This window comes from Hyperoodon ampullatus (genome assembly GCF_949752795.1).
Source record: "Hyperoodon ampullatus genome assembly, chromosome: 17".
Lineage (NCBI taxonomy): Eukaryota > Metazoa > Chordata > Mammalia > Artiodactyla > Ziphiidae > Hyperoodon > Hyperoodon ampullatus.
In genome coordinates this window covers 37,941,272-38,085,450 of record NC_136930.1, presented here as the reverse complement: position 1 = coordinate 38,085,450, position 144,179 = coordinate 37,941,272, and the positions used below count along the sequence as shown (strand labels likewise).

The window sequence follows — 144,179 nt, the reverse complement described above, 5'->3', positions numbered from 1 at the left end:
GAGAGCCTAAAATGATAAAGCAAAAAGGGTTATGGATAAATACATTTCAGAATGTACTATAGAGGTACTAGACACTGACTCTATGGCCAGTCAAATATTCTTACAGTTATAACAATTTCAGTCAGAGAAACTGGAGTCAGCATGGAACCCAGTTCACAGAGTGAGATGGGTGAAGAATAATAAATTTTATATCAAGCTGGAGACAAAGTGAGAAATACATATCTGCAATATAAATTTAAGGCAGAACATAAAAAGGATAATGCACATCGCAATATTTCAAATAGTAAGCCAATTTTTGGCAATTTTTCCAGGAATTTAACTTATGAAGAGCTTACAAAAAACATTGAACTGCTATGAAAATAGCTAACAACAACAAAAAGACAATGAATTAACACAGGAAAAATAGCCAATATACATCAATATACTACTATGCTAAGATAAGAATGCATAAATTCCTCTGGAAAAAGACTGGCAAAATACAACATGACTATTATTAGAGATAATTTATCATCTTCCTACCAAAACCTGTTCTCTTCCTATTGTCCCATGTCTATTGGTGACCCCACAATCCAGTCACACAAACCCAAAACCTAAGAAACATCTATGATTTCTCCCTATTCTTTATTCTCCCATACTTACTGAGGCACCAAATCTTATTACTCTTCTATTTTTTTTCACTTCAGTGTAGTACAGTATTAATTACATGGGCTTTGGAGCTAGAAGAACCTGGGAGTGAATCATCTTTCTTACACTTACAAGTTATGTGATCTTGGGTGAGTTATTTAACCACTTTATGCCTTAGCTTCTTTGTCTATAAAATACAGATAATAAAACTTAACTAACAGGGTCTTTGTAAGCTTTGAATAGCATGTGAAATGCTTCAAACAGTATCTGACCCATAGTGAGCTCTCAAAACAATTGAAGTTTTTATCGTTTCCATTCTCCATGGCCTGTACCTGGGTGACAGCCTCCTTCCTGATTCCAGTCTTTCACCCTTAAGCCTATCCTTCACAGAACTATAAGGGTGAGCTGAGAGAAAACGTAAGGCTGACTCTCTCCTGCCCTTGCATAAACATGTCAATGTCTTCCTACTGCCTGTGGGATAACACCAAGCACGACAGGACACTCAAAGACCTCGATGACCTTACCCTCTTAGACTTCTCCAGTCTCATTTCTTGACCACTCTTACCTCACATTTTATGTGCCAACAAAACTAAATATATCGTGCTTTTTCTTTACCTCTGTTTTTATTCCCTTTGAATACATCAAAGGGAATAACAGGGAATCCCTAAAAAAACTGAATTAATTAGCCCTTCTCTGTTCCAACAGCACCCTATCAACACTTCTTATCTGTTTTTATGACTGGGAGACTGTAATCCACTTGATGAAATTAATCTCTGTTTTTTTTTTTGGCCACACCGAAGGGCATGCAGGATCTTAGTTCCCCAGCCAGGGATCGAACCTGTGCCCCCTGCAGTGGAAATGTGGAGTCCCAACCACTGGACTGCCAGGGAATTCCCCTAATCATGTGTTATTTATCTTTTTATTGCAAGCACATTACACATAGCAGGCACAGTGTAAATGTTGTATTCTCACTGAAAACATACCATAGTTCTAAATCAAACTGAGAAAAATATTATCAAAATTAATTTTTGAAAGCCTCTCACATTGATTCACTTACATTTTTACCTTCTATTTTTTAAGTAGTCTGCATTGAAACACCCTACTTTTGTAATCAGAAATTATTAAAAAATGTTTGCCATTGAATCTTTTTCTTTTTTTCTACCTATAAATCATAATACGATTTACTCATACTATTATTTTTTATAAATTTATTTTATTTATTTATTTATTTTTGGCTGTGTTGGGTCTTCATTGGTGCATGCGGGCTTTCTCTTTCTCTCACGCGGGTGAGTGGGGGCTACTCTTCGTTGCGGTGTGCGGGCTTCTCATTGCAGTGGCTTCTCCAGTTGCGGAGCACGGACTCTAGGCACACAGGCTTCAGTAGTTACAGCAGGCGGGCTCAGTAGTTGTGGCTTGTGTGTTTCAGTAGTTGTGGCATGTGGGCTCAGTAGTTGTGGCTCATGGGCTCTAGAGTACAGGCTCAGTAGTTGTGGTGCACGGGCTTAGTTGCTCCACAGCATGTGGGATCTTCCTGGACCAGGGCTCGAACCCGTGTCCCCTGCATTGGCAGGAGGATTCTTAACCACTGCACCACCAGGGAAGCCCTACTCATGCTATTTTAATTGTATTCATGTGGTTTCCATTTATATAATTGAAAGAGAAACAAGAACTTAACACAAAATAACAATGACTCACCAACAATACTGGGTGTACAGTTCGTAATCGAAGCCACTTGAAAAGTGTCATCCAAAGTTCAGGAGAACATACACCAAATGCTGCTAACATGCACACATAAGGAGTCCAGAGGTATTTCAAGCTGGAAAAGACAGAGTCATACATGAGCTATCCTATAAACATCATTATTATGTGATTTCTCTTTTCTGAGTTTTCCTCATACTCATGAAAATACCACAATGTTGAAGGAGAATGAAAAAGCTTAGCCTCTAACTTTTAGCAACATATTGTTACTCACTTCTTAAATAATCAAGAGACATGTGGGTTACTAAAATGAGGATGAAATAAGACATTGATATAGATGAGGTGTAGTAAAACTGTACTCTTGGAGAGAAAATAAACTGTTATACTTTTTCAGAAGGCAATTTGGCAGAATCTATAAAAATTCTAAATACCCCAAGGCAATCCCATTTCTAGTAATCTAGCCTACAGATATATTAGCATAAATGTATACATGTGGGGTTTTAACTGCAGTATGTTATTTTAATTGCAAAAAAAAAAAAAAGAAACCTAACTATCCTTCAACAGGTACTGATTAAATAATAGATCCCTATGAAAAACAAAAAAGCAAACTGCAAAATTTTATGTATACTGTTACCCTAGTTTTTTGGTGATTTTTTTTCTAATGTACCTATATGCAGTATAGCCAAAAAATAACATCTGAAAAGATATTGCTGACAGTTGTGACCTCTGAGGACTGGGATGGAAGGATTTTCATTTTTTACTTCATACATATCTATATTATTTGGGTTTGTTACACAATCTGCATTATTACATTTGAGATTAATTTTTTTAAACAGGATTGAAAAATTGGGCCCCTAACTTAAAAAGATAAAAAATCCAGGTGTACAGAAAAATGAACTTGTGCAAATAAAAGGCAGTACCTTACTTTAAGTTGTAACTTGTACAGGAAACAAAAGAAACCCATCACCGTAGGTGATGGCAAAAGCTGAAGACAGAAGAGGAAGAGTTTAGAAAAATTTGTGGATGTCATTGATTCACACAGATTATCAAGGAAAAATAACATCTCAGATAACTTTTGTAGTTAAGACTAAGGAAACAATAAGATCCTTCTAAGATACATTCTTTGATGACAAACTCAAAAGAGACTAGAAGACATGAGGCCAGAGTATAAAGGTGAACTATTTTGGTTTTATAAAACAGCAAAGCTATGAAATGGGGAAAACGAAGTAACATTCACCAAATAAAAATTTATTGATCATACACTTCAGGGTGACCAAAGTACTAGAGAGAAAAAAAGAAAAACAAGACATGGCTACAGCCCTCAGGGAGGGCTTTATTAAGATGGAATAAAACTCAACACATGGGAAACAATTAGAAAATAAGTATAAAAAATTTATATAAGGTCTAGGGTGATATGAAAGCAAAAGGAACAATTTGAGAATGTACTTAAGGTTTAAAACAATGAATACTGAATCAGGCTTTGAGAGAAGTAGCTGGATGTATTAGAATACATGTTGCTAAGACAGAGGAACTGCATTCGTTTCCTCTGGTTAACCAGTATCTCCTCCAACCAATAACTTCCCCATTTCAGAAAATACCAAACCTATTTTTCCAGTCAGCTAGAATCAATACAAGAGTCTGGCTCCAGGAGAGACTACTCACATTGAATTACATGTATATGACATCCCTTGGAACACAAACTCTCTGCTCTAGACATTGGACCATTGTGCCAATCTACTGGTTTCTTCGTATACAACCCCTCCTTACCATTTTATTTCAATAGTCAGCTAATTAACATCTCAACTTTTAAATTCTCTTCCAATTCAACCAAATGCCAGATGAATCCTTTTCAAACATAACTATGAGAAGACATGTTTTGTTCAAAAATCTTTAGTTTCCCAATACCTACAGAAATAAATGAAAACTCACCCAAATGGTTTTCAGGGCCCTCTAAAATATGGTCCTGACATACCTTCAGTTTTTTCTCCTACTACTTCCCTAAATGATTAGAGTTCCAGCCAGAGTTTGCAGAACAATCTCAGTGTTTCCATCCCATAGTGCACACAAGTTTCTCCCTCCTGGTAAAACTGCACCCCTCTCTAGTTGCTGCCTTAGCCTCTGATTCCCTTTATAGCCAGACTTCTTGAAGTCTACACTCATCTCTTTCCTCACCTTCTTTTCTCTCTGATCATATCCTTTAAAAACTCCTCCTTTGGCTTATGAATTGCAACTCTTCCTAGGATCCCTCCACCTCAGTCCCTGCAACTCCTTATTTAGTTTCCAATTCCCAAATATCTTAGTTTTGGCCCCTTTACTCCATCTCCATTGCTACTCACTTCTGGATTCTACTATGATACCTTCTTAACTGGTTTATCTTCCTCTAATCTTGTTTTCCTCGAATCTTTCTCAATCATTGCTGCCAGAGAGATTTTCCCTAAAAGAGTAAAGTTGATCATGTCAAATTTCTGCTTAAAACACTTGGATCTGTTCCCTGCTTATTTTTCTGGACATATCTCGCTATTTCCCTCACATTCATTCCATAGTATTGGTTCCCAAAGAATACTTCTTTTTCCCAGATTATTATACACACACACACACGCACATGAGAAAACTGACAGCCTGGCCAATGTCTATCTCTCAAGACTGTGGCCCTGTTTAGAAAATCTCCCTTAAGCTGATTTCCCCTACATACCTTCCACAAGTGAGTTAGTACCTCTCCCCTGGATGACCAGAGCACCCTCTGTATACCTTTCTCATAGTATTTTACTTTGTTCTAGCTCTTGGTTTACTTATCTAGAATAGGAACTCTTTGAAAAGATTCAAAAAGACTAGATTTCATATCTCTCTAATCCCTACTGCCTACCAGGTAGAGTGCCTGGCACCTCCTAGGGGACCACGCAAGTTATCTGCATGAATAGATGATCATGTCTTAGAGGTCTAGTGAGTAAATTAGAGAATTACGGACCAATGATAGAATAATGCAGATTACATTTTCAAAAAAGGGATCTTGAACTTAAAATGACAGATCCAACAATGAAGAATGGTGGGAATAACAAAAAGTTCTTTTTCAGAGAGAAATAAAACTGAGGAAGGAGAAGAAGGAGGGGAAAAAGGTAAACCATGCTCCAAAATTCTAGTACTACAAGGCAACAAGATGAGACTCAAACCCTGAATCACTTAAAATATTCATGGCTTAGTACACTTCTTCATCCTACTTAGGCACTATGGATTGCTAACTATTAGAGTGAAACTTATTCTCACTTCAAGTTTCCATAAAGAGATCTCCCCTAGTCATGGGTTTGGCAGTCTGATAAAGTTTGTGGACCCCTTATAAGAAAACATTTCTAAATGCATAAAATACATGGGCTTACAAAGGAAACCAATTATACTGAAATATTGATATCAAATAATAAAATTTGTATTTGTAATTCAGCAATATTTGTACCTGTTTATTAATACATTAAATGCAGGTCTAATAATTACTATAATTTTGAAGTTGTGATGTATATAAACAATATTCAAGATACCTGTAAAAAACCAATACAATGAGAAAATAACTATGCTTTCTGTTGGTGAAAGCACCACAGGTACTGCTAAAATGACTGTGATTCTGTATCTGTATTCATAATTAAAGGAAACTTAAATCTTATACTACATCAATATTCTTCACCTCTCCCTGCTTTTATTCTCCTCCCTATACTTCAGAACCCTAACTGCTCCTCCTCGTGGCAGCAATTTATCTGATTTGTGAGTGTGAGGTGACAAACAGTTGAGCATACTCAACGAACACTTCTAGGCTTTTACATTTTGGATCTTCCTTTTGCAGTATGGGTGTATATAGGTGCAGCAGGCTTACCAAGGCTCTGGCCATTCAAGAGGGAAGGCCTGAAATTTAAGGACTAAACTCAGTTTGGGGTGGAAGATATTCGAAGGTCTTTTGGTCACACATGAAAAAGAGTTCTCCAATGAAACTTTTATCAGAATCAGAATCATTCAGATGACCAAAATATATTTCTCATATATATTTGGTTTTTGACCACGGGTTTCTGGCTCACAACTCCCAAAACCCTTGGAATTTCCTAAGTGCTGAGAGCTTAAATGTATCTTTTATTATGTTAATGAGGTGACTTCTGGAAAGCAGCTAAGGATGGGGACTGGTTGCCAGTGGAGCCAACCAGGTGATGAGAGGGTTGGAACTTTCAGTCCTATCAATCACCAATGGCCAATGATTTAATCAATCGTGCCTATGTAATAAAGCCTCCATAAAAACCCAAAAGTACAGGGTTCAGAGAGCTTCCCGGCTGGTGAACATGTAGGGATTTCTCTCTCCTGGAGAGAGCATGGGAGCTCCAGCCCTTTCCCCATACCCTGCCCTATGAACCTCTTCCATGTGGCTGTTCCTGATTTATTATATCCTTTGATAATAAACCAGTAATCTAGTAAGTAAAATGTTTCTCTGAATTCTGTGAGCTGCTCTATCAAATTAATCAAACCTGAGGAGGGGGTCTTGGGAACCTCTGATCTACAGCCAGCTCACCAGAAACACAGGTGACATCCTGGACTTGTAACTGGTGTCTGAAGAGGTAGCAGGGGAGTCTTGTTGGACTGAACACAAGCCTGTAGATTCTGATGGTACTTCTGGCAGATAGTCAAAATTGAGTTGAATTGTAGGATACCCAGCTGGTGTCCAGAGAATTGTTTGTTGGTATGAAGAAACCTCCTCCCCACTTTGAAATTGGGTGCTCGGAACCATTTTATACTCCTATGTCTTATTTCTCATCTGAGTCAAACTTCAAAGAAAAGGGTATATTGAACCCTCACCCTCATAACACCATTTACCTCTCCTTCGCTTATCAAAGTTATAATTTTATTTTTGTGTGGTTAGCATCTGTCACCTTCATTAGACCGTAAGTCACATAAGGTTAGAGATTCTTGTCCACCACTGTACCCCCAGCACCTGGCACAATGCCTGCCCTTGGAAAACATTCAATAGTTTTTGAACAAATAAATTAATAAGTAAATATCGGTTCACTGTACTATAAACACCTCTCTAAACTCCAGTTAGATGAAGGTTTTTTTGAGTTTTTATAGTGTTTTATAAATGTGTTCTTGAAAGTATCCACTAACTACCGTTAGAAAGGACAATTCTTTGTAAAAACAAATGGCTCAAATATACACTTACCCTTCTATAATCATTGCAAGAGAGCCCAATAAAATAGTGTGAATCACGTGATAAATTATTTCTGGCCTTTCTCCAATTTGTCCATCTTCAAGCGTAATAGTTTCTTTCAGGGACTTACCACTACTGAAAGAAATGTGTTTTTTACTACTTTGAAAATATTTATTTGAAAAATCAAAGATCTTTAATATCTTCATAAAAAATATATAGGTAGTTCTTAAAATTTGAAAGTATATTCTGCTGGTCAAATACCTAACTTACGTATTTCCAAGTCTTTTTTTTTTTTTTTTTTTTTTTGCGGTACGCGAGCCTCTCACTGTTGTGGCCTCTCCCGCTGCGGAGCACAGGCTCCGGACGCCCAGGCTCAGCGGCCATAGCTCATGGGTCCAGCCGCTCCGCAGCATGTGGGACCTTCCCGGACCGGGGCACGAACCCGTGTCCCCTGCATTGGCAGGCAGACTCTCAACCACTGCGCCACCAGGGAAGCCCTCTCCAAGTCTTTGAAAATGGCTTTTGAAGCTTGAAGACAACTGCCTTAATAAAGACTAAATACGAAAGTTCAGGAAATATAATAAAAAAGATACATAGGTTCCTTTTCCAAGATGAATTATCACTAAACTAGTGATTGCTAAATCAATATAGTTAAATAATAATTTGAATTACTAAGTTCTCAAAATTAAGTTACTACACACAGCCTCTTTTCAAGCTTGATAAAAATATTTTTAAACAGTCAAACTTTATAATTTAAAATCACTTCTACTACTAGTTTCATGTAAGTAGAAAAAATTATGCTTACAGTAAGTAAAAAATCTGAGTAAATTAGTGAATGAGTCTGTAAAAGTTTAACTGATTATTTAAATATTATTCCTGCATTAAAAATGGACATTACAGGGACTTCCCTGGTGGTCCAGTGGGTAAGACTCCACACTCCCAATGCTGGAGGGCTGGGTTCGATCCCCGCTCGGGGAACTAGATCCCGCATGCATGCCGCAACTAAGAAGTCTGCATACCGCAACTAAAGATTCCATGTGCCGCAACTAAAACCCGGCACTGCCTAAATAAATAAATATGAATATTACATATTTAGATGTATAAGCTTAAATTTGAATTTTATCTACTTAACTTATAATGATATTTTACACACTGATAAAGAGAGAATTCAATTAGAAACTCTAAAACACACAAATATTGGAAGGATATTAAAAATAAGTTTTATATATTTCCATAATTTGTTAGTAATATGATTGGTTTTCCTAGATACTTACTTAATTCTCCTAAAAATAACTTGAATCACAGAAAGAAAACAAGTAATTAACACTAAAATATAGAAAGGTAATAAAGAAGACTGTGTCAATCGCAAAAAAAATTCTTGAGATGGTGCCTGAAGGGATTCTTGACATAGGAGCCAATTCATTGTAAAATTCCTACAGAAAACAAAAGCATGATATTAAAATCACAGATGTTTTAAAGTACTGAACTTAAAATTATTTTTTCCATCTCAGTAAAAACTAAGACAAAACTAAACGCATTTCCTAAATCCGTTAACTTACAACAGCAAGGTCATACCCTTTATAAATGAAAATAATAGCATTAGTAACCCTCCTCAACAAACTGCCCTAATAAATTTAAAACTACTACTTTTTTATGATCCAGCAATGTGACCATCTCTAGAACCCAATACAGTTTTAGGGGAGTTTTACTTTCTATTTTTACCTGGAAGATAACAAAAGAATTCAACTGTCTAACCTCTAACAGCACTGGCCAGTATGATAGCCACTAGTTACATGTAGCTAATAGCACATGAAATGTGGCCAGTGCAAATGGAGATAGTCTTTAAGCACAAAATACACCCTGGACTTCAAAGATAAAAAAAGCAAGAAAAAAGGAATTTAAAAAACACAAAATATATCTCAATAATTTTATATTGTTTACACATTAAAATAATTTTTAAATTAAATAAAGTACATTAAATTAAATAAAGTACGTTATTGAAATTAAATAAAGTACGTTATTGAAATTAAATTCACTTGTTTCTTTTTACTTTTTTTTAATGCAACTACTAGAAAATTATGTATGCAACTAATGTCATATTGTTATTGGACAGCCCTGTTTTATATTGATAAATGTAACTCGACTAGGACCCTTTTTTTTTTTTTTTCTTTTTTCTTTTTTTTTTTTTTGCGGTACACGGGCCTCTCACTGTTGTGGCCTCTCCCGTTGCGGAGCACAGGCTCCGGATGCGCAGGCTCAGCGGCCATGGCTCACAGGCCCAGCCGCTCCACGGCACGTGGGATCTTCCCGGACTGGGGCACGAATCCGTGTCCCCTGCATCGGCAGGCGGACTCTCAACCACTGCGCCACCAGGGAAGCCCTAGGACCCATTTTAAAAAGAGGTATCTAATTATTAAGACAGAAATCATAAAATTTGAAATGTAAGTTTTTTGAGCTATACGAGTCAGGATAAACTTTTTTTTTTTAACCCACACTAAATATAATCAACAAGCCTGCTAGTTATACATAGATTTATCTGCATTCTCACTCCCAATCCATCTTCAACCTCCATTTAATCCTCAAATTCCTAGCCCTGGGGGAGGAGGTAAGCGATGGAATGATCTTCAGAGTGCTCACGGATAGATTGAGAATGCTTCACAAATCACTGGGTTTAAACTAAAAGGTTAAAGTTTCACAATGTGCCAAACAGCTATACAACTGTATCAAAGAGGCTGCCATCAAAATATTTTGTACCTAGGACGAAGGCACTTTTTAAAAAAATCTGCCTACTAAAGTAACTAATTCAATAGGGTCTAATTCAAATTCCAATTGAATGATACTCTTTCCATAACCCCAGTCTCAATCCTTCCTTCCCCATATTCCCATGGCACTTTAATTATCCCTTTATTATAGTGCTTAATGCAATCTGCTATGCGTTAGATTGTAGTCATTTTTGTATCCCCCAGAGTACCTGGCCCAGTATCTTGCACATTAAATAAATATTTATTAACACTTCTTTACTGATTCTTAAAATTCCGTCTCAACAGAAATGTCTCCTGAAATTCTGGTGAATTACAAATCCTGATATCCAATTGGCACATTTGCACGTAAGGCACTTATTATTTATACCACCCATGCCATTAATTGTATAAAAACTATCTAATGAGCCAACAATATTCTTAAGGACAAGATTAATAAGTCTTAATCTTAAAATACCCAGTATATTACCTTGTGAAGCCTAGTACCTGACATGAGGAACAAAGGCGCACTATAAAACATCAACTAAGAAACACTGGACAAAAGCAGACCTTAATGCTAGGCTCATTCTAGAGTCTTCCAAGGTTAAAGAGAAAGTCAGTGAAAAGGCCAGTCAATTATGGAGGTCTGCAACCAACTTTTACTAGTTGCCTGCTGAGTGTCAGGCCTACAAATACACCTGAAAAAGACATGGTCCCTACCTTTATGAAGCACATGGCCTCTTAAAGGATCCTTTTATCTTACTAGATAGCCATATACGATTTACCCTTCAGAAGACTTCTCCAGTGTTTAAGCCATGTCAAACACTTGGTTAACTGATATATCACAACATAAAATTTCATTCACAGTATCTAAAATCCCATGTAATCCCAACAAACGATTGTAAGATTCTATGGTCTACTATATGAACTAGAGATATGTATAGGTAAATATATATTTTCTGTTATGCAAATGGACTCTATCAGTACATAAAATCATTTATTTCATTTTAGATTTTAAAAATGCATTTAAATAACAAACAAAAGGTACAACATTATTTTTGAATTTAAAAAGTCAGCTTCTGGTCCAATCCACTATTATGACCAGAGATAAGATTCTTTGCTATGAAATAAATATCTTACTGACCACCCCATTTTTAATGCCTATGCCCTTTTTTTTTTAAAGTATAGATTTGGAGTATATCATGAACTTTTTTTTTTTTAATTGAACTATAGTTGATTTACACCCATACTCTTTGTAATATAACATTTTGCAGTTAGTGGTTAAAATTTCCTTGGTTCTTTATTCATTTTAAATCTTTACTTTATTCTGACCTTAGATTGTATCATCACTCCTCATCAAGGAAAGTAGCCTCAACATACTGTGATGCTACTGAGGTTTAAGTATATCTAATTTTAAAAGATCTAAATGAGATTTTTTTTAAATGAGAGAAGTATTAATGTCTTATTTCTTCTAGATACTATAATATCCCAAATTATTTTCTAAGTGGTATGTAATTAGGTGTATACTCCCTCCTTTGATTATTTTTGCTCTTTATCTTCTAAGTGGTATAGAGTTAGGTAAACTTACATAATCTAAAACTTACTTAGTCATATTTAGTCCAAATTTTACTTCAAGGAATTTCAGCATATGGCCATTTTCTTTGTGTGGGACAAACATCTGAAGGAGAAAAACACTAGTTACAACAAAGAACTATTAGCTAAGTTTATAGCAATATGCTTTAGCCCAATACTAGAACTAGAAAACATAGCAAGACTACAAAACAAAAAATATGAATTAAAAATACATGATGTAACTATGAAGCAAGGAGACTTATTGGCACAGTCAATCACTTTACCTTATAGTTAAGCATAAAACTATAATGTGGTAGTAAGAAGATTTTAACCCTATCCCACCTGGCTTAAATAACTTACCCACTCTTTTGAATGACTTTTACTCATCTGAATTTATTCCATATATTACTTAGTGTTAATTGGGTAATGATGACATTTTAAATTAAATGAAAAATAAAGTGTAATTTTTTAAAAGTACTTCTATAGGAAAGACTCAGAATCCTATTTTCTCACCTAATATACTAGGTATGATTATTGTTCAACTAAACATGTTACTGTACAAACTCTTACTTTGCTACCCCATTATTCTCATTAAAATTTAGCCCAGTATATTTCATTATTCAATTTGCTCTACCACATGAATCTCAAACACAGAGTTACTTACCTTCATTACAATATTCAATGTCACTGTCAGAGTACACACCAAGTAAAAATTAATCACTTTCATTATTTTAGCCACAAAAGTTCCTTTCTTCACATTCAGCTATGCAGGGAGGAAAATTATATGAACAAAGAAGTGAGGTTTAAAAAAATTAACAATTTAAAAATTCACCCCAAGAATGATAAAAAGGCAATTCTAATTACCTGAAGGCACTTAGCAAGCATTAAGGCTATTACAAAACTTAATAAAGGAGATACCAATAAAGCTGAATTCTCAAACTGCAGTAAATATCCCACAAAGAGAGAAAATATATAGATTTTATAAACTTCATGAACCTGTTGGGACAAAAATAAAATGAATGAGAATTAAATGAATTTTATTGTACATCTTTTCATTAGATAAGATTTGACTACAATTATAAAGTAAATGCTCTACTATAATTTTGGACTGTATTATATTTACAACCATTCAATTCATAGTTTTAATGCCATGGGATGCAACTAATTTATCACTTCCTTTTTAGAAAGAACTCTCTGCAAAGTAAAAAGCCTTGAAACCATGGATGTCTAAATCAGACTGGAAGAACCTTCTTTAATCCCAGGCTCTGACTTAATTTCACTTGGTTTGTCTTGTCCATCTATGCAACATCAAGCTGCATAAATCAAAAATCATAACCGTTAGCAGCAGTTCCCAAAACCTATCCGGTGAAAATATACTCCCATGAAATGTAGCACCAGAGAAAAGTATTTTGCACTTGGTCCATTTAACAGTGACAATAAGAAAGTTAAATTCAATTTCCTAATAGAAGATCTCCCAGGAAAGTTATGTCTTACTACATTTCTTTTCTAAAATTCAATAGTATAATAATTTAATCTACCATAAAATAAATTCCTTTTAGAAAGGGGAGAACTAAGACAAAATATAGACACTAGTTGGGGGGAGGGGGAGGAATCAAAAGGCAGAGTGTTAAAAGTTAAAAAAAAAAAAAAAAATCCCTAAAAGGCCGGAGCCATTTTTAAAAAAGATACCTCACTGTCGGGAGGCTGAAGCAATGACAAGAGAGGGCATTATGGGATCTTCTGGGTGCTGGTAATGTTCTATTTTTTCATTTTGGCTGCTGGTTCTCTTAGCTCCAAACCTATCCCTCTATTCTGGCCTCGTAATGCTGGGGCCAGCTTCTTCAGTCCACATTTCTGCTTTTGCATTTGGCTCCCTATTAATCTCTGCCAATCCATGCCAGCGAGAGGTAATAAGGTTGGAGGAGAGAGCAGGGGCGTGTTCCTTACTGCAGCCTGCAGTTCCTGGGAGGATCACCTCAGCAATGCTTCTTCACTCCAACAGAGGAATTCCTTCCTGTTAAGGCAGCTAGATGCAGCTGCAGTTTCCCTAACACTTGAAGAACGAGCTTTATCACATCTTCTTACCCCAGAGATGGCAGAATCAGCTGGCCAGAGTACCATTCTCAGAAGTCTGGGTCCCATTTCCACAGAGCCCTTCTTCCCAGTTCAGAGACACCAGCAAAGCTGAGTAGTGGCCCTTCCTCAGAAGTCTGTTTCAGCTCCACAGGGTTCCCTCCTCTAAGCTTCTACGTTTTAATAATTCCAAATTCTTCCTTTCAGCCCTCAGCTCTAGGAGTGGTAGCTGCTTCCTGAAGTTGCTACCTCTATAATACTTTCAGGTACTTATTACCTTTTCATTTAACAAGTTAACAACTTTATACTTGGTTAATGATTGTTTATATTAAATTATCTCTATTGAAATAACCTAAATGTTGGTACACATCAGAATTCTGGACCATCTGAAGAAAAGGAAGAGAAGAGCGAGAAGATTCCCAAATTTCTGGCTTAGACAACATATTAAATACTTAATACATGTTTATAAATAAAGAAGAAAAAAGATAAGAGAGGGCAAAAGAGAAAAAGATAAAGAAACAAAGGAACAAAATGTTTATGGGAACCTTTACTGCTGACTGAAGTATAAATTGATATAACCATTCTGGGGAAAGGCTCAATATCTTTAGTTAGACTGAATATGTACACATCCTTTGACTTGTAATTCCACTACGAATTTGACTTGTAATTCCACTATATATTCTAGAAAAATCTTGCACTTCTGTGCCAGGTGACATGTATAAAAATGGTTATAGCAGCACTGGTCATATGAACAATAAACTGGGAAAACCCTGAAATGTTCATCAGCAATAGAATACATCAATAAATAAAAATGAATGAAATAGAGCTCTGTACATCACCAGGGATGAATCTCAGAAGCAAATCAGGCAAAAGTAAACAATACATTATTTGACAACATAGTTTTAGGAATACATAGATAAGTGGTAAAAAAAAAACATAAAGAAAAAGAAGGAAAGGATTAACAAAATTCAGGATAGTTAGCCTCTGATGGGGAGAGAGCAGGATGTGACTGAGAAAAAGGGGCTTCTAGTATTCATATGCTCCATATTTTGGCCTGGGTGTTCAAATACTCATATTTTTTCTATACACTGTATATATAGTATACGTATACTCTTTTGTACATTCCTATATTTCACCTTTTTCTTTTTTTAAAGAAACAGAAAGGGAAGATGGAGAAATGGCTAGAAATAGAGAGGAAGCACAGGGGTGACTTTGGTTAAGGAGACCATGTTTAAGGGAATTTCAAAGTGCTTCTAAAAGGACTAGGGGAGAATAAGTTTAGCAACCTTTTGAGTAGAAGAATAAATCAGAGCCTAGTAAAACATTTCAAATTAAGCTTAAAAGCTAAATGGTTTAATACAACCCTATAAAGACATTTATTCTCTAGATTTAAAATCATAATTTTGAAATGCCATAATACCTTGTCACTTTGCTCCAGTGAAAAACTATCTAGCAAGAAGAGAGATATTGCTTGAAGAAACAAGAGATAGTGGCTGTACTCCCACATCATCATAAATGTGTAAGTTGAAGCACTCATCAACAAGTAGCAAAACCTCTAGGGAAAACAAAGAAAGAAACTAAATATCAACAGCTTCATTACTATAAAAATCTATGAGGTTGTTACCTCAAATTTTGCAGCTCTGTTACTGGTACCACTTTAAGGTTATACAATTTTTGAAACTTTGTTTTTAAATCACATAATTATTAAATCCTTACATAAACAATAAGATCTTAAATCAAGCACTCTAGAGAGAAATCAACCACTTGCCCTTCAATGTTCAACATTACACTGAGAACTTCAGGAAGACAAAGAAAAAAAGAAAATTCAGTACAATTTTCTTTCACCCCAAAAGAGATAAAGGAATAAATATTTTTAAATGGTGGCTTTTACTAGACTTGACTGCTGGGCTTTAGTTACAGTGGAAGTAACTCCTTTCACTCTATAATATTTTCACTTCCCTGGTGCTTCATATTTTCCTAAGAGCTTCCATGTGATTAGTCTATTTATGTCTCAGCCCATTCCACACCCCATGGAAAAAAGTCCATTTCTTTTTTCATTTCCTTTCAGCACAGTGTGGCCTTACCTTTTCCCAAAGTTTATACTGTCAACCATATAAAACTCTCAGCTGTTTTCATCTGCTAAAGTACTAAACACAAGGATTTCACTGCCCTTGCCTGAAATATGCCTGGCTAACATCTATTCTGTCCTTCTAAATGTCATCTCCCAAGTGATCCCTTAGTGAGAAACCAAGTCTTAGCATATTTCTAGCAACACTCTCAACTTCTTCTAGGGACCTACCTTTTTATTCCTAATTCCTCCATCAGCCATAGTGTCAAAAGAATTGGTTCTGATAAGAACAATGAAAGGACAATAAGAGTCAAGTCAAGAAACCTAAGAACTGTGTTCTCTAAAACTAAATCTTTCAGACTCAGCTGACTATACTCAATGATAAATTCCAGAGTCAGAGATACCTCAGACCATCAGCAGATGTAAGAATTTTTCAGCATCCTGAATAAGATTAAGACCAGATAACAAAATGAAAGAGATGGAAAAATTCCACCAGTTGATCAAATATCAAGGGCAAGGCCCAGAAGGGCTCAGCACTAATAGAATACATAAGCTTCTGCTCTATGTATCACCATAGCTGTAAGAGAAAGTGTTCTGGAAATCTTCTAATGTGGAACAACAGAACTGTAATAACCAGGCCTAAAACCATTATCCTCAGAAAAACCAGCTCCAGAAATCAATGAAGGGTCAGATCTAGATTCAGCTTAAGTAACCTACTGGCCACTTAGAGATTACTTTGGGGATGCTAGGGAAAAGCTACAGTATAATGAAAGAAATTGCCAATTCCAAAGGTTTATTCTCAAACTACTCTAAGAACATGCAGTGAAAATATGACAGAGGGAATTCCCTGGCGGTCCAGTGGTTAGGACTCGGCGCTTTCACTGGCAGGGCCCAGGCTGGAGCCCTGGTCAGGGAACTAAGATCCCGCATGCCGTGTGGTGCTGCCAAATTAAAAATAATAATAATAATAGGAACACATGTCAAACACAATCTGGAGAATGACCTAAGTTTCTCCTTTCTCTGGACATTTTCAAAATTCTATGCACTCTTGTCTACCCCTTACCTTTCTCACTTCATTTTCAGCTATGCCTTTATTGTCAGCTTTTTTATATACATTACTTAAGTAACATTAAATGGGTTTCAGTAATCAACCACAGATATCTCTGGATGGCTCCAGGTAACTGCACAAAAGATCTGAGCTTGGATATCCTGATGCAACTGGGACCATGAGATCTAGTCTCAAGAGTGGAAAGCAAAGTACAAAATATATGATTAAAATATCCATGTTCCTATACTACTACTCAGTAACGAAAAGGATCAAACTATGGTACATGCAACATCAACTTGGATAGATGTTTATGGCATTAGGCTTTATGAAAAAAGTCAATCTTGAAGGATAACATACTACAGAATTCCATTTACATAACCTTTCAAAGTGACAAAATTACAGTGATAGAGAACAAATCTATGGTTGCCAGAGGTTAGGGTTGAGGGAAAGATATGACTATTAAGGGGTAACATAAGTGACGTATAGTGTGTGTGTATATATACATACACATCTTGATTATGGTAATGGTTACTTGAAACTATACATGATATAAATTCATAGTTATACACCCTTCCCCCCAGAAAAGCATGTAAAAGTTATAATAAAAAATACACATATATATTTAGTTTGAATTAGTTCACATGAAGTTGCAAAAACAGTACAAAGAATTCCCATGAGACTTCCCTGGTGGTGAGGTGGTTAAGAATCCGCCTGCCAGTGCAGGAGACACAAGTTCGATCCCTGGTCTGGGAATATCCCACATGCCACGGAGCGACTAAGCCCATGCGCCACAACTACTGAGCCTGCGCTCTAGAGCCCGCGAGCCACAACTACTGAGCCAGTGTGCCACAACTACTGAAACCCGCACGCCCTGAGCCCGTGCTCCATAACAAGAGAAGCCACCGCAATGAGAAGCCGGCACACCACAATCAAGAGTAGCCCACTCTCAACAGATGTATATGTATGACTGATTCACTTTGTTATAAAGCAGAAACTAAAAAAAAAAAAAAAAAAAAGAGTAGCCCCCTCTCGCCTCAACTAGAGAAAGCCTGCACACAGCAACAAAGACCCAACACAGCCAAAAAAGAAAAAAAGAAAAAGAATTCCCATGGACTGTCTCACCCAGCTTCCCTCAATGACAATATCGTACACGACCATTATACACTGTCAAAACCACTGATACAATACTATTAATTCAGGTACAAACCTTCTTTAGATTTCAACACACACACACACACAAAGGCATGTGTGTATAGGGTAAGTTCAAGGGGAAGCAAACATAATTGAAGGATTGGACAGTTTTGCTTTTTATATAGATATATTTTTTGGTTCCTAAGTTTTATTCAAGAACTCAGACAAAATATACCAGATAATTGAGTTTTATTCCTCGTCTTCCTCCTCTTCTTCATCTTGATTAATCTGGAAGTAACGCAATTTATAACTTTCTTTGCTGTTAGCAACTACGCATAACCAATCACAGATTATTCTTCTTCAAATATTTTTTGGTGAGATATTTCAAATACCTTTTGGAAAAAGGCACCTCAGAAGTTACAGTAATCTTGCTTTTGCTTCTTTCAATTGTTACAACATCTCCACCAAGATTCCTAGCTTTTCCATTCACTTTCTCCCCTGAAGAAACTGCTCAAAATTGGCAGCATCCGTGACTTCATCTTCTACAGAATGGGTACAGTCAAGAGTAAACTTTAGGACCTACTTCTTTTCTTTGTCCACCCTGTGCCACAAGATTTTTAACGGGCACCATGGCAGCAGCATAGGCAGAAAGAGCAGTTTTGCTTTTTAAAAAACTGAGTTTTAAGCTGAAGGGTTAAGAATACAGTAAACTTGCTTTTTTTTTTTTACTACAGTAAAACAGTATGGAGGTTCCTTAAAAAACTACAAATAGAACTACCATATGACCCAGCAATCCCACTACTGGGCATATACCCTGAGAAAACCATAATTCAAAGAGAGTCATGTACCAAAATGTTCATTGCAGCTCTATTTACAATAGCCTGGAGATGGAAACAACCTAAGTGTCCATCATCGGATGAATGGATAAAGAAGATGTGGCACATCTAGCCAGGAATTCTTAACCTAAGACAGGAAGACAGACTGTCAAAGGATTGCTACATTTAAGTCAATTTCAGTGTAACTGGTTGCCTTTTATAATTACATTTATTTTATGCATTTAAAATCATTATTCTGAGACAGAGTCTCTAAGCTTCACTTGACTGCTGAAAGTGCTTATGGCAACAACAACAACAGCAGAACAAGAATAAGAATCTAAACTATCCAGGATAGTCTCCTGAAGCTCACTAGCTTACCTACACCTCAGTCACAGAAAACATACGGGCAAACAAAATATGCAGTGCTACCATTGTTGTCCCTTGTAGTCACTCTTTATATCTTCATTAATATTCTTCAACTTGTGATGAATAAAGGCCATCAATGTTCCAGAAGTGAGAGAAATGGTAAAATAATGAGACAGATTAATTTTCAAAATAAGATATTCTTCATATATTTGTCAAGTAACTGCACTAAAACAATATAACATCTCCTTTCTCATAAATATAATTTACTGTCAATCAGATTACAGAATAACAGTTATAACAAGACTACCTAACTATATCCTTTACTGTGTAGTAACCAGGTTTCACTGAATATAATTTAATTCTTAATATGAATAGCTTTAAAATAATGTACCACATTTGCAATACATCAGAATTGTGACAAATAGATTTGTATCTTACCTCTCCATAAGAATTTAAGTTGCTTTTTAAATAGCCTGTAAGTGCAGCAACTTGGCATGCAAAATATGGTAGTGCCCAGTTTTCTCTTAAAGGAATGGAGTATTCAATTCTTGTCGTATCTACCCTAAAATAAACCACAGATGAACAGCAAAACAGCAAGACATTATATTTGTGTAACACTATACTTTTCAAGGCACTTTCACACACTGTTGTTCTCCATATCCTGTGAGGTAGGCATTCCTGTGAGGAAGCCACCATTACCTATACAGCATCTTTGAACAAATTAATAGTGTTTCACCCTTACCTTACCTCCTACCCAGGAAGACTTAGTGCTACTGTGTCTGCCTGATGAATAGATGGGCCTCTGTGAGAAGCTGAAAAAGGCATCCCTGCTCTGGGCAGATACAGCCTCATGCTACAACACACAGCTTGCTGCAGAGTACGCTGGAGTTCAGCCCCCCACCCTCCCTTCCCTTAACAAGATGGCTATCCCTCTCTAGAGCACAATGTGCACTACATAACTAGCAGGGCTGGCAGATCCACAGTTCTTATACTAACCCTTATTTAAAAGGAATATGAAGTTCAAAGAGGTGATGACTTAATGAAGTCATATAGCTAGTAGGTGATACAACTAGGATTACAATGCATATATTCTGATATCTAGTTTAATACTCTTTTCAATCAGCAGGTTACCCAGAATTAACATTACAGTAGTCCTTTATGTGATAGATCCAGAGAGCTTTGAAAATCTCCAGAATCAAACACAATGTCTTTGCAGGCTCCTCCTAAGTTTCTCCTCTATCAGTTTTCATTGAGAGCCTGTTGTCTCCCACGCATATCCTCACACCACAATGGACTCCCTTCCCCAAAATAATTAAATCTGGATCTCATAAACCCAATGGCTATTTCCCACACAAAAAACAAAGGTGTTATTGCTTAAAAAACTTCATGAAAATTGCTGCATAATTCTCCTAATGGAGACAAACATTCTTGCGTGTAATTTAGTTCAGTCAAATTGTGGTATAGGGAATTCCCTGATGGTCCAGTGGTTTGGGACTCCGTGCTTTCATTGCCGAGGGCGCGGGCTCAATGCCTGGCTGGGGAACTAGGATCCCACAAGCCACGCGGCATGGCCAAAAAAATAAATTTAATAAATTAAAAAAAAATTTTTTAATGTGGTATAGCCATACAATAGGATACTACTCAGCAATAAAAAGAAATGAACTATTGATACACCCAACATACATGAATCTCAAAATAATTATGCTGAGTGGAGGAAAAAAAATGGAAAAAGTATATGCTATATGACTCCATTTATATAAAATTCTAGAAAATGCAAACTAGTTTATAGTGACAGAAAGCAGATCACTGGTTTCCTGATCTTTCCTGATTTTCTATAGCAGTGGAGGTGGGGTAAGAAGAGGAAAGAGGGAGAGATTACCAAGAAGCACAACAAAACTTTTGGGTGTGATAATGTGTATTATACTGATTTTGTTGATGGTTTCACAAGCGTGTCTAAATGTCTAAAATCATCAACTTCTACATTTTAAATATGTACAAGTTTATTCTATGCCAATTACATCTCAATAAAACTTCTAAAAAGTATTAGAAAATAACCTGTGCTCTATGAATGTATATGTAATTGAATATATATACATAAATTAAAAACATGAAGATCCAATGAAATAAAAGCTGGAAAAAACTTAGTGCAGTGTCCAGAACCTAGTGAACAGTATGAGATCTTATCTCTTTTATAACTCTGTAATGAACTATTTTTATTTAACAATATATTATGAGCATCTTTCCATAGTATATATGTCAATATACATCAAGCATATTGAATGGTCATGGCACATAACTGTACAGGTTTATCATAATCTAACCAGTTCCTATTGTTATACACTTACATTGTTTCTGGCTTTACCTATTAAAAATGGTTTTTAAAAACAGGAACCAGGGCTTCGCTGGTGGCGCAGTGGTTGAGAGTCCGCCTGCCAATGCAGGGGACACGGGTTTGTGCCCCAGTCCGGGAAGATCCCACGTGCTGCGGAGCGGCTGGGCCCCTGAGCCATGGCTGCTGAGCCTGTGCATCCGGAGCCTGTGCCCCACAACGGGAGAGGCCACAACAGTGAGAGGCCCGCGTACCGCAAAAAAAAAAAAAAAAAAAGAAAACCCAGGAACCAATGTTTTTGTATAGTGATCATTGGTTTCATTGTTAACTTTTAATTCTTTAATCCAATTGGAATTTATTTTACTATGTGTGCAATAAGTATTTCTTTTCCAGATTTGATTGCTGCAATACCATTTAGTGAACATCATGTATTCTAAAAGCCACCTACTTTCATACAATATTATTTATGAAAAATTGTTGTGAAAGTTAGCTTTCTAAAAGACAAAACAAGATATTCACATGTCATAAGTCAGGAAGTACGAAGGAGAAGATGTCTATTCTCAAGTCAGGACTCTGCCAACCACTCTAACAGCCTAGAATTGGGAAGGTGAACCTGGCAATCCTCATTCCAAAGACTCACTCACTACCCCTACCCAACACACAGCTTAGTGCAGTGAAACCTATAAAACTCTGCACCAGAAGCACTGTCTGGAGAAGGGATGAAGGAAACCTCTAGTCGTTGCAGCAAAAACTGAGTAGGGTCTCTGCCAGTTATTCTCTACACGTGAACAAGCCTCCTCACGGCCACAGTCCTGAGCACCTGTGCTACTCTTGCTCTTCCCCACACCTTCCATGCCTGGTGGTAGTGAGAACCAGAAGGCTAATACTGGGATGTGACAAAATCCAATGAGACTCACTTTTTCTCCCCAGCGGCAGAGTCTCGCAGACAGCAGCACAAACCAGCAATTCAAATAATAACTACTTTTATCAGTTGCATCTATGGATACATTCCCAGAGATCAGCTAACTCTGAGTTTTTGTGTTTTCATTTTAAACACATCATAGTATAAACATAACCTGAATCACTTGGATGACCACTTTGTAACTCACTACTGCCAAAAAGATTTCAGGACTCACTTCCATGTGTGTGTTAACAATCCAGTTGGTAACACAGTACTACTTCAATTAGCTTGGGCTAATCAGAAAATAAATGAGATGGTCTTAGTACTAAATGATGTATTGCCAAGTAAAAACAGAATGATGTACTGATCACTGTGCTAAAAGAAAAAAAAAAAGAGATTTCATAATGGACTGAACAGAGCAACATGATGAGAAATGAGTCATCTCACGGTACCTAACTGTGTAGGTTTGTCATACACAGAGTAGAAATTTGGTGTTAGCAAAATATAATTTTTCACATTAAAGTTTTTAGTTAATATTTTACTGGTTTGTTACTTCATTAGTAAATTGGTTTCAATACATAAGGAGCTTAAAAACATAGTTTAATGCTTTATATTTAAGTAGAATTATCATTCAAATTATTTAAATCAACACACGGAATCCATGATTATTAGGTTTTAAATATATGTAACTGAAGTTTGAGAAACATTGATTTAGATTAGATGTGAAAAACAGCTTGGCATGTCAATCCAATGTATAATGCGTGAAAGTTGAAAAACACCTATGCAATATCAGTATAACTTCTAATGGCTATATGTTCCCTTGCATTGACATATTACAATTTACCTAACCATTCCCTTAAATTTAGGTTGTTTTCTAATTTTTCATATTATTACAAATAATACTATAATAAATAAGTTGAAGGAGTGAACTCTTTCCTTCTTTTTTGAATTACTTCCTTGGAATACAATGAAATTCCTGGGAAAAACTGGCATCTAAAATTGAAAAACTTTATACTTCCACAAGCATCCAGAGTATACCAATATCATTATTAAAGACCCAGCACCATGTGTTATCATTATTTTTTGTTAACTCTGGGACATGTGCATTCCTTGCATCTTACCCTTTTATGAATCACCGATGTGCACAGTTACCCTTTTTTGGCCAAAGATTAAACTTAATATAGACTTTTAATCAGATATATTTTCTTTGCTCTTCAAATATAAACATGTGTCCACTGAAAGTGATTCTCAGGGATATATTTGTAGATGAGAAGATCAGTGGGGACCAAGAGCAATTTCTATATTGTTTATACTTGAAGACTGGACTCGGGTTAGCCCATTTTGGTGATAAGTCTGATCAAAGGGAGTCATCTGCCTCTGATTTCCCCCCACTACTATATGCACAGGGCTATTTCCTGAAATTTTCTTGAATTTTCTAGTATACCTACATCCTTTAGTTTGAACAAATAGGAGCCATTTTATAATCCTGCTTTCTACTTCTAATATTCAGGAACGAGTATCACAAAATGTCATTAAGAACACAACTAATAATCATAATATAATGGAATGACTAATATCTTTTTGCACTTTTCTAGGCAATCATATATAAACCAAAGCTGATAAATAAAAAAGACAGCATACGCTTTCATGGCATTCAAATATATTTTGCAGTATAAAATATATACCAATATGGGACTTCCTTAAGGTCCAATGGTTAAGACTCAGTGCTTCCACTGCAGGGGGCACGGGTTCAATCCCTGGTGGGCAACTAAGATCCCACATGCCGCACAACACACGGCCAAAAAAAAAAAAAGAAAAGGAAAATATATACCAATAACCAATAAAAAATAAACAATACAAAACAAACACATAAAGAAAAAGCTACTTGCTAAGATGTTTCAATTGCTAAAAGATACACTTTAACAGAATATATCATATTAATATTTCTACCTAACTCCTGCTCCAGCTACCCAGGATATATTGTCATTAAACAAGGCAAGTTAATAAGGCAATTGAATTATAATTAAATAAGGCAATTTCCTTACAATTCTCACTAAGATCTTTAAAATAATTTATTTGACAGGGAGTCGTCTTATTCTTTAATTGCTGTTATTTTTACATGATAAAGTTGCCTAGTCTTTCTCTTTGAACTTCTGATGAAGAAAGATCTAGGGATTAAATGAAATGAATATTAAAGTTCATTGTAGGTGACAGCCAGCCTCCAAGATGGTTCATAGCAGTCCCTGCCTCCTGGTGTTAACACCCTGTGTAGCCACTTCCCATGTTGTGCCACGATTAGTCTGCATGACCAATAGAATGTGGCAGAGTGATGTTCTATCATTTCTGATATTAGGTTATTAAAGATAGCTGGCTTCCACTATGACACGTTCACTCCAGTCTCTCTTGGATCATTCACTCTAAAGGAAGCCAGCAACCAAGTTGTGAGCAGCCCTCTGCAGAGGTCTATGTGATGAGAAACTAAGGCCTTCTAGACCAACAGCCAGCGAGGAACTGAGGCTTCTTGCAAAAGCCACATGAAGTGTACTAAGTAAAAATGATCCAGGCCAGTCAAGCCTTCAGATGACTGTAGCCCCAACCAACTACTGACTCAACCTCACAAGAAACCCTTAGCTAGAAGCACACAGATAAGCCACTCTGGATTCCTGACCCTCAGAAATTGTGAGAGATAATGTTTGTTGTTTTAAGCTGTTAAGTTTTGGGTTGATCTGTTACACAGCAATAACTAATGCATCACATAATCAAGAAAGCAATCCTTTTAGAAGGTCTCTATTTTAAATAATGCTGTATATGAAACACACTTTCACTCTAAAAAGCAAGAATTTTCTAGACATAGTCTATTAGCACTGAAATAAATTCTGTGAGTGTGCTATTAAATTTCTAACAATGAATCCTAATGAAATTTTAGAAGAGTACATGGGAACTTAAAATATTCTCTAACAGGCACTTTCTGACTTAACAAGAAGTCACCTATACCCCTAGCATCCACACCAGATTCTCTAATACTATTTTATACTAAAAGGAATCAAAGCTCCAGAGAGAAAAGGTTAATTGCAAATCTTTCATTGGAATATACAAGGTGAGCCTGCTCTTCCTGTTGAGCCAGAAAACAAGACACTTTCAGAGATTAATGAAGATGTGTCAGAAGAACTCGGGAGCCAGTCTGAAAGCACTCCTATAGACCAATGCTGTAAAAATTTAAGCAAGAAAAAGAATAATGATGGTAATGTATTTTAGCCCTATTGAATCAATGAAAAACTCTAAGTACAGAAAGATGCTTAAAAAGGAGAACACCAGAAAATGCTTTTTATCACTGTGTGAGACAGCTATTAAAACAATCTCTTACAAAGAAATTGGTAATTAAAGTGGAATTAAGCATTTGTCCTAACTTTCTAATAGTAACTGAATTTAAAGGTAACCAAAGAACCTGGTTAATAAAGAAAGATTCTACTTTTGAAGAATGAAGTAATGAAAATAGAAAAACCTAATTTTATAAACCCTAAATTAGGCAAAGACTGTCAACTAGAGTTATAACCCTTGGGTATATTGTTAATGGTGAAAAGGACGTTCCTTTGATGCCCCAGAACACCACACAGATTGTGTTATAGTCATAAGAGGAAAACATAATTATTCAATGGAGAGATCAGACTGTCATCCTTCAAACCAGCGTCAATTTCAGCTTCACTAGGGTTAGGCCAACTAAATACCCTGTAACTTGTAAGGTCACAGAACATGAAAACTACATCATCGACAATATATTCTAACCAAAATTGTTTATCTTGAATCCATCAAGCCTTTAGAGGTATCTTCCAGATTACATAAACACAGAAGACAGAGAGAAAAGTTAAATAACACCACAAGGAAGCAATAGGAGAAATCCAGAAGTTGGGACATTCTGTAGGACAACTGACTTGGCCCCTTCAACAAGCCAGCTGTCATTAAAAAAAGGGACTATGTTAGATTTAAATAGAGTTAAGGAACATAACAACCAGATGCAATACGTAGTCCTGGATTAAATACTGGTTTGGATAAACCAGCTATAGAGGGTATTTTGGGGTCAACACAGGAAATTCTAATATGGGCTGGGTATTAGAAAAGATTAAAAAGTTATTGAAATAGAAAAGCAGAGGCTTCTAAATAAGGAAAGCAGCATATAAAACAGTATGTGCAATATATCTCATCTTGGTTAAAAAATATATACATATCTATACATACATATACCACAAATACATACATGTATACACACACATATTCACAATAGAAAAAGGTCCAAAAGAATATGCACCAAGATATAAACAATGCCGAGTGATTTCCAGGTGGTGGGAATGTAAACTTATTTTATTTTTGCTGGTTTCAATTTTTTTATGATGTACATATGTTGCTTTTATAATAATAAAGTTTGGTTCATCCCTGTACTCCCTTTAAGAGTTAAGAAGAAATATACTGATAACTCATAAAGCTGGACAGCTATACTTGAAAACTTCTAAGGAAGATTTTTAAAATCGCTTACTTCAAATTGTTGCCAGCATGTGACCCTAAACAAAGCCCAGTAAGAGATATAGCCCTAAATCTGAAACTCAGTGTCTTTGAAGTACCATATTTTTCATTTGGCAGTTGCCAAAAGAAAATGTATAACAGAAGAAAGGTCTCATTTTCTAAAATTTACTCACGTTAAGTGTTATGAGGGGAAAGTGCTATGGAGAGGAAGCACTTTCAAAAGCCAAAAAAGGATCATTCAAAAAATAAACTTTTGACACTGACCAATGCCAAGAAAATTTTAGCTCTCCATTTCAAAGAAGTCCCATCCCCTACTCTCTTTGTACTCATTATTAAAGAACTGAGGCTCCTTTAATCACCAAAAGGAATGGATTTATTATTCAAAGCACACTGTCATAGATTAATAAAGTGGTTAACTTAAAACTGATACATCTGATGCCTCTTCCTTCTTTTCATGAAGCTATGTCATCAATTTTAAATAAATGAGGAAAGACGTATGCCAATGTTGCTATGGTTGAAAATAGAGAGATAGAGGCGGGTGTATTATTTTTCAACTGTTGCATGACAAATGACCACAAATGTAGTGGCTTAAGATAACACAGATTCATTGGCTCACAAACCCAGCATAGTATGGCTGGATTCTCTGTTCAGGGTCTCCTTAAGCTAAAATCAAAGCATCAACTGGGGCTGTAGTTCTTATCCAGGGCTTGTAGAGTTTTTACAAGCTCACTGGTTGTTGGCAGAATTCATTTCCTCCTCACTTCAATCCAGCAACAAGGCACCAAATCCTTCTCATGCTTCAAATATCTCTGACTTCCCTTCTGTACCAGCTGCAGAAAGCTGCTCACTTTTAGGGGCTCATACGATTAGATCAGGCCCACCAGCTAACCTTCCTACCTTAAGGTCAACTATGCCATATAACCGGGGTCCCCAACCCCCGGGGCACGGACCAGTACTGGTCCACGGCCTGTTAGGAACTGGGCTGCACGGCAAGAGGTGACTGGTGGGCGAGCGAGCGATGCTTCATCTGCCGCTTGCATTACTGCCTGACCCATCCACCCCACTTCCGTGGAAAAACTGTCTTCAAGGAAACCTGTCCCTGGTGCCAAAAAGGTTGGGGACCACTGCCGTACAACACAACATAATCACAGGGATGAAAATTCATCATATTCACAGGCAGGAATCAGGGCATGGAAGGCTTGGAGGGGGGAGCCATTTTTAGAACTCTACCACAGTCACAAAAAATTGTAAAACTTAATTAAAAACACCTTTCTTACCTGTTAATAATGAACCATGCAACAGTTAGCATTCCTGCTAGCCAAGTTCCACTCATAAGCCAACTTGTAACAAATAAAGCAGTGACATATATTCCTTGCAATCCAAAAACAATGCCAATATAGAAATATACTGGCTCAATAATCTCCTAATTGGGAAAAAAAAAAAAAGAGAGAAGGAGATAATAGGATGACAATATATAATTTTGAGGATTCATAAATATGTGAGAAAATAAATATTAAAGTCAAAAGAAACACATACATTGCTACCAGTTGCTTGATATAAAACGCTGGCAATAAGTTCTGGATATAGAGACATTTGCTGCACTGCATTTATAGTCTTCAGAGATACAGTTTTGTTATTGTGTGTCAGTTCGTATACACCTAAAGCCAGAAAAATTTTTCTCCAGATTATTTATTCTGCTTTTACAACAATTGAACATGTTATTCAGAGGTCATTAAATACTTTATCAAGAAGGATCTCAAAATATAATACTCTGTACTTCATTTTTCCAATTTTTAAATTAACTACAAGAAAGACCAATACCTATAGTCTGAGACAAATCTCCACATTCAAGGGCTCCCACATATAAGAACAATGTTTTATTTTAGGAAAGTATTGTTACTAAATATACAGATACAGTTATCATACCTCTTTCAAATGAAGGTGCCCTTAACATATCCTTATAGTAAGAATAATAAATGGCACTATCACCCTGAAATGTGATTTCCCGCTCAAGCTCCTAAAAGAAAATGAAATGATTATTTTAATACCAGTGCCTTAAATTTCAACTGCAATCTTTTTCTCTCCTCATATTCCAAATTAATGCTATTTACTTATCCTTTTATTCAAAGACATGTTTGAATTTTCCTTTAACCACTAGTGGCCATATTAATAAGATTAAACTTTTCAATAATCTGGCAATCACTTTAATGAAATACTTAAGGTTTAAACTAGATGGTAACTCGTGAGTTATTTGCCTACTATATATAAGAAAAATCTGGAAGGAAAACCCGAAGTAGTACCATAAGGAGAGCAAGAACAGTATAGCAGGAAATAAAAAATGATGGTTGTGGTGTTAGAAGTCCATAATAAAAATATAAGTTTAAAAAGAAAGTATTATTTTTCTATTGCTATTCCACTTCCCTAGGTATCCAGAACAGCAAGCCCTTAATTAGGGCTTTCCAAGAGCAACAGATAACGAACCAGTTCTTTTCAAATGAACTCCCAGAAATGTAAGTAAATCTTAAAATTCCTAAAATTAGGCTGTACAGAACCAAGAATATAGGTAGTCAAAAACATTGAAACCTGTGCTTTTCATGCTGAATCAAACTTTCATAAATCTATAATCTTTTAAAAGGAAACATGTTTATTTTCATGCATAATTTTATCAATCAATACAAAAGATATCAGTTTCCCCAATGTTTGATCAACAGAACTTCCTAAGGTATTAATGGGTGTTACCTAAACAGAGTTAAATAAACTATGTAAAGGCTGGATTAGAGAAAATTAAATGAGTTTTTTCATTGCAACTTTTCAGAGTTTCACTATTCATTATGCACTGAGAATCTTTCCTAGATCTATTTGACCAGTGAACCCTTTTTTTTTCTCATCTACAGCTTATTAGTCTAAATAAATTTCCTCAAAATCATTTTTTATGAATGGGTACTGATTTTTCTTTCTAAAATTTCAAAGATGTGAACTCTTAATCAGTGCTTCTCAAAGTTAATGTGCATATAAAACTTCTAGAGATCTTATTCAAACATAGATTCTGATTCTAAAGTGTGGCCTGAGAATCTGCAATTCTGAAAAAGCTCCCAGATGATGCCAATGCTCCTGGCTCATCACAGTGCTCTTCATGAATGTCTTCTAGATTTTTAAACCTTATTGTTCTCAATTCTGCCTAGAAAACAGAATCACATGGAAAGATTTTGTGCAGTATTGACCCCAAGACACTCCCCCCACCCCACCTAAGAATCTGTGAGGGAAGTTATTTTTTAAATCATCCCAGATTTTTCTATTGTACATCCAGTGTTGAGAACAACTAATACTTAATCTTCATAACATTTTCAAGGAAATAGGCTATACAAAATCCTTGGTCAAATCAATACAGGTGAGTAATTATTCAGATAAATGTTTTGGTGGTGTTAGATAAATCAATGGCTTAAAAACATTTAGTCAGCTTGACTACTTGCTCAAAAATAAGAATAACAACAAAAAAGAGTTTGGGCTAAAACAAAAACAAAGAAACTTTAGAGTCAAGTGGTAACACCACGAACTTTGCCAATGCATATTACAGGTATACCTGATTGCGAAGGTAAGTCTGAAAACAAACTTATTCAAAGGCCAAATGAATTATGAAGATAACTATAGTGAGTAAAGAGTCTGTGATTAACACATGATTTAAAACCAAACGTTAAACATACTAATATGAGGCAACATTTTAATAAATACTGTTATGTCTGTTAATCATTTTCAGCACCTCAAAACATTCTAATCTAAAAATTAAAATATTTTGATGCTGAAACTTCCACAGACTGTTTCTTAAATGTAAACTACCAAAACTACGAAAAAGCTGACTAAACTTCATAACATTTCACTGTCATCAAAGTCCTGATAAATCACTTGCATGAAGGAAAGCCCCCTCATAATTTCTGTTCTACCACCTTGAAATACATGCTATTAAATTTTTCAAGGTTGATACTGTGACTCAAAACAGCTTCTATACCATTTTGTTCCTACTGGCTTAGAGCCATAACATTAAGAAAGCACTTGTCATACTCATGCATATGTTTTGGCTCCCTGGAAAACACATTACTTAAATTAACATTAAATATTAAAATAAATGTTCATATGCTCAAAATTTTTTCTTCTTACCTGCCTGTTGGAAAACCAGAATTTCCGTTCATGGTATGCTGATAAATAGAGAGCATACATCATACCACTAGTAACTGCTGCAAGACAGCCAATGAATATCTTTGCAAAGCGCTGAAATAATATATCTGAAAAAGCATATTAAAAGTAATCAGTTGTGTATGATATTTATATTTATGGACTTCTATTAAAAAGAAAAAGTAATCAAAGGTTGTATGTATCCTTGATATGATGAGACAAAAATGGCATTCTAACTCTGTGGTCTTCCTCCCCAAAACCCATAATCCCAGTCTAATCATTAGAAAAACAGCAGACAAATTCCAAGGGAATCCTACAATATATCTGACCAGTACTCCTCAAAACTGTCAAGGTCATCAAAAACAAGGAAAGTCTGAGAAACTGTCACAGCCAAGAGAAGTCTAAGGAGACATGATAACTATATGTAATGTGATATCCTGGATGTGATCCTGGAACAGAAAAGGACATTAGATAAACACTAAGGAAATATGAATAAAGTATGGACCTTAGTTAAAAATAATGTATCAATATTAGTTCATTAATTGTAACAAATGTACCATACTAATATAAAATATTAATAACAGGGAAAATTCTGTGGGGGGGCATGTAAACTGGGGACTCTGTACTATACTGTCTGCTCAATTTTTCTATAAATTTAAAATTAAAGTCTATTAATTTAAAAAAGGAATAAAAGGAACATACTACCAAATATCTAGAGAAAAAAAAACAGGTTCATTCAGAATTACTATTGTTATTTTTTTCCTTATCAAGAAATATTTTTATTGAGGAATAATTTACATACTATAAATTACATACAGCTCTTTAAATTGTACAATTCAATGACTTTTGATGATTATGTATTTAAAACATCATATACAACATCATATACAAAGTATTCACATTATATATATGTAAATATATATATATTTTTAAATTATTTATTTATTTTTTGGCTGTGTTGGGTCTTCATTGCAGCACGCAGGCTTTCTCTAGTTGCAGCAAGCGGGGCTACTCTTTGTTGCGGTGCACGGGCTTCTCATTGCGGTGGCTTCTCTTGTTGCGGAGCACGGGCTCTAGGCGCGTGGGCCAGTAGTTGTGGCACACGGGCTCTAGAGCGCAGGGTCAGTAGTTGTGGCACACAGGCTTAGTTGCTCCGCAGCATGTGGGATCTTCCCGGACCAGGGCTTGAACCCGTGTCCCCTGCATTGGCAAGCGGATTCTTAACCACTGCGCCCCCAGGGAAGCCCCTATGTAAATACTTTTTGACAAAAACATAAAACACATTTGAATTTTATACACACAGGATGATTTAGTCCTGCTACAGCTATTAACCATAATTCAGTATAATAATAACAAATACTATATGATTTCACTTATATGTGGAATCTAAAAAACAAAACAAATGAACAAACATAACAAAACAGAAACAGTGTCATAGATACAGAGAACAAACAGGTGGTTGCCAAAGAGCAGAGAGGTGGGGGGAGGAGAGAAATAGGTGAGGGAGATTAAGAGGTACAAACTTCCAGTTGCAAAATAAATGAATCACAGGTATGAAATGTACAGTGTGGGGAATATAGTCAATAATTATAGTGACAGATGACAACCTGACTTACGGTGGTGATCATTTTGAAATCTACAGAAATAGCGAATCACTATGTTGTGTACCAGGAACTAACACAGCATTGTAGGTCAATTATACTTCAAAAACAAACAAACTCATAGAGAAAAAGATCAGACTTGTGGTTACCAGAGGTGAGAAGTGGGGGAGAGGGAACTGAATGAAGGCAGTCAAAATGTACAAACTTCCAGCTGTAAGATAAATAAGTACTAGGGATATAATGTACAACATGATAAATATAATTAACACTGTTATGTGTTACATATGAAAATTGTTAAGAAAGTAAAATCTTAAGAGTTGTCATCACAAGGAAAAAAATTTTTTTCTATTTCTTTAAGTTTGTATCTATACGAGGTGTTCACTAAACTTTTGTGATAATCATTTCATTATGTATGCAAGTCAAATCATTATGCTTATACAGTGCTGTATGTCAATTATATCTCAATAAAACTATAGGGGAAAAAAAAGATTCACTAAATTAAGCCCAGGCCTAAAGGCCCAAAGCCCAGTGTTACGTTATTAAATGACTGAGAGGTTTGTAAAAACAAACTGGTTGACTTATTAACTTAGCTATTTTCAAAACATTATTCAATAAATATTAATTTGTATAGTATACCAGAGACATTAAATAGAATAACTAGCTAGATATCACTAAATTAATAAGACTTATATTCAAAGTGCTTGAAAGACACTACCCAATAAATCAAACATTAGAATCAGGGAATTCAATGGAGGTCCAGTGGTTAGGACTCTGCGCTTTCACTGCCAAGGGTGCGGATTCAATCCCTGGTCAGGGAACTAAGATCCCACAAGCCTTGCAGTGCAGCCAAAAAATAAAAATAAATAAATAAACAAACAAAAAATAATAATAATAATCAGCATGACACAATTGCTTTAAAATTACTGCTTTCCAACTGAAAAAGGATTAATCTCCAAAATATACAAGCAGCTCATGCAGCTCAGTATCAAAAAAAAACAAACAACCCAATCCAAAAATGGGCAGAAGACCTAAATAGACATTTTTCCAAAGAAGATATACAGATTGCCAACAAACACATTAAAGGATGCTCAACATCACCAATCATTAGAGAAATGAAAATCAAAACTACAATGAGGTATCACCTCACACGGGTCAGAATGGCCATCATCAAAAAAATCTACCAACAGTAAATGCTGGAGAGGGTGTGGAGAAAAGGGAACCCTCCTGCACTGCTGGTGGGAATGTAAATTGATAGAATCACTATGGAAAACAGTATGGAGTTTCCTTAAAAAACTAAAAATAGAACTACTATGTGACCCAGCAACCCCACTACTGGGCATATACCCTGAGAAAACCATTCCTAAAAAACTAAAAATAGAACTACCATGTGACCCAGCAATCCCACTACTGGGCATATACCCTGAGAAAACCATAATTCAAAAAGAGACATGTACCAAAATGTTCACTGCAGCTCCATTTACAATAACCAAGACATGGAAGCAACCTAAGTGTCCATCGACAGATGAATGGATAAAGAAGATGTGGCACATATATACAGTGGAATATTACTCAGCCATAAAAAGAAATGAAATTGAGTTATTTGCAGTGAGGTGGATGGACCTAGAGACTGTCATACAGAGTGAAGTAAGTCAGAAAGAGAAAAACAAATACCATATGCTAACACATATATATGGAATCTAAAAAAAAAATGGTTCTGAAGAACCCAAGGGCAGGACAGGAATAAAGATGCAGACATAGAGAATGAACTTGAGGACATGGGGAGGGGGAAGGGTAAGCTGGGACGAACTGAGAGAGTGGCATGGACATATATACACTACCAAATGTAAAATAGATAGCTAGTGGGAAGCAGCCACATAGCACAGGGAGATCAGCTCAGTGCTTTGTGACCACCTAGAGGGGTGGGATAGGGAGAGTGGGAGGGAGACGCAAGAGGGAGGGGATATGGGGATATATGTGTACATATAGCTGATTCACTTTGTTATACAGCAGAAACTAACACAACATTGCAAAGCAATTATACTCCAATAAAGATGTTAAATAAATAAATAAATAAATAAAGTAAAATCACTGCTTCCAACAGTACGTGTAAAGCATTTGGCCTGGCACATAGTAAGAGATCAGTAAATACTATCAATAGGTATTATTATTGGGCTACAGATGCATACTTGCAAAAATATATGACAGTTAATTAAAGCAATGTTGACACAATGTAAACTATAAACAGACTAATAAAAAAACTTACCTACCATGGCAATTTGGTAAAAGTGCTACAAAGTTTCTAAATATGTATCTTTTCCTGTTTTTTTTTAAATTAAGTCTTGGACAATGACAAATTAATCCTAATTATCAAGGGCTATTACAAAAAATATATTCAACCAAATCTTATATATAAATGCCTTACCTTAGTGCTATTTTGTTTTTGAAAGATTTCGTAAAGAGTCAAAGCTGGAATCAAGGTATCAGTGTTTGGTATAAGTGTATATATTTTAGAGAAAATAAAGAGCTCTGGGCCCTGGAAATTATTTATTAAAAAAATTATCACGGGGGGGCTTCCCTGGTGGCGCAGTGGTTGAGGGTCCGCCTGCCGATGCAGGGGACACGGGTTCATGCCCTGGTCCGGGAAGATCCCACATGCCGCGGAGTGGCTGAGCCCGTGAGCCATGGCCGCTGAGGCTGTGCATCCAGAGCCTGTGCTCCGCAACGGGAGAGGCCACAACAGTGAGAGGCCCACGTACCGCAAAAAAAAAAAAAAATTATCATGGGGACTTCCCTGGTGGCACAGTGGTTAAGAACCCGTCTGCCAATGTAGGGGACATGGGTTCGATCCCTGGTCTGGGAAGATCCCACATGCTGCGGAGCAACTAAGCCCACATGCCACAACTACTGAGCCCACGTGCCACAACTACTAAAGCCCACACACCTAGAGCCCGTGCTCAACAAGAGAAGCCACCACAATGAGAAGCCCATGCACCACAAGGAAGAGTAGCCCCTGCTCGCTGCAACTAGAGGAAGCCCGCATGTAGCAATGAAGATCCAACGCAGCCAAAAATAAATAAATAAATAATAAGTCAATTCATTTTAAAAATTATCATGGGCATTCCCTCGTGGCCAAGTGGTTAGGATTCCAGGCTTTCACTGCCGTGGCCCAACCAGCATTCAATCCCTGGTCGGGGAACTGAGATCCGGCAAGCCACGTGGCCAAAAGAAAAAAAAAATTGTAGGATTCTATTTCACAAAAAGTAAAAAAAAGAAAAGAAAAAAGTATAAATAGATTGAAAAAAATATAAGCAGTATTTGACAAAATTTTAAGAATAGTTACTATCTACTGGAATTATGCATATATTTTTATTATACTTATCTCTATTTTCACATTTTCTACCCTAAAAATATATTTTTGTAATCAGGGGAAAATACTATTTTATAGGAGCTATCTCTAAATTGTTTAAATACCTTTCTTACACTGTATTTTCCAAAACGTTTTAAATGATCACTCTTATTAGTCAGTTTTGCTGTAGTAAAGAAGTGACCCCCGGGCTTCCCTGGTGGCGCAGTAGTTGAGAGTCCGCTTGCTGATGCAGGGGACACAGGTTCGTGCCCTGGTCTGGGAAGATCCCACATGCCGCGGAGCGGCTGGGCCTGTGAGCCATGGCCACTGAGCCTGCGTGTCCGGAGCCTGTGCTCCGCAACGGGAGAGGCCACAACAGTGAGAGGCCCGCGTACCACAAAAAAAAAAAAAAAAAAAAAAGGTGACCCCCCATATTACCAGTGGCTTACAGAACAAATATTTAATTCTCATTCATGTTACTGTGGGTTTTGGGTCAGCAGCCACTCTCCACTCAATTCCAGACTTCAGATTAGCTGTGGCTCTTCTTGTATCTTCAGAATTCCAGAATGGGATCAGTCCCTATTTGGGACATGCTGTTCTCATTACAGAGGAAAAGAGCTGGAGAACAGGCAAAAACATACAATTCCTCTTACAATTTCTGGTCAGAACTAGTACACTGCTACTTCCACTCACATTCCATTGGCCCAGGCAAGTCACATGGATAAACCTGACAACAGGGTAGCGAAGTATACTCCACTTCAGAGAGGGAATCCAAATCACATGGTAATGGGAAGGAATGTATAATCCACTTTCAGGGCACGGAGAAAACATTTGGGAACAGTAGAAGGATCCACCAGGGTTTGCCCCATTAGTCACAAATGTCTACTTCCCTCCCAAAGGCAAAACACACTCACTCCTTCTCAAAAAAGATACCCTTAGAGCAGCTTACTCAGCCTGCTTTCTGCATGTAGAAAGTTAGGGACTCATACATCATTTTAAGACATGAATAGTTGTGTCCTTAATCTAGGCTGGCAGTTCTTTTGACAGTATGTCTCTCTCAAAGCTTAGCCAGCAATTCTCCTAGGTTTTTACCTAAGAGAAATAAAAATAGATGTCCACAAAAAGATTCGTACAAGTATTCACAGCAGCCTTATTCATAATAGCAGAATACTGGAAATTACTCAAATGTCCAACAGGAAAAGCAGGAACACTTACAGCAAGACGAATGAATCTCAAAATGATTATATTTTTAAAGAATAACATATTGAGCTAAGTGAAAGAATCCAGGCACAAGGACATACATGTTGTATGACTCCATTTATATGAAATTCTAGAACATGCAAAGTTAATCAATATTGAAAAATATCAGAAGAGTGGTTGTTTTGGGGGGGTACAGGTAAAATCTCCTGGAAAAGGACACAGAAGAACTTTCTGGGATAAGGGAAATGTTACGTATCTTAGTTGTAGTCAAGTACCAAAACTCATTTAATTAAATACTTATGATTCTGTGCATTTTTTTTTTAAGCAGGGTTTTCTTTTTATTTATTTATTTATTTATTTATTTCTGCATTGGGTCTTCGTTGCTGCACACAAGCTTTCTCTAGTTGTGGCAAGCAGGGGCTACTCTTTGTTGCGGTGCACGGGCTTCTCATTGTGGTGGCTTCTCTTGTTGTGGAGCATGGGCTCTAGGCGTGCAGGGTTCAGTAGTTGTGGTGCATGGGCTCAGTAGTTGTGACTCATGGGCTCTAGAGCACAGGCTCAGTAGTTGTGGCGCACGGGCTTGGCTGCTCCGCGGCATGTGGTATCTTCCCGGACCAGGGCTTGAACCCGTGTCCCCTGAATTGGCAGGCTGATTCTTAACCACTGAGCCACCCAGGAAGCCCTGATTCTGTGCATTTTATGATATGTTAGTTATACCTTAATTTTTAAAAATTATTCATTTTTGCAAAGAAAAGAACAATTTTGTTTGCTTTTTACCTACTTGATTCCAGTCAACCCCATACTCCAATAACTATACCCACAATTCTTCTAGATATGCCTCTCTCAAAGATCTAACTACAAGTATTCTGAGCTTATAAAGCTTTGTTTATTTGTCACATAAAGCCACACCCTTTGTTCTTTTTCCCTGAGTGCTTTATTCAACTAAAAGGAGTTAGTAGGAGCTACTTTAATCCATTCATACATTTTAACAAACTATGTGACAGTCATGCCCTTGATTTGGGCATTGCCCTAAGGATTCATCTTAATCAGTCTTTGTTACTTAAAGTATTTCTCAATTTTATTGAATATTTTTTGCTAGTTGAAAAGACAAACAATACTAATTTCAACACTACAAGCCCCAGACATTTTGGATTCCTATTTTCCTCTTCATTCCTGACTGCAAATGGGCCAATTCTGTTCTAATGTGTCTCTTTCCCGTAATCAAAAGTAGCTGATAGCTTCTGCTCCTCCCACCGCCGCCCTGAGTCACTGCCTGTGCAGCTCTGGCCGCCTGGCTCCCCCTGCTAGTCACTGATATTTGGCATTCATACAACATGGCAGACATCAACAACTTGTCTAGGGTAGTTAGAAGATGTGTGAATGCTCTCAAAAACCTTCAAGTTAAATGTGCACAGATAGAAGCCAAGTTCTACGAGGAAGTTCATGATCTTGAAAGAAAGTATGCTGTTCTCTATCAGCCTCTATTTGATAAGCGATTTGAGATCGTTAATGCCATTTATGAACCTATAGAAGAAGAATGTGAATGGAAACCAGATGAGGAAGATAAAACTTCGGAGGAGCTAAAATAAAAGGCCAAGATTGTAGATGAGAAAAAGGATGAAGAAAAAGAAGACCCCAAGGGAATTCCTGAATTTTGGCTGACCATGTTTAAGAATGTTGACTTGCTCAGTGATATGGTTCAGGAACCTGATGAACCTATTCTGAAGCACTTGAAAGATGTTAAAGTGAAGTTCTCAGATGCTGGTCAGCCTATGAGTTTTGTCTTAGAATTTCACTTTGAACCCAATGAATATTTCACAAATGAAGGGTTGACAAAGAGGCCAGAACCAGATGATTCTGATCCTTTTTCTTTTGATGGACCAGAAATTATGGGTTGTACAGTGTGCCAGACAGACTGGAGAAAAGGGAGGAATGTCACTTTGAAAACCATTACGAAGAAACAGAAACACAAGGGATGTGGGACAGTTTGTACTGTGACCAAAAAAGTTTCTAATGACTCTTTAATTTTTTTGCCCCTCCTGAAGTTCCTGAGAGTGGAGATCTGGATGATGGCTGAAGCTATCCTTGCTGTGGACTTTGAAATTGGTTTTGCGTGAGCATATAATCCCATGATCAGTGTTATACTTTACTGGAGAAGCTATTGAAGATGATGATGACGATTATGATGAAGAAGGTGAAGAAGCAGATGAGGAAGGGGAAGAAGAGGGAGATGAGGAAAATAATCCAGACTATGACCCAAAGGAGGATCAAAACCCAGCAGAGTGCAAGCAGCAGTGAAGCAGGATATATGGGGCCCTGAGGATAACCTGCACTGGTCTACCTTCTGCTTCCCTGGAAAGGATGAATTTACATCATTTGACAAGCCTATTTCAAGTTTTTTGTTGTTTGTTTGTTTGCTCGTTTTTGTTTTTTGCAGTCTAAAATAAAAATGTCAAAAAAAAGCTGCTGATAATCAAGGTACTCTAGTAATATTCTGTTTGTGATCTTGTTACTTAAAATAATTTAAAAATTAGTATTAAAATTGCAACTATTCACAGGAAACAGTTTTATAAAATGTTTTGTCACACATAGATGGATTATTATTTTCCAGCTCCCAAAAAGTTTTCTTGCTGCTAACCTCTGAACTAGATCTGTAGGTGACTCACTGCCTTTATCTTATGTGAGCAAATTTATATAAATGGCCCCTGAGCTCCCTATGGGAAAGAATCTATTTACGAAAGCTGTTCAGCTCCTAAGGATGGCATATTCTCCAAAGCCACTTTCAGATATGGTTCAGAAGGATAACAGAAACGGAAGGACCTCCAGAGGATGAAGCCAAGGACGACAAAGAACAATGAACTGGGAAACTACTTCCAAGGAAAACAACTAGGGCCTAATCAAGAAACATTCCCCAGAGGAGGAAGACCTCATGTTTACCGAGTAGGATTTCAAAATTGCTATGGACCAGTGGTTAATGTGTCTCTCACTCTTCCTCCTTCTGAATGGAAGCATTTATTTTGATATCCTAACCTCATCCAAATCTGTATAATAGGAGAGGGGGCATGGGCTTTGCTAAAAAAAGCCTGCTTACAAGGTAGGCTCTTGGCAGGCATCTGGGAGCCTGGATTTCAAAAGGGTTCCCACCATTTTCTAATGAGTGGTTTACTGTGCCTAACTTATTTGTGCAAACAGTGTGGTTCATACCTACTGCTTTCCTTCTGGAAATCTAGAATTTTCCTGTGCATTAAGCAGAGGCTACATGACCAGCCACCAGTAAAAACCCTGAGCAGAGTTGCTAATAAGCTTCCCAGGTAGACAAACCTACAAATGTCACAATTTGATGCTGAAGGAATTATGCATGTCCTATGTGACTTGGAAGCTTCTGCCTAGTTTCTTGCAGTCTTCAGCCCATAGGTCCTTTCCCTTTGCTGATTTTGTTTTGTATTGTTCACTGTAATAAATTACAGCTGTGAATATGACTAAATTCTGAGACCTGTGACTCCTTCTAATCTCTGAACATGGGGGTGTTCTTGGGGACCCCTGACACACAGCAGATAACTTGTCTTTTTAATTCATATGTCTCTGGATTGAAGGAGTCATAGCTGACGCTGATGAAGATAACAAGACCTTGGGCTTCAAGACTGATGCCCGGACTGGATAACACTGAGTGTCTTCCTTGGGGTTGGGGAGGTACCAAGTATATTTTGTCTGAGGGAGACAAGTAAATATTTATGACCAAAAGGCCAGAATGTGGTAGACTTATTCTTATTCCCAACTATTTTGTCATTTCCTATAGAAAGATTTTTCATCCCTGCCTATTACCATGTGACTTGCCATGCTTCCCTGTAGTCAGACTAAACTTCTCTATTCCACTGTCTAGATTGATTATATGACTTGGTTGAGCCAACAGAATGTGAGTACAAGTGACAGTGTGCCAGTTCAGCAGAAACTTTAAGAGGTACTGCATGACTCTGTCTGTTCTCCTGCTCTTTTTCTCTGCCACAAGAAAAACACATCCCAAATAGGGATTATGCCTTCATGACATGAAGCTACATCAGCCAACCTACAGCCACAACATGTAATGTTGATCAGAAATAAATGTTTTTTGTAAGCCAGTGAGACTTAGGAATTGTTCTACAGCAAAACCTAATGAAAGTTGACCAATATCACCACATACTTAAGATAAAATGTTTATACATTTGAAATATTAATGTAAAATATATTACCTAACACAACTATTTTTGTAATAGCACAAAAACTCCAAATCTCTCTAACTTACGTTTTGGAACTCTTTCCGGAATTGCAGTATTGTTGATTTTCTCTTCTTTGGCAGATTCTTTACTTTCTGAAGACTTTGGCTTTTTTCTTTGGCGCAGTTCTATAGTTGGTCCTTAAAATATTTGAAAAGTTATTGCAATGTATGTATCAAATTATTCTGTCTATATCTCAAACTGATTTACTTTTATTATACTTAGGTAAAAGTCCCATGAAGAACTATTTGTACCAAAGATAACTTTCTTCATAATTATTTTAGCACTCCCCGCAAAACTTTCCTTTCCTACAAACAAAAAGACAATATAAGTTCTGCCTCCAACTCGTGCTTTCAGAGTCCTACTGATAAACTGAGCTCTTCTCCTGAGATGATGCTATTTTCAAAATATCCCAAAATAAGTAAGCTCTTTTCCAGAATGACTGGAGAACAAAGTGTTATTTAATAAATTAGCTTATTATTCTAGTTACCTGAGAGTATAACATGTATCATTCATGAGCTAACAATTTTTTTAAATAAAAATAAAATACATTGATCATAAAACTATATTTCATTTATTTAAAATAAATTTTATTTACTTATTTATTTTTGTCTGCATTGGGTCTTCATTGCTGCACGTGGGTTTTCTCTAGTTGTGGGAGCAGGGGCTACTCTCATTGCAATGGCTTCTTTTGTTGCGGAGCACAGGCTCTAGGGACGAGGGCTTCAGTAGTTGTAGCACATGGGCTCAGTAGTTGTGGTTCGTGGGCTCTAGAGCGCAGCCTCAGCAGTTTTGGCTCACAGGCTTAGTTGCTCCGCAGCATGTGGGATCTTCCCGGACCAGGGCTCGAACCCGTGTCCCCTGCATTGGCAGGCGGATTCTTAACGACTGCGCCACCAGGGAAGTCCTATACTTCATTTTTAAAAATAATCCTGAAGGTTCTGGAGAATTTCACAGTGCTGTGGTATCATTATCATTCAACAGTCTTAGAGATTTAGGTATTGGATAATAGGCTGAACCAATAAAAATCCCTATATTTGGGAAACTCTCAGAAATTTTCCCAAAATTAGAGTATCTACTCTTTCTATACCCGATTAAAAAAATGTAATGCAGAAAGTACCTCCAAATCAGTAAACTAAATTCCAAATTAAACAGGAATTTATGATATTCAACTTAACTACTTTTCCTCCCTAGAGTTAATTATGAGGTAGACTATGTCATGTAGATATAGGATACTATGATGGGCTGTCAAGGTTTCAGGTGGTACAATAACTTATCTCCTTCTAATAGAAGCAGAGAAGAGTTTTTTCTTTTCTCTTAGTAATGGCTTAAGGCTAGGAAAAATGAGCCTAAAAAGAGGAGTTAAAAAAAGAGAAATGAGTCAGCTACTGTTGCTGATGATCAGATGGCTGATTCTCTAACTTTACTGTGGAAAATGAGAAAAATGGATTTTAAAGTAGCTTCAAAGCAAATTCACGTTTGCTAAAATATCTTTAAACACTGACACACTGAGGGAAAAAATACTGTATATTTAGTGGATTCTGTCTGACTAGTTAATTTTTAACCATTTCTACACTGTTTATCATTTATTTTATAATCATGTTAAGTAGTAAAGTCAGTGAATACATTAGAAAATGACATTATTAGAAAAGCCATACCATGGATAGAGTATTTTTGCATACAAATCTGAGACAACTAGTAAATATTATTATATTCCTTCTTCATGATTTCCTTTTAATTTTCCCCCGCTATGGGTTAAAGCAAAAGTTAGAAGCATTCAACAAGAATGAAAATTTATGTAAAGCCAAATGAAGTCTTCAAATGCAAGTTATTATTTTAAATTTTATTTAAAAAGAATACATGGAAAAAATATAACCACAGGGCATATACTTAGTAGATACACGTGCATGATTAAACACATTAACAGTACTGGATTAAAAAAAATTTAATTGGGTAATTTCAGAAATCAAGTTAACAAATCTACTGAGGAAGTTAACAAATTATGTGATCAATGGGTTAGATAGGGCTTTATTAGACAGTCTAAAAGCACACATTAAAGATAAAGATAATTTGGGAAGGAAGGGGATATTCACATAAAAAAGTGTTCTTTACAAAAAGCTATTATTTTCTTTTTAAAAAAATTTCTCTATAAAATCAATCACTTTACAAGGATTTTAATAGAGTGTTCTCTGTGCACATAAATGGTGTTTTTGTTTTGTTTTGTTTTTGTTTTTGGCTGCACTGCGCAGCATGCAGGATCTTAGTCCTCTGACCAGGGATGGAACCTGTGGCCCCTGAAGTGGAAGCACAGAGCCTTAACCATTGGACCACCAGGGAATTTAACAAAAATTTTGCACAGAACCCCATTATTTATGAAGTATATAAATCTTAATCAGTCATCTCTCAGGAATCTATATTAGCAATGTTTATCATACAAATAAATAATCTGTAAAGGATCTATAATACTGTATTTTCTTTATTATTATTTTTTTGGCCGTGCTGCACTGCTTGTGGGATCTTAGTTCCCTGACCAGGGACTGAACCCAGGCCCTCCAAAGTGAAAGCGCAGAGTCCTAACCACTGGGCTGCCAGGAAATTCCAATACTATATTTTCTTGATTCTAAGAAGCAATATATTTTAAGATACTATTTGATAAGTTTTTCAAGGGGAAAATTGGCACTACCATGTTAAATATGTGCATTGGTTTTAAGACATGGCAATTTCAGTGGCATTAAATTGTGGGAGCAAAAAGTACTACTTGGGAAATACAGTAAACTTTTTAACCAATCTCTTCAATCTTGTCCCTAAATTTTTTGCCTGTGACCATAAATCAAAACTGACTGGATGCAAACTTTACCTCATTTCCTTTGTATTGATCTTTTAACTTAATAATTGATAAACAAAGTCCAGAATCTTTAGGTGGATAAGTAACAAAGGCCAAAGCTGTGGACAAACTAGATTATTAATCCTGATAGGAAAGCTCTGGGATAGAATTCAGGTTTCCTTTTCACTATCTTATACTTTTAGCATTGTAAAGAAAAAGTCAAAGTAGTAAATCAACTATATTTCAATTAAAAAAAGAAAAAAAGAGTGACCTCCCTGGTGGTACAGTGCTAAAGAATCCGCCTTCCAACGCAGGGGAAGCGGGTTCCACCCCTGATCGGGAAACTAGGATCCCACATGCCACGGGCAACTAAGCCCGCGTGCCACAACTACTGAGCCCACGCACCCTGGAGCCCGTGAGACAACTAGAGAGAAAACCCACACGCCACAACTAGAGAGAAGCCCACACACTACAAAGAAAGATCCCGCATGCCTCAACGAAGACCCCACGTGCCGCAATTAAGACACAACAGCCAAAATAAAGGAAGAAAAAAAAAAGAATCTGTCCATATCAAAAAATAAAGAATAAAAGAAAAAGTCAAATAAATAAAAATGATAACATAGCCACAAAAATAACCTGCTATTTCAGTCTCTGGCTCAGTGATCTTCACATAAGATAGTTAACAGGGTTACAAATAGGCTTGCAAATGTCCATCTAGACTATACATAGCAACTTCCAAGTGAATTGTGAACATTGCTCTGCTCAAGGCTATCACTTCTTTCTTTGCTCTAACATATCTTCCAGGAAACATAAATATAAATACCATGACCCTCTACAGCATCAAGAGAAGATGAGATTTCCCAAAGAGTATTTACTTAGAGAAAAGTGGGACAATGAAGAGGATCAAAGTGAATGTGAACGATAAGCAAAAAGCGATATAGAGAACATCTGGATACAAGTAAAATAGACTATTTTGTCTAATTTTAACACAGTTAATACAAGTAACATGCATTTTGAAAAACAGTATAGAGTGCCTAATAAATGGAAAGTACTCAGAAAAATGCCTAGGACATAGACATGTTTACTATAAATATCATTACTAGATTACAATAAATGAGAATTACTCACTCATTGTTGACTATTATATCCCAGTACCTAACACATTAGACAGTCAAATATTTATGGAATTAAAAAATTTGTTGAATAAATTTTAACAAAACTGCAATCCATTAATTGTTCCAAGATGTATTTCATTGCTTTGGATTATCTGTAATTCTACAAACAAAAATCATTTTTCATTTTATATCACAGAATTAAATTTCACAAACTTGTATGGATTGTGAAACCATAACTGGTTCTACATCATACCTATTTGGTTAGGTGTAACTATAACATCTTAAAACAATTTCTCATTTGCATGATATATAATATTAAAGACTTTTAGTACTGCAGTATTAATTTTTTTATGCTTTAACTTAAGTGCTCATGGAAACATACAAGCTAGGTCATCAACCTACCCCTAGAGATTTGTACTCAGAAAAGGAAAAAACATCAAAAAATGTATTACATATACTGCAACCAAAAACCAAGGCAACAAACAGAATTACATTCCTCCTTACCAACTACAAAGAGTTTTGGTTTTGAAGCTGTTTTTAGGTAGAGTGTCTTAAATTTAGATCAGTTTTAACACAGAAAACTTAAGGAAGAGGAGGCAAATATGAAGCAAGAGGGAGCACAGGAACAGAGCAGCAAGACACAGAGCAGCAAAAAATTCTTACGATTAATTTTTTTTAATTGTTTTCCACTGAATTCTTGAAACTCCCTTCTTGCACTCTTGGTTCAGTAAGGCTTCAGTCTAAATAGATCACATTCACAACCCCCCTCAATAAGGTAAAAAGTCATGTTTTCCAAAAGGATGAAAAATCTAACTGCTCAGTCAAGAGACACCATTATACCTATGCCTGAAAGTAGCATGCCTATCATGAAGATATCATGACACGAATGTTTCCTATAACATCTCTCACTAGCTAAGTTCCTCCCAACTCCCCATTCTTCTCCCATGCCTATCGATTTCTATGAATTAATTTTCTTGGCATTGGCCCTGAAGGGGCATGAAAAGCTTTCTCTAGCCCACCCACTTTCACCCTGAAAGCACTCCTGGCTTCTGGATCCCCCCAAAACCACTTACATCCCTTCTCCCTTTGCCATCTCGCCCTAACCTGTAACTGAACTTGACCTTCTTCAGTTTCTGCTTGCTCATCCCCTCCCAATCCACCTTACCACGTCTACCCCAAACCCTTGCCTCTTTTTGTCCCCTTGGCCTGCGGCTCCTCTCACCGGTGGTGACTTTGTATTTGTCAGAATCCACAGACCTCTAAAGGGCGCACTCAGACTGAGGGGCATTTGGTTAAACAGCTATCCCTCTCAAAAATGCACTCAGTACCTAAACCTACATCTTCTAAACCAAAGTATGTCCCCCACCCCATTAGTCATCTGCTCACAGCCCTCCCTCTCCACCACTCCCCGCCACGGGTTTCTCTCTTCCTACACGATTCCCAACTTCAAGCTCCACTTTCGCTTCCCACTAGAACCGACACAACTTCGGGCTATTTACTCCACTCCTTCTGAATTTCTCCACACACCTCCCCCTGCCGCCCCGCTCTTTCCCGCCGGACCGCCGCGGCCGCCCACAGCCCCGGCCTACGGGGCCCTCGAGCCCCCGCCCCTCTTTCCCGAGACCTCGGGCGACAGTAGGCGCGCTGGACCCCGGGGAGGTCACCTTCTTCCTCCGCCATCGTCCCCGCGGAGGCCGGGGCGCCCCTCCGGCTCCCGCGCGGCCCAGAGTCTCCCGCCCTCCGTGTTGCGGAACCCCTCGGCCTCCCCAAGCCCGCTCCCGGCCGCCGCGCCCCCACTTCCTGACCCGCCCCCCTCCGGTGTCGCGGCCAACCGCGTCCCCCCGGGCGGCCCTGGAACCAGAGTGCCGGGAGCGGAGGGCGGCCGGAGGGTTTGGCGGGCGCGCCTGGTCCTGCGCGGGCCGGAAGGCGGTTCTACGCGGAGTGGCACCGCCCACCGCTGGTGCTCCGAGCCCTCTCTCCCGCCTCCCCCGCCCCCCACCGGAGGCGAGTCCGGGCGTCCCGCTGCAGTCCGTTCCCTCGCCCGTCCTCACCGTAAAGGTGGGCGCTCGAGCGGGCTTTCTGGGGCCTTTGTGGGTGGACTCAGGTAGTCAGAGAATATCCAGATCCATCCCGCATACCCGCCCCATTTTACAGAGAGGAAACTGAGGTGCAGCGAGTGTAAGTCACAAAGCTAGTCGGAGCCAGAACTGGAACCCAGGGCTCCTGCGTCCTCCGGGTGCTTTCAGAGCGAGGCAGGACCCTCTGGGTTGACGCGTTGGTTTAGTAAGCTGCTAGACATCTACAGGAAAGAAGCTTGTACTTGGAACTTAGTGTTTTTTTTTTTTTATTTTTTTTTATTTATTTTTTATTTTTTTTGTGGTACGCGGGCCTCTCACCGCTGCGGCCTCTCCCGTTGCGGAGCACAGGCTCCGGACGCGCAAGGCTCAGCGGCCATGGCTCACGGACCCAGCCACTCCACGGCACGTGGGATCTTCCCAGACCGGGACACGAACCCGTGTCCCCTGCATCGGCAGGCGGACTCCCAACCACTGCGCCACCAGGGAAGCCCGGAACTTAGTGTTTTTAACCACCCAAACTGGTTAAACAAATGTATTTGCATGATATTATTTTGAAGACAGTAATACTTATGGTCAGTGCGGGGGAGGGGTGCGTTTAGATATTCCACAACAATGGAACATAGTTTTAACTTGTTATACTGTTTGTCTTCACTTTAATTGTATCTGGCATTCTCCAAATATACCAGGATCTATCTCCCTCAACAGTACTAAGAAGTAATTTAGGAACTGACAAAATGCCATTATAGAACGAGAGGAAAAAAGCACAAGAACTCACTGAAGTCATGGGGTTATTAAGGTTGTCCCATTCTTAGCAGGCAGCAAGAGTCTCCTTCCTTTATCAAGTTAGGGTATTTGGGGAGAAGCTATCAGTTTTCAGTGCTGTGCAAAAACAGTTCCAGGAACTCTTTTTATGCCTTTTGGTTGCTTGTAAATATGTCTTGCCTGTCAAACAGCACTGGACCAGGAGTTAGAAACACAGGTGGAAGATACCAGTTGCCCAGAAAAGGCCTGGGTCAAAGCAGAGAGAACAAAACTGTTGGTCTTTGAAAACCACAAGAGCCCACGTACACAGCAGCAGAATTCAGTGCCCAGCTTATCAGATGATAAGCAGGCAGAGCTCCACCTCATGTGAGAACAATACAGTGGCCACTGAGGGCCACTGTTTTCTAGGGTCTTGAGGTGATGACCATTCCTCCCATAGTTCCTTCATGATCACCTCAAGGACTTAATTGTAAATTTAAGTATAATTTAAATTATACTGCATGCTCTATACAGTAGTGGAGACAGAGAAAAAAATAGCTTCTCAAAATCAAATGGAAACATGAAAGAAGAGAGATAAATATTCAGTCTTTAGATACTAATCAGTGGAATTGTGATTGTGTTCCTTAGTAGAAACATTCTTCTCTTGAACCCTAAACCTCCACATAAGAATAATGAGAATGGGTCATTTTATCCCTGAACCAGTGTAATTTTGCTATGAGAAAAATAAGGCATTTTTTGTTCAAAATATCAACTCATCCAAAAAGATGTACCCCTAACTGCTCAAGATGTTGCCTTGCAGCTGGCCGTATAGCTGAGCGCTCAGTAAGTCATTCCATAACTCGATAAGACCAGCTGCTCCCAGATAGTAATGCACATAGCTAGTGGACACATGGTCCTAAGATAACTTCCGATTCGAATTTGATTGACCATTTTACAACTGCAAACCATGGGCTGCTAGTTTCCCATCCAGAATTTGAAGGGTCATTTCATTATCCTTTGCCTCATCTTGACCAATCCTAAACACCTCAAATTTTCTCAAATGGTCTTTTATTTACAGTCCACTCTCAAAGAACAATCTGATTTTCTGCCTCCTCTCTAGAAGTTTGAGGACCCCTTTAGTATGCAGTAGATATTTTTAGAGATTGATGTGAAATGCTTTGTTGTAAGTCTTTTAAGAAAATGTAGATTAGGAAGCTATTGTAGCAAACTGGGTTAAAAAAGTAAAGTCTTGAAATAAGGCAATGGAAATAAAAATGTTCAAAGAGAAGGGATTCAAAAGATGCTGGAGGGCTTCCCTGGTGGCGCAGTGGTTGAGAGTCCGCCTGCCGATGCAGGGGATGCGGGTTCATGCCCCGGTCCGGGAAGATCCCACATGCCGCGGAGCGGCTAGGCCCGTGAGCCATGGCCGCTGAGCCTGCGCGTCCGGAGCCTGTGCTCCGCAACGGGTGAGGCCACAACAGTGAGAGGCCCGCGTACAGAAAAAAAAAAAAAAAAAAAAAGGATGCTGGAGGTAAACTTACAGGGCCTAGTGACAAATTGGATGTGATAAATGATGAGTTGAAATGATTCCTAAGGTTTATATCTTAAAATTAATTATGTGCCTTCTGTGTGCCAAGTAGTTTGTTACCAGGATATGAGACAAATATAAAACAAAAGCCCCTGAAGACTAACCTACTTGAAACCAAAAAAATACAGGCAAAGTCTATTTCAAAAACATTCTTCTGTCCAATGCGTCATCTTATTACTAGTAACAGAATAATTAGTGTGAAATCTTTGCATTAGTTCAGCTCTTCTTCTGTTAAAGATATGGAACTCTGTTTCATCTTTATTTTGTCATAAATTTGTAATTATCCATTGATTAACATATTTAAATTATTTTCAAACACCATCTCCTTTGTGAAGTCTGAACCAAATATGATCAATTCATCTTTGAAAGCACATAACACTCTTACCACCATTATATCCAGGCTTGTATTTTGGTCATGTTTTATACCGTTGTTTCAACTCTTTGAAACACATTGTAGACAAATATTTTGGTAATTGACTTAAAAGTTGTCGACAATAGTATTAGCTGTGGGTGTCTTAGAAGACCAACATGATAAGCTGTATATTTTGCACGATCAACAAGAATTATGATTTGAAGCCGTTTTGTCTTAGCTTGTCACTAGTTCTACTTGTGACTATGGATTAATTTTTTTCTATGCCTTTTCTGTAAAAAAGGGGATGAGGGGCTACGCTGTCAGTTGCTCCTGCAGTTATTTCTCAAGCAGGCCTCACTTCTTCCTCATTGTCTGAAGCTATGCATCAGTGCCTCCTGAGTATATTTGCTCTATTATCACTCATAAGGATCTGCTGTCTTCCTTTTCCACTGACTGGGAGAACTACAATCATACAAACCAACAGAGTCAAACTGGGAACCATATAATCCTCCCTAGTGGGACACATTGAACAATGTGTGTTCTATTTAGATATTTTTGAATTAACATATTAAGCATCTTAGGACATTTTATAAAGTATGTTTTTTTTCTACAGTTAAAACTCCTCCAGGAAGAGATTTTTTTTACCAAATTGATCATATGAAATAATATTCATAAATAAAGAAAAACATTGTTGGTACTAAGCGGCCTATTATCAAGATTTTCCCAGGCAAAGCTATTTTAGTAGACAAAGGTTGCTGTCTTTGGACCAAGTTTCCATCCTCTCTTCTTTCAGATAAGTAAGCTCTCCAAATATTTGTGAAATTTAGTTGAATTGACTATTAGAATTGCCAGGTAATATAGGACACTTTAGTATAATATGTTCCATGCAATACTTGGGCCAGACTTAAGCTAAAAATTATTTGTTGTGTATTGAAATTTCCATTTAATTGAGTATCCTGCTTTTGGTTTGATTTTTTGTTCCTCTGTTGACCCTATTTATGGATTGATACTGCTCCCTCAATGCTAGGAGCTCCCTAGCATTGATTACTCTTAGGCCTTCTGGGCACATGTAAATAATAGATTGAATTCTTTCTCATGATAGAGGAAAGGTAGTTAGATAGCAGATGGATTCTGAGTACCTCAATTATTAATTCAGGAAAGAATCTGCCATTCCTAATGCCCTGATACATGAAATTGCTTCGGCTGTCTTCCCACCCTAAAAAGGGCTGCAGCTAGAACTGGATGGGTCTAGTGCAGTCCTGGAGCTGCCATTGAACTACTTCTTAGTCAACCAGCCAGTGCAGATGATTGACTGGGCATATCTAGACCTGCTGTTTGGAGGACTAATCACACTTCCAGAGTATAGGTATCTTAAAACCAAAAGCATACAGTGATTGTTGGGGGGTGGGGAATATTTCCCACCAATTATGACTTATCACCATAACAATTTGTGTGTAACAGAGTAATAGCCATGATATTTTTTTAATACAGTAAAAAAACAAAAACCTGTTCATCAATTATGACATGATTTAAATACAGATATATTTTTAAAATCTTGTTAGAATCCTAGATAGGCACTCTGGTTGAGAATAGGACCCTGAAAAGCCAGTAGTACTATGAGTCCTGGAGATGGCAGAAGCAGCCGAAATCATGTTTAGGTAAATTTCACACCAAGCTCTCTCTTTGGATGTGTATATTAATGTGAAAGGCAACTCTCTGAATTTGTACCTCAGTGTAAAAAGCATACTATTAATAACTAGATTAATACTAACATTTTAAACATTTTTAAATGGTGCTAAAGAAAAACAAATTTTGATTTTTAACATTTAAATTTGTAAACAACTCTAAAAAGAAACTGTATAAAGCACATTAGTTTTCACCTGCAGGAATGAACATACATTAATTCATTCAATAGGTATTTATTGTATATATCCCAAGAGCTGGCTAGTCACTAAGGATACAGGGGGAAAGAAGACACATTTTACCTTGATGGAAGTTACAACATGGGGAACAGATTATACGGAGATCTTACAGAGTCTAGTGAGTCAGGAAAGGCCTTCCTCAGAAAAGTAAGATTTCTGCATAGCAGTTAGTCAGTGAAGAGAGGAATAACAGGAAAAAAATGTGTTTCAGGCAGAGGAAACAAAAAGTGCATCATTCCTGCAAAGAACTGGAAAAAGTACAACAAAGTGTAGAGCGTGAGAGGAAGAGTGCCTTGAAAAAAGCTCAAGAGGTAGGCAAGAGTCAGCTCATGCAATAGCATGCAGTCGTACATTTGGGTATTTTTTCCTACAGCAAATGGAAACCTTTAATAAAAAGATTTTAAGGGCACATAATCACTTTGTTTTGTTCTTATCACACATGCACACAAAAAATAAAGAGGGTGAGAGGAAATTTTTGGAGGTAATAGATATTGGTGGCATTGATTGTGGTGATGGTTTCACTAGTATAACCTTATCTCCAAGGACTCCCCAAGTTGTGTATGCTAAATAAGTACAGCTTTTTATATCTCAATAACACCTCAGTAAAGTGGTTTAAAAAACATGTAATCAGATCTGTGTTTTTAATTTAAAAGATTGTTCTTTTCAAAAAGCATACTGGCAAGAGAGGAAAGCAGAATTTGATACAAAGAATCCAATACTGAGGCAAAGAACCAGTGAGAGTTACTGATGACTAGGATGGTGAGGAAAGGAAGTTAAGAATGGCTTTCTTACCTTTAATACCTGGTGGTATGCGGTGCTGGTTCCTGAAGTAAAGAGAACACAAGGACCAGCAGGTTTTTGGACACAGAAAGGTATGTTCTTTTTTAACATGTTGAAATTGAAACGCCCAGAGAGACCTCCAAATGGAAATATCTGTTGCATTGTTGGGTTTAGAAGCCGGTATCTCCAAAGAAGCGTGTGGAAGTAAATTAGTGAGTTTGCCCAGAGAACAGATAGAGAAAGTGGCTGAGGAAGAAATCATGAGAAACACCGTCAGGTAAGGAAGGATGAATCTCTCTCTCTCTCTCTCACACACACACACACACACAGGCTGAGAACCGTCCAGAACCAGCTGAGAATTCCACATTGGTTTTTTTTTTTAAAAAATGTTTCTAGTGTTTACTATCATATTGGTTTTATATGCATTATAAAACACTGGCTCAAATTCAAGTCTGTAATAAGCAGCTTTGTTACCCATTTATCAACATTCACTTTTAGTACAGCAACAATACATAGCTATTGAATAATTCAGCAGCTGAATTAATGGCATACTGGCAATAAAGTAAAAAGGCAGACCAAAGGAACACTATGAAGCACTACTCTGTGACTCTGTAACGATGGACTGTATTTGTGCAATGCTAGGAAAAGAGGAGCGGCTAAGCAATTAGGAGAGCACTAATCACCTCAACCTGTCTCCAGATCTTTATATTCTAGATCCTTTCCTGTACTTTCTGTGCAACCATGATATGTTTTACTTAACCTACCCTTCACTTCCTGGTCTATAAAAATAATAATAGGGCTTCCCTGGTGGCGCAGTGGTTGAGAGTCTGCCTGCCGATGCAGGGGACACGGGTTCGTGCCCCGGTCCATGAAGATCCCACATGCCGCGGAGCGGCTGGGCCCGTGAGCCATGGCCGCTGAGCCTGCGCGTCCGGAGCCTGTGCTTTGCAACGGGAGAGGCCACAACAGTGAGAGGCCCGCGTACCGCAAAAAAAAAAAAAATAATAATAATAATAGTGTTACCTACTGTAATAGGTTGTTGTGAAGATTCATTTAACCAATACAATGCTTTTTATTGTTGATCACACATATTCTCGGTGGTGTTTTTGGTTGTAGCTCATAGTATACTCTGCCAAGGTAATGATTACCAGCTTGGATTTTGGCTCCAAATATCCCTCCACCTTCCACGTAAAGGAATTGAGGAGAAGTACATTGAAATAAGGACATTTGCCCTTTAACTTAGGTCTAAGCTAGGGGCAAGTCAAGCTGTTTGTTTCTGAACCTTTTATCCCTCGGGCCACACTTTGGGATCTTGGCCTTCAAGATCTCACATAACACAAAGGAGGCAGCAAAAATGTAGAAAAACAATTTCTCCTTATGGCACCCACTCAGTGCTCTCTTACTCCTGAATTTCATCCTGGTGGCCTTCCAGTCCTCAAAATTTACATCACCTCCTGTCTAGTCTGTGGCTCATATTAGCACATGGGCTAGGGAATGGAGTACTGAGCAGAACTGTAGAGATTCAACCTCAAACAGAAACATCCGGAAACTGAATTACTTCCACCAGTTCGGTCCTATTTATCCTTTTCCTCTTCTCAATAAGAGCACTTCCTACCGTGGCCCAGTTTTTTGGTTTTTTTTTTTTTTTTTGCTGTACGCGGGCCTCTCACTGTGTGGCCTCTCCCGTTGCGGAGCACAGGCTCCGGACGTGCAGGCTCAGCGGCCGTGGCTCACGGGCCCAGCCGCTCCGCGGCATGTGGGATCTTCTCGGACCGGGGCATGAACCCGTGTCCCCTGCATCAGCAGGCGGACTCTCAACCACTGCACCACCAGGGAAGCCCCCGTGGCCAAGTTTTAAACCTGGAACTCCATTTTACTCATGACCCAAAGAATTTGCTTCAAAATAATACAGCAGTGGGGAAAGTGGAAAGGAATATGGATAATCTATATAATTACATATAACCCTATATATAATAGATTATACAATTGATTACATAATCAATCTATAGGAATGACTGGTTTTGAGTTCATAATTGTTGAAGCTGGAAAGAGACATGGTGGTCATTATTCTATTTTTGTATGTGTTAAAAAAATTTTTCCCCAAAGAGCTAGGGGAAGCAGAGAGAGGAAGAGAAGTTGTGAAATCAACTATAAACCTAAGAGGTGGACCGTTAAGGTTTTTTAATATACTCAAGTCCTCTCTATTCTCACTCTCTTCCTTCCCCACCAGCTTTACTCAATTCCATACCCTCCTGACTGCCTGTGTTCCTTTTCTGCCATGAGGAGGGCAGCTACATGAGGTGCTATTTCAAGGAGGTAAATAGGAAATCCCCTTAGCCCACGCAACCTGTTTTTCTTGAAGGCAAGGAATAGCCTGGACAATGTTAAATGCCTGCCAGAGACATCAAAGCGCAAAGGAACGTGCAGCAGAACCTCAGCTTGCCTAGAGAGCACTGTTGCCTCCTCGCAGATAACAGAGGCCCAAAGCTGAAGCACAAAATTGAAAGAAATTGCATCATTTTTATAAATGACATTAGCAAGGACTGAGACTGAAAAACTGTCTAGGTGAACCAAACTTCATTTGGTGAATGCTTAACAAGAACATGTACGTAGAAATGTACTAGACATTGAGGGAAATACAGGAACTTCCTGCCCTTGAGGTTATAGCCCAAATCTGGAAATGAACTCTATAGAGTATATACATCAAATAAGTGATACTGACAATATATGTAACGCTAAAGTGGTGTAAGTCACACAAGACTTAACCAGGGTCCTAGAGAAATTTGGCTTAGAGAGAATATCGGAGAACTCAGCCTTGGCAAAGAGAGTAATTGGAATAGAGGAGCATGTGGGATTCAGAAACACTAAAGTTCTAGCTCTTATTAAATTACGGCTTTTAAGAAATGGCTTGGGGCTTCCCTGGTGGTGCAGTGGTTGAGAATCTGCCTGCCAGTGCAGGGGACACGGGTTCGATCCCTGGTCTGGGAAGATCCCACATGCCGCGGAGCAACTAGGCCCGTGAGCCACAACTACTGAGCCTACACGACTGGAGCCTGTGCTCTGTAACAAGAGAGGCCGCGATAGTGAGAGGCCCGCACACCGCAATGAAGAGTGGCCCCCGCTCGAAGCAGCTAGAGAAAGCACTTGCACAGAAATGAAGACCAACACAGCCAAAAATAAATAAATTTATTAAAAAAAAAAAAAAAAAAAAAAGAAATGGCTTGGACTTCCCTGGTGGCGCAGAGGTTAAGAATCCACCTGTCAATGCAGGGGACACGGGTTCAAGCCCTGGTCTGGCAAGATTCCACATGCCACAGAGCAACTAAGCCCGTGCGCCACAACTACTGAGCCCACGTGCTACCACTACTGAAGCCTGGGCGACTAGAGCCCATGCTCCGCAACAAGAGAAGCCACTGCAATAAGCCTGCACACTGCAACGAAGAGCGCCCCCGCTCGCTGCAACTAGAGAAAGCCCGGGTGCAGTTCAACAAAGACCCAACGCAGCCAAAAATAAATAAATTAATAAATTAATTTTAAAAAATCCTTAAAAAAAATGGCTTATGTGGCTTGAATAGGTTTTCAAATTGTCAAGCAAATAGAGCCCTAGTAATAAGATGCAAGGACCACATATTAGTATCTATCTATCACTACCATAACTTAAGAATTTCAAAATCAAAGTCTCAGTGATTTATGTTCTAAGGATGGTTGTTTGACCTGTATCTGAAGTGCATTAATCATTGATAGCTTTTACAAATATTTATAGTAACTTAGATAAATATCCTACCACCTCAGGAAAAAAAGGCTTTACCCACCACACCCTTCCACCATTACCCTTAACTCTCCTAATAACAAAACAGAATGCAAACATTGAGATTAAACAGGCAAGTTTTATTATCAAATGTAACAATTCTACAAAAACTCAGTAGTATTGTAGTATTACTGCCTATCTTAAAGTCTTTCAGAGCTTTGGGCAGACAGCATCTTAAGGTAGCCAAGTATAAAGAACTATTTTTCTGATCTTAAGTGCCAGTTATCACCAATTTTCACACAAAATGGTTTTTCTTTTTATTTCTCCTACTGCAGTTAAAGGGCCATTGCTGGTCAGTGAAGAGGGAATGTTTGGCTCTCCATTCAAGGTGTTAAAGTAATGCAAAGTAAATAAAAATAGCAGCCACATGAATCTGCATGGCATTGCATCCAAGCTAAGGACAATATGAGTAAATTAAAGAAACATGTGCACTCAATTAATCAAATCCTGTTTCCTCTTTGGAGTTACACGAGGCAGCAGTACTATCTAGCTAGTGTCTAATATTGCACTTTTGGAGCATAAACACAGCTAAACACATAGTGCTAAACACTGACAGCATCAGTACCTGTTCTCACCACATCAGTGTTTACCTCTCAGTCTAGCATGCTGACTATAACCCTATGCTTTTAAAAGTTTTAATTATTTGACAGTTAAGGCATTAGAGAAAAAGTTTTAAGGCTATCTTAATATATACAAGCATTCACTTTCGTTAGTATATTGCTTTCTAGAATACACTGTTCAAATATCTCATTTTTGTGATATTAAAAACTATGGAATTCCTTATTAAAGTCCAAACCATCAATAATGGGAATAGTACAATATAAAATAATACATATGAAGCCATAATATTCAATTACAATTCAAACTAGAAATTACTAACTACACGTAGCTGCTTCATTTTTGGTTTTACATTTTGGCCCCTAGTTCATTCTTATTTACAACTGATACCTACTGAGAAAAAATCCAACTTTTTAAACTATGTATGTTTTGTGGTGGGTGTGCCATTTCTTCTCACTTCTTCCAGGGTGTTTTAAAAATAGTTTCGGTGGCTTTTAACTGTAAGACATTGTGATGGCCAAGAGACTGGGAAAATATTAGTTTTATTTCTTTTTGTAAGTTTGTGACTTTATTCCAGGACCTTATTCTTGAGTTACTTAGGAAGAGCACGTGGTTGTGCAGAAGATGGGGAGAAAAGAGTGGGAACACACAAAAATGAAGCTTCCATAACAGAGTTCCTGATGGACATAGTAGACACTAGTGGAGTTTTCTTTTTCCCCCAAGACTTAAAACTTAGGAAACACCTATGATGCCACGTTAGCTGGTAGTAATGGAGACACCCGATTTCAAATTCGCATTTTAAATGCCTATTTGCAATCAGCAAGGAGCCAAGCATGCTGCTTGCAATAAGAATTTGGCTTCACTGGCTCAAATTTTTCACTCCACCAAAAGATAGGGCACAGGCCCACTGTCCAATCATGTTTGCTGAAAATACTGCAGCCTGAGTGTAGACAAACTTCTTCTGAAGTTGCTAGAAGTTGTCTTATGTCTGAAGGTTTCAGGATCACCATACATCTTTCAAACACTGAAAAAAATGAACAAAAGGAAAAATTATAGTCTCTAAATTTTACAATTCTTAGTAGCCATAAAAAAAGAGATTCTGAATTCTAAACGGTCTGGAAAAGCCTTTAGGTAGTCCAAATTTTTATTTTACACAGACATAATTGGGATTTACACAGCAAATTCTCAGGGAATACAGGGCTGACAAGTGAAGTTTATGTGATAATTGGCATTTCCACAATACCCTACCCTTTGTATTATCATGCATGGGATAACGTGTGTGTTTTCACCTCCCCACTTAACTTTTTTGTGAAGAGACTATTCTCCTCATTCCTTATTCTGGGTCCCAAAGTTATCAGAACATTTTACTGATACTAGAGGTTTAATACCATTTTTAAAATAAATTAAACCATTAAGACAAAAATTTTAAATTAAATTCTAGTATAAGAAATTAAAAAAAATTTCAAACAAGAATATTTGTATCAGTAAGAAGCACTGAAAGGGGACTTCCCTGGCGGTCCAGTCGTTAGGATTCCTCACTTCCAATGCAGGGGGCGCAAGTTCGATCCCTGGTCTGGGTACTAAGTTTGCACATGCCGTGTGGGGTGGCCAGAAAAAAAAAGAAGCACTGAGGAATGACACTGACACTGTAGCAAACATGAGCTCTACATGTCAGTGACTAATCGATAAAAGCCACCTTCATGTGGATTATTTCATCCTTACAACCACCTTATTATATTACCATGTTATCCCCACTTTACAGATGGGGAAACTGAGGCACAGAGCAATTAAGCCAATAATTGGAAGATCTAGAATTTGAATGTAAATTGGTTCCACTGTGCTATTTTTCTTATACGCCACACAAAATCTTTAAAATGAAAACTGTAACTAGGCATGTGTATACTTTGACATGTAAATGAGAAACAGAAATGAAGATAGAAATAAAGATAGCTGTTCGGAGTTCAGCCTTATTCATATGGCCAGTTTGTAACTGTGGTTAAGACTAGATTTGCTTTTAGAACAGATTCCAAAATTGGTAGAGATTTAGATTCAGGTACTTTAAGAACAGAGAAATCTTTATTTGTTAGAACTCATTTTTTTTTTTTTTTTTTTTTTTTTTGCGGTACGCGGGCCTCTCACTGTTGTGGCCTCTCCCATTGCGGGGCACAGGCTCCGGACGCGCAGGCTCAGCGGCCACGGATCAGGGGCCCAGCCGCTCCGCGGCATGTGGGATCTTCCCGGACCGGGGCACGAACCCGCGTCCCCTGCATCGGCAGGCAGACTCTCAACCACTGCGCCACCAGGGAAGCCCTAGAACTCATTTTTAAAATGTGGTTTACAAAGTGACCATAGTTAACATTTAGCTTTAAACATTATGCTTTGAAACCTCCTCCTTGGTACAGACAAGAAAATCTCTATCAATGACCCAACAACATTATTGTCCAATAACTATTCTGTCCTTCTTTTGGCAATAGCAACAGATTTTCCTTAAATGACTGCCCCTCACCCAATCTCAAGGCCACAAATAGGCAACTTTACTGCTGAGCCCAACAAGTGACTCAGATATAGCCAGTAAGAGCCCTGCATATCCTTGGCCACAGTGGTTTCAGAGATGGACTTAAAGTGGGGCCAGTGACACTGAATTCCTGGCTTCCTCTGGACTTGCAATGGAAGGGTGGGAAGGCAGGAGTTGCTGGGGGTACGTCATGGAGAGAGTTTGGCTGAGAGTGAGCCCTTGGATCCAGCCAAGTCAGTCAACTCTGGACCTGTCTGTTATCAGAGTCAATGAATTCTACCTTCCTCATTCTCAGCCCATACTATTAGTATTCTAGTAGGAAACCATTGTAGATGCTGAAAATTATACCTTCATATTTTGTCAAAATGTGGAAGAGTTCAGAAGAAATTAAAAGTTTAACCTTCTCAGACCTGCCTTTTAATCCCAGTGGTATCCAATGGAATTTTAGCATTTAGCAATGAGCACATTGCTAGCTGCCAGCAAAAAATAGAAAATCTCATACAAATAAGGAGAAAATGTTTCCTATTCCCCTTTAGCTGCAGAAAAGCAAACACTATTATGCAAAGACAATTTTGAAGCTACAACTGCAAGTATCCACAAATCAGTCTTTCCTTTCTAGTAAGGTCTGTGTTAAAACATACAATGTTGTATTTTGCATTAAACTGTCATTAAAAGTACTATGTACAAAGAATTCTTTTAAGATATCTGGATTTCACCAACTGGTGTTATGCCCTATGGAATGAACCTAAACCTCTTAAAAAAAAAAGCTTGCAATTCTGATTAGTTGTAATATTTTATTTCCTCCCAGTAATTCTGACATCTCTTTTCTGAAAGTATAATCCATAGGTGAGATTTTTTTGTTAGGACAGAAGAACAGTTTCTTCTTCCTTATAGTAAAGCTAAAATAAAACCCATAACTCAGATTCTTTAATCAAAGAAAGCCTGTTTCTCATTTAAATCAATACAATCAGCATTTATCTGTTGTTCTTACCCATTTTTATAATACTAGTTGGAGGAGGAAGACAGAAGTTTTGTCTAATTTTTTTTTTTTTTTTTTTTGTGGTACGCGGGCCCCTCACTGCTGTGGCCTCTCCCGTTGCAGAGCACAGGCTCCGGACGTGCAGGCTCAGCGGCCATGGCTCATGGGCCCAGCCGCTCCGCGGCATGTGGGATCTTCCCAGACCGGGGCACGAACCCACGTCCCCTGCATCGGCAGGCGGACTCTCAACCACTGCGCCACCAGGGAAGCCCAGTTTTGTCTAATTTTGAAAGCTGCTTTTTTTATCCAAAAGATACCTTGAAGGACTTCCCTGGTGGTCCAGGGGCTAAGACTCCATGCTCCCAATGCAGGGAGACCAGGTTTAATCCCTGATTAGGGAACTAGATCCCACATGCCACAACTAAGAGTTTGCATGTCGCAACTAAAGATCCCACATGCTGCAATGAAGACCCTGGGTGCCCAAGACCCGGGTGCAGCCAAATAAATAAATAAATAAATATTTAAAAAACAAAACAGAACTGAAATCTCTAAAATCAAGCAAACAAAAACAAACAAAAGGTTTTTTGATTTTTTTGGCCAAAAACTAAAATATTGATCCCAAAAAAAAGATTTTTCAATCCAAAAATTAATCTAAACTATACACTAAGAGACCAAGTATAAAAAACACTCTTCAAATGAGAGTTACATGGAGATTTTGTTTTGTTTTGCTTTTTTGCATAAAATTTAGCTGTTGTGAGAATACCAGGCTTAACATATTGCAAGAATCTCCAAAAATACCTAGTATACAGTCAAAAGTTTTCACAAAAAGGCAAAGAAAATTATAAGCACTTTATCTTGACTTCCCAGCTTTCAGAACTGTGAGAAAGTAAATATTTGTTGTTTATAAGCCACCCAGGGCTCCCCTGGTGGCGCAGTGGTTGAGAGTCCGCCTGCCGATGCAGGAGACATAGGTTCGTGCCCCGGTCCGGGAAGATCCCATATGCCGCGGAGCGGCGGGGCCCGTGAGCCATGGCCGCTGAGCCTGTGCGTCCGGAGCCTGTGCTCCGCAACGGGAGAGGCCACAACAGTGAGAGGCCCATGTACCGCAAAACAAAACAAACAAACAAACAAACAAAGCATATAAGCCACCCAAGTCCATCGAATTGCGTTAGGACAGCCTGAATAGATGAAGCCATTTACCAAATGATCAAATTGATACCACCAGGGAGGTCATGTGGGTATAGTACAACAGATATTATGTATCATGAAATCTAATGAGAGGGGCTCTTCACCTCTATGTATTCTTTCCTAACACCCATTACCCCAGCCTAATCACAAGAAAAACATTAAACAAATTCAAACTAAAGGACAGCCCATAAGACTTCAAAAGCAGCATAACTCAGAATTGTCAAGGTCTAGAAAATAAGCAAAGACTGAGAAACTAACACAGGCCAGAGGACACTAAGGAGACAGGCCAACTAAATGTGAAATCCTAGACTGGATCCTGGAATAGAAAAAGGACATTAATGGAAATACTGGTGAAATCTGAAAAATGTCTGAAATGTAGATAGTAGTCAAAAACATTGCCTGTGTAATGATTATTGTGATCATAGCAACAAAACAGTTATTTGTATACAAAAGAACTTTAGTTTGTATAACTGTATACTCATTAACCCATCTAATTCTCACCCCCCAAAATTGTTACATATGTAGAAGAGATTTTTTCCCAATTTTTACAGAGAAGGGAAATGTCACCTCTAAAGAATTATCATCTCCATATGTATGCAAAATATAGTTGTAAATATAGTTAAGAAGCACTTGTTGACAGATTTAAATTTATGAGCTGACCCTGCCCCTTTGAGATCCTAGGAGTATGAGACTTGGAACTCACAGTGAAAGTGGGGGGTACAAGAACACTGGCCATCTGAGGAGGCATTCTTTCCAGCCCACCATCACAATCTCCTTCTCTGGAGGGAAACTTGGGCATCTTTAATAGACTAGGAGCTGTCCTTGGGGGTCTTTTATGACCAAAAAAAAGAGGCATATCTACAGTAGTTCTTGGGGCAGTCAACAAATATTGGCTGGTTTGAGAGGACTAGGCTACATGAGAAGACAGATAGTGTGACTTTTTTCTTTTATTGATTGATTGATTGACTGATTGATTAATGGCTGTGTTGGGTCTTCGTTGCTGTGCGTGGGCTTTCTCTAGTTGTGGTAGCGGGAGTTACTCTTTGTTGCAGTGTGCGGGCTTCTCATTGCAGTGGCTTCTCTTGTTGCAGAGCACGGGCTCTAGGCACATGGGTTTCAGTAGTTGTGGCTCGTGGGCTCTAGAGCACAGGCTCAGTAGTGGTGGTACACAGGCTTAGTTGCTCCGTGGCATGTGGGATCTTCCCCGACCAGGGCTCAAACCCGTGTCCCCTGCATTGGCAGGAGGATTCTTAACCACTGCGCCACCAGGGAAGCCCCAGTGTGACTTTTTACCAGACCTCACTATGGGCTTTGGCTACCTTTATCTGATTCTATAACCAGCAGTGACACTGTTCTTTCAATAAATTTTTAGAGCACTGTATTAGTTTCCTGTGGCTGCTATAACAAATTACCACAAATTGGTTGCTTAAAACAGCAGAAATTTATTCTTACAATTCTGGAGGCCAGAAGTTAGAAATCAAGGTGTCAGCCAGGCTGCACACCCTCCAGAGGCTGTAGGAAATAATCTACTCTTGGCTTCTTCCAGCTTCTGGTGGCTGCAGGTGTTCCTTGGCTTGTGTCCACTTCATTCCAATCTCTTTCTCTGTAGTTACACTTCCACCTCCTCTCTTATATGTGTCTACCTGATCTCTTTCTGCCTCTTTCTTGTAATTGCACTTAGGGCCCACACAGGTAATCCAAAATAAACTCCTCCTCTCAAGATCCTTAATTTATATCTTTTGCCATGTAAGGCAAGTCACAGGTTCCAGGGATTAGGATGTAAACATATATTTTCGGTCACTGTTCAGTTCAATGCAAGCACTTACTCTGCTGTCCTCTTATTTGCCCAAAGGAAAAGAGCACCAAGACTGAAGCTAGGAGTTATTGGTCTTTTTATCAGCTTGGTCACTAGCTGTATGACTCTGTGAAAGTTGTCTAACCTCTCTGGATTTCATCTCATCTGTCAAATGGGGTCAGGGTACCTGTCCTGATGCCTCACAGGGCTGTGGTAAAACTCGAATGAGACTGCAGATATAAAAGTGCTCTCAGAGCGTAAGCCACTCTATTGGTGTCAAAGATGACTGGTGATGATGAATTTGATATTCATATGGATGAGGAGAAAAATATACAAATATACAGTCACAATATAAGGTTAAGGGGAAAGAAACAGGTCTAAAATTCCTTGAGGGCATACAAAAAAAGGAGCTGAAAGGAACTATTCACTGTGGTTATTTCTGGATGGTGGGATTATTCGTGATTTCCTTGTACCTGTCTATATGTTCCAAATTCTTTATACTAAGCACACAATACGTTTACGATCCTTACTTCCTAGGGTTGTTAACTAAATGAGATAACTTATGTTCAGTATTTCACATAGTACTCGATGTGAATTTTTATAAATCCTCAATATAAAGGCAGATTAATCTGATGTTATAAGAACATGCAAAAGTCTGGATTGTAACAAAGCAGCTGATATGTTATCCTATCATGACCCCAAATATACAATACATAGATAGAATTAGAGGTACTGAGTAACGGTCAGAGTCAATTTAACATTTCTAATGTAATTTCAAAAGGTTCCATTTCTAGTCAGATTTTTTTGCTTGTTTGTTTTCTTTTGGCTGCACCACGAGGCATGCAGGGTCTTAGTTCCCAGACCAGGGATCGAACCCTGGTCCCGGCAGTGAAAGCACTGAGCTCTAACCACTGGACGGCCAGGGAATTCCCCAATTCTAGTCATTTCTTATTCAAAATACTCATTTTACAATATGAACAATATGCTTGTCAAGTTCACAGACAGCATCAAGGGGTTAAATAAAGAATATTTGAAAAGACAAAGTATGAACCAAAAAGAACACCAACAGGTTAGAATAATGTGCTCTCATCACTGTGAACTAGACAAGAAAATACCCCATTCATACTACCTCGTATCTGGGCATGCTCTTTGATAGTACCAAGATATCTTGAAACTTCACTGAAAATGGCAGAGAATCAACACTTCCAACCCAGAATGGGGGGCTTTACAACTTCAGAATGAGAGGCTAAGACTATAACTGTCATTTCTCAAAGATGACATTGCACTGGCAACCTCTTTTCTAATTTAGAATCCATGTGGTTGAAGCCCACATGGTCCTTGGCCATGAAAATGGCTACAAAATTTGAAAATGACATGCCAGCAAACCAATTTCTGCAAACCGAATATTAAAAAATGAAGAAATAAGCCACACCAATTCCGGACCATGTCCTTATAACTCTATCTCTTTTGAGGAGACTCATAGGCAATGTCAGTATCCTTCAAGGGAAGTTTATAGATTAGTGGGGTGGGGGTGGGGTGGCTCAACTATCAGGATCCCTTTCTTCTGGATTTAGTTTAAAAGAGAAGAAAGACATGCAACAAAAACCTCACAGTCATTTTGGAATGGAGCATATTTAAAAGTATACCCAGATGAAGCTTAAAACCATTATGCTAAGTGAAATAAGCCAGTTATGAAAGGACAAATATTGTGTTATACCATTTATAAGGTACCTAGAATAGTCAAACGCATAGAAACAGAAAAGAGAATAACAGTTCCCAGGGTGCTGGGGAAAGAGGGAAAGGAGATTGTTTAATGTATTTAGAGTTTCAGTATGAGAAGGTGAAAAAGTTGATGGTGGTAATGTTTGCATAACAATGTGAATTACTTAATGCCACTGAACTATACACTTAAAAATGATTAAAATAGTATTATAATATATATTACTTTACCACAACATTTAAAAAAAAATGAAACTAGGAAAAAAAAGTGTAACCAACTCGACAGAATTATCCTGTGACTCAGTGATTCTACTCCTAGATATATACCCAAAATAATTTAAAATACTCAAATATTTGTACATAATTGTCCATATCAGCACTATTTACAATATCCAGAAGGTAGAAATAGCCCATATGCCCATCAACAGATAAATGAAAGAAACAAAATGTGGTATAGCCATACAATGGAATATTATTCAGTCACAAAAAGGAATGAAGCACTGATACACACTACAACGTGGATAAACGTCAAAAACGTGAAATGAAGCAGATTGGTTGCCTGGGTCTATGGGGAGGGGAAATTGGGAGCTACTGCTTAATGGGTATAGGATTTTCTTTCAGAGTTGATAAAAATCACTTAATTGTATACTTTAAAATGATTTATTTTATGTTATGTGATTTTTACCTCATTTAAAAAGAAAAACAAAAGAAAGCATACCCAATCTGTATTCCACATGATATGAATAAATTTCCAAATGGAAAAGTATTTCCATATATGTTGCCTAGATACTATCTACTTAGATGACAACCTTTTTTTTTTTTTTTTTTTTGGTGGTACGCGGGCCTCTCACTGTTGTGGCCTCTCCCGTTGCGGAGCACAGGCTCCAGATGCGCAGGCTCAGCAGCCATGGCTCACGGGCCCAGCCGCTCCGCGGCATATGGGATCCTCCCAGACCGGGGCACGAACCCGTATCCCCTGCATCGGCAGGCGGACTCTCAACCACTGCGCCACCAGGGAGGCCCTAGATGACAACCTTAATTCCAGTCTCCATTCCTTCTAAGATTTCTGACATTCTTACATCACATAAAGGGAAGATGGCAACTGCCACCTGACTTCTAAAACACACTTTGAGATTCTTGACCTCTATTTGTTTGGCCCTTTATAATTTAACTTTCACATCATAGAACCTTACCTTCTTTTCTGAGGATGGTCTAACTGCTGGGGCCCTTAAATACAAACCCATTCTTTGGATAGAGTCCTGGCCTGGTCATTTGTGTGTACAAGTCCATCCTCGGTTGCATACTAAAATTCAAGTTAAAACAAACAGGATCAAAAGATGGACAAACTGTCAATATGGATGGTTAGTATTTCAACTGAATAGATCTACCAATGGAATTATAGGACATTTAGACCACAGGAAACAAGTTAACGCTGATACAAGCCATATATGTAACTGCTAATCCCAAGTCATCATTTCTTACTTAACACGTCTAAATACCATAAAAATCCCTACTAGGAGGGAAGTTAGATTGAGCACATGGATAGAAAAAGAACATCGTACTGCAAAGCCACCAAACACTTCAGATCTTGATAATAGTACAGTTTCCATCACACCACAAGTGTGACTAGATATCAAATATTTGAGCACCAACTATTTTCAAGGTATTCTACAATAAGCTCAATATCTCTATATAACTTGGTGAACTTTAAATAGTATTAGATATATTTGTAATATCAACCTAATTCTCTCAGCAGTGCAGCAAGTAAAAAGCAGTGAGAGGCCCAAGGAGATAATGAATAAAATCAGTACTTCGAGGAGAAACAAAAACTAGCACTACTGAAAATGCAAAGCCATTGACAGTAGAGGTTAATGCAAAGAGCAAATGAAAAAGTTAAAGGACTTATATAAGGATACCTAACAGCCCATTTCAGAATAAGAGGCCCACCAACTAAAATATAGACACAGATTTATTTCCATGACCAGAATGACATCCTCATCACCAAATATTTTTATAGTAGTCTTTTAGCCTTTGTAAATTCAATCCTCATTCTATTAATCTCATTTATCAAAATGGGCCTAACTCGGGTACTTTTACTTTACGAGAATGCAGACTTGATAGCAGAACCCATGTCCTGCATCTTGCTTTAGCATCAGAATTCTTCCCTTTTTGTAAATCCTTGCCCTTTCCAACTTTACAGCCTCCTCGACCCCAAATGAAGTATGGAAACATTAAGTTGGAGTAGTTTTATAGAAAGAATTTTGCTGAGGATAGAGGAAACATACATCCAAAAATTAAAAAGAACATTTATAAAGATGGCACATGCCATTTTATATATAATATATATATTTTAAAAGACAGAAACAGAAACCATTAAGAGATTTCATTCATTCAACCAATTATTACCAAGGATTTGCTTAATTACATAAGTAAATTATATAATTATGTAGGATGAATCATAAGTAACCAAAAATCAAATGAAAACCTCCCATGAAATCAGCAACAGCAATAAATGCACTACAGGTAAAGACAGACACAGATTACACTTGAGAACAAATTTTTTTTAAAGCCATCCATTGATTTTTGTCTTGTGACAAAGCCATATTTAAAAGAATCTAGACTCTCATGGTTAGCGGCTGTTACTAACATAACTGAGAATAGGCAAAAATAAATAAGGCAAGGAAGGACTCAAAGGCAGTAGAAAATATAAGCTTTTATGTAAGAGTGATATGAAATTAGGTTATATACAGAGATTTTGAAAGTATGCATTGTAACTACCTTAAAGCTCAAACTACTGAAGAATAATATGATATACTGAATTAGATAATTCAGGTTCCTATGTAATCCTACTTTGTTGATCCAGTTCATAAATTCCAAGCACTTCAGAAATGAAGGCAAATGCCCTGAGACAAAATAATTTCACAGAATCTTTGTGCTTATGATTATACTAGGTCTGCTCCAACCTTGAATGATTCCCTAGAAGCTACTAGAAGATAAAATAACTTCAGGGACTTCCCTGGCCACCTGGTGGTTAAGACTTCCAATGCAGGGTGTATGGGTTCGAACCCTGGTCGGGGAGCTAAGATCCCACATGGCTCGCAGACGAAAAACCAAAACATAAAACAGAAGCAATATTGTAACAAATTCAATAAAGACTTTAAAAATGGTCCACATCAAAAAAATCTTTTAAAGAAGTAAATAAAAATTTTAAATAAAATAAAATAACTTCAGTCTGTAGCAGTTTGTCTTAATTTTGAAGCATGTCAATCTTTTAGCCATAAATCTAGAAATAGCTGCTATTACGTGTTTGTGGTATAATAAATACCCACAAAAGCCAGCCATGGCACTCTTCATAGTAAGAGCAATTTTGCTTACTCTCATAATCAATATATGTGTATGACCACTTAATTCTATTCAGTGTGAATGTAATAAAAGTTAATTAGTCAAAACAAAAGAAATTAATTCAACTGACTACTAAAACCTGAAACTTTGCTTATACTTTCTAGAACTGGAAAACCATGGGAGAAAATACAAAACTCAAATGTATTCCCCATGAGATTAAATCATCTTTTCAATAGCCTTCAGTAAAATTATCTACTCATTTTATAATCTAGTGAATCAGATACGAAGTTCGGAAAGTAACATTTTTATTCCTGTAAGGGTTTCCAACAGGCAGCATAATTGTTTAGGGAAGAAGTAAAGTATCTATTGATCTCTGAAAAATAGCTTACTTCTGGAAAGAATGTGCTAAGCCAAGCAGTAAAAAAAGATAACTTTTGTCCACCTTCATTCAGTCTTTCACTATCAGACACAGATTTTCTTCATTTGTCAAAAAATATCCCATCATGGTAACTTGGTAGGTTCGGGGCATCCCCACTGACATCATTTTAGCTGAGCTCCACAACCCTCCATGATCCATGGATACCAAGAGCTTGTAAACCTGTTCTAAGAGTGAAATGGCACCTGCAGGCACAGCCCTTATCATGCTGTACTGTAAATGCTCAAGGGTTATTTTAGGATTTGATGATTATGCCTACAAGTGCTTCTCAACTCTGAAGACTCAAGCACAGCTCAGCTCCAGGAGGAAAGACCATTTTTGCTTTTAGTGCAATTAAAAGGCTGCAAGATACTGATTTTCAGACGTTGCAGGAAAGGAAGGAGTTCGGGTTCTAACCATGTGATTTAAGGAAGGAAAGATGTCCGCTCAGGTGAGATGACAATGAGAAGATTTTGCTTGCTGTTAAGGAGCTCTTACCAAGATGTTCTTAAGTCAAAGAACAGTTGATGGACACAGACAGTCGTAGAAAAACTGACAAGAGTAAATATCAGTTTCAGAAGAATTAATAGATCATAAAAGACTCACTGAATATCTTATAGCTCATTTTAAGGAGTTACCATCTAAAGATTTACTGAGTCACCCTTATTTTTCCAGATTAGGCAGAGAGGCCTCAGACTACTTTTTAAATATTCCAACTCCACGTCTGAGGAAAATTCCTTCTTAGCCAATCTTACTATAGATAGAAACACCCAAATCACTGTGTGCCCTAAATAGCTTTCTCAAAGCAGTCCAATTGGAAAAAAAAGAAAGCATCAAGAGATTAAGTTGGGGCTTCCCTGGTGGCGCAGTGGTTGAGAGTCCACCTGCTGATGCAGGGGACACGGGTTCGTGCCCCGGTCCGGGAGGATCCCACATGCCACGGAGCAGCTGGGCCCGTGAGCTATGGCCACTGAGCCTGCGCGTCCGGAGCCTGTGCTCCGCAACGGGAGAAGGCCACAGCAGTGAGAGGCCCATGTACCACAAAAACCCCCCCCCCAAAAAACAAAACAAAAAATAGATTAAGTTCAAGTAATTAAAACAGCATGGAAAGCCACAGTCGTATTAAAGGGATGAGTTTGAAGTTAGCCCTCAGACAACTAGTCCCCCTGACTTTGACTCTGGTTCTTCATATAGAAAATCTATTTATTAACACGTACACACGAGTTTCAGAGGATTTGCTTCTTTCCTGGCTGCATTCTTTAGGCACATCAACTTAAGTAATAAGGGCACTGAGTATTTCTCTTCTTCAAGGTACTGACCTGGTAACCTTGGAAGAAGTTAAGAATTTCCTTAACTCCAGTATTGTAGGCCAGGCCCTGCATTCTGACCACCGTGCCAGGCTGTGGAGGGACACCGCTAAGATTAGCAGCTGTAGGGAAGTAGCCAAGACTATTGGGCGAACCTGGGGGGCTAAAGGGAGAGAAAGCACAGTGAACCAATAGAAATAGACAATGTCTAATATTTACTCTAAAAACATTAGTTACTTAAGGAAACAGACTTTCTCAAGGTGATCTTTCTTAGAATTCTCAGAGTTATCTCTCCCAAGACAAGTACACCATAGCTGTTCTGTCCCACGTTCCACAAAAGCCAAAAGTTGAAAGATAGAAGGGTTAATGCAGAGTTAAATACAGGGTTTCCCCAAAGATCCAGTTCTGTCTGAGAGTCCTAAATGAAGGAAGGAGAGAAGGAAACTTGTGCAGCCACTCAACCACAAAGCACCACTTCCAAAGCCTAGCTCACTGATGATTACTGGCTAGTTATCAGGAATATTAAGGCGTGAAAAGGCATGAACACAAAGGAATAATAGAAACCATAGCCACAGAGACCAAAGAGTATACAAAATGATTGCTCCAAAGAATAGACTGTTTTACTGCTATACAAAAATGTACAACACAGTAAGTACAGCATAATATGACAGCAAAGTACTATAGCACCCATGAGTTACTGCTACCAACCTGACTGAAAAAAAATGTGTGGGGGGTGGAAAGGAACAAGTAAATTAGAAGGGATGCATAACAAACTACATCAACCACCATTAACACGAGGGGAAATTGATGATGGGTCCTCTTTGTGTATCTGGGGCAATTACCTCCAAGGAACAAAAGCCACACGAATACCTAATAATTCTTCTTCTTTTTTTAAAAAATGTTTATTTATTTGGCCGCACTGGGTCTTAGTTGTGGCACTCAGGATCTTCATTTCCACATGCAGGATCTTTAGTTGTGGCAGGTGGGATCTAGTTCCCTGACTGGGGATCGAACCCAGGCCCCCTGTATTGGGAGCCCAGAGTCTTAACCACTGGACCACCAGGGAAGTCCCCCAAGCATTCTTTGTGTGGTAACTCAACTAATTACTAGATTATGAAATTAGTTTCACCCTGTCCCTAAACCAATCTGTTTCCCACCACAGTTAGTTGCTAGATACCCATATTTAAAAATATATACACATAGGGAAATTTTTTTTTAAAGTAGTCATTAGCTTAAAGAGCAATAAAGACCCACAGCTTTAGATTATTAACTCTTATAAATCATTCTAAGTAAGTAATTATCCCATTTCAAAGACAAGTAAACACATAATGGAAGGGACTAAAAATCTTTGACATTATCTATCATACATAATCCTAACTGATGGGTTAATAGGAATGATACCAGATAGTGAATCCAGTCCCAGACTCCATTTTAGTAGCACAGTAACCTTGAGCAAGTCACTTAATGTCTCTGAACTCCAATTTTATCATTTGTTAAATGGCGATTACACTTCCTAGTTTCTCAGAATTGTTCTTCAGCTTCAATGATTTAACATATCAAATTACTCCACAAACCATAAAATGCAGTAATGTGTTGTTCTATTATTATTCTCACTCTTGCTATTTCCATAATCATTCTTCCATTTCATTTCTAAAATATGGGAGCCTGAAAATATTACTTGACATCAAGCTGCCCATAACTTGTTAAGTCTCTAAAACAGTGATTCTCAACTTATCTGAATATTAGAGTCACTTGGTGAGATTTTTACAACTCTCTGAGGAGAGTCTCTTTAGAGATCAAGAGTCAATCTGTGTGTAACTGTCAGAGCAAAGAGAGGGAATGCTGAACTTTAGGCCTGAGAAGGACTTAAGCCATCATTTAGCCACACCTCCTCATTTTTAGAGATGGAAATGGAAACTAAGAGTTAAATAATTTCCCAAAGGTCACACAACCAGTTAGCTCTTCACAAAACTGAAGAACTACCCAGATTTCTCAACTTCTAGTTCAGTGTCTCCCCCCTATACAAGCACCACTCATTCAAAGACCATATTTGCTCATGTCAAATGCCTGATAGATACTAACACTAATACTCAAAGACTATCAAGACTTCTGTGTATTGTGCTGAGTTACTCTGACTTTCCACATTGGATATGAAAATCAGATCATTTCCATAGTACACAACTTACTTCTATGACTCTGACCTGGCATATTCTATGCCTCTGGTTAAAGATCTCTTATAAATTAAATCTAGGTATCTAGTATTGGGTTGGCCAAAGAGTTCGCTTGGTTTTTTCCGTAAGATGGCCCTAGTAGCACTTAGTTGTCTTAACTTCATTTGAAACAATTTTGTTAGATTGCATTGTGACAGCTGTCATATCAGCGTGCATTAAAAAAAAAAAAAAAAAAAAGGGCTTCCCTGGTGGCGCAGTGGTTGGGAGTCCGCCTGCCAATGCAGGGGACACGGGTTCGTGCCCCGGTCTGGGAAGATCCCACATGCCATGGAGCGGCTGGGCCCGTGAGCTATGGCCGCTGAGCCTGCGCGTCCTGTGCTCCGCAATGGGAGAGGCCGCGACAGTGAGAGGCTCGCGTACCGCAAAAAAAAAAAAAAAAAACTTATCAAAGTTGGTGATTTTTGTGTAGCTATTTTAATATTGAAGATGGGAGAAAAAAAAGCAACATTTCCGGCATATTATGCTTTCTTATTTCAAGAAAAACGCAACTGAAATGCAAAAAAAGATTTGTGCAGTGTATGGAGAAGGTGCTGTGACTGAGCAAACGTGTCAAAAGTGGTTTGTGAAGTTTCGTGCTGGAGATTTCGAGCTGGAGATTTCGAGCTGGGTGATGCTCCAAGGTCGGGTAAGACCAGTTGAAGTTGATAGTGATCAAATCGAGACGTTAATTGAGAACAATCAATGTTACACCATGCAGGAGACAGCCGATATACTCAAAATATCCAAATCACTGCTGAAAATCATTTGCACCAGTTTGGTTATGTTAATTGCTTTAATGTTTGGGTTCCACATTAAGTTAAGCAATAAAAACTTTCTTGACCATATTTGTGCATGCAATTCTCTACTGAAACATAACGAAAACTTTTTTTTTTTTTTTTTTTGCGGTACGCGGGTCTCTCACCGTTGTGGCCTCTCCCGTTGCGGAGCACAGGCTCCGGATGCGCAGGCTCAGCGGCCATGGCTCATGGGCCTAGCCACTCCGCTGCATGTGGGATCTTCCCGGACCGGGGCACGAACCCGTGTCCCCTGCATCGGCAGGCGGACTCTCAACCACCGTGCCACCAGGGAAGCCTGAAAACGTTTCATTTTAAAACAAATTTGTGACAGGTGATAAAAAGTGGATACTGTACAATAATGTGGAATGGAAGAGATCGTGGGGCAAGTGAAATGAACCACTACCAACCACACCAAAGGCCAATCTTCAACCAAAGAAGGTGATGTGTGTACATGGTGGGATTGGAAGGGAGTCCTCTATTATGAGCTCCTTCCGGAAAACCAAATGATTAATTCCAATAAGTACTGCTCCCTATTAGACCAACTGAAAGCAGCACCCGACGAAAAGTGTCCGGAATTAGTCAACAGAAAATGCATAATCTTCCACCAGGATAACACAAGACCGCATGTTTCTTTGATGACCAGGCAAAAACTGTTATAGATTGGCTGGGAGGTTCTGATTCATCTGCTGTATTCATCAGACATTGCACCTTCAGATTTCCATTTATTTTGGTCTTTACAAAACTCTCTTAATGGAAAGAATTTCAATTCCCTGGAAGACTGTAAAAGGCATCCAGAACAGTTCTTTGCTCAAAAAGATAAAAACTTTTGGGAAGATGGAATTATGAAGTTGCCTGAAAAATGGCAGAAGGTAGTGGAACAAAACAGTGAATATGTTGTTCAATAATGGTCTTGGTGAAAATGAAAAATGTGTCTTTTATTTTCACTTAAAAACCAAAGGAACTTTTTGGCCAACTCAATACCTTCAAAATACAACCAAGATAAAATAAAAGTTATCTAACTAGAAATTTAAGGCTATAAATGACAATTATGTTCAGCGTCTGTAGGGTAGCACCTATTCCAATGAAGCCAAAACACAATACAATTGGGATTCAATATTTATTCTTTGCACTAGGATTATCTGCTGTAGACAAGATATCTTAAGAAAAATTAAATAATCTGTTTCTACCTGACAGGGCATGAGAATAAGAATTTTTTCTCAACCTAAATTCCAGGTCTTTCAGATTATTGAAATAAAAGACAGCAAGAAATAAAGTAACTTGTGGAGTAAAAATGATAGTATAGAGACAAGGCAAACTTATACGTAGAAAATCGAATAGAGTTTGCTGAACTATTACTAGAATAAGCCAGTCTGGCAAGGTTACAAGATATAAGATCAATGCACAAAATAAATTAACTACATTTTTATACACTACAATGAACAATCCAAAACGGAAATTAGGAAATCAATTCCATTCACAACAGCATCAATAAGAACAAAATATTTAGGAAAAAAATTTGACAAAGGAAGAGCAAGACTTGTACACTAAAAACTATGAAACACTGTTAGAAAATAAAAGATCTAAATAAATGGAAAGACAGCCCATGTTCATAAACAGAAGATTTAATTTTTGTTAGAATGGCAATACTATCTCTAAATTGTACAGATTCGATGCAATAGCTGTCAAAATTCCAACTGGCTTTTTTGCAGAAAACGACAAAACTGAAGCTAAAACATATATGGAAATACAAATGACCCAGAATAGCCAAACTTTCTTAAAAGAGAACAAAGTAGGGAGACTTACATTTCCTAAATGCAAAACTTACTCTAAAGCTACAGTAATCAAGATGGTGTGGTACTCCCATAAGGATAGGCAATGATCAATAGAATAGAATTTGAGAGGTGAGAAATAAACCCTTACATTTATCGTCAATTGAATTTTTTTTTTGGCCACGCTGCACAGCCCATGTGATCCCAGTTCCCCAACCCAGGGATCAAACTCAGGCCCTCGGCAGTGAAATCATGGTGTCCCAATCACTGGACAGCCAGGGAATTCCCTGGTCAACTGATTTTTGATGAGGTTTCCAAGACAATTTGATGAGGAAAGAATAGTCTTTTCAGTAAATGGTGCTGGAACAATGAAATATCCACATGCAAAAGGATGAATTTAGACCTCTACCTCACTCCATATAAAAAATTAATTCAAAATGGTAATATACTTAAGTGTAAGAGCTAACACTACACAACTCTTAAAAGAATATGTAGTAATACATTTTCATGACCTTGCATTATATCTGACAACAAAAGTATAAGTGAGAAAAGAAGAAATAGATAAGCTGGACTGCATCAAAACTTAAAACTTTTGTGCTTTAAAGGACTCCATCAAGAAAATGAAAAGACAACCCACAGACTGGGAGAAAATATTTGTAAGTCATATAAGCTCTCCTACCTAGAATATATACAGAAATTTTACAACTAAAAAACAGTAAGAAAAATGACTCAATTTAAAAATGTGCAGGGACTTCCCTGGTGGTCCAGTGGCTAAAACTCTGCTCTCCCAATGCAGGGGGTCCAGGTTCAATCCCTGGTCAGGGAACTAGATCTCACATGCTGCAACTAAGAGTTCACAGGCCAGACTTCCCTGGTGGCACAGTGGTTAAGAATCCGCCTGCCAATGCAGGGGACATGGGTTTGAGCGCTGGTCTGGGAAGATCCCACATGCCGTGGAGCAACTAAGTCCCTGCGTCATAACTACTGAGCCTGTGCTCTAGAGCCCGCGAGCCACAACTACTGGGCCCGCATGCCACAAGTACTGAAGCCCGTGCGCCTACAGCCTGTGCTCTGCAAAAAGACAAACCACTGCAATGAGAAGCCTGCGCACCCCAACATAGAGTGGCCCCTGCTTGCTACAACTAGAGAAAGCCCACATGTAGCAATGAAGACCCAATGCCACCAAAAAAAAAAAGCCAGTCACAGAAGACCACATATGGAATGATTCCATTTATATGAAATATCTGAAAAAGCAAATCCATAGAAACAGAAAATAGATTGATAGTTATTTAGGGATGGGGGAGGGGCAAGTAAAGTGGGTAGAAAGGAAGTGAACGGGAGTTTCTACTAATGGACACCAGGTTTCCTTTGGGGGTAATGGGTTACTCTAAAATTAGATTGTTATATTATCTAAAAATTAGTTTACACAATTGTTCTAAAATTAGCAGCACAACTCTGTAAATACACTAAAAACCACTGAATTGTATACCTAAAATAGGTTAATTTTATGATATGTAAACTACCTTAATAAAGTTGTTCTTAGGACTTCCCTGGTGGTGCAGTGGTTAGGAATCCTCCTGCCAATGCAGGGGACATGGGTTCGAGCCCTGGTCCAGGAAGATCCCACATGCTGCGGAGCAACTAAGCCCATGCACCACAACTACTGAGCCTGTGCTCTAGAGCCCAGGAGCCACAGCTACTGAGCCCACACACCACAACTACTGAAGCCCGCATGCCTAGAGCCCGTGCTCCACAACAAGAGAAGCCACCGCAATGAGAAGCTTGCGCACAGCAACAAAGAGTAGCCCCTGTTCACCGCAACTAGAGAAAGCCCGTGTGCAGCAACGAAGACACAATGCAGCAAAAAATAAATAAATTTATTTATTTTAAAAAATAAGTAAATAAATTAACTTTTCAACTAATCCAATTCAGTTAAATACAATTTACAGTCAATGTTTGAGATATTTAATGCTTTCCATGGAAAGTTACTCAGTTATCAGAAAATCTTAGCCTTTTTCAAATCCCATGTAATTTAAGGAATGGTAGGGAGTGCTGTATGTTATAAGGGAAACAATTTTAAACATAAGAATAGCTTCAAAGTATAAAGTATAAATGGATTATGCCATTGCCACAGAATAAGGATAACGTAAAAATTATGTGCATTTGCTTTGTGGCGGTTTAGAGACGGTTTAGAGAAAGATAAGGCATTTTTTAACCACACCCTAAATAATGGCAAAAAGAGAGCTGTCCATCAAAACAAGACTATACCAGTAGCTCATCCTAACATTCATTTTAAGTCATTGTTTTGGGTTTCTACCTCCATTATATCTTTAGTTAGGTTTCAGATTCTCAAGTGTCAGTATTTATCAGTCTCAGGTGTACATGGTAACAATAATGTAACTGCTACTCAAAAGCTACAGAGGTTCAAAAATTGATAAAACTACAAAGGAACCCAAGGGTTAGGGGCCAAATGAGTGAGTCAATGTAACCTTGAACTCCAAGGTCCTACAGTGCATGGAGGGACTGTACCGCATCACATAAACTAACAAGGAGACTGCACTTGAGCTGGGTAAGAAACCCTGTTGGAGTTGCCTGAATGGGCAAAGAACTGAAGGGAGATGAGAGGAAATGAAGGGAAAAAGTAAGTAGCACAAGAGGGGTCTCCCCATAGATTTATATTCAGAAAACTGCTAGAGCATCACAGTTATGAAGACATTACTGCTGAGACTCATTCAGCAAGTCACACTGAGATTGCATTAAGAAATTACTGAGGACTTCCCTGGTGGCGCAGTGGTTAAGAATCCGCCTGACACTGCAGGGGACACAGGTTTGATCCCTGGTTCAGGAAGATCCCACATGCCGCAGAGCAACTAAGCCCGTGCGCCACAACTACTGAGCCCACACACCACAACTACTGAGCCCACGCACCACAACTACTGAAGCCTGCACGCCTAGAGCTCGTGCTCTGCAACAAAGAGAAGCCACTGCAATGAGAAGCCCACGCACAGCAACAAAGAGTAGCCCCCCTCGGCACGGCTAGATAAAGCTTGCGTGCAGCAACGAAGACCCAACGCAGCCAAAAATAAAAAAATAAATTTATTATAAAAAAGAAAGAAAGAAAGAAAAAGAAACCACTGAATGAAGCACACCAGTGACTACATTATAAAGTTGGTGAAGATTTCCTCCATGGCAGTACTCCATGTTCTCTCTATGTATTTGGGTAAAAACTTTCAAATCCAATGTAGAGAAAAACTGTATTTCCCTGAGAATTAATGACTTTCTTTCCTTTGAAATTATGAGTTTCATAATTCAAGTTTCCTCCTGCTCAGAGCCTATGATTGTTATGCCAATATAATTTTTTTTTTTTTTTTTTTTGCGATACGCGGGCTTCTCACTGTTGTGGCCTCTCCCGTTGCGGAGCACAGGCTCTGGACGCGCAGGCTCAGTGGCCATGGCTCACGGGCCCAGCTGCTCCTCGGCACGTGGGATCTTCCCGGACCAGGGCACGAACCCGTGTCCCCTGCATCGGCAGGCGGACTCTCAACCACTGCGCCACCAGGGAAGCCCTATGCCAATATAATTTAATTGCCTAAGATTCTGTTGTCAGACTATCAAATATTTCTTCCTATCTTGTATTTTTTCAAATCCTAATTTACATAATCTAATTTTATAATATTCTATGTATCTTAATAACTCATAGAAAATTCTTTGTAGAGCAGGGAAAGATATGAAAATACTGAAGGCCAGGGTGTCTACCAACACAATACATACTCTAGTGGAAACAATTCTCATAACACCCTTTCATCTAATAATTACAAATTACTAAATATTGGTAACACTGATGTTATCAGGTAGCATTCCAAAATAGAAGTAGTCATAAATATTCATATTTTGAGGACCTGCCATATTTCTCTAGAGGAGAGAGGATCAAAGCATTATCTGTCCTATTAGAAAAAGCGGTTGGGGTTCCCTGGTGGCACAGTGGTTGAGAGTCCGCCTGCCGATGCAGGGGATACGGGTTCGTGCCCCGGTCCGGGAGGATCCCACGTGCCGCAGGGCGGCTGGGCCCGTGGGCCATGGCCGCTGAGCCTGCGTGTCCGGAGCCTGTGCTCCGCGACAGGAGAGGCCGCGGCGGTGAGAGGCCCGCGTACCGCAAAAAAAAAAAAAAAAAAAAGAGGTTAAGGGAAAAGAAGAATAGAAGACTATATTCTCTCCTCTGGATGAGAGGACATTAATATAGAAAATTAAAACACATAAAAACACATTTACATAGAAAACATGCCGAGAAGTCTTGCAAAAAGAAATCTGATTTCCACTTCTTGCAAAATTATTGCACCGAGCCTTTGTATTAAGGTTATTAACACCCCTAGTGTTACAAAGACCATATATTTTTGGAAAGTGACTGGAGAAACAATGTTTTAATCCTAGCAAGTGCAAAAGCTGGAGTCACTTTTCAGGAAATTTCTGAACTAACTTGTTCATCTGAAATGAACAATCTCAAGAAGGATGACTTTTCAACATTCTTTTTGAGTTTAATACTGAGGCAGAGGGACTGATGATCACATCTGGATTCTCAATTTCTGTTAGCTCTTCCTAAAGGCTGTACAAGCTGCTCTGTGCATGTGCATCTATCTCTTGGAGAAAGTTTAAGTAACCAACAAATATAAAAACACTTTGGAAGGAATAAAGAAATCTTCTAAGAATCTATTTCACTGAAATAGTAAGCAAATTTAGGTACTGTCAAAATAGTTTGGTAACTAAACTTAACTTACCCTAATTACGTCAAAGATTACCAAAAACAAACAAACAAAAAAACCCCTACTACAGTTATCATAATATGCTCCAAATACATAGTAAAGTTACAGACTGCTTATTCAAAACATGAATTGCCCTCACAAAGCTTCATTTTAAATTTGAAAACTGAATCCTATAGTAGAAATTATTTTATAAGTAATCTTTTTGTTTGATTTAAAGTATAAAATGATAACTGATCTTCTTACATGTTTAGAAAACAGTGACATTTTTAAAAGTAATATTTTGATGAAAAATCTAGATGAAGAAGGAAGCAAAACACACTGTTAACCGTGGACATTTGTAACAGAAGTAACAGAAGACAACAATTTCCAGAGAGGCACATTTACAGAAGTTATTATTTTGTAAACTATTTTGGCGTTCTGTTTTTTAAATGAGCTTTTGTCTTGTTTTGGAATAGGAATAGCATACAACATTGAAGGGTACAAATACAGAGCCAGCAGTATGACTCCATCACACCCCTCCCCCTCCAGATCAGAACCTCTCTAGAAGCAATCCCATTCTAGCTTCGTGGTTATTATGGTTTGATTATTTTGAACTTAAATGGAAAATGTTTGCTAATAAAGCCATTTTGCTTTTGGTTTTTATTTATTTTATTTTTTGCAGTACGCGGGCCTCTCACTGTTGCAGCCTCTCCCGTTGCGGAGCACAGGCTCCGGACGCGCAGGCTCAGCGGCCATGGCTCACGGGCCCAGCCGCTCCGCGGCACGTGGGATCTTCCCGGACCGCGGCACGAACCCGTGTGCCCTGCATCGGCAGGCGGACTCTCAACCACTGCGCCACCAGGGAAGCCCTGCTCTTGGTTTTTAAAAAGGCAGCTTAGGGACTTCTCTGGTGGCACAGTGGTTAAGAATCTGCCTGCCAATGCAGGGGACATGGCTTCCAGCCCTGGTCCGGGAAGATCCCACATGCCACGGAGCAACTAAGCCCGTGCGCCACAACTACTGAGCCTGCGCTTTAGAGCCAGCGAGCCACAACTACTGAGCCCACGCTCTAGAGCCAGCAAGCCACAACTACTGAAGCCCGTGAGCCTAGAGCCCGAGCTCCACAAGAGAAGACACCACAATGAGAAGCCCGCACACCACAACGAAGAGTAGCCCCCGTGCAGAAACAAAGACCCAAAGCAGCCAAAAGAAAAAAAAGGCAGCTTAAAAGACCACATAACACACAGTAAAGGAAATCAAAAGTCATTACTCTGTATTATGAGATAAAATTCATAGACAAATGTCAATTTTTCCTTTAAGCCTACTTCAAGGTAATGTCTTAAAGATATACCAAGGAAATGCTTAAATAGGGCAATGGAGGCAAAATAGGTTTATCAAGATTGGCACATGTGTTTTAGTTAAGTTCTGCTTTAACTAAAGTCATTAATGCTTGAGAATAAGGTGCTTAATTTAAAGATATATTGGGCACATAAATAGCAACAGGTGAAAGAAATGATCTCTAGGTTTTTGTGCTTTGAAAGGTTCTGCAGGTAAGGGTATAGCAGGGTACCCATGGAAACAGATGATACAAGATTGGGAAATATTGATATTGTTGAAATTGGGTAATAGATATTCTCCCAAATTATGTTAGTTTGAAATTTTCTGTAATAGATTCTTTTAAAGTTATGCTTGAAAATAACATATATAATACCATCCCCATTTTGCAAGGAAAAAAATCCTTACACATTGAAATCAATCAAGTGTTTTGGGTAATGAAAATTTTTTTCCTTGAAGTTCACTGCACTTGATAATTTTCTACAATGCTAAAAAGAATTTTAAGCATATTTTAAATTCCCTGAACTGCTCATCATATGAATAAGGTCTTTAGATGACTAACAAATGACTATTCCATGAAACTACACTGAATTCTCAGGGACTGATAGTATAGACTGAATTGCCCACAGCAGTTCCTGCTTACATCATTTAGCAATGTCATTCAAGCTAAAAAAACAAAAAAACCCAAAAAAACAAAAAAAGAGTTGTTCCCACCAACAAAAATTATCTGGTGCTTCTCCATTATAACAACATTGCCTGATATTGCATTAATATTGCATTGTTACAATGTTCTAGTATAATTTCACTGCATGCTGAGTTCCAGTTTGCATTTGTGGCACTAAATGTTTAAGTTATAAAAATAATGTTTTTAAAATAAGAATTCTTTCTTTTTCTTAATCCTATCAGAAAGCTTTTGGGACTTCCCTGGTGGTCCAGTGGTAAAGAATCCACCTTTCAATGCAGGGGATGCAAGTTCGATCCCTGGTCAGGGAACTAAGATCCCACATGCGGCGGGGCAGCTAAGCCCGCGTGACACAACTACTGAGCTCCCACACCTCAGAGAGAGAGCCTGCACGCCACAAACTACAGAGCCCATGTGCTCTGGAGCCTGCCTTGCAATGGAAGATCCCACATGCATAAAGGAAGAAGCCCGCGTTCTTCAACTAAGACCTGATGCAGCCAAAAAAATAAATAAATAAAATATATACTAAAAAAAAAAGAAAGCTTTCAATGAGTAAATTAGAAAGTAAATTTAACTTTACATTTGGTTGTCAAATGTTACCATTGTGAGAAACTAGTTAAAGTGTATATGGGATGCCTCTGTACTGTTTGTTACAACCGCTTGTGAACCTATACTTATCTCAATAACAAAAGGAAACTGGAATAAGAAAGCCAAGCATTCAAAATAGGAAAAGCAAGCATCTCTCAGAGGCTTGGTATTCTTTTTGACTCAAGTGCAAAGAATTTCAGAATAGAATACAAAAGCACCACACAACACACCAAGCATTGCAGAATGCCTCAATATTACTAAATTATACGTATTCATTGCTTGGGTAGAAAGAATGTGATTTTACAAGTAATGGTTATCCAAAAAAATAAAAGTCCCCTCCCACACCTCCCAAACCTTTCTCATGGGCACGCAAATAAAGCATCACTCATTAAAAATGGCAAACATCCCTTGCCCTCTCTTTTGGTTCAAGGTGATACGTTATTATTTATAATGTCCTACAAAAGGTGAGGCAATGGATATACAAAAGACATTTATGTTAATCCATCTTTCTTTAAATTACATGACATTTCATTGAAGACTCAGCACGTTTCTTACCTGTGCTACAGCTTTGATGCAAAAGATAATATTCTTTTCTAAGAAAAATGAGAGGTCGGAACAAAAGGTAGGACTTTATGTAATGGGAGAGACAAGGTGTGATAAAACAGAGTTCTGAGTAATAAGCAGGGTGGGCACGAACGGATAGTCCCTTCTAATTCTCTTGTACCCTGGGCTAAGCTCTGGGATACTGGGTAACCGAAATCTTCTTCCAAGGGGTGAAAGGAAAAACCAATGTTCATAATCAGAAAATAGAACCTCTTGCTTTAATTTCACTTGCTCTTCAAGTTGCTGTTGTTACAGCCACACATTTAGACTGCTAAAAACTCATTTAACAATAAACAAAAAGAAAGCAATTCACTGGTTCACTGTTTTCTGCTTAAATGTTCCTCAGGTAACCCAAATCCTTATGAGGAAATACCCATCATAGGTTCTATCTCCAAATATACCAAGTTAGAGGAAATAAAATAAGAACAAATGTGCCCGCTAGCTGAAGGAGCCCTTTGAAGTCAGACTTTGCACAAGGATGAACTCTGTCAGCTACTCTACACCAGAAAGGGTCCATATTTTATTAACCCTAATATTCCCAATATGTCGCACACAGAGGTACTAAATAATAGTTTGCCCGGATAAATTCAAAGTTAAAAACAGTAAAACCAGTCACTTTTTTTGAGGGGCATACTTTTAAAAGTCTGCAAAATGTTAGCATATTAATGTTTTAAAGTAATGAGCATGTTGCATTAATCTGAAGTCAAACAGACATATTTCATTTAGAAAGTGGATAACACATTTTAAATCAACCATACTCCAATAAACATTTTTTAAAAATTAAAAAAAATGTGCAGGGACAATATTGTGTAATAAACCATAATGAAAAAGAATATATAACTGAATCACTTTGCTGTACAGCAGAAATTAACACAATACTGTAAATCAATATACTTCAATGAAATATTAAAAAAAGAGGGAATTTCATTTTTTTAATTTAAAAAGAGACAAACTCCAGAGCTTCTGATTTAATATCTTGTTTTAGCCTGAAGTATGCTATCTCACACTTTCCTACGTATCAGAGAATAGGCCAAAATATACTTAAACATTTATATTACAGAGCCTCAAATGCCTTACAGTCATGTGATATTAGAAATTAATGGCTTTCTCCCAAAACTGTAAAATATTTTATCGTTTTTGGAATTTGCTTTTTAAATTATTACAGATTTTAAGTATGGTTAACAGCACATCCCCATGTTTGAACACTCTGTGTCAGTAATTTCACTAGAATTAGGGAAATGTAAATTAAGAGTGTGAACCATACAAGGAGTTATTTGGAAATATTAATTTAAATATAACACACATGACTTTTGATTTAAAAATCCCACTTCTGTGAAATTGTTCTACAGAAATAGAAGTATTTAAAGATCAATACGAGTTTTGTTTAACAGAAAAATAAAATTAAATGTCTATAAAAATAAAGGAGTTGTTAAATTATGATATATTTTCACTCTTGGGATATCATATGGAAGTTACAAGAGTGAGGTAAAGATACAGATATTCCTTAGGGAAGAAGTCACTGACATACTGGCAAGTTAAAACAAACAAACAGACAAAACAAACCAGTGTGGGCAGTACGTTAGTACGCCACATTATTTACAAGCACACGGATATGTGTATATTATCAAACTGATAGTAGTGGTTACTTTTGGACTTGGTGTTGTATAAAATGGGAGTCTACTTTTCCTCACTACTTCTATCCTCTTAGACTTAACAATGAGGACATTACAAACTTTAAAACTACTAGTAGAAAAAAATTAACACATAAGCAGGGGCCCAAAATTACAGGAGCTATTAAGCCATAAATGTCAGTTCCACTTGCTTTTGGGGCTTCAAGACTCAAGTTCCCATCTCACTATGATGGAAAACTATTTCTAAGAGATTCCTTCTTTTAACAGTGTCCAGATAGCAAGGCAATGGTGGAACTGGATACTTTGCAAGTGTATTATAGGCACAAGAAATTGCACCAGGCGTCCAGTGGCACAAAGCATTCCACTCCTGACATTCTGATGGTGTAAGACAGGAAGACAGAGATCTTTCTTATAACCAGAGCCACTACCAGCAAGTGACTGTCACAGGGTCTAGAGAAGGTGGCAGATTGGGATTGGGCTGGGTGTCTGACATAGTACTCAACCATGAACAATTACTCATGCTTCTGAGCCCTTTTTCAAGCTTTCAAAAGATGGCCAGCTGATGATTATCATGGCTTTCTCCCTATTCTTCTTCCCCAGGAGAATAAAGAACATTTTCAAAAAACAAAACAAAACAAACAAAAAGAACATTTTCAATAGCATTAATGAATGTTTTTAAAATTTCTAAAAAAATTAAACAAATTTAATTAATAGTGGCTACCAGCTTCACTGCTACCAAGATTCCAAAGTTCTTGCTCCCTATTGGGAAACTGCAGATGGAGAGGGAATAAAAAATACAGTGTGACAGGGAATCCCCTGGCGGTACAGTGGTTAGGACCCCGCACCTCTACTGCAGGGAGCCTGGGTTCGATCCCTGGTCGGGGAAGTAAGGTCCTGCAAGTCACGTAGCAAGGCCAAAAAAAACCAAAAAAAAAAAAAACCACACAGAGATCAGATAGGTAAGTTCCAGGCCACTTATCAAAAACCTCACATACACATTGATGGATGTACTCAAAACATTTATTTTAAATAGCTTGAGAAGGAAAAAACAAGGCCTGGTATACTTCAAAAATTTTTTGAGCAGTACTGCTTGTGACAAAGTAAAATTTTATTTTAATAAAGTGAACTGGTTAGTAGTTAAACAAAGACTTTTTTTTTTTGGCTTTGCAGCATGTGGGATCTTCCCCAACCAGGGATCGAACCTGGGCCCCCTCCAGTGGAGGTGCGGAGTCCTAAACAATGGACCGCCAGGGAAGTCCAAACAAAGACTTAAAAAAAATTTTTTTTTGTTTTTTGAAAAGAAAATTGAGAACGAGAGGTTATTATATATCCAAGTTAGAATCACAGGCAATCAGACCTGGGAGGGACTCCAAAACCTTGGCTGATCTCATCATTTTGTAACAACCAGAAAGGTCAAGTGAATTGCCTCAGGTAGCAGAACAGATGAGACCAAAACTCGGGTATCCCAATTTCCAGACTGACAAATTTCTCTCCATTATATCCAGTTGCCTCCAAGAAACTGAGGACAACTAAAAATAACCAGATTTAAAATATGTTGATTCTAATAAAGTACTCAATCTCATCCTGGACTTGTTAGTAAAGATTTAGAGAGGAAAGAATACGAGCCCTATAAAATTTAAAACAACAGTTATTATTTATTTTGGGTTGACATGAATTCATGGTACTTAAAAATATAATTGTCCTCACCATGGATTTTCTCGTTTTGTAATTCATTCACATGATACTGCCACCCTATTAGAATGATTACTGTGCTACTCACTAACAACCCTAAAATAGAAGGAAAGATGGAAAGTTGTATACACACGTAACCTAAAATATCATGCTGTCAATAGATGGTTAAAAAATAAACATTTTGGTTTGTCTTGAAACAACCTTCTTGGTCAGAGATATGACCAGAAACTGTTGCCGGTCATGCTAACCTTCAACGTGGCAGACAACATTCTTCTGTGAACTCAGGCAGCGGCTATTAAAGGAGTCCTTTGTTTCTGTCCCTCATTTCCACTGCCATCAGAGCCTTACCTGGGATAGTACGCTGTGTAGTTCATGAAGAGCTGGGTGCCCGCTGGGTAGTATGCCGTGGAGGGCTGCAGTGCTCGTGGATTCAAGAGCACAGAGGGCTGATAAATGGCAGCTTCAGGAGGAATAACTGCTGCAGGAGCTGGAAATGTGTAGGAGGGAGGAGACAGGCCTAAATAAGCAAAGAGAGAGACCTTGAGATATATTTGTAGTACCTGACACGTGTGCTAGCGCTAAGGCTACAAGGTCGCTGTTCCATATATACATTCGAAAGAAAGAGACCAGTTCTGTATACCATCCCAAGCATCTTCCTTTTGGTTATATAGATAACACCTAGAAGCAATCTCACACACTCCGTCAACCTAAAGAACGGTTCTTAGTCTGAAATTTGGAAAAACCAGTATCAAGTGGACTTTCAAGTCTTCGCAACCATTTCATGACACGTGATTTTTTCTTCCCCACTCCTAAGTGCCAGTTACCACAAACTAACTCTTTGAGGAAAGAAACATGGGACAGACTGACATTTAGTGTAACTTCAAACCAAAAGCTGGGTTTTTTTTCCCCCTTTGAGCACTTTGCTGCTAGTTCATATTGTTATCTACTCTATAGTACGACATGAAGACAGTTATGATGAAACACTACTCACCAGGACCATGTATTATGCCAAAGCATAGACTGTGCCAGAGTAAACTGACCTAAAAGGAGTAGATTAATTCTGGATCATGTATACTTCAAGGCAACCTGGAAGATGGGTTTTTGACACTAATCTACATCTTCAGACTAGTCTAAAAAATAAAAAAATCCAACCTGGGAGATAACCCTGAAGAAATATATGTGCAAGTCTTCCTGAGAGTCAGCTGATGAAAATCTGATTCAGATTAAATAGAAAATAGAAAGGATGGAATTCCTTTGTCTTCTGGTTATGCAACATCTTCAAGGCCCAGTAACTCACTTAAGTCAGGCCACTTGCTGGTCACTAGCTTTAATGTGTAGGATGAACACAACTCTCCAAGTCATCTGCACCCAACAGAAGAGATAACCGAGAGGTTGCCTGAATTTGGAAGTCCTGACTTTATTTTCAAACCTAGAACCACCTAATATATGTTGCAAATAGCTGAAGCCCACTGGATAATTTTCACAGGAAAATCTCTACTGTCTTTTGCTCTTCTTATGAGCTTCTATATGTCTATGGAGATGAGTGAGTCAGCTGAACATGGGTACATAAACCCAAGACCTGGGAATTCCCTGGTGGCCTAGTGGTTAGGATTCCAGGGCTTTCACTGCTATGGCCCAGGTTCAACGCCTGTCAGGGAACTGAGGTCCTGAAAGCTGTGCGGCACGGCCAGAAAAAACCCAAAAACAGACAAACAAAAAACCCCAAGACCAAGATATTGATTGCATATTCAATTTTTGGGTACCTTCTTCATACCCATCAAAAATTGCTACATGGTAGATACCTAATGTAGATAATTTTAAAATTATGATCCCTGGCCTAAATGAGTCCAAAAAAAGGACAAACAGAACAAACCAAGGCACCTAAGTCATAAAGAGATTGTCACCTAAAGAGAGTTGGCAGGAAAAAAAAAGTCCAGTAGAACAAGCATATTAACATGCATAAATTAGAATTCTGATTTTTTAATGAGTGAACTCTTCCACTAAATTGACAAATGGCCAGATTTTAAATAAAATTTTTAGAAAGTATTAAGATATGGAAATATATTTTATGTAAAAATGCATTTAGATTTTTTTTTTAATTTTTATTTTTTTGGCCGCACATTGCGTAGCATGCGGGATCTTACTTCTCCAACGAGGGACTGAAACCGTGCCCCCTGCAGTGGAAGTGCAGAGTCTTAACCACTGGACCGCCAGGGAAATTATTATTATTTTAGGGCTTGTGAGGGGGAAAAGGGAAGAAGTAAAAGTCTTACGAAGTCTGTAATGATGACTTTTCCACCAGGAAGAGAGGAGTAAAAGGATATCACAGCAAAAGAATTTGGGTTATACATGATGGAGAAATTCCCTTATCTCATAATGCTTGACAGATTGTAAGGGAAATTGTAAAAGTTACTGATATTATCAGTGGTTTATGGACAGGAAACCTACAACTAAGATTGCATTAAGATATCCACTTAAGCCCAATCATGAATTTTTAAAACTTGATACTCATTAATGATCAACTCTTAGATATCCACCAATAGCAAGCAGCAGATAAATGGAACATTAGCAATTAGGAATTCCAAGGGAAATAAAGGATTAAGCCCTACTGAATGTCCCATGAATAATACTTTATCAACTAGGTTTATTGGTATAGATCCCTCTTTACTAGAAAGTGATGTCTTAACACTCCCCACTTTATTGGAATCAAGCACATAATCCAGTTTATTTTCTCAGTTATCTTTGGACTGTATTCCAAGTGCTACTTTCTTTAAACATACCCAGCACGCTTCCTAACAAGGTATGTCTTACTCAAAAGTGAAAACTTGGTCAGAAAATTCAAGTTTTAAACATCAGATTCCCAAATGTTCCTTAGTCACAAACCAGAACTTGGTCTCCCGACTAAAGGGCTTATTCCTCTCAAACAGGATTCCAGATGGCGTGCACCCAGGTGCCAATGAGCAAGAGCATGGCTTGATATTAAGCACTGATCCTGTGATCCAATGGTAACTTTGGCTAGTTTATTTACGCATTTGTATCTTTTTTTTTTTTTTTTTTTTTACTAACTTGCTCATTCCAGATATCCTGGAGAGCAAGAGGGATGCTCTTCAGGTTATCATCCTTCCCCCAAAATACTTACTGCTCAAAAAATTAAAAATGCAAAACGGGCATCAACTCGCCCTTCTTAAAAAAAAAAAAAAAACAAAAGAGCTTAATGTGTTGCAGGAAAAAAAAAAGGATCTGTCCATACTTATTTTACCTTTAAATGTTATGTATTTAATATGTAATATTTATTACGTATTAAAATATCTATATAGCCAGGTTGTCTCCCAGAGTCAGTGCTTATCTTGAGCACACTAAGCTTCAGAAATCAAGTGCTTATCACTGGAAAAGCAAGAATATAATTTGAAAGGAGGTATTTGTAGAATCTCTAATTATGGGTGTCCACAACCAAGGTCTTAAATGATTACCAGATACTACCGATTTCAGATGGGAAAGCCTTATGTAACCACCTCACCTGCCTTAGAAAGAACGAGGGGCACAGAAAGTTATGAAAGCAGCTTAAGCACCTACCAGCATATAGCGTAGAATAGCGCCAAGACCCAAGAAAAACTTACATGGTAACTTACATGGCGGTGGGGATAAGCCATTTCGATTTAAAGTGCCCCCCATTAACACAAAGTTCATCTCCTCAGCTGAACACTGAAAGACTTCAACATATCTGTCCTTCATGGTTTTTTTATGACACTTCTGTGCAGCCATAAATGCTCTGTCCGCAGACTTCATCTGGATAAAGGCATCTCCTGATGGGCGTCCCTGAGCACGTGGGGGAAGAATAAAAACAAAAGGAGACTGTCTCCTTCAACAAGGAAGTGGTTGCTTACAAAACATGCACGGTGACAATCACCCATAGTACAGACATTTTAGCCATAACATCTGGGTGACAGTATGATCTACTGAAATCAGACTTATGTTTCATCACCTAATCAACAGAATTGCCCACAAAACCTTGAAGAAATAGTTTTGAGAGCTCATAGCTGAATGTGATCCTTTTTGCTTTTTATCAATTAGAATTAGATTTATGGACTTTTGAAAGCGTCTCCTTGTGACTGCAGTTTCAAAGTAGAGGCTTGTATACTGGGTTTTTCCTTTCTGAAAAATCCGATTAAATCTTACTCAACTGAGAAAAGCTAGTAACAGAACCAGTATTAGAGCTTTATGCATCCTCCGACATGAAACTGAACAAACCAGTGCTCTCTTTTGTCTTTCAAGTCTGTCTCTCACTGACCTGCCACATCGCTTCCCCTTCTCCCTGAAGCCTAGATTGGGAATGTGGCTTGTGGATAGGGAAGGAGGAGAGGAACTGGGAGATGCAAAGCACAGTGAAGGGTGGTGAGAGCTGCTATCATCAGCGTTGCTTGGGAGCCCTTCTCTCACCTCTTCCCCTGCATCTCTGTTTTAAACCTTGGCCGACAGATGTTTATAGACGTTTCCTCTGTTACTAATAGCTTGCTAAAAATCCTATTTAAAACAAAGCTGGTAGATTTCTGCTCCACAGAACCAGAATGCCTTAGTTTCATTTAGCATAGACATTTTATGGGAGAGAAAAAAGGCACAACCAGCTTATAAGACTCCTTTTTTATTTGATGGATTTCTTTAAAGTCTCTAAGGGACTAGTTATTGCAAATTATTACCATGCAAGTTACCATAAGAGTTACCATACCAGGGAAGTTAAGGACACCAGGGAAACCCAGTCCAAGATGGAAAACTAACATCTTCGAGGCAGCTAAGAGCTTGTCCATCATCAAAGAAGCATTTCTCCCAAGTGTAGTCACAATAGGTCACAGGGTCAATGAGAGGCAAATCTGTCTACTGTTGTTAATCACAGAGTAATAATAGCCCCTAGGTTATTAGAAGTGGTGACTCGGAGAGAACCCGAACAATTCCCTGGTGATGCTGAACTGTGGGGAATTTTATTCAAAACGAATCCCGTCAGTGAAGCATGCCGAGAGGATTCCTAGTCAGATAAAATGCTGCGTAGCTTCATATTGACGTGAGAGTTAGAATGAGCATGTGCTGGTGTGGAACACCAAACAGAGGCTCAGTGTTTTCTGATTCCTTGTACCCAGTGGCATGCACTTTCCAGTGAGACAGGATTATGGTTATGAATGTGACCAAATCATCACACGAAAAGAGAAAGTGGGAAACTAGCAGTTTCGAAAAAAATGGTATTTTTAATACAAACCTATATTCAGACTATGATGCACAGAAAACATCTTATTTTCAAAAATTGATACAACTTCACTTTTAATAAAGAGTTCCAAAATGTTAATTAGAGCTACGCGCTTTATGGGTTTTTAAAGTTCTATCCTGCTTATGATGGCACAAAATACTGGCAAATTGCCCAGCAACTAATATAATTAATTTTATTTAAAAAACGAGAGATACCAAGCCAGGAACTGCTTTTAATATGCTTAGAATATATATTGCATACTATAAGAAGCTGATTCGATTTTGATAGAGGATTCTCAACAATTAATTCACGAATACATCTGAGCGCCTTTTAAGATCACATAGTGTTCTAGGTGGTATAGATACAAGTTCTTTATGAGTTTGTACTCTACTGAACGTAATTTGATATCTACTATATATATGTGAAATAAAATAAGTCATTTCTAAACAGTCTATGGATACAAAATACTTGGGAGCACAGACATGCTCATTGGTTTATATATTGTCTATGATTGCTTTCACACTACAGCAGCAGAGCTGCAGACTTCAGTAACTGCAACAGTAAAATGTTGTATTAGACTGGTAATGTATTTGTCTCCTACCCGATGCTACTGATAATTTGATGGATATATGTGATGATGGAATCAGAGCTGAATTTGAATTACGATACCAACGATAGCATTCTTTCCCGAGTTCATCTTAAAGACCCCTTGCACTTATAGTTAAATCTTTCCTTTAAGACTTACTATACAACTGATGAACATTTGTTACCTTTTTATTGGAAGGGTGTATTTAATAAGAATAAGCAAATCAGTTTTCCAGTAAGTGACTTTCTTACCTGATGATTCAATACCATGTGGACCCCATGAGTCCGAATATCGGTGGAAAATTCCCCCAGAAAGTCCAGGATATCCTCAATTGTGGCTGCATAGGGAAGACCTCGAAGGCGTATACAGTCTCTAATGTTTGTAGGGGGCACAAATTGCTGAGGTAGTACTGGAATAATGGGAGGGGTTGGAAGTGGAATGAGAGGGGCCGAGGAGAATCGATTCAGCACCTGTACTCAAAGCAAAATAGAAGTGGTTTAGAGCCCTGCTACTCCAATGTTGTCTGCAGACCAGTCCTGGCATCCCTGGAGAACTGCTAGAAATGCATAATCTCCGCTCCACCCTGACCTAGTCTATATGAATCTGCAGTTTAACAAGATCCCCAGGTGATCCACAAGCATGTTAAAGTTTGAGAAGCACTCATGGAGAAAGTTGTTCATGCTTTTCAGCTGGGAAAGCATGATACCCACTTTTGTGAGCTGCCTGCTGAGGTATACACCACACACAACACAATGCACTTAGATTAAGGACTTATCCACCTGGACAAATGTCTCACTATCTGCCTTGAGACAAGTATCCTTAAAGTCTGTTGCTTTTATAAGAATTGGGACATATTGTTAAATTGTGGACTTATGTACAACCTATTAGATTTCATTTCACTAGTGTTTCTCTCAATATTGTCTTCACATTCCACCTCCAAACCCAAGAAATATAAAGAAAATAACCCAGCAAGGAACCACAGTCAAACAGTGACTGTATTATATTAAAATATGTCACATTTATAATGATGTATAAAGCAGAAGGCAGAATGGCTGGGTAACATAAAACTGAAAAAAATAAATTAGTGAAAATAAAAATAATCATGTGGATTTGAGACAGTGGCAAAACAGGGGATCTTGACTATCTTTTTTTTTTTTTAATTTTTTTTAATTTTTGGCCACACTGCACAGCATGTGGGATCTTAATTCCCCGACCAGGGATCGAACCCGTGCCTCCCTGCATTGGAAGGCGGAGTCTTAACCACGGGACCGCCGGAGAAGGCCCTTGACTACCTTTTAAATTCATGGAATCCTGCTATCTTGAGAATGGATGCGAGGTCAGGTACATTTTGGAGAAAGAATTGCTCCCGGGCAAAACTCATGTTACAAGGTTGTTGTCTACTTTTGTCTTAGTTTAGAATATGCCTACTAGTTGATAATACGAGGAGGTCCTTGTGCAAATGCCATGTGTGGAATCCCCAGGATTTCTGAACCATTTACCACTGCAGCCTTTATCAGCTCATAACTAAAAATATAAGACAATCAATGAACTCCCCCCAAATTGCGCTAATTTCCTCCCTCACACCCTGTCCAATTGCTATCTGAATAAGAGGTGACAACAATCAAAGAGTAAACACAACACAGCCAAAGAGAAAGCAAGACTTTAAGAAACTATACGAACAATTCAGACACAGTACAAACATCAGGGGGAAGAACACGAATAGAAAATAAATGTTATAAACAAACTTGGGACAGGAAATGGTCTAGCACTTACAGTACCTGCCAAATAGGAGATCAGTAAAGTTACTGAATGAAGTGATTATTAATAATGAAAAGAAGACAGTGCAAAGTCTATGACTACTACAACACTTATTAAATAAATTATTAGAGACGGGAGGCTGGAAAGCGAAAGTTCACCCACACTCAAAACCACCTATGGCTGAGTCAAACAGAGAAAGGATACTCTACAACCAAGCCAATTAAGGTACAGTAGCCAAGGCTCTGGGGTAGTCCATTCTAGGGCATGATTTCCATGAAACTGTTCTTCGAATTAAAGATCTAAAATAAAAATCTCATTTCCTCCCCTCTAGTTTGGGGTGTTTGAAGTCTTAAGCATGCTCAGCATATTTTAGAGATTCAGAATTCATGATACTCATTTTCAACAAAGTACAAGTAGTTTAAACTACAAGTATGCTTGTAGCTTAGGGTTCAAGAGTACCAGTACAGGAACTTCCCTGGTGGTCCAGTAGTAAAGGATCCGCCTTCCAATGCAGGAGACATGGGTTCGATCCCTGGTCAGGGAACTAAGATCCCACATGCCGCAGAGCAACTAAGCTTGTGTGCCACAACTACTGAGCCCATGTGCCACAAAATACAGAGCCCACACATTCTGGAGCCTGCACGCCATAACTAGAGAGAGAAAACCTGCAAGCCACAACTACAGAGAAGCCCAAGCACTGCAACCAAGAGCCTGTGAGACATCAACGAAGATCCCGCAAGCCGTGATGAAGACCCGACACAGCCAAAAAAAAAGAAAAAAAGAAAAAGCAATAAGAGTCAGTGTCTGAACTGCTTGCAAAAAAGACCAAAGGAATCATTGAAATGACTATGTTCTACTATGGAGCCAAGTAAAATAAGCTGAAGAGCCATGTGAAACAGTCTATAGAATCTCAGGTGCAAAGGCAATACTAACTGACCCTTGAAGAGAAATGTTCAGCTGGTAAGTCAAGAAGAATAGCTGAAAGGCTTGACACCCTACAGATGGCTTTATGCTTGGATCTTAGTGTGTTTTCAGGAGCTGACTGTCCCATCTGTGCCTCAAAAACAGCGCTGAATTCTGAAAGGTAGTAACAGGACAAAAGGACAATTTGCACTGTCACCAGCAATATGGAACTGATCAAGCCTTTTGGGAAATAAATTTGGCAAGACATTAAAGCCTTAAAAGCTCACAGCCTAGATCCAGTTCTAAAGAAATCAATGAGAAATTGACAGATAGGGACTTCCCTGGTGGCATAGTGGTTAAGAATCCGCCTGCCAATGCAGAGGACACGGTTTGATCCCTGGTCTGGGAAGATCCCACATGCCGCGGAGCAACTAAGCCCGTGCACCACAACTACTGAGCCTGCTATCTAGAGCCCGCAAGCCACAACTAATGAAGCCTGCGCACCTAGAGCCCATGCTCCACAACAAGAAAAGCCACCGCAATGAGAGGCCCCGCGCACTGCGATGAAGAGTAGCCCCCGCTTGCCACAATTAGAGAAAGCCCACGCACAGCAACGAAGACCAACGCAGACAAAAATAAAAATTAACTAATTAAAAAAAGAAGAAATTGACAGATAAGCATGTTTACCTAGAAATTTCTTATGATAGAAAAAAACCCAACCCAAATAAATGTACAATAGAATTAATAAATAAATTATATGCCCCTGTAACATAGTATTAACTTAAAGATTAAAATTTTCAGACATGAGTAAACTTTTGAAACCAAATACAAAAGTATATCTACAGCAATATTCCAGTTATATAAAAACATAGTATTTTTTTGTGTGTATATTAAGATAACAGTGGCTATCATTTGGTTACAGAATAGATATTTTTCATGCATTTATACTTTCTGTAATTTCCAAGTTTTATTTTAACACAATGAATAATGTATTATTTTCAGAAATAAAGACTAGGAACTGTATTCAATATCTTGTAATAACTTATAATGGAAAAGAATCTGAAAAAGAATATATATATGTGTGTATAACTGAATCATTGCTGTATACCTGAAACATTGTAAATCAACTATACTTCAATTAAAGAATAAATTAATTAAAAAAAAAGAAAGAATAGAAATAACGCAAAGCCACCAACGTGCTCTTAAAAACCAACCTGCTGAACTTCAGCTGCTGTGCTCCTGAAGAGTTCAATGTATCTTTTACCCAACAAGTCCTTATGCTTCCTCAATGCGTTCTGTGCATATTCCTCACAAGCAAAGAGGACAAAAGCATCCCCTGTTGGCCTACCATCTGGGTAGGTAACAAAGAGGATGCCTTCCTTCCCCCCAGTGATGGGGCAATGCTGTCCAAAGAAAGCCACCACTTCATCAGCTGTGGCTGTGAACGGGAGCCCCCGCATGCGGACAATGACTTGGTTTTCCTTGGAGAGAAATTGGGCTACCTCATTGGACGTACCTAGGGAACACAAATATCAGGAAACACAGGGAGAAATGGTTAAGACATCAACTTTACCAAATTTAAAAAAGTAAAATTTTTGGCAATGTCTTTAATTCATAAGTCCCACACTCCCATATGAATTCATAATAACATCCCAGGAATCAGAATTCTCTTCCCATAAATTTAAAACTTTCCCCCTACCATTTTCATAAGATACTCCTGTTAATATAGGAAGGTAACCATACAGTTACATCATGGACCAACCACCATATTCTTCTCAAGGAGAGGCAACTAGTCATCATGGTGGTTAAGGGCACAGGCCCTGGAACTAGAAATGGCTGGGTGCAACTGTGGCTTTACCATTTACCAAGCTATGACCTCAGCCAAGTTTAACCTCTGTATCTCAGTTTCCTCATCTGTAAAATGGGAGTAAAATTACCTACCTCATAAATTACTGGAATAAGTTATTACATAGAAAGCTCTTTAGTGATTTTTGGTATTATTTTCCTGATTACTTTTTATTAAGAAAGGTCCAAACATACTCGAGTAGAGAGAATAATGAATATACTTAGCAGCCAGTTTCAACATTTATCAACACTCTGCCAGACATAAAGCATTTTGTACAGTGCTGCACAAGTACTCAAATATACATCCTTTACTAGTAACATTTTCCCTAAGCGCAAATTCTTATCATACTGCCCATATACCATGAAGTCCCAGGCACTGATGTGGACGTTAACTTTGCCATCTGCAATGTTATCTGCCATGGAACCTCAGGACCACAGCACCTCCAAATATACTTTATCCCCAACCAATATCAAACAATGGAAACACTATTAACCTTGAAGCTCTGAATTGGGAAGCCTTGGTTTATCTCAAGAAAAAAGTGCAAGAAATATACCAGCACATTGTATAAACAGGATATTGTTACTGCAAGTTTTACAGTTGCAAAGATTTTTATCAGGACTATATAATGAAGGGATATAAATGTTCTCTGTATTTAAGTGAAAATCACCCTAGTATATTTCTGCAATAGGTGTCAAAAGCCCCTTAAAAGGTCCACCCACATTCTTTGAATTAGCTATCCTATTTTTAGAGATTTATCCTAATGAGTGGCACATACAGAGATACAAAAATATTCACTGCAACATAGAGTGAAATGGATGTAAGCTCTAAATGCCCAATAGGATTGTTTTTTTAAAAAATTATGGTACATATAATACTGTACAGCATTTAAGAAATTTGAGTAGCATAAGAAGATATTCATAATATACTAAAAGGAGAAAGGAAATTAAAGCAATATGAGCAGAAAAATAGGAACTTACAGAGTAGGTACACATATAGAAAAACATCTGTTGGACAAACCACAGTTAACATTTTTTATGCATCTGTTATTTTTAGGTTTTAAAGTTAGAATCACTCAAGAATTAGATAATGACTTTATCTGTTCCCACTTCTTTCTGACCATATTACTACAAACACCATATATTCTAAAATACTAGAAGCCAGAATGCTACCATGCTCCCAGCCACTGATGAGTAAAGGAAGTGAAGAGAAAAACTGGAAGCAGATATGCAACAATTCCATATATTCTGATATGGCCGTTTGAAAGTAGTTTTCAGACCATTTAATTTCTTTCATGAACTACTCTTTCCCTTTGTACACGACTTTATATGACCCTTTGACTTTTGTATAGCACTATTTTTAATGGCTATTTAACTACAGTTGGTTGACTCAAGCCTTAGGGCAAGCACTACACACTACACTGACACTACTGGATATTTCTTCCTCCTATTAAAAAAAAAAGTCAACTTTTATGTTTCATTGGGAATAAAATGACCTTACTTATCTACCATTCATGACCCTATTTATCTACCTTTGCTATGTAAGTAAAGTTTTAGATTCTTCTTATTATTGCCACGTTATGTAAAAGGTACTCACCGCCAGCAATTTTAAGAAAATCTTCACCTGTTGCTTTGTAAACCTAAGAAAAGAAAGGGAAATTAAATACAGTTTCTGAGCCTTCTGATGTGAACACTCATTCAAGATGCCAGGGTTGGGCTTCCCTGGTGGCGCAGTGGTTGAGAGTCTGCCTGCCAATGCAGGGGACACGGGTTCGTGCCCCGGTCCGGGAAGATCCCACATGCCGCGGAGCGGCTGGGCCCGTGGGCCATGGCCGCTGAGCCCGCACGTCCGGAGCCTGTGCTCCGCAACGGGAGAGGCCACAACAGTGAGAGGCCTGCGTACTGCAAAAAAAAAAGAAAAAGATGCCAGGGTTGTCAGGGTGTCACATGTCAGGTTGTGAGGACATACCTCAATGTACCGGGTCCCCATGTGATGTTTGTGCCTCTGGAGCGCTAGGTCTCTGTGCTCCTCACTCACAAACCTAACCAGAGCTTCTCCGTTCCTTCGACCCTGGGCATTCAGACAAAGTGCTGCACCTCCCCTTTGAAATTAACAGAACAGGAAGCAATAGGAAAAAAAACCAAACAAACAGTGAGGAGAAAATGACAGAAAATCTATTATCTCTTTGGGATTGTTAAATAAAATAGAGATTAAGGAAAACCAACTTGGCAATATTGAGTCCTTTGAAGAATCTTGCAATATCTTGATCCGAAGACTGCCATGGCAAACCTCGTGCCCTGACTACCGTGTTGTCATCAATAAGTTCCATCTTGCTGCTGCGGATTCAAGCAAAATGTCAGGTTGCATGATTAATGCTAGGCAGTCTGACCTATTACTCCCAGAAGACAACTGGCCTATTTACACTTGAGGTATTATTTATTTGGAGTTCAGACAGACTTGTAGTACTGCCCAACTTACTTCATAACCTCAAACATTATCTGGGCACAGTTGAAAGTATTCTTTAGGTGGTTTACTATACAGAGGCAACCGCCCATGCCAGTTCAGCACAGCTTGCTCACCCAGCAAACCACCTATCAGCTGAGGTGCTGCTTCCTTGTTCTGAAAAGAACGCAGCAACAATTCAGAGGAAGTAAAGTTCTCCCAATACTCTCATGGCCGGTAAGTGCCTACAGCCGAGAAGGATAGGTTTAAATTCATTCTCTGATCTGGCTAGTACACCAGTGGGGTTTAAATCCAGTTTGACAGCAAAACTTAAGATCCACCTAAAGCTGGTAATTAACCCACATGGGTAATGTGTGCACATGGTCAGAAGTCTGGCATTAAAATATCTCCCCTATCAAACAGGGAGGCATCACAGAGAGCGTTTATGGAAATGCTTGCGAGTTCCCACACCTTAATGAGTCATTTGTATATCACCTATTCTATATTTTGATACCTTCTGATGTTCTAATCCTCCCATATTTATATTTTCAGTACTCCTAGGACATTTCCTAATGAGTCACTTTCTCCACAGCTAAATAGGCCTCAACATCTCTCTTATGGGCAAACATGTCAGAAGTTTCTGTTCACTTCAGGCACCAAGCAATCTCATGCAATTCACTGCGGTGATTTACAAACTATAGGTCTACTTGTGATCACAAACAGAGATACCACCATTTCACACTTCTCCCCAGTTATTTCCTTTGCTTTAGAGTAGGAGCTGATAGAACATACTTAAAATAATCTCAGTAAAAACCTTGTGAACTCTTTTAAAGCCTATGATTTTTTCCTTTGGAAGTTTTCCAGTGAGGATGGACAGTTCAGAGAGGCTAAAATCAGAATCGCAGACACAAACAACACAAACATATGATGTGCCTAAAGTCATAGTGACTAAGGATACAAATATTTCATTAAATGTAAATCCCAACATCCAAGCTTACTTTAAAATACAATCTTCTAGCTAGTGGGAAGCAGCCGCATAGCACCGGCAGATCAGATCGGTACTTTGTGACCGCCTGGAGGGGTGGGACAGGGAGGGTGGGAGACGCAAGAGGGAAGGGATATGGGAACAGATGTATATGTATAACTGATTCATTTTGTTATAAAGCAGAAACTAACACATCATTGTGAAGCAACTATACTCCAATAAAGTTGTAAAAATAAATAAATAAAATAAAATACAATCTTCTTTAACAAATGACCTAATATTTAAAAATGGATACCCAAAAGGTTTAGTAAAGTTACTAAAAAATAACGGGAGTTAAATATCACAATATGAATAAAAACACATTAAAAGGCTCAAATGGAATAGTATTCAAGTACTTACCAAGTGCCACTTTCAAATTTGTAATTTACTCTTTCTGGATCTGAAAACCTGTGATCTAAAATAAGAACATACAAGTCATCATTTTAGCTATCAGGGAGACAAAGCCGAGGGGGCGGGTGGTGGCGATTCAGAAGTATAGGCGAGGGAAAGTGGATGGGATCAGATACTAAGCATGCATTGTTACAACACCAATACTTACTATAAGGGTCTGAAATCATTGCTAAAATTATATTTCCCATATCTTCAACTTGACAGGCTCCATACCGGGAGGCTGAACTATTCTTCTCAAAATTTAAACCTGGGAGATTAAGTTAAGGAAACATTTTGGGGAGGTAAAATGAGGTTGCTTTTACCTAAAATTAAACTCTCATGGAGCCAAGAAGCCAAGTAAAATGCATCTAGGTTGACAATTCTTTGAAATCTCAGAATAGCTGCTTCCCATCAGTCTGGACTTCACCCAGGCTTCCTGAAGTGTCCAATTGCCCTATTGGGCTAAGACGGCCAAATCAATCCTGTCCTGAGGATTACCAGGAATAATAATAATAACACCAGGAATAAAATGTTTATTGAGCAAATGCATGAATATTGAGCACTTTAGCGTCAAACCATGAAGCATACAACAAAGTTAACAGAATTCCTATCCCGTCTTTACAACACACACAAGGCAATGAGCATGCTGACTTAAAGATACAGTTACATCCTTCAAGATCACAAGGTATTAAATGACTTTTTTAAGCCTAATGTTCAAAACACTTCAGATTACTGAAGACATATCTATGACTCCATTTTTATCCAGAACTCCCTTCTAGAAGATTTTTGGAACCCCATAACACAGCCATCTTGGATGACAGCAAATACTTGTCCTTTTAGAGTACATGTGTAGGAACGGTTCAAACACTCAGAGCCAACAATGGCCAATGTAGCTTCTGATTAAGTAAGTACACTGTTTGGGTAAGCCAGGAAACATGGCTTTTAAAGAAATGCATGGCTCAAGTTGGGATTGAGGGTGCAACCAGAAGAGATTTCCATCAAGTTTTGCATAAGTTTTATAATGTAGTACAATGCAAATAACAAATAATACTATGGGACTCTATCTTTTCTCGAGTTTAAAATGAAAACAGCCATCTGAGTGGTGGTTATTAAGATGTTTGCCTTATTTTATAACAATGTTTCCTGACTGGTATTTTGTAAAATAAGGGTAAAAAATGAAGACAAATATTAAGAAAAAGTCGGTAGGTACTATTTTACTGCAAACAAAGAGGATACAATGTAAAAACAACTCAGAGATTTCTCCCCACCAAGAATTATAGCCAGTCTTCTGAATGAGTAATATTCTATTCTATTCTCAATTCAAAATTCCTTTCTATTTCATCCCCACAGCTTCCTCTTGTCTTTCTCCAGTAAAGAGACATGCTAAGCAAATTCATTTGTGGGTCGTCTCTCAACCGGTTACATTTCTCTGTAGTTAAATATGCTACATGTAGAAAGGCAGCCATATGTTCCTTGGCAAATTACTTAACCCCACTAAACTTCAGCTTATCTGTAAAGCCAAAGCTGTGATAATCTTTGCCTCCCTGGGCTCTTGTGAAGATTAAATGAGGTAAAACAAGCCCAGGACACAACGCAGGCATTTAATACGTGATGCTCTCCCCGCTCTTCCTAGAACCCTCAGGTGACCAACTTTCATAACTTATGATAATCACACTTTAACAGGGTCACATTTATGACTAAAAAATCTGAACTCACCAGATGCCTATTTGTATGCTCACAGGATAATCATCAAGCTAAAATGGTGGATAATTTCTGCATTTCCCCCTGCAATCCCACCCTTTACATCAATCATCTAGAGATGAAATAAATGTGCTGCCCACTGAGGGATTAGAAAATCAATCCCAGGAGATGTTCAAGCAACAGAGCAATGACCACTGACTGGGGTCATTAAAATGATTTTCCTTGGGAAGCTGTACTATAAAGTATTTATTAATTCAGTGCCATTTTCAAAGGACATAATGATAGGACAGAAACACTGGAGCCAAAGGATGAAGATGCTTTAGGGAGACAACAGCCCTAAGTTTTCTGGGGAGATGGGAGGGACTTTATGGATCCTTACAGAACTAAGAAAGAAGAGCTGTGACTAGCTATAGTTTATCATGTAAACTCTGCCACCAAATGTCTGGAACCCTGCAATTCTAATAACACTTTCAGCCTCGTAAGGGCGTACAATGAAGTAAAGAGAAACATATCCAACAAATGGAGACCAATGCCATTGTATAAGCCAGTGTTCCTCAACCTCAGCATTAGCAGCACATAGGGCAGATAATTCTTTGTTGGGGGGGGTGGGGCAGTGTCCTGTGTACTATAGGATTTTTAGTAGCATGCTGACCCCTACCTATCTCCAGTAATAACAATTTAAAATGTCTCCTGGGCTTCCCTGGTGGCGCAGTGGTTGAGAGTCCGCCTGCCGATGCGCCGATGCAGGGGACACGGGTTCGTGCCCCGGTCCGGGAAGATCCCACATACCGCGGAGCACCTGGGCCCGTGAGCCATGGCCGCTGAGCCTGTGCGTCCGGAGCCTGTGCTCCGCAACGGGCCAACAGTGATAGGCCCGCGTACCGCAAAAAAAAAAAAAAAAAAATGTCCCCAGACATTGTCAAATGTCCCCAGGTGGGTAAAACCCAGCCCAGGTTGAGAACCGCAGGTATAAGCCGATATCTCCCAAGAGTGGCAACTTGACCCCTTACCATCTATTGATTCAGAGAAAACTTCTACATGTAGGAGACAATTAGTAGACAGAAATTTTGAAGAAATCTGACCAAGGAAACACTGCATAAGGACCAACCTGATGCTGTGGCAAAACCCCTATCAGCAGAGACAAACACACACACACACACACGCACGCACGCACGCACGCACGCACGCACGCACGCACGCATACCCTACACGGTAAGGAACATGGATGAAAACACAGCAAGAGTCAACCCTTGATCCTCACCCTATTTTTGTGCAGCCCAGAGAAAAGTATAGCTTTTACATTTTTTAAAGGATTGTAAAGAATGAGCAGAGACTGTACGTGGCCTGCAAAAAACTAAAACATTGACTCTTTAGCCCTTTACTGAAAAAGTCTGCTCACTTCTGACCTAGAGGAATGAAAATTGCCGAAAATAGAGAATGCCACAGGAATGTTTGCCACATCGTAACCTTCTATCCCAAAACAGAATCTTGGGGGAAAATTAAGCTTTGAAGGAATTGGAAACTATATTCAATTCAAACCAGTTTTTTCTCCTCTATCAATGACAAGAGGCATAAGCCTTCTCACCTTTGCTCAGGTAACTCCCCTATAAAACGCTCTTATCTTCTTAATCGCTTAACCAGATTAGACCATGGATTACTCCCACTCAGCACCAAAGTCTTCCCTAACTGCTCTAGGTCACAACCATTAAATTAAGAGTTGATTAGATACTATTCCTATAAAATATTACTCTCTTCAACTGTATTATGCATTTCCTGAGCACAGGTCTGCTTTCCTCTGATCTCTTTCCATCTACCACAGCACCTATTACTTCTAAGACTCTACTGACATAAATGATGGCATTTACTACACACCATTTTGTGCCAAACACTGTCTATTTCCTCCTATTTTTGCAGTAGCCCTGCCAGGTAGATAACAATAAAACCAAACAGATGAAGAAACTAGGATTGAGAGAAGTTCTGTAACTCATTCAAGTTTCCCAGCTCTGATTTGACAATGTGTCTGTAATTCCCTGCACCAAGATAAGAAGCTTTGCTTAATTTGTTTTGTTTTGAGCAATAGTTTGTGAGAATCTTTCTAAATGTATGATATGAAAGCCAAGTGAAAAAGATAGCTAAAAAGCAACAATGTAAAGTATCCTGTCTGTGTAGAATAGATTTGTAGCTGAAGAATTATATTACTGAAGTCTACTTTTTAAATTAAGAATATGTTCTAGACATTTGGCTAACTTGGTCCCACGTAACACGTCCTAACATGTTTCCCTTCAAGTCATCACACACCAGGAAGATCAGCAGCTCTAAACTCCCAGCAACTTTTAAAAGTCACCCAACCTCCTGCATGCCCAAACCGTCCACCCACTCACTGTCTTCGGAAGATTCATTCAGTTTTTCATAATTCTTACCAGAATGTAGCATGAACAACAAATAAACGGGAGTGAGAAAAAACTTTTAGTATCAATTCTTTCTCCTATCAATTTATAATTATATATTGAATTACTTGCTGCACGTCCGATCTTGAGAGAAGGAAAGATGAGTCTGTGCCTCCTGATTTATGGTTGTCATGCAACTTAGTCATTCTGCCCTTGAGGCAGTCACAACAGCACCAACAGGCTTAGCCAGCTTTGCAAATGAGAAACAGGAAGAGTAAAGCCAGACATGGTGGGAACAAAATGAGCACGTCAGGGTAAAACTGAGCAAATTGCTGCATTTACACAGAACCTTCGCCTATAGTTGAACAGAAGGAACGTTTCCTTAGTGCCACAAGTCCATCAGTATTAATTTATCCATTCAAAAGAAGCTACCTTTTCTGACTGTGGAAAATGGACATATTTGGTTTCAGAACACTCAATTTTCCCTAGTAAATAACCTCTCTTTAAAACTAAGTTCTTAGTTTCTATCTAAAAGAAGCACACATAGGGGACTTCCCTGGTGGTCCAGTGGTTAAGAATCCACCTTCCAGTGCAGAGGATGCAGGTTCAACCCCTGGTTGGGGGACTAAGATCCCACAAGCCACGGGGCAACTGAGCCCACACGCCGCAACTACTGAGCTCTCGAGCCACAACTAGGGAGTCCTGTGCCACAACTACTGAGCCCACACACTCTTGAGCCCACGCACCATAACTAGAGAGAAGCCTGTACACCGCAACTAGAGAAGATCCCACATGCCACAACTAAGACCCGACGCAGCCAAAATAAATAAATAAATAATTAAAAATAAATAAAAATAAAAGCACACATATAAAATAAATACACTGTGGAAAATTAAGTTTAAACTATGTTAAAATTGTATCCCAATTCAAAATTCCAACTCAAAGCCATTTTTCATTGCCATTAAACACCGCCCCCCCCACCAAGGACAACAAGTTTGTTTCTTCCCCTTCTACTCTGTTTACTCTTTTATAAGAGTAACACAACTGCACATATTGCCAGACATTTTTCAATAAAATTCCTGTGCTAAAGGAACAAAGGAATAGCAAGCATAAAATGTCACGAGAAAAGTTGAAATCGTGCTCCAACTAAGAAATGAATTTCCTACAATTATGTGAAGGAAAAAACAGAAAGTGATAAATTACCCTTATAGGAGTTGTATGATTTAAAAAACAGGTTCTAGGGACTTTTCGGCGGTCCAGTGGTTAGGACTCCATGCTTCCACTGCAGGGGGAAGGGTATGACCCCTAGTAGGGGAACTAAGATCCCTCAAACCTGCCGCATGGCCAAATAAATAAATAAAATAAAAAACAGGTTCTATAAATAACCTGCTATATTTTAAAATGAGATTTGAAAGAAGCAAATCAAGAATGCCAGTGTAAAAGAATGTAACTAAGAGCCAAAGCAACAAAAACTTTCTTTATACCAGTAATAAATGCTGGGGAATCTAAAACCATAGTTTTTTTTTTTTTTTTTTTTTTTTTTTTTTTTTGTGGTACGCGGGCCTCTCACTGTTGTGGCCTCTCCCGTTGCGGAGCACAGGCTCCGGATGCGCAGGCTCAGCAGCCATGGCTCACGGGCCCAGCCGCTCCGCGGCATATGGGATCCTCCCAGACCGGGGCACGAACCCGTATCCCCTGCATCGGCAGGCGGACTCTCAACCACTGCGCCACCAGGGAGGCCCTAAAACCATAGTTTTAACTCTATTCTTCAGAAGCTTACTCTTTCCAAGAGGGGGAAAAACAAACAACAAAAAAGCGAGATCCAGGGCTTCCCTGGTGGCGCAGTGGTTGAGAGTCTGCCTGCCGATGCAGGCGACACGGGTTCGTGCCCCGGTCCGGGAGGATCCCACATGCCGCGGAGCGGCTGGGCCCGTGAGCCATGGCCGCTGAGCCTGTGCGTCCGGAGCCTGTGCTCCGTAACGGGAGAGGCCACAACAGTGAGAGGCTCGCGTACCGCAAGAAAAACAAACAAACAAAAAAAGCGAGATCCATCCTACCAAATATGACTTCAGGAGGTATTATTGTTAACAAAGCGCAAAACTGACAAGTCAATTATACCTTCGAAGAAATAAGGTAAAAGTAGGAACTAACGCAAAAAAAAAAAAAAAGATAAAAATTTCTACTTTAGAAAAATACATTTACATGGCATAAATAAATTAGGAAAGGGAGACTCCATGATAATGTCTTCCAAAGCCTTCTAAAACAAAAAAACTATCCTGAAATTCCCAAACTCGCATTTTAAAAGTAAATTATTTTATAGTCAAGATAAACCACACAAAATTAACATAACAAGTCTGAGTGCTGGCCAAGAATATACAGTATTTCTAGTCACCTAACGTATTACAGACCACATACCAGAGTATTCGCCAGTTTGGCTCACATCATACCGATGTGGTACCAAAGATAGTTTCTTCTCCCCTCCAGCCAACAAGGTCGACTACTAACCCAACTTAACTGTACACTTGGTGATAGTTAAAATCCCTTTCATACGCAGAAAGGTGCCAAGGAGGATTCAGCATCTGCCTCCACTTTTTAAGAAGAGCAATGACGGTTTTGCGACTGCAAAGGCCCAGTTCAACTAGTCATAACAAATAAGTAGGTAGTTCAGAATGAACCACACTCGCACACACTATTTTTACAAATGGAGAAGCTAAACCCTGAAGCTTACCTGTACTAACATGTAGCTGATGTTTTAAAAGGTCTATAACCAGTTTCACGAAAGATTAGAAAAAAATTTTTTAGGTGTAAGATAGTTTAGATAAGGTCTTAAATCAATAAGGAAGTCCTTTCAGAGTCTTTGGCAGATGGCTTTCTTCTTTGGAGACATGCTACAACCCAGTCAACACTGGAGAGCACACAGTAGGGCAGGCAGTGGCTGAGTGGTTGCATGTATTAGCTCATCATTCCCTGCAATAGTTACGCCCATTTTAAGATGGGAAAACTGGGGCTGAGAGGTACAGTAAATTCATCCCCAGTAAATCTGACTCCAGAGCTCATGTTCTTTTTTTTTTTTTTTTCTTCTTTTTTTTTTTTTTGCGGTACGCGGGCCTCTCACTGTTGTGGCCTCTCCCATTGCGGAGCACAGGCTCCGGACGTGCAGGCTCAGCGGCCATGGCTCACGGGCCCAGCCGCTCCGCGGCATGTGGGATCCTCCCAGACCGGGGCACGAACCCGCGTCCCCTGCATCGGCAGGCGGACTCTCAACCACTGCGCCACCAGGGAGGCCCTGGAGCTCATGTTCTTAACCACTCTGTTATTAAGGCTATTATCTCCATCTTTAATATATGGGAAAAACTTGTGCTCGTCACTGTGTCAGTAGCACGCCCACAGAAACACATATCGTATACCCCCAACAAGAAGTGGTGAAACACAAACACAGGGAAAGACACACACACCCCTACTAACACTTGGATGGGTAGACAAGAGTGGTGATTTTTTTTTTCTGCCCTGTTAATGGAAAGCTGCACTAGTGAAACGGCATATGCTTATAATATCAAACAGCACATATGGATGCAATACCCTACAACCAGATTGAAAGTTTACAAAATTAACTTCCCTTTTCTCCTGAATAGTTTAGTCTCAGGAAACATAGACTATAAATTTATAAGGGAGATAATCTATTTAAATAGCCAACCCCACCCTCAGATAATCTTTATAAATTCTAGAATATTATCCCCTAGTTAACAAGCAGACTGTTTGCAGTCAGACTCAGGTTCAAATGCTGACACTTTTAACTTAAGGTAAAATCTCTAAGCCTCAGTTTCCCTAGCTATGAAAAGGGGGCAATACCTCCTCCACTGGACTCTTGGGAGGCTATTGATGGGAAAAATAGTAAGCACCCAGTTGATAGATAGTTCTCTTCTTTCACCTGCTCTCTGGACAAGGCCATACTTCATTTAAATTGAGTTCTTAGTAAAGGCTTGGCAAAATGAAATAAACACAACGGTAGAGGTCTTGATTAAGGAGAATAAATCAGCTCATGAGTTACAAAGCTAAAAAAAAACAGGTTAAGAAACCAGGAGGAAGTAATTCCATCCAATACTGTGGGGGAAATAGGTTTGTTTTTTTAAAAAAACAGATAAGTCATTATACAAATAGCCTCATAATCAAAATGTACTTTCAGCAGGGGACAACTAGCATTAATTTCCCCAAGGGATCTATGATAAATTTCTTCCTTTAAACAAAAAAAAATCACATCGGCCTCAATTCCTATCATCACACCCTCACCACCTCACATGATTAAGTAAAAAGCTTACAAAATGCCACCCACAGCTCACCTGCTAAATGAGGTCTTCTTTCCAGCTAGGACTGCATAACTCAAAGCAGGTAACAAAACTGCAGCTGGAATAACTCTGAGAGGATCAACACTAACACCAGAAATGGTTTTAGAACCATCACAAAGACAAAAGAGGAAAATATTTGCTAAAATAAGAACGAAGACTGCATTCAAGAAATGCCTAAACCTTTTTCTTTTATCAAAGTGGTCATACTGCTTCATTTACATAGCACCCACGGTTCACAAAGCTTTCACTGGGGACTACTTGAGATAAAAGTGAGGCTTGGAGAAGGCCAGTAACTTTCCCAAGGAAGCAAAGCTGCAAATTCTCTTACTTGTTCCTTTCTGAGGGTTGGCAAGAGCCTCTCTCCCTCCCCCGCTGGCTACCTGGTGGAACAGGTAATCCCTCTGGAGCAAATGACTCTCCATCTACTTGGCAAAACCATCAAGGATGCGTAATGAGTACCTTTATGTTTCCAAATCCAGTGCCATTTCCATATTAGAAAGGAAAATGTTTAGTGGTCTGAGAGAATTGGACAGCTCTTTAGTTCAGACATTGTAGAAATCCTCTGCACAGTCAAATATGGTATGATTGTCTTTGACCTGAGGAATTAGTTTGATGGCTTAGTCAGGGAAATAATGAATCCTCTGACTAAGAGTCATAAAGTAACTGATCACAGCAGCAACATATAACAAAAACCACAGATAGAAAGGCTTAATAACATTTCTTACCTGTTAAATGGGAAAGAAGTATGCAAATAAAACACTAATAAAAACATTTAAGATTAAAATACACTTTGGGGGGAATTCCCTGGCAGTCTAGTGGTTAGGACTCCACTCTTGCACTGCAGGGGCCATGGGATCCTTCCCTGGTCAGGGAACTAAGATCCCCACATTCCATGCGGTGCGGCCAAAAACAAAAAAATAAAACAAAAACAAAAATCCACTTTTTGATTGGCAATAAAACTATAAAAGCTAAGACTTCCAATGTAACTCCAAAGAAACTAGGCCAAAATTAGGTTATTTTAAAATAAACAGAAAAATTCCCTAATTTTTCAATGAATGCATTACTTAATGGTCATGAGATCCTTCCTCAAATGTCAGGTGTTATATGCCTGAAATGAAGCCCAGCTTAGCTATATTCACAATTCACCTGTTTACTGTAGTCAAATATTTCTGATTTTCATCTCCATGGTACTTGAAAAAAAACTGCCAACAAATAGTTATAGAGCTAGGATAAAAAGCAATGACAGAAAAAATAATCAGCATAGCATCTTACCCATTCACCTTAGGTCACCTTTAAGGTCAGATAATTCAAAAACTATATAAAAGTACATAGTACTTTTTTAAAGTATGTATGTGTTGTGTAGGTAATACAGCATAGAGCAAGTAAAAAGCCCAGGTTACCATACTGAAGATATTTACTAATAACCCCAAATCGTATATACATGAAGCTCTTAAGAAGAAACCACGGAGAAAAAAAAAAAGGTAACCTTTAAACAAGCTCTCTGAACTGTGAACACATTGAGAAAACCGAAATACCTAAATATAAGAACCTCTTATTTGTAGCCATGGAAATTTTTACTAATATCTGACCTACAATTACTAGGGAAAGATTTTCTTTGCTAAAAGAGAAAACAGAGCAGTCAGGGATAAACGGTTCTTAATATACTGTCTTTCCTACTCAAGTTGTCTTTTGCTAAATTAAGATAACTTATTAAACTTTCCCTTCAATATCTACTAGTACTTTGTCAGAATTTTTTGTTCTCTATTTTGTACCAGCACATTAAATGGTTTAGCATTTGCTATAGATGGGATTGTGTCCCTCCCCAAAATTCACGTGTTTAAGCCCTAAACCCCAATGTGACTGTATCTGGGGATAGAGTATTTAGGAGGCAATTAAAGTTAAATGAGGCCGTAAGGAAGGGGCCCTAATCTGTTAGGCCTGTGGCCTTATAAAGAGAGGAGAAGAAAGACACCTCTCCCAACACTCCTGGCCACGCCACTCCCCCTACCCCCCATTTGAGACACAGGGAAGAGGCCGCTCTCTGAAAGACAGAAACAGCCCTCACCAGAAGTCAGCCATGCTGCCACCCTGATCTTGGACTTCCCATACTCCAGAACTGTGAGAAAATAAATATCTGTTGCTAATAAACCACCCCGTCTATGGTATCTGTTATGGCAGCCTGAGCTAATTCATACAGCATTTAAACCAACAAAACACATAGCAAGTTTTTCTACTAATGAAACTCCTGTAAGAATTCACTCAAATGCGCTTATTCTACCCTTCTCCCGGCACTGCTGGGAGCTAAACCAGTAATTAACTAGTAGCTAAATCAGCTACACCAAAATTCTAGCTACCTATTTCCAAGAAGAAGGCAAATAAAATGGGTTTGATCTGTTTACAAATGGTTAGGAAAAATATCCAAACAATCTTTTTCATCAAGAAATTTTGAAATAAAACAAAAATCAAGCTTTAGCACCTGAAAACGGATGAGAAATTTTTAGAATAAACATCTATACCCCCATGTTCATGAATATAACTTGAATCTGACTTCATGATGATTCTCATAGTGGCTTTGGGCGAGTCCCCAACACTTCTATTACTCAGTGTTACATCTGATATGTTAGCACATGACTCTTATTAGTTAGCACTTTAAAGACTTACTGGATGCAAGATGATGGGTCATTCATGACAAGATTTGTGATTATAAAATTTACTTTTACAATACATAATGCATCAGATATATTTTCTTGGTAATGAAAGAATTTGGGGCAAAATCTCAGCTTCATTTTATCATCTCAAAAGATGGTTTGTAATAATTACCACCATCTACTTGTACTTGACAAACCCAGAGAAGGTTAAAAGGGGTGCCAATGAACAGCTGTCTGTCAAGAGTATACATCCAAACTTTAAAAAATTCTTATCCGTTCAAAAGAAGATGAAATAAACCCTAAAACCAAGAAGAAGTGGCCTTAGAATTAGCAAAGAATGTGGTCTTCACATTCATCAATTCGTCAACTGAAAAAACAAAACAAAACCACTCCCATAATCCAAAATTGAATTCTATTTTAGATGTGCTCACCTAACAAAAATCCATGTCTAAATCACTATTCAAATTCAGTAAATTAGGGCTTCCCTGGTGGCGCAGTGGTTGAGAGTCCGCCTGCCAATGCAGGGGACACGGGTTCGTGCCCCTGTCCGGGAAGATCCCACATGCCACGGAGCGGCTGGGCCCGTGAGCCATGGCCGCTGAGCCTGCGCGTCCGGAGCCTGTGCTCCGCAATGAGAGAGGCCACAGCAGTGAGAGGCCCGCGTACCGCGCAAAAAAAAAAAAAAAAAAAAAAAAAAAAAAAAAAATTCAGTAAATTATAACTACTTTGAAAGATGCCAGTAATTGCACCATTTTTCCTAGCACAGTAGACAAATTTTGGACAAGTCAATTTTCATACACTGTCAAAGTTAAAAATGTTTTAAAGTTTCTTGAATTGCCATTTTTTTCTGGAGCTGTCTTTTCAAATGATTCCTGGGTCATCACTTAAAGGATACACTCTGTCATTGCTGCAACATCCAGTTTGTCAATATCAGGTGAACCAGGGCAACACTTCTTAAACTCTTTCCGAAGATCAAAAAAGGAATAGAAGCATTCAGGCAATAATACATTCTGAGGAAGGACAAGGTAGACACTGTTAACTAGATAAATTTAGTTCAGTGATTCCTTAAAGATTAGGAACCTAAGAATTGAATCTAAGTATATTTTACCACAATTTAAAAAAATATTTTAAATTAAACATTATAATGTCTTCATTTTCTGTTACAGTATTACATCCTACATAAAAGTCTCATGGAAAAAAAATTCATCTTATTTTAAGGCAACAGATTATTCATTTGTTCTCCATTATGTATTCCATTCAAAACAGTTCTGAAGCTATAAAACATTGGGCTATTATATTTTCTGTTTGCTAACATTATGTACTTTGTCTAGCCATAATTATTTTAGACCATCTGTATTTTCACGCAGCAATATTAGCCCTCAGTTTTCATACAGATGCATATGTTTACAATACATGTCTAGACATAGGATTCTATGTGTTTATCAAAATTTAGTTTTTTATGCCAAATTATAGTCCCACATTAGTTTTCCTGACCATTATTATTTTGGCTAAACCTGAGAACTCAAATTACACTTAAATATATCACAAATCTCAACGGCAAAGGAGAAATTGTTACCAGTCGTTCTTAGCTATTAGCATCACTCTTGTGGTAATTAAACAAAGCTCAACTGTCAGAGCAAATATTATACTATTGTGTCACTTTTTTTCCTTAAAAAAAAAACTCCTCATTGAATAATTTTCAAAGTTTAATTTTGTTACACTGAATTTCGATTTTTAAAAAAATTTCAAGATAATTTGTATTCACTTATGGGGAATTTGTACATTATAAAGTCAAGGAAATAAATACTTTTTAATGTTTGTGACCCATAATATTTAAGTAATAATGTCTATATCTAAATTTCCTTTATTGGATTCTATTAGATGTGACCTGCTCATGCTATATTTGAAATAGGTATCACTACATCATGGTGACATTTTCCAAAACAGTTACCAAAAGAACTGTGAATCTTCAAGATTACCTACAAAAATGCTTATGTAAAAGCTGTTTATAATGACAATAACTCAAATGTCCAACAATAAATGTTTGGTTTCAATAGGTATATCCATTTAAAATATTGAATATTTTATTTACTGCTTACGAAGGATACTAATGTTATATTAAATTTAAAGCAGGCTAAAAGGTTTGTGTAGTATGAATGCTCCTTGTAAAAGTAAGGTTTTCCTACAAAACTCTGAAAGAATACATTCAACTATGTTCACATTCAAAAAACCACTTTAATGTTTCCTGACTGGAAGGATTATTTTCTTTTATCTTTTACCATTTCCTTATTTTTCTGTAATGAATAGAATTATTTTCATAATGATACTAAATTAATTGTTTTAGTTTTCTTTATCAAAATCCTAATAGAAGTGGCTCAGGAAAATGTCTCAATTTTTCTCTGGAGGTTTTCCCACATCCAAAGCAGTGTACCTAAAATAACAAAAACAGCTGTTTTCCTCTAGCCCAATAGGGAAGGATTAAGTTTTATCCCTTATATGAGTTTGAGGGGAAAAAAATTCTCATATATATATCTATTTCTGGATTAAGGGTATAGCAATTTGTCTAGCATTTAATTAATAAAAAATACTCCCCCCTTTTAATCAAATAATTACTAAGGTTAATGTAAAAGGGAGTGTTTTCTTCAAGCCTCCAGATACAGGAACTTGAGTTTCTCCTTCAGACTTTTAAAACTGTCATTATACATTTAGTTCATTTCTTCCCTTTTCCCTATTGGAGTAAAAAGAAAGAAAATCTGCACTGACTACTCACTTATGACATCAATTGCCAGTCTAAACTTTTCATTGCAAGACTTACCTCACAAAGTTTCCTTAAAAATATTTTACTTCCATCTTTTCAAGTTCAGTATCTGCCTACCACAATAAAGTTACAGCTCTAATTAATTAAGTTGATAAGATCAACTATATTAGCAATGATTGATTACACTGGGTCTGCTGTCTGTGCTCACCATTTTTTCTCAGCCCCTCAGTATTCTTCCCAGAGAGAGAAATCACATCTACAGTAAGATAGTATTTTTCTCGTTTCATACTCTTTTCCAGAAAGATAAGTAAAGGTAAAAGATGGGGGTGACCCTACTGTTTTGATACAAAATTCAATCAGTTTTGAATGTTTACTTTAAGTCACACAAAGTACAGTATGCTATAATTAACATTTCACTAGTTATATGGTTAAGTCAGAGTACAAAACTTTTTAATGAAATTATTAGAATTTCAATTTAAAAGTTTTAATTGGATTTTTCTTTGCTCTTTCCTTTCTAGGATAAGGCACACAGACAGGAATATTACAATGTATTAAAATACAGTCTACCTACTTGTTATTTTAAATGTCAAAAATTCAGCTAATATGCTTTGGAAGAGAGAATGTCAAGCATCTCAAAAACTTGACATAAACAAAAAGGAAACTTTTATTAAGTCACCAAAGGGTATCTATAAAATTACTGTAATCTCAAACATCTCTATGAAAGTGTTGTGACCTTTTTATTGTGGTAAAATATACATAACACAATTTTAACCATTTGTAACACAACATGTAACACAATGTTACATGTTACCATTTGTAACACAACATGTAAACACAACACATTTTAACCATTTGTAAGTGTACAATTCAGTGGCATTGAGTACATCCACACTGTTGTGCAACAATCCCCACCATCCCTTTGTCATCTTCTCAAACTGAAATTCTGTACCCATGAAATACTAACTCCTCATATGCATATTTTTAAAATGGAGAAACTTGGATAAACCATTTTTTAAGCCTCCAGTCACCCTTAACGTCCAATCGTTTTTTCGAGAAGCCAGCACTCTTACCTTCTTGGAAGCCTCAGGATGCAGGATTTGCCTGACATGAAGCTGCCCATCAGTACAGAGACAGAAGGAGGTTCCTACCCCAATATTCAGTTCATTGCTCACTGACTGGTTAAACTGAAAAGAACAAAACACACCCAGGGATGCAATGGATGCAGGATTTACAAACTCTAAAAAGTGGCCCCACTCGGTTATAACCTGAGAAAACCGCGCTAACTGCTGTGAAGAACACCGCTGCTGGGGGCAACATTAGAAAGACTCCGTTCCCACAAACTGTGTAGCTTCCTTTATATAGGGTAGCTTTCCAGTCAATCCTCTGTTTGCGCACAGGAGAATTTAGTAAATGCATTCTTCCTCCCATTCAACACCCACCGCCTTCTATTTTTGTGATAAATCCACTCGAGACTTTTAAGTCAGAGGTCTCATTTCATCAGCAAGTTGCCTTCTGATTACATCATTTTCTGGTGCTACTTTTTTTTATGTTAGGATGTTCTAGACTTAAGAAAGATGTCAGTTTCTGATACGAATGTGGGTAATGTGTATATAGACCACTGGAAAATCTAGTAATGCGTTTCCTGTAACACACCCCAGAAATGATAACTTTCCCCTGTAATTCGCAACTCCTGTGCTAGGGCAGAAGCCGTGAGAGTGCCGGACACTCACCTGTGCACAGGTGTTTAGCGCCCCGCCCTATCCGCAATCCAGTACCCGTCGGCACCCTGGAGCAGCCGGTTTTTAGGTCACCTCAATCCCAGTAAGGGGATTCCACTACTTTCACGGTGACCCAAGGAGCAGCCTCACATGTCCGGGTCCGCAAACCCTCCCGGCGCTAGGACCAAGGCCACTAAAGAAGTACGCGGAACCGGAACCGGGCCTTTGGGAGTTCAGGTGCCTAAACCCAAGCAGGCACCTTCAGGTTCCCCCCCAGCTGGGACCGCCTCCAGCATGCCACAGCTCGTCTACACCACAGCGCCCCCTGTCCCAGGGCTGAGCTGCAGACCCAAACCCGGCAGAGGGCTGGCGTGTCTGGGGTCTGGGTCTGGGTCTGGGTCTGGGTCTGGGCCTGGAGCTGGAGCGCTAGGATTCAAACTCGGCTCATCACTCGATTGGTAAAACTCGGCAGATTCTCTGGCCCCAGTAATAATTCAGGAAGCAATTCGAAAGCTATCAAGTTTTGGCCCAAAGACCCTGGGAGCTGGGAGGCGAAAAGGAGCAGCGACCTCCTCGCAGAAGGTCCACCAGGGGCTGCAAGCCCGGGTCTCGCCCCTCGCTCCGGGGACACGCGTGGACCGCCCGGCGAGGGCGTGGGACCTGATAGAGTTGGGCTGGCTTGGAGGGACGCCCGGGTGGCTAAGATGGGGTGGGCGGCGCGGCCCAGGGCTGTCACCTGTCGGAGGGCTTGGTCCAGCTGCGGCGCCGAGGACAGGCTCTCGGCGTCGATCTTAGTCTCTTCTTTACAATCCTCCGTCAGCTCCAGCTGATCCGGTCTAACTAGTACTTCGTGCAACTGTCCCACCTCCGGGGGAGAAAATTAGGGGTCAATTTTCCCTTCCTCAGTTTGGGAACCTCTACCTTCGCTCTCCTTCCTTGCTCCTCTGCTGGGGCGGCCCACACCTCTCGACGGGTCTGGCCTCATAATCAAAGCTCACTTGTCGCCAGCGGCTCCAGTGGCCGAGAGGTCGTCGCAGCCCAGCCCGCAGCCCCACCCCCACCCGGATCAGGTCCGAAAGGCCCTGGAAGTGAGCACTTGGGCCCCCAGGGATCCCACCCCGCCTTCCCGGGGCGTCCCCCGTCCGGTAGAGAGCATGGCTTGGCGGCCCCCGGCCTCCGCACCTGGACCAGATTTTGAGGACTGAAACGGTTCCAAGGCGGTTGGCCAAGAGGTTTGCTTTTATTCTGGATTCTCTAGGCCCCGGGTCCAGCCTCCCAAGTGGGCAAACAAGAGCACTTGTTTACCGACTCCCCAAACTTTTACAAGCTTTTGCCCCACTCCTATCACTTGGACAGAAATGTGGAGAAATACCTTCTTGTTGGCCAGATCCACGACTTTCCATAACAGTAGGATCAGCTCCTTCTCATCCGAGCCCAGCTTGGCCCCGGTGGCCCCAGCAGTGATTCCAAAAAGCACCACCAAGTAATCCGGAGACGCCGTCATGACGATAGGTGGGGAGGGGGAGAAGGGGGGTCGGGAGGCGGTGAGGTGAGGTGGAAGTGAGAACGAGGAAGCCTGTGCTAAAACCTCTTCTAAGAGAAAAAGAAAGAGCGACCACCCCCCCCCCCCCCTCCTCGCCGCCGCTGGTGCAAAAGGCGGTAACCAACCACCCCAGCCCACACCTGGCCCGAGCTCCACACCCAGGGCAGGAAGGGGGGTGAGAAGGAGGGCGGAGAAGCCCTGCCCTTTTTGTATTCAATTGCCCGTGCGTCTATGCAAAAAGCCTGGAGCAGGGCTGCACCCGCGGGAGGCGCGCGCGCAATGGCTGAAAGCTTTTCTGTTTTGGGATGTGGCTCTACCTGCCCGCCCCTTCCCCCTCCCCCACGTGGTGCAGGTAGGAGACACCTGGCGGCGCCTGCCCATTGGCTCCTTCAAACCACGACGTGGCAGCGGTGGGGGAGGAGGCCGCCCGGGGGAAGGGGAGGAGGGGGCGGGAGACAATGGCTGGATGATTGGGGAGGGGAGGGCAAGAAGGGAGGAGGGGGAGACGCGAGGGGCGGGGAAGAGGCGGTTGCCACCCAGAGGGTAGCCGAGGCCGCACGGGAAAAGGGTGAGGGGTAAAGGGCGCGCAGGGACGGGTACCCATTTGGAAGTAGCCGAGCTGTGGGGGTCTTGGAGAAATGCCGGCTGTGGGGAGCGAAGCCGGAGGTCCTAAAGGGTCAAGAGGAAAGGCCTGGCGCGGGGAGGCGAAAGCAGGCCAGAGGTGTGGCTCGGGTGCAGAGCTACCCAGGGCGCGGCGCTCTGAGAGGGCGAACTGCGGAGGGAGGGACCGGCCAACGGCAGCCGGGAGGTGGCGGGAGCACTTGCCAAGCACCGGAAAAGCCTCTCCCGAGCCCAACACACCTTGAAGTGCAAACAGCAGGCGAAACCCTTCGGGCCCTCCCCCTCTCCGGGCGCCCGCTCCTCCAAACCCCGAGGTACTGCCCACCTTGGGGAGTGAAACCCCCCGCGCGCGGCTGAGCCGAACTCGCGGGGCTGGACGCCCAAGGACACAGCTGCGGCGCGCAAAGCAGCAGGGGGTCCCCCGTGAGGAAGTTCAGGCACAATGGAACCCACGCCCTTTTCTCTCAACTACTCCTTTAATTGCTACTCCTTGTTTGGTCCTGGCTTCTAGCTCGAGACTGGAGCCTCCTCCGGGGCAGGGGCCCACTTCCTTTGATTTGCCCTGGGCCCTAAATGAAATGTATCTACAGTACCTAATGTTTTCCTAAATCAGGCCAAAGCCAGATTTTTCCACAGGTCCCCGCTCTGATCTCCCGCCCTCTACCTCATACCTTCGCCTTTGTACTTCTGGGTCGATTTGGCCAAGCTCCCGAGCGGTCTCCCTACCTAGCGCAGTTAGTTCTGCCCAGGGGCCTGAGCGCCCACCCACCGCCCCCATCGCCCTGCCATCAAGTCGGACGGCAGTGTAGTGGGTCCTGTTGACATTTTCGAGAGAAAAGCTCTAGAGATGAAGTTTCTTCGGCTTTTCTATTTGAAACTGATCTCTTCTTGGAAACATAATTCCGTCTGAAGTATTACTAATTCGGCTCCAGGTGTCCAGCCCTTTATTCCTGAGGTGAAAACGGGCAACCAGACACCTATCACGCCAGTAACCCACTCCAGGTGCAAATCTGAGAACCTTTCAGGACGCATGTCAGGGGAAGTTGGAGATGCGGCTTTCCTGACGCGGAGGAAGCGCGGACTGCGTGGGGAGGTGGCGGAAGGGTTTTAGGAGTCTGAGGCCGACGGCGCCACGCTTCCTGGCTGGAGAGGGTGCTGGTGACGACGGTCGCGGCACAGGTAGAGCAGCTCGCGTCCCCAGAGAGCGGGAGAAGGCCGGGCTCTACCAGGGCCAGGCAGCTTTGCAAGGGCCCTCGAGGGTGCTGGGTACCACCCTCGTCCTCAGCTGGAGTTCCAGCGTCGCGTGCTTTCGGCTCCTGGACTTCAGGGTGCGGGGCCCCGCCGCCCCTCAGCTAGCTCGTAGCTGCAGCCCCGCCTAGTCCTCGTGTCTCCCAGCCACCCTCCCGGGCCCGCGGAACGAGGCAGGGAGGGACCTGGAAAAACCACCCAGATTGCATTGCAGTGGGCGAGGCCGCCGGAGGAGCCGTTTCCCCAGAGCCATCTCCCCGCGGGGCTTTCTCGGTGCGCAGCTGATTCCCAGGTGCTCGGCTCTGCCGGGCGGCGAAGGTACCGCCGCGCAGGGGCGCGAGACCAGGTGCGTGGTCCCCGCGGGGCGGTCAGGCCCCACACCGGGCGGGAGACTGATGCTGAAAAAGTGGTTAGAACAGCTCAGGAAGTCCTGCCCCGCCGGTCCTTTCAGGTCTTTGGTGTTCGGATTAATCATTTGAGTAGCGCGTCTGGATAAACTCAGAACTTGATCAACAGCCAGGGGTTCAGCGGCGTTATCCACGTTAGAATCGAACCGCAGAGCTGTCCCTTTTCTCAGAGACTTGTTTTCTTCCTCTTTAAGAAGTCGGATTCCTGGTGTGCGATTTTTTTAATGTAAATTTGAATTTGTCCAACTAGATTACAAGGACAGGGATTTTTGCTTTATTTTGTTCTCGAATGTATTCCGAGGGCTTGGAACAGAGCTTGCCATACACACCAGGTACGCAAATATTTGTTGAATGATTTTAATGAGTAACACCCACCCATTTTTGCAGCTCTTTGTCTCCTGAGCTAGGGCATAGTTCATCACTGCAACGGTGAGATTATGAAAATGGGAGTCTACAGGTAATTTAAGTCTCAAATGTTTTTTAAAAGAGTAGGTGCTAATTATACAATTATTATTATTGTCTGTTTTGCTAACAGACGAAACTACTTCTGTTAAAGAAATTAAACTCTTGTAAAATGCAGGGATGCTGAGAAAACTATGTAATACAAAGAGATCAGTTCCTAATACAAAGACGTTTTATTGTCCATCCCACCAGCTACAAACAGTTCTAATATAGCAGAAATAGTCTGTACGAGAGAGGAACCTTGAGAAGAGAGGCTCCTTTACCGATGGTCTTCACTTAAGACCACACCTAAAACTCTCAAAACAGAAGCGAATCTTTGTTAAAAGCAGCAGAGACCCAAGTTGAAGGACAGGCAGCAAAATAACTGGCCTGTATTCTTAAAATTCTTAAAGTCATGAAAGACCTTGAAATTATTTTCTGAAGAACTATTCCAGATTAAAGGAATTTACAAGACATGAGAACTCAATGCATTACGGATCCTGGGCCAGAACAACCTTTTTTTTTTTCCTTTAAAGGACATTATTGGGACAATAGGAAAAAATCGAATAAGGTCTGAACATTAAATAATAATATTGTATCACTGTTAATTTCCTAATTTTTGTAATATTACTGTGGTTCAGCAGAGAATGTCCTTTGCTTTAGGAAGTACCCAGTATTTAGTGATAACGGGAAACCCTTGTCTACAACTTATTCTCAAATGATTCTGAAAAAAATATATACATATATACATACATATATATATACATACATGGAGAGAGAATGATACAGCAAATGTGTAAAATGTTAATGTTGTAGAATCTGAGTGAAAGAATTCTTTATACTATTCTTTGCAACTTAAAAAAAAATTTTTTTTAAGCACCAGAGGACTTTTTGCTGCCACCGTCATTTGGTGTTTAACAAGGGTCTGTCTCATGACTTTCTAGGTTAACCTAATCCTCCATACTGTAGAATGAATCCATTTTCTTTGTCTTTTCCGTAGTGAAAGAAGGAGAAAGAAAAGGTCACTATTTTCTGTATAAAAATCGTTTCATATCCTTGAAGGTTTTCTTAAATAACTAGACTAAATTACTGCAAGCTCTTTAAAGTTTTCATCATGAATCTTACTATCCTGCTCTTTAATTATCTTCATTACGCTCCTTGGACCCTTCTCCTCTTACCACTTTTAGAGAGCAGCTCTTGAACTAGACAGAAGACAAACGTGCCCACCGTGGCCTGACTATTGACACAGTGGTACCTAGATGTCATATTCTTCTTACTTGCAATGCAGCTCCCTTTTAAAGACTACAGTAGCAGCACTGCATTTGCTGGCTCCAGTTTTGTTTTGAGGTCTCTAGATCTTTCTTGGAGTTCTCACTTGCAAGTACTCAGTTGTTCTCTTATACCTGTAAGAAAATAGCCTTCAAAAAGGAATCAAAGTATGAAAATGTTCTCGAATTAGTTAGTTGTGGTGGCTGTACAAACGTGAATATACTAAAAACCACTGAATTGTACAGTTTAAAAAGTGAATATTATGGTATGTAAATTATATCTCAGTTTTTAAAAGAGCAAATCAAAGTAAAAGTCTCTATTCTGAGGCTACCACAAGCCATTGGTGTTTCCTAGTTATTTGTATTGGATGAAGTTGTAAAACAGATCACATTTTATACTCCCTAGACTAATCCAATCTCTCTGAAGTGGAGAGGTAGGGGGAAATGATGGTCAGGGTAACTAAATACATTATATATAATTTTCTATGAATTACTCAGTGCATTACACATTTAAGCAAGTTATTGGTCTGAACCTTTATTATAGCAGTTATTATAGGTGATCTGTGTGGACAAAGTATGGGTTTAATAATCGGCCCTGCCATGTGCTACCTCGTGGCTGTGGGCATGTTCCTTAGCCTTACAAGGACTCAGTTTCTCACCTGTAAAAATGGGGATTATGATAATGTACACTTCATAGGTTTTCAGGGGAGAGGAAATGTATAAAGAAGTGTCTTCTTTAAAGAAAAAAACTTGAGAACCAGGAAGGTTACTACAAAATAGGAACCTCCCCATGGGGAGGGGTCTCTTCAGACAACAACCACAAAGGCTCTGGCCTTAGATTGGACTAAAGACACCATCAAGTGAGGATGAAACATTAAATAAGATTTTACTGACTGTCGGTGGTAGGAAAATGCACAGAAAAACTACACCTAGGGAAATGTGCCATGAGTCTGGGCAAGACATGTCTTCTCCTTGGCTACCACAGAACTGATCCATTTAAACTGGGCATCCAGGGAGAAGATGCCACCTAAGGAATTCCTCCCTCCTCACTCCCGGCCTCAAGTCCTTTGCTCAGGAGTACAGTCGGACCTCCATATCTGTGGCTATGCATCCACAGGCAGATTCAACCAACCGAGGATTGAAAATAAATAAGAAAAAAAAAATAAGAAAGGTATTAGGCACTGGAAACACAATAAATAGGGAATAAACGTGAACACGGTCCTTGCCATTATTAAGTGGGGGCACAAATAATCACAAAAACATGTATCACTGCCAACAGTGTTTAGTGTCCTTAAGGTACACAGTGCTCTGGGTTTGCACAAGGGGACATAAACACTATCAGGGAGACCAGAAAGAGGCCAGTGAGCAGCAGTATTTGAATTAAAATCCACAAGTAATGAAATAAGCAGAGGTAGGAGCGGGTAAGGAAGAGGGAAAGCGCTGTCTCAGCAGCACAGTGTGCAGAGGCCTATGATGGGAGGGTGCTGGCTATGGAAATAAAGACTGAAGGTGCTTGAGGAGAAGGCAAGACCTTGGGCATCACCCTTGACTCCCCCCCACCCCTCCACCGCCCATGTCTACGTTTTCACCAAGTCCCTTGGAGTCTCCCCACTCACTCCCGCTCCATTCCTCATGTGACCTTTCTGGGCCAAAACTACAGAATCTTTCCAATGGATGCAACCGTCCACTGTGTGCTCTAACCTTTCCCACACATCCAGTGGTTTCTAGGAATACTGGACTTCACAGACCTTTAAAATTAAACCAAAAAGGAGGGAACAGTGACTGCCATAGAAAGAATTTCAATTTTTTTTTTTTAATGTTGAGCCGCCTTTTGATTTATTTATTTTTTTTTATTTTTGGCTGTATTGGGTCTTTGTTTCTGTGCAAGGGCTTTCTCTAGTTGTGGCAAGCAGGGGCCACTCTTCATTGCGGTGCGTGGACCTCTCACTGTCGTGGCCTCTCTTGTTGCAGAGCACAAGCTCCAGACACGCAGGCTCAGTAGTTGTGGCTCACGGGCCCAGTTGCTCCGTGGCACGTGGGATCCTCCCAGACCAGGGCTCGAACCCATGTCCCCTGCATTAGCAGGCAGACTCCCAACCACTGCGCCACCAGGGAAGCCCCAGAATTTCAATTTTTAAAAAAATTTGTTTTATTTTATTTTTGGCTGCGTTGGGTCTTCGTTGCTGCTGCATGCGGGCTTTCTCTAGTTGCGGTGAGCGAGGGCTGCTCTTCGTTGCAGTGTGCAGGCTTCTCATTGTGGTGGCTTCTCTTGTTGCGGAGCATGGGCTCTAGGTGCGTGGGCTTCAGTAGTTGTGGCACACGGGCTCAGTAGTTGCGGCTCGCGGGCTCTAGAGCGCAGGCTCAGTAGTTGTGGTGCACAGGCTTAGTTGCTACGTGGCATGTGGGATCTTCCCAGACCAGGGCTCGAACCTGTGTCCCCTGCATTGGCAGGCGGATTCTTAACCTCTGCGCCACCAGGGAAGTCCCTCAATTTTTAATTTTGCTAAAGTATTTTTTTTTTTTTTAAGCCATGCTGTGCAGCTTGTGGGATCTTAGTTCCCCAATCAAACCCCAGCCCAAGGCAGTAAAAGCACCAAGTCTTAACCACTGGGCCGCCAGAGAATTCCCAAGAAGGATATTTTAAAACAAAACAAAACCAATTACCATTTACTGTCCCCTTTATTTCACAAAAGAAAGGCTATTTTAACACCAAAAAGAAAGACTCATCTCAGAAAAAAGGACTGTTTTTATATTAGTTGTATGAATCAGCTTTATGAAAAGTTTGCCACATTGTCCTTTTTTAACTCATTCAGCCTCACATTGGGAAAATTATGCCAGGGTTTTGGAGCCAGTGCCTTGATCCCTTCTGAAAATTATCAACAAATTGATTTTCCAAAACTCACTTGTTTTAAAATTAATATATATTTATTGAAGTCAAAGTAATATAAATCATCGTTTTATAAATCTAGTAGTTGCACATGGTTTATAATAAAGAACTGCACTCCCCCTGCACCCTGATTCCTGCTTCCCAGAGGCAGCTACTATCCACATTAAGCTGTTTTTCTGTTTTGGTAGTTACCTCCTCGTTTGTAAATAACATGTACTTACTAATACTAAACACCATTTCTTAAAGTCTAAAAGCCAACTTCAGTCATGTTGCTCCCCTTTTCAAATTGAACTGGAGCTATGGAATAAAATATATACTCTTTGTATATCTGTAAAATCTCAAATCCATCTATGATGCTTCCCAGATAACGAAGCCCTTAGTGGTTACCACTATAGACTATATACTTAAAATGCTGCCCTGTATTATCTATTTCATGTGGACAATGACTTTCTTTTATTAAAATTCTAGACTCTCAATTATTGGTCACTGTCCTTATGGCTGGTTTCATTCCCATTGTTAAATTCTCTTTATATGCACTTTAACAACCAGTAGAACTTGCTCATGCTTAGAACTTGGGAAAGAAATTTGGTGAGGGTATCTATCAGTTTTGTTAAACTTAGGCAGAAGAATAAACACTTCTGAAATAGAAGAACTGCTCCTTTCTTGTCCAAATCGGTATCCCTGCTTTAGCTAATAGGGGAAATATCTGATTTTAATCGGAATTCATTTCTGCAAACAATATTTTGAATCACATCTTCATTCTGAAAGGCAACACAAAAAATCACTTGGGGACTTCCCTGGTGGTGCAGTGGTTAAGAGTCTGCCTGCTAATGCAGGGGACACGGGTTCGAGCCCTGGTCTGGGAAGATCCCACATGCTGTGGAGGAACTAAGCCCACGCGCCACAACTACTGAGCCCGAGTGCCACAACTACTGAAGCCCACATGCCTAGAGCCCGTGCTCTGCAGCAAAGAGAACCCACTGCAATGAGAAGCCTGTGCACCGCAAGGAAGAGTAGCCCCCGCTCACTGCAACTAGAGAAAGCCTGCGTGCAGCAATGAAGACCCAACGCGGCCAAAAATTAATTAATTAATTAACTAATTATTTTTAAAAAGAGGTAAGACATCTTTAAAAAAAAAAATCATTTGGACTTACTCCCTGGGAGGAAGTTGATGGGAGAGAGAAGAGAAAGGAGATCTTTCTCCTTACATATCTAAATAACAACTATTAAATAGCTTTTATTTATTGAATCATCACTACATACCAAATGCCATTACAAGCATTATCTCATTTAATTCTCACAGGTAGTTAAAAGTACCGTTTTTTAACCCCCACTTTACAACCGAGGAAACCGGAGGTTAAGAATAACTTGGTGAGGGACTTCCTTGGTGGTCCAGTGGTAAAGAATCCGCCTTATAATGCGGGGGACACGGGTTTGATCCCTGGTCAGAGAACTAAGATCCCACATGTGACGGGACAGCTAAGCCCACATGCCACAACTACTGAGCTCACGTCCAGCAAACTACAGAGCCCATGTGCCCTGGAGCCTGCGCGCCACAACTAGAGAAGAGAAAACCCACACGCCACAACAAAAGATCCCACATGCCTCAGCGAAGATCCCTCGTGCAGCAACTAAGACCCAACGCAGCCAAAAAATAAATAAATAAATAATAAATCTTAAAATAAAAAAAAGAATAACTTTGTGAAAACGACAAGTGGCACTGACAGAGTTGGGACTTATCCCTAGGGATTCTGACTCCAGAAACTGTGTTTAGCCACTATACTATACTCAACGTGAACCACTTTTATACTTTAGAAATCTTTTTTTTAATGGAATAAGCAAGCTGTCACAAAGTAAAACCTATCTCCTTATGAGAGTTGAGCTTCAACACATACACATGACCAATAAGCCACAAAAGCAAAGCTACAATAAACTGGCTTAATAGTTTAGTAATATCACACCTTAAATTTTATAAAGTAATCTACATTTTATACTTCAGCTTGTTTACAAGATAATCATGAATTATAAAGTATCCTTGAGACCCATTAGAAGAATAACATTCTAGAATAATTATAAATAGCATGGTAGTTAAAATAAGTATCAAATGTGTCATCAAAGTTTACTGTTTTCATATTTGAAAGAGACTTTTGAAAATTTTATTCCTACATCCTTGTTTCACAAGAGGCCAAAGAAGTGACTTGCCCAACCAAGGTGACACAGCTAATTAGCAGCAGGACTGTACTTGGAGATCAGGTCTCCTGGCTCCCAACCCAATGCTCTTTCCCTGTTGTGTCCATGACTACCCAGACAGCATGCTCCCTCTGAGAATACAACAGGATTTCTAGATGGGACTCAGAGATGTCTGTGTAGCTGGTTTTGGTTACAATTACCTCTTTTGGTAGGGAAAAGACATTTTGGCTGAGAGCTCTTCATTGCATCATAGGGGATGGAAATAAGACTTGGGAGTCCACCTCTGATGCTGACACAGTTCTTACTCTCCTGGAGTCTGATTCTGGAGCTAGTGCCTGACACACTGAGAATTCAGAAGAGTTTTGGTGGTGGGGCAGGAGGTAGGAGGTGGACTTTAGATGAGCCATTCTGTTTTTTTAACTGTCCAAAGAAAACTTTTTAAATTTTATTTATTTTTTTACTTATTTATTTTTTGGCTGCGTTGGGTCTTCATTGCTGCACACGGGCTTTCTCTAGTTGTGGTGAGCGGGGGCTACTCTTTGTTGCAGTGCACGGGCTTCTGATTGCAGTGGCTTCTCTTGTTGCGGAGCACGGGCTCTAGGCATGCGGGCTTCAGTGGTTGTGGCACGCGGGCTCAGTAGTTGTGGCTTGCTGGCTCTAGAGCGCAGGTTCAGTAGTTGTGGCGCACGGGCTTAGTTGCCCCATGGCATGTGGGATCTTCCCGGACCAGGGCTCGAACCCATGTCCCCTGAGCTGGCAGATGGATTCTTAACTACTGCACCACCAGGGAAGCCCCAGAGAAATTTTATTGGGTGCATTCTTTTGATTTTAGTAAATCTCTCTGTAGAAGATACAGACACACAGGACGTGATCTCTGCTGTTAAGGAGACTGAAATCTGATAAAACAGGCAAAGTTCAAAGAGCTTGGTGAGGTGTGGACCCCTTAAGAACATGGCCCTAGCCCAGAGAAAGCAAAAGCATAAGGATGTTGCAGCAGATGATCTGCACAGGAATGCTTTTCTGAGCCCCTAGGTCACCAGTGTGGCTAACCCCTTTTCTATCCTCACTTTGTTACCTCTGCCAACTTGTACCTACTCTGTCAGCTCTCCATCTTCCTTATTGGACACTCAGGCTTCAACTACATTCTTCCACGTGAAGTGTGATCTTTACTGACTGATAGTCTGTGAGCTAAATTTCCACCATCCTTTGGTCAGTGGCTCTGTTCTTTAGTAAAAAAAAAACCCTCAACTGACCTCCCTTACCTCCCCTGCTCTCAAAACAATGGCAGGAACAGCCACATAGGAGAAGTAGCAGATTATCTCTGGTGAGGGTCTGGATCACACATTCAGTGTCCTGCTTCATTGTCTCCAGCCTGTCTTTCCAGCCCCTTTCCTCTCATTCTCCTTACCCTGAATATATCAGCTATATAAATAAAACTCTTATTGTTTCCTCCTTTTCCAGTTTCCTTTCTTCTAGGCAGAGTTGGTCACTTGTTCATCCAACCTCCCACAACTGCTCAAACTTCCTATCATATAGTATTTAAAGAACCTATCCACCCAGATGGCTCACAGGTAGTTCTACCAAATATGTAAAGAAGTGACTAATCCTTCACAAGCTCTCCTGAAAAATGGAAGAGGAGGGAACACTTGCCCAACTCATTCTGTGAAGCCAGTATTACCCTAATACCAAAACCAGATAAAGAAATCACAAGAAAACAAAACTACAGACCAGTATCTCTTATGAATATAGAAAATGAATTGAAGCCAGCAACATATTAAACAGATTATACACCATGATCAAGTGGAATTTATCCCAGGAATGCAAGATTGGCTCAATATACAAAAAAAAAAATGTAATACACCATACTCATAGAATAAAGGACAAGAATCACATCATCATCTCAATTAACAAGGAAAAAGCATTTGAAAGAATCCAACAGCCTTTTATGATAAAAACACTCAACAAACTAGGAATAGAAGAAAACTTCCTCAACCTGATAAAGAGCATCTATGAAAAAGCCACAGCTAACCTCATACTTAATGGTGAAAGACAGGATGCTTGCTCCCTAAGTTTAGGAACAAGACTAGAATGTCTGCTCTTGCCATTTTTATTCAACAATATACTGGAAAGTTCTAGCCCAAGAAATTAGGAAAGAAAATAAAAGGCATCCAGATAGGAAAAGGAGAAATAAAACTATTCACAGATGACATGATATTGTAATAGAAAATCCTAAGGAATCGACATAAAAAAAATTGAACTAAAAAACTGTCAACAAGGACTCCCCTGGTGGCGCAGTGGTTAAGAATCTGCCTGCCAATTCAGGGGACACAGGTTCAAGCCCTGGCCAGGGAAGATCCCACATGCCGTGGAGCAACTAAGCCCATGCGCCACAGCTACTAAGTCTGTGCTCTTCAGCCCGCGAACCACAACTACTGAGCCCATGTGCCACAACTACTGAAGCCTGTGCCTAGACCCTGCAACAAGAGAAGCCATCACAATAAAAAGCCTGAACACCAGAAAGACCCAATGCCGCCAAAACAACAACCCCCCCACAACATTGTAAATCAACTATATTTCAATAAGTTATTTAAAAAGAAATTTAGAAACTGTCAACTAGGTTATAGCATATAAGATTAATATATAAAAATCAGTTGTATTTTTATAACAGTAGCCCTGAATGACCCAAAAATGAAATTAAAAAACAATTCCATTCACCATCTCATCACAAGGAATAAAATAATTAGAAATTAGTTTAACAAAAGTGTAAGATGAGTACACTGAAGACTATAAAACATTGCCGAAAGAAATTAAAGAAGACCTAAATAAATGGAAAGACATCCCATGTTTATAGACTGGAAGACTGAATGTTGTTAAGATAGCAGTACTTTTCAAATTGATTTATGGATTCAATCCCTATCAAAACCCCAGGGGCCTTTTTTGCAGAAAATGACAGGCTGATCCTATAATTCATATGGAAGGCCAAGGAACCAGAATAGTTAAAACAATCTTGAAAAAGAAGAAAATAGTTTGAGTACTCTCACTTCCTAACTTCAAAACTTACTACAAAGCTATAGTAATTAAGACAATGTGGTATATGGATAGACATATAGATCAATAGAATAGAATTGGGAATCAAGAAAGAAACTCTTAGTTTCCATATGATCCTGTAATCCCACTCCTGGGCATACATCTGGAGAAAATGATAATTTGAAAAGATACATGCACGCCTATGTTCATAGCAGCACTATTTACAATAGCCAAGACATGGAAACAACGTAAATGTCCATCGACAGATGAATGGATAAAGAAGATGTGGTACATATATATGATGGAACGCTACTCAGCCATAAAAAAGAATGATATAATGCCATTTGCAGCAACATGGATGGACCTAGAGATTATCATACTAAGAGAAGTAAGCCAGAGAAAGACAAATATCATGTGATATTGCTTATATGTGGAACCTAAAATATGACACAGGGCTTCGCTGGTGGCGCAGTGGTTAAGAATCCGCTTGCCAATGCAGGGAACACGAGTTCAAGCCCTGGTCTGGGAAGATCTCACAGGCCATGGTGCAATGAAGCCCGTGTGCCACAGCTACAAAGCCTGCACTCTAGAGCCCGCAAGCCACAACTCCGGAGCCCATGCACCACAACTACTGAAGCCCACATGCCTAGAGCTCATGCTCCACAACAAGAGAAGCCACTACAATGAGAAGCCCGTGCACCACAACAAAGAATAGCCCCTGCTCACCACAACTAGAGAAAGCCTGCATGCAGCAACGAAGACCCAATGCAGCCAAAAATAAATAAATAAATAAATAAATAAAGATAAAATAAAATATGGCACAAATGAACTTATCTACAAAACAGAAACAGACTCACAAACACAGAGAACAGACTTGTGGTTGCCAAGGTGGGGAGGTGGGGGAGGGATGGATTGGGAGTTTGGGATTAGCAGATGCAACTCTTATATACAGAATGGGTGAACAACAAGGTCCTACTGTGTAGCACAGGGAACTATATTCAATATCCTGTGATAAACCATAATGGAAAATAATATGAAAAAGAATATACATATGTATAACTGAATCCTTTTGCTATACAGTAGAATTTAACACAACATTGTAAACTATACTTCAATAAAATAAAATAAAAATTTTTTAATCTTAAATTTATGGTCAGCTGATCTTCTACAAGGGTGTCAGGACCATTTAATAGGGAAAGAATACTGTTTTTAAAAGTGGTTCTGGAGCCGGAGGAAGATGGCGGAAGAGTAAGACGCGGAGATCACCTTCCTCCCCACAGATACATCAGAAATTCATCTACACGTGGAACAACTCCAACAGAACACCTACTGAACGCTGACAGAAGACCTCAGACCCCCCAAAAGGCAAGAAACTCCCCACATACCTGGGTAGGTCAAAAGAAAAAAAGAATAAACAGAGACAATAGGATATGGACGGGACCTGCACCAGTGGGAGGGAGCCGTGAAGGAGGGAAGGTTTCTACACACTACAAGCCCCTTCGAGGGCGGAGACTGCAGGTGGCGGAGGGGGAAAGCTTCGGAGTAGCGGAGGAGAGCACAGCAACAGGGGTGTGGAGGGCAAAGCAGAGAGATTTTGGCACAGAGGATCGGTGCCCTCAGGCACACACCAGCCCGAGAGACTTGTCTGCTCGGCCGCCAGGGCGGGCGGGGCTGGGAGCTGAGGCTCGGGTATCGGCTTTCAGTCGGAGCGCAGGGAGAGGTCTGGGGCTGGCGGCAGGAAGAGACCCTGAAGGGGTTAGTGCTAGCCCGGAGGGAGTCCGGGGAAAGGGTCTGGAGCTACCGGAGAGGCAAGAGACTTTTTTCCCTTTTGTTGCCTGGTGCGCGAGGAGAGGGCATTCCCCTCCCTCCCCTCTGCCTGAGTGAGCCAGAGCCCCCGAATCAGCGGCTCCTTTAAACCCGTCCTGTCTGAGCGAAGAACGGACGCCCTCCGGCGACCTACGCGCAGAGGCGGGGCCAGGTCCAAGGCTGAGACCCGGGAGCTGTGAGAGCAGAGACAGGGAAATCTCTCTGTGCAGCCTCCGAGGCAGCGGATTAAAGCTCCACGGTCCATTTGATGTGCCCTGCGTCTGTGGAGTGCATGAATGGACAGCGAATCATCCCAAATTGAGGAAGTGGACCTTGAGGACAAGATTTAAGACTTTCCCCCCCTTTTTTTTCCTCTTTTTACAACGAATTATCTCAAATTAAGGAGGTGGACTTAGCAAGATTTCAGACTTTTCGCCCTTTTCCTCTTTTTACAACGAATTATCCCAAATCGAGGAGGTGGACTTGGAGAGCAAGATTTTTGATTTTTCCCCCTGCTCTCTTTTTGTGAATGTGTATGTGTAATCTTCTGTGTAAGATTCTCTCTGTATAGCTTTGCTTCCACCATATGTCCCAGGGTTCTTTCGGTCCGTGTTTTTTTTTCAATAATTACTTTTTAATTTTAATAACGCTACTATATTTCATACTTTATTCTATTGTACTTTACCTGCTCTTTCTTTTTTTCCTCCCTTCCCTTCCTCCCTCCCTCCCTCCGCTCCTCCTTTCCTTCTTTCTTTTTCTTTCCTCCATCCCTCCCTCCCTCCCACCCTTCTTCTTTCCACTTTCTTTTTCTTTCCTTCCTCCCTCCCTCCCTCCCTCCTGTCTTTCTTTCTTTCTTTCCTTCCTCCCTCCCTCCCTCTCTTCTTCCATTCACTCTTCCTTTTGCTTTCATTCCTCCCTCCCTCCCTCCTTTCTTTCCTTTCTTTCCATCCTTCCTCCCTCCCTCCTTTCTTTCTTTCTTCCTTCCTTCCTTCCTTCCCTTCTTCCTTTCTTTCAATCTCTCTTTCTTTCTTCTACTAATTATTTCTTTCTACTTTTTCTCACTGTTATTCTGAGCCGGGTGGATGAAAGGCTCTTGGTGCTGCAGCCAGGAGTTAGTGCTGTGCCTCTGAAGTGGGAGAGCCAACTTCAGGACACGGCTCCACAAGAGACCTCCCAGCTCCACATAATATCAAGCAGCGAAAATCTGCGAGGGATCTCCATCTCAACACCAGCACCCAGCTTCAGTCAACGACCAGCAAGCTACAGTGCTGGTCACCCTATGCCAAGCAACTAGCAAGGCAGGAACACAACCCCACCCATTAGCAGAGAGGCTACCTAAAAACATAATAAGGCCACAGGCACCCCAAAACACACCACCAGACGTGGACCTGCCCACCAGAAAGACAAGATCGAGCTTCAACCACCAGAACACAGGCATTAGTCCCCCCCACCAGGAAGCCTACACAACCTACTGAAACAACCTTAGCCACGGGGGACAGACACCAAAAACAACGGGAACTACGAATCTGCAGCCTGCAAAAAGGAGACCCCAAACACAGTAACATAAGCAAAATGAGAAAGCAGAAAAACACACAGCAGGTGAAGGAGCAAGATAAAAACCTACCAGACCTAACAAATGAAGAGGTAATAGGCAGTCTACCTGAAAAAGAATTCAGAATAATGATAGTAAAGCTGATCCAAGATTCTATTTCCCAGATCCAAAATCTTGGAAATAGAATAGACAATATGCAAGAAACAGTTAACAAGGACCTAGAAGAACTAAAGATGAATCAAGCATCGATTAAAAACACAATAAATGAAATGAAAAATACTCTAGATGGGATCAATAGCAGAATAACTGAGGCAGAAGAACGGATAAGTGAGGTGGAAGATAAAATAGAGGAAATAACTGATGCAGAGAAAAATAAAGAAAAAAGAATGAAAAGAACAGAGGACAGTCTCAGAGACCTCTGGGACAACATTAAACGCACCAACATTCGAATTATAGGGGTTCCAGAAGAAGAAGAGAAAAAGAAAGGGACTGAGAAAATATTTGAAGAGATTATAGTTGAAAACTTCCCTAACATGGGAAAGGAAATAGTTAATCAAGTCCAGGAGGCACAGAGAGTCCCATACAGAATAAATCCAAGAAGAAATACGCCAAGACACATATTAATCAAACTGTCAAAAATTAAACACAAAGAAATCATATTAAAAGCAGCAAGGGAAAAACAACAAATAACACACAAGGGAATCCCCATCAGGTTAACAGCTGATCTCTCAGCAGAAACTCTCCAAGCCAGAAGGGAGTGGCAGGACATAATTAAAGTGATGAAGGAGAGAAACCTGCAACCAAGATTACTCTACCCAGCAAGGATCTCATTCAGATTTGATGGAGAAATTAAAACGTTTACAGACAAGCAAAAGCTGAGAGAGTTCAGCACCACCAAACCAGCTTTACAACAAATGCTAAAGGAACTTCTCTAGGCAAGAAACACAACAGAAGGACTATACCTACAATAACGAACCCAAAGCCATTAAGGAAATGGGAATAGGAACATACATATCAATAATTACCTTAAATGTAAATGGACTAAATGCTCCCACCAAAAGACACAGAGTGGCTGAATGGATACAAAAACAAGACCCATATATATGCTGTCTACAAGAGACCCACTTCAGACCTAGAGACACATACAGATTGAAAGTAAGGGGATGGAAAAAGATATTCCATGCAAATGGAAATCAAAAGAAAGCTGGAGTAGCAATTCTTATATCAGACAAAATAGACTTTAAAATAAAGACTATTAGAAGAGACAAAGAAGGACACTACATAACGATAAAGGGATCGATCCAAGAAGAAGATATAACAATTGTAAATATTTAGGCACCCAACGTAGGAGCACCTCAATACATAAGGCAAATACTAACAGCCATAAAAGGGGAAATCGACAGTAACACAATCATAGTAGGGGACTTTAACACCCCACTTTCACCAATGGACAGATCATCCAAAATGAAAATAAATAAGGAAACACAAGCTTTAAATGATACATTAAACAAGATGGACTTAATTGATATTTATAGGACATTCCACCCAAAAACAACAGAATACACATTTTTCTCAAGTGCTCATGGAACATTCTCCAGGATAGATCATATCTTGGGTCACAAATCAAGCCTTGGTAAATTTAAGAAAATTGAAATTGTATCAAGTATCTTTTCCGACCACAATGCTATGAGACTAGACATCAATTACAGGAAAAGATCTGTAAAAAATACAAACACATGGAGGCTAAACAATACACTACTCAATAATGAAGTGATCACTGAAGAAATCAAAGAGGAAATTAAGAAATACTTAGAAACAAATGACAATGGAGACACGACGACCCAAAACCTATGGGGCGCAGCAAAAGCAGTTCTAAGGGGGAAGTTTATAGCAATACAATCCCACCTTAAGAAACAGGAAACATTTCGAGTAAACAACCTGACCCTGCACCTAAAGCAATTAGAGAAAGAAGAACAAAAAACCCCCAAAGTTAGCAGAAGGAAAGAAATCATAAAGATCAGATCAGAAATAAATGAAAAAGAAATGAAGGAAACGATAGCAAAGATCAACCAAACTAAAAGCTGGTTCTTTGAGAAGATAAACAAAATTGACAAACCATTAGCCAGACTCATCAAGAAAAGAAGGGAGAAGACTCAAATCAGTAGAATTAGAAATGAAAAAGGAGAAGTAACAACTGACACTGCAGAAATACAAAAGATCATGAGAGATTACTATAAGCAACTCTATGCCAATAAAATGGACAACCTGGAAGAAATGGACAAATTCTTAGAAATGCACAACCTACCAAGACTGACTCAGGAAGAAATAGAAAATATGAATAGACCAATCACAAGCACGGAAATTGAAACTGTGATTAAAAATCTTCCATCAAACAAAAGCCCAGGACCAGATGGCTTCACAGGCGAATTCTATCAAACATTTACAGAAGAGCTAACACCCATCCTTCTCAAACTCTTCCAAACAATATCAGAGGAAGGAACACTCCCAAACTCATTCTACGAGGCCACCATCACCTTGATACCAAAACCAGGCAAGGATGTCACAAAGAAAGAAAACTACAGGCCAATATCACTGATGAACATAGATGCAAAAATCCTCAACAAACTACTAGCAAACAGAATCCAACAGCACATTAAAAGGATCATACACCATGATCAAGTGGGGTTTATTCCAGGAATGCAAGGATTCTTCAATATACGCAAATCAATCAATGTGATACACCATATTAACAAGTTGAAGGAGAAAAACCATATGATCATCTCAATAGATGCAGAGAAAGCTTTCGACAAAATTCAACACCCATTTATGATAAAAACCCTGCAGAAAGTAGGCATAGAGGGAACTTTCCTCAACATAATAAAGGCCATATATGACAAACCCACAGCCAACATTGTCCTCAATGGTGAAAAACTGAAACCATTTCCACTAAGATCAGGAACAAGACAAGGCTGCCCACTCTCACCACTCTTATTCAACCTAGTTTTGGAAGTTTTAGCCACAGCAATCAGAGAAGAAAAGGAAATAAAAGGAATCCAAATTGGAAAAGAAGAAGTAAAGCTGTCACTGTTTGCAGATGACATGATACTATACATAGAGAATCCTAAAGATGCTACCGAAAAACTACTAGAGCTAATCAATGAATTTGGTAAAGTAGCAGGATACAAAATTAATGCACAGAAATCTCTGGCATTCCTGTACACTAATGATGAAAAATCTGAAAATGAAATCAAGAAAACACTCCCATTTACCATTGCAACAAAAAGAATAAAATATCTAGGAATAAACCTACCTAAGGAGACAAAAGACCTGTATGCAGAAAATTATAAGACACTGATGAAAGAAATTAAAGATGATATAAATAGATGGAGAGATATACCATGCTCCTGGATTGGAAGAATCAATATTGTGAAAATGACTCTACTACCCAAAGCAATCTACAGATTCAATGCAATCCCTATCAAACTACCACTGGCATTTTTCACAGAAGTAGAACAAAAAATTTCAAAATTTGTTTGGAAAAACAAAAGACCCCGAATAGCCAAAGCAATCTTGAGAACGAAAAACGGAGCTGGAGGAATCAGGCTGCCTGACTTCAGCCTATACTACAAAGCTACAGTAATTAAGACAGTGTGGTACTGGCATAAAAACAGAAAGATAGATCAGTGGATCAGGATAGAAAGCCCAGAGATAAACCCACGCACATATGGCCAACTTATCTTTGATAAAGGAGGCAGGAATGTACAGTGGAGAAAGGACAGCCTCTTCAATAAGTGGTGCTGGGAAAACTGGACAGGGACATGTAAAAGTATGAGATTAGATCATTCCCTAACACCATACACAAAAATAAGCTCAAAATGGATTAAAGACCTAAATGTAAGGCCAGAAACTATCAAACTCTTAGAGGAAAACATAGGTAGAACACTCTATGACATAAATCACAGCAAGATCCTTTTGGACCCACCTCCTAGAGAAATGGAAATAAAAACAAAGATAAACAAATGGGACCTAATGAAACTTCAAAGCTTTTGCACAGCAAAGGAAACCATAAACAAGACCAAAAGACAACCCTCAGAATGGGAGAAAATATTTGCAAATGAAGCAACTGACAAAGGATTAATCTCCAAAATTTATAAACAGCTCATGCAGCTCAATAGCAAAAAAACAAACAACCCAATCCGAAAATGGGCAGCCTCTTCAATAAGTGGTGCTGGGAAAACTGGACAGGGACATGTAAAAGTATGAGATTAGATCATTCCCTAACACCATACACAAAAATAAGCTGAAAATGGATTAAAGACCTAAATGTAAGGCCAGAAACTATCAAACTCTTAGAGGAAAACATAGGTAGAACACTCTGTGGCATAAATCACAGCAAGATCCTTTTGGACCCACCTCCTAGAGAAGTGGAAATAAAAACAAAGATAAACAAATGGGACCTAATGAAACTTCAAAGCTTTTGCACAGCAAAGGAAACCATAAACAAGACCAAAAGACAACCCTCAGAATGGGAGAAAATATTTGCAAATGAAGCAACTGACAAAGGATTAATCTCCAAAATTTATAAACAGCTCATGCAGCTCAATAGCAAAAAAACAAACAACCCAATCCAAAAATGGGCAGAAGACTTAAATAGGCATTTCTCCAAAGAAGATATACAGACTGCCAACAAACACATGAAAGAATGCTCAACATCATTAATCATTAGAGAAATGCAAATCAAAACTACAATGAGATATCATCTCACACCAGTCAGAATGGCCATCATCAAGAAATCTAGAAACAATAAATGCTGGAGAGGGTGTGGAGAAAAGGGAACACTCTTGCACTGCTGGTGGGAATGTGAATTGGTACAGCCACTATGGAGAACAGTATGGAGGTTCCTTAAAAAACTAAAAATAGAACTACCATATGACCCAGCAATCCCACTACTAGGCATATACCCTGAGAAAACCATAATTCAAAAAGAGACATGTACCAAAATGTTCATTGCAGCTCTATTCACAATAGCCCGGAGCTGGAAACAACCTAAGTGTCCATCATCGGATGAATGGATAAAGAAGATGTGGCACATATATACAATGGAATATTACTCAGCCATAAAAAGAAACGAAACTGAGCTATTTGTAATGAGGTGGATAGACCTAGAGTCTGTCATACAGAGTGAAGTAAGTCAGAAAGAGAAAGAAAAATACCGTATGCTAACACATATATATGGAATTTAAAAAAAAAAAAATGTCATGAAGAACCTAGGGGTAAAACGGGAATAAAGACACAGACCTACTTGAGAATGGACTTGAGGATATGGGGAAGGGGAAGGGTAAGCTGTGACAAAGCGAAAGAGAGGCATGGACATATATACACTACCAAACGTAAGGTAGATAGATAGTGGGAAGCAGCCGCAGAGCACAGGGAGATCAGCTCGGTGCTTTGTGACCGCCTGGAGGGGTGGGATGGGGAGGGTGGGAGGGAGGGAGATGCATGAGGGAAGGGATGTGGGAACAGATGTATATGTATGACTGATTCACTTTGTTATAAAGCAGAAACTAATAAAAAAAAAAAAAAAAGTGGTTCTGAGACAGGGGGATAGCCATATGCAAAAGAATGAAGTTAGACCTCCTCCATTATACTGTACCCCAAACTAACTCAAAATGGATCATAGACCTAACTAAGAAATGTGGTATATTTATACCATGGAATATTATTCAGCTGTAAAAAGGAATGAAGTACTGATACTTGCTACAACCTGGGTGAAACTTGAAAACATTATGCTGAGTGAAAGAAGCCAGTCACAGAAGGCCATATATTGTATAATTCTATTTGCATGAAATGTCCAGGACAGGCCAATCCATAGAGACATAAAGTAATTTAGTGGTTGCCAGGGGCTGGGAGGGAGAGGAGAATGGGGAATTTCTGCTAATGAACCTGGAGTTTCTTTTGGGGGTGATGAAATGTTCTAAATTTAGATAGTGATGTTGGTTTCACAACTCTGTGATATACTGAAAACTACGGAACTATACACTGTAAAAGGATGAATTTTATGGTGTGTGAATTATATGTCAATAAAGCTGGTGTATAAAAAGTGCCTATCATATAGCAATAAAATTGTGTGTTCATATATATTTCTTCCCCTGCTAGAATTAGACTATGAACTTACTTCATCCTTACACATTGGAGGTACTCAATGAACACAATAAACACTTGTTGATCCAGTGATTAATTCTTTGAAATCTTTGAAAGAAGTTTAAGACTTTAGCAGGAAGTTGGAAGGAAAGATGATTTGTGGCAGACCAGAGGCATGAAGAAGGAAAAGCACCAGGTTGGAGCAGCCAGCAATTCCCTAGGCTAGGAGCCACTGGAGAGGAAGCAGTCTAGATACGGGTGGTAAGGGCGGTACTATCTGCTAAGTGTGTTCCGTTTTTAATTATTGTTAAATATTGTTAACTGATGGTGTTTCACTAACTAAAAATATTTTCAGACAAAATGCTGATTCAAACCCTCTCCTAAAGCCTTTTCCTACCTCCTTAGATTAGACAAAGGTACAAAGGAATTTGCTTCACTTGGAACAAAACAGAGAAGGAGAATAGTTTCATCTTCGTCTGCCACAACCAACTCTGTTCACTCTGGAAATCCTGCTTTCAAAGACAAGGTGGGGGACTTCCCTGGTGGCGCAGTGGTTAAGAATCCGCCTGCCAATGCAGGGGACATGGGTTCGATCCCTGGTCAGGGAACTAGATCCCACGTGCATGCTGCAACTAAGAGTCCACATGCCGCAACTAAGGAGTTGGCCTGCGGCAACTAAGACCCCGAGTGCCACAACTAAGACCCAGCGCAGCAAAAATAAATAAATAAATAGGAAAAAGACTTGTCTAAATTACAAAAAAAAAAAAAAAGAAAGCCTAAGGTGGGAATTCCCTGGCGGTCCAGTGGTTAGGACTCTGCGCTTTCATTGCCGAGGGCGCGGGTTCCCAAAAGCAGCCGATTGTGGCCAAAAAAAAAAAAAAAAAAAAGGCCTCAGGTGATCAGCATGCTTCATTCACACAGTTTAAAGCCGGAAACCTACTGGTTGTACCTACTTGCCCAGCTTCATACCTCCCTTCTTTCATTCAACAAATATTTATCAAGCACTTTTTGCCATTGTGCCAGGCACTGGATATGGCAGTGAATAAGTAAAGTGTGCTCTCAATATATGTCACCGCGTCCAATGTTGAGTTGAAGCATTTTCACTGGGCTATTAGTAGCAACATTTTAGAAAGAGCTTAAAAACCAGGCTCTAGTGAATGAGTGAGAATCCTGTTTTGCATTTTAATAGAAGAGAACTATGCAGTATTTAAGGATTTCACATGCAATATTCCATTTGTTACTCAAATCTATTAAAAAGGGTAGGTGAAGTATTATCTTCATTTTGCAGATGGGGCAAGTGAGATTTGGGTAGGTTAAATGATTCCTTCAATTCACACAGCTAGTACTCAGCAAAGTCGGCTTGGGAACCCCGCTGTTACCTCTAATTGGTTGCTTTTCCATTACCCCTTTCTGAGACAGTAAAGTCTGACTTCTTAGGGGGCAGCTGCCTCTGCCTATGTGTAAACAATAAGGCAACAGAGAACTGTTAGGTTTGCTCTTTTTTAAAAAAAAAATAAATTTATTTATTTTTCGCTGTGTCGGGTCTTCTTTGCTGCACACGGGCTTTCTCTGGTTTTGGCAAGCAGGGGCTACTCTTTGTTGCGGTGCACAGGCTTCTCATTGCGGTGGCTTCTCTTGTTGAGGAGCACAGGGTCTAGGCAGGTGGGCTTCAGTAGTTGTGGCACGCGGGCTCACTAGTTGTGGCTTACGGGCTCTAAAGCACAAGCTCAGTAGCTGTGGCGCACGGCCTTAGTTGTTCCGCGGCATGTGGGATGTTCCCGGACCAGGGCTCGAACCAGTGTTCCCTGCATTGGCAGGCGGATTCTTAACCACTGTGCCACCGGGGAAGTCCCTACGCTTGCTGTTTTTTAATTTTTAATAAATCACCACTGTGCTTATTATCAATTTTATAAACAGGCAGCAGTCATGAAGCCAAGTAATGAATGCAGCAGATGGCAAAATTGTGAAAATATGTTTCCACCAGACTTGTAAGTGCACAGTTAATGAGAACAGAAATCAAATCTGTAGACTGTTAGTCTCTAGCAAAGTGCACAGTTCCTGACCCAAAGTTCTCTCCTGGAGATCTTTCTCGTTTACCTCAGCCATTGGCTTCTGTGCGAATGACTTCCAAAATCAATTCAACAAATGTTATGGGAGTGACAAAATGCCTGGTGCACTGAGAATATAAACAAGAATGAGGCCCATCCCAGCTTTCAGAGCCCCAGGTTTACATTAGGGAAGCAAATAATTAAAATACAATGTGAATACGTGCTATAATGGGCAAGTGATATAATGATATGGAAATTTCCTTAATAAACAAAATTAGGAAACAATTATGTGTAGGAAACACATAAGTATAAACTTAAGAATAATTCTGCATCTGAAATCTTAAACCTCAGACAACCTCCAAGCTTTCCAACTTCCTTAATGAAAATAACATTTTTATTGATCAGCTATTATGTACTAGACATTATGCTAGTTGCTTTACACATAGTGTATCTCATTTTATCTTCACAACCCTATGATTATTTTTCACTTTATAGAGGAATCTGAGGCTCAGAGAGGTTAGGTGACTTGTTCAAGGCCCCACAGCTGCTAAGGGAATAGAGTCAGTTTAGGCTCCCAAGCGCATCCTCTTAATCAAGACCATATAGGGCCTCTTTTCCTCCTAAGGCAACTGTTCTTTGATCTTACTGAGGCCTTGGCCTCCTTTTTCTCCCCATTCTCCTGGCCATCACCCTTCCTTCCTTTACTCTCTATCCTCTAGGCCTGCCAAACCACACAGGTACCCCAGCAGTGTATGGTCTGGCACCTCCTTTGTACACATTGTTCCCACTGCCTGGATGAGCCAAATCACAAAGCTACTAAACCCATTGGAAAGCTGGCAGAGTGAAAGATAAAAAGGAACCACAACAGTAGAGTATATTTGAAAAGTTAATATGTCACCCTCCTAATACTGAAAAATTTAAATTACAGAACTGGAAAATTCATGGTAGACTTTCATGTGAAAAGGTCTTGATGGTAGAACATGGGGAACACACTCTCCGCAAGTATAGTTGGGAAATTCACAGAATTTTATCCTGTATTATAGGACAAAGATATAGTTAATACCTCAAGATAATATTTCTATATAGGACATTCTTAGACAATGACAAAACAACATTTAAATATGTTTTTAGTGCAGTGTTTTTTCAAATCAATACATTCATACATGTATGTGTAATGTGTGTGTGCACATGTGTATATACATATAGTCTCTTAAATAAAACCTAAGTAATAAAGTAAATCCAGATGAAAATATCAGCTTTCTTAAGAACAAAAATAAAAATGTAAGGTATAATACATATCAGATATTAAGTCAGTATCTAGAAGAAAATCTCTTTGCTCTTAAATAATTTTTTAAAATATTCATAAAAAATTTTTTAAGAAAGAAGCTAATGATGAATTAAGTCTTTGCTAAAGATGATAAAAAGAAACAAAGTAACTGTTTCATTTACAACCCAGTTCAGCCATACCTTAACATTTTGCCATATTTCATATAAAATTAGGGATTTGAAAAATTAGTTTTGTTAATTTTTAAAAGAACTATATTGGTTTGCTTATCAATTCTATTTTTTGCCTTTATGTAATTGATGACAAACAGTATGGCTTGGAAAAAAATTTTTGAAACCACTAGCTTAGTTAATAAAATAAAAGGAAAATTCAAATTAACAAAATCACGGACAGAAAAAAGTGGTATAATTCAGACATATGTTTTAATGACAGAAATGTTATTTTAAGCCACAAGCTTATAAAATGTGCTAAAGAAATAGAAGAGGATACTGCCTATGATAGAGTAAGGTTAGCAAACTCAAGGTGGCCAAAGAGACTCCATGAAGATCTACACAGCAGAGAAAGCAGCAGGCACTTACCAGATGGTTAGTAGAACAACAACAGACAAGCCACCATTTCATGCACTGTTCCTGGGAGTGTAAGTAGTGGAACTTTTCTGGAGTAACATTTAGAAATATCAAGATTTTCTCTGGAGGGGGAGCAAATATTTGAACCTGCAATTGTACTTTAAATATTTACTAAATGTTTGAATATGAATGTTTCAAGGAGAGAAAGAGAGATTGTTCATCACAAACATTTTTTAATGAAAATTCAAAGGATTTTTTAAATTGAAGTATAGTTGATTTACTTATCATAGAGTGTTTTTAAGAATAAAAATTTTGGAAATTTGATGTGGTATAAAAACAGCATAATTTTCTATGTATTGACATAAGTGATGGGCAAAATCTATTGACAGAAGAAAAAAACACAGGTTACAAAGGTATATATATATAATCCAATTTAAAATTTTTTGAAAGACTGGGAGGATGAAGTGTATGAAATTGTAATAGTGTTTATCTGTAATGAATAAGATTTGAAGATTTCTCCTTTACTTAAAACATTTCTAATTGATTTTTTTTACAGTGACTAAAATTGGTAAAATCAGTGAAGATATTTGGGAAAAAATGGTCACTTGTCTCAAAAGACTCTGAGAAGACTTCTCCAAACTTTTAAAAACTGTACAAACCCCATATTACATTACATACGTTAAATTACATTACAGTTTTTTTTTTTTTTTTTTTTTTTTAGCGGTACACGGGCC

The 144,179-nt window shown here is 39.2% G+C and overlaps 2 protein-coding genes and 2 pseudogenes across 5 annotated transcripts in view; 1 reads left to right on the top strand and 3 right to left on the bottom strand.

Annotated features, from left to right (window-relative positions):
- DPY19L4 (dpy-19 like 4) overlaps window positions 1–47,331 on the bottom strand; it is a gene marked incomplete at its 3' end in the record, with an annotated part of 56,294 nt that extends 8,963 nt beyond the window's left edge. The window contains exons 1-15 of the mRNA XM_079722259.1: window positions 47,216–47,331; window positions 41,642–41,752; window positions 31,201–31,325; window positions 28,975–29,065; window positions 28,585–28,706; window positions 28,326–28,471; window positions 19,742–19,865; window positions 15,296–15,430; window positions 12,667–12,798; window positions 12,467–12,565; window positions 11,835–11,908; window positions 8,767–8,925; window positions 7,505–7,624; window positions 2,320–2,440; window positions 1–6 (exon numbers count right to left, since the gene is read on the bottom strand). The exon at window positions 1–6 is cut by the window's left edge and continues 51 nt beyond it. Of these exons, the coding sequence (XP_079578385.1) occupies window positions 1–6; window positions 2,320–2,440; window positions 7,505–7,624; window positions 8,767–8,925; window positions 11,835–11,908; window positions 12,467–12,565; window positions 12,667–12,798; window positions 15,296–15,430; window positions 19,742–19,865; window positions 28,326–28,471; window positions 28,585–28,706; window positions 28,975–29,065; window positions 31,201–31,325; window positions 41,642–41,752; window positions 47,216–47,231 (1,581 nt within the window). The 5' untranslated portion in view covers window positions 47,232–47,331. The remainder of the gene's footprint in view (window positions 7–2,319; window positions 2,441–7,504; window positions 7,625–8,766; window positions 8,926–11,834; window positions 11,909–12,466; window positions 12,566–12,666; window positions 12,799–15,295; window positions 15,431–19,741; window positions 19,866–28,325; window positions 28,472–28,584; window positions 28,707–28,974; window positions 29,066–31,200; window positions 31,326–41,641; window positions 41,753–47,215) is intronic.
- LOC307065628 (large ribosomal subunit protein eL22-like) lies at window positions 18,372–18,753 on the bottom strand (annotated as a pseudogene). The gene has a single exon. The product of its transcript is annotated as a large ribosomal subunit protein eL22-like (transcript).
- On the top strand, window positions 38,697–39,787 carry LOC307065438 (nucleosome assembly protein 1-like 1; annotated as a pseudogene). Its single transcript has one exon. The product of its transcript is annotated as a nucleosome assembly protein 1-like 1 (transcript).
- An 18,546-nt stretch (window positions 47,332–65,877) lies between the features above and the next one.
- ESRP1 (epithelial splicing regulatory protein 1) lies at window positions 65,878–117,919 on the bottom strand (the record flags this gene model as incomplete). Of its 2 annotated transcripts, none has more annotated exons than XM_079722228.1 (15): window positions 65,878–66,877; window positions 70,651–70,801; window positions 87,030–87,198; window positions 90,311–90,497; window positions 92,752–92,970; window positions 96,376–96,677; window positions 98,601–98,643; window positions 98,973–99,105; window positions 99,230–99,340; window positions 100,831–100,885; window positions 101,030–101,128; window positions 112,835–112,949; window positions 115,768–115,881; window positions 117,152–117,280; window positions 117,788–117,919. In XM_079722228.1, the coding sequence occupies 15 exons, from the start codon at window positions 117,917–117,919 to the stop codon at window positions 66,803–66,805; spliced, it is 2,034 nt and encodes a 677-aa protein (XP_079578354.1). In that variant the 3' UTR covers window positions 65,878–66,802. The 2 variants fall into 2 exon arrangements, with proteins under 2 accessions (XP_079578354.1, XP_079578353.1); XM_079722227.1 differs by having other exon boundaries at window positions 90,299–90,497; window positions 99,230–99,337.
- Window positions 117,920–144,179: the final 26,260 nt, after the last annotated feature.